The sequence below is a fragment of the Rhipicephalus sanguineus genome, chromosome 10 (genome assembly GCF_013339695.2).
Source record: "Rhipicephalus sanguineus isolate Rsan-2018 chromosome 10, BIME_Rsan_1.4, whole genome shotgun sequence".
NCBI lineage: Eukaryota > Metazoa > Arthropoda > Arachnida > Ixodida > Ixodidae > Rhipicephalus > Rhipicephalus sanguineus.
Genome location: NC_051185.1, coordinates 9314428 through 9458606, shown reverse-complemented (window position 1 = coordinate 9458606; position 144179 = coordinate 9314428). Strand labels below are relative to the sequence as shown.

At 46.2% G+C, this 144179-nt stretch overlaps 3 protein-coding genes across 4 annotated transcripts in view; 1 reads left to right on the top strand and 2 right to left on the bottom strand.

Annotated features, from left to right (window-relative positions):
• Window positions 1-65911, bottom strand: part of LOC119406988 (CUB and sushi domain-containing protein 3) — a 230183-nt gene extending 164272 nt beyond the window's left edge. For both annotated transcript variants that reach the window (XM_037673808.2, XM_037673809.2), the window contains exon 1: window positions 65447-65911. In XM_037673808.2, coding sequence (XP_037529736.1) covers window positions 65447-65552 — 106 coding nt within the window. In that variant the 5' untranslated portion in view covers window positions 65553-65911. The remainder of the gene's footprint in view (window positions 1-65446) is intronic.
• Window positions 65912-81416: 15505 nt separating this feature from the next.
• On the bottom strand, window positions 81417-139534 carry LOC119406989 (uncharacterized). Its single transcript, XM_037673813.2, has 6 exons — window positions 139395-139534; window positions 122856-122955; window positions 120149-120210; window positions 105570-105710; window positions 91039-91155; window positions 81417-81554 (listed from the first exon to the last, which is right to left on the bottom strand). The coding sequence occupies exons 2-6, from the start codon at window positions 122893-122895 to the stop codon at window positions 81528-81530; spliced, it is 387 nt and encodes a 128-aa protein (XP_037529741.1). The 5' UTR covers window positions 122896-122955; window positions 139395-139534; the 3' UTR covers window positions 81417-81527.
• On the top strand, window positions 129348-143733 carry LOC119372332 (alpha-1,6-mannosyl-glycoprotein 2-beta-N-acetylglucosaminyltransferase). The gene is made up of 10 exons (XM_037642805.2): window positions 129348-129500; window positions 132086-132175; window positions 133447-133656; window positions 135608-135705; window positions 136661-136760; window positions 137755-137885; window positions 140381-140456; window positions 141387-141476; window positions 142741-142865; window positions 143507-143733. The coding sequence occupies exons 1-10, from the start codon at window positions 129348-129350 to the stop codon at window positions 143712-143714; spliced, it is 1281 nt and encodes a 426-aa protein (XP_037498733.1). The 3' UTR covers window positions 143715-143733.
• Window positions 143734-144179: the final 446 nt, after the last annotated feature.

Below are 144179 nucleotides of genomic sequence, written 5' to 3'. Positions count from 1 at the left end.
GGTTAACCGGAATTACATCAGGTTTGCTACCCTACACTATGTGCGAAGGGGATAGGAAAGTGGAAAGAAGAAGTAAACACGAACATACACACTAGAAAGTATTAACAACTCATACAATATCAGGAAACAGCATAGGCTTGCGCATGGTTCCCCATTTGGGGGGGGGGGGGGGGGGCAAAGCTTCATGTCCCCGCCCCTCCCTTCCCGTTGGTAGAGTCTGAAAGACAACATGCTTCATAACGGATGAAAGGAATGAAAATTAAGGGATGGCGTGCTTCTCACAATGGCCTGCCTTTGGTCCCTGGCTCTCGGAGTAAAGATGAGATGTGTACAGTTCTTGGAATGCAACATCAGGGGCCTTCGGCCGCCATTATCTTCAAAAATATGCGTGGCCATAACCATGCTCTTTAAACAATGACGGGACAGGTCCGACTTAGTAAAAGAAAGGGGCCGACCTGCCCCTCCCCCCCCCCATCTTGGGTGATTAGGGGGAGGGAGGACGCCCTCTCTTCCCCCCTACCGTGCGAACGCCTACAAGAAACCGGACGGAACACAGGCAGAGAGCGCTGATTGTTCTGCCCCGTTTCCTATTGTTGTATGCACTGTTAGCACTTTGTAATGAATCCATACCAACTTGCCCAAGTTTCAACTCTCTCAAACATACACACAATTAAAAAAGTGGTTGGGGAGGGGGGGACATGACGAACGGGAGCACTATAGTATGTTCGATAGGTGACTACTCCGCAAAAAAAAAAAGAAAAATGCAACAAAGCCCTGAGAGACTTCCGCTGAAGCAACAGTTTAGGTGACTGTCTTTCGACAGCTGCCTGTCGTCAAGGCGGTGTCAATTTTCGATTGTCATTCGTCACTCAGTCATCTTTACAAGGACGAGGTGATCAAAAATATTAGCAAACCGAGGCAGCATAAGACATGGATCCACTGAGATTCCAATGCCGGTCCCTATAAGGCAAAAACTGCGAAGCTCGCAAGAGTCCGGATTATGTGAAAAACCAAAACGTAAAAGAACTGAAACAGCGAACCTAACATTCTACAAGGAGCAGAACTTCGTGTTCGAATAAAACGAACATCTTGTTTTAAGAAGCGACAGTTTATTAACACACACGTATATATCTAATGAGTGGAGCGAGTGAATGAAGAATCCAGAAAATGGTGAAAGACAGACTACCGTGGTAGCGTGGAAGATTGGCTCTTGGGCACACCCAATTGAGTTCCCCTCGACGAAGTGGCATGCAGGCGACGCCATTGATGTCGCCAAGGCAACGCAATCCACTTATCACGCAGTAATGGATGTGCCACCATCAGTCCACTCTTTACTCAGTCTCTTTTTCGCCGGAGACAAAAGTTTCTCGGAGTTCGTGCTCGCGCGTTCGTGGTCCTCTCGTAACAGCTGCTTCTTGCGTGCTATACGACACTTCCCCCCCCCGCCATTACATTCTTTGTTTGTGCATTCACGACCTTTCTTATTTATCAGCATAATTTCTGCCTTTTTTCTACTTTTGCACCTCTGTAGCTTTCGCGAAACTGTCGTCCTCACGTCTTCTCTGTGCCGTTCTGTTTTATTTTAACTACGGAGCAGTTTAAGGGACCGCCTCATGTCTCGCGATGTTGTCACGCAGTCTCGTGCCTCGTACTGGCGCCACGCAGGCGCCACGTTTGATATACATAAGCCGAGAAGGCTGCACGCTTGGAACGCCAGCGCTTGCTTGCCCGCGAACGCCAGCGTCGCCGAAGGGCTAATTGGTCTGTCCGAGCCAGCGAAGCGACAGCGAAACGCTAGCGCTGGCAGTTAGACAAAATTCTACGGAAGAGAAAAGCCGAGGCAAACCGCCAGCGCTGGGAGTTGAGAGAGATTCTTGAGTTTGGAAAATAGCTGAAGAGTGGGGGTAAGTGACGCAGTAACTGTCTCTCAGGCGAGGACACCACAACTGCGACACTTGTGGGGAATGGGGACAAAAGTATAGGAAAGGTTAGAGTAGAGAGGAGGCCTGGAGGAGATAAACAGACGCACCGCGCTCGGAGCAGCAAACAGTAGAAAATCAGTAGAAAGGGTATCATAGAACAGAAAACAGATAATTGCGAAACAAATCGGGTAATCACAAGAAAATAACAGAAAATAATATAAAATATCACATAATCACACGAAAAGAAGACAAAGGAGCAGATAAACACAAGATAAACGCAAAGGAAACGCAAGCGAATCGATTCTCCGCAGTTCGTACAGCTTTCACTTGGGGTGGAGCTGGCTTCGATCTTTTTTGTTTTTGCGAAGTGATCCAGCATCCGAGTGCCTCGATGTGTGACACGAACCACGTGACCAGTCTCTCTACCCATTCGATCTTTCTGCCGATGACACGAGCCTGTCATCACTAATTGACACCGAGAAACTCGTCGTCATGAGTTCCGCGTCCTACACACTCACGCCGCGGTTTGATGGATTGCCGCTCGGCACCGCTGCCGTTTCATCATTAGCGGAATTCTGCCACGTCGTCCATCCAAGCGCGACCGCTGCCGTGACTTTTGCACCACGCTTTTTGGGCTCGTTCGATGCTGCCACAGCGACGCGAACGGACGCGACAGCGAATGGGAGTTTCGTTGAAGAGCATAAGCGTAGCTATTAGCCCCGGGTAATTTGGCCTCTGGTGAAATCTCGATGCCTAAAACCGCGGTCAGGAAGTCATGCTTAGAGACACAATAAGCAAAGACAAAAAAAAGAATGCGGAAGAAAACTAGGACCCGAGTCAATAACGATTCGTTTTCGCACTTAGTCTGGCTGACCTCCCTGCCTTTCTTGCCTTCCTTCTCTCTCTCTTTCGCACTGTTATTCTATTTCGCGCTTAGTCAGCGCTGCAAACGGCGCTAAGTCCACTTATTACGGGTATCGGTTGGTCATTAAAGCTGGGTAGTAAGGAAAGAATACGCCGATCGAAAGGACCTCACACATTTGAACGACCCAACTGCTTTTAATGAGCAACAGTTAACGGCTTTCTTTTCCTCGTGATTGGTTACTTCATGAAGCATAGTATCACAAAGTTTTGTTACAAACCAATTGAGGTCTTCCCTACGGTGCCGCGAAGTTCGTCAGTGCACTTTTCATTTTCGATCAACAATCTTCGATTTTTTTTAACATTATGTACGCTACGGGAGTTCACTATTACCGGGTAAGAACGAAGAATAAGCGATAAGATACTGTTGAGCGGTTTCTTTTTTTTTCTTCTTTTTTTTTTGCCACTGATATTCGAGCTGTCACCAATAACTACTGCCAAACTCATCACTTTGAGAACTCGGGAAACGCTGTGCTTCAGTTATCACTTTCCTTTTTAATTTCGAAAGCCTACCTTACGCATAGTAAAACTTCGTCTTCGTAGAGTATCTTCCAATGTAAGTGCGCGCCATTCGAAAAACGGGAATAATAATAATAATAATAATATTAATGATAATAACATTAATAATATTAATAATAATAATAATCATTCTGCGGAAATGGTTCTTCGTGCGAGAAAAGGGGAACAGTTACCGCATGAACTGTGTGCGCTTTGACGTAGCGTACACGATCTCCCCCCCCCCCCCCTTTCCACTCCAATCCCCATTGCAATAACTGTGATAATACCAAAGCATTGGTGACGGATGTTATTACTGAGTGCCCGCAGTACAAAGAACACCATGATTGGTTGAACATTACTCGACCGACGAACAAAGTTATTGGACCGTGGCCACGCCCCGACAACCAGACACGTGCAATGAGCGTTCTTCGCTATTTTCAGGGAACACAATTCGAATTAACTGTCCGCAACGCACATAGCTGTTCCTCTTCATCATATTTTGATGATAACAAACATGTTAAGCACCCGCCGCGGTGGTCTAGTAGTTATGGTGCTTGACTGCTGACCCGAAGGTCGCGGGATCGAGTCTCAGTCACGGCAGCCGCATTTCGATGGAGGTTAAATGCTAGAGTCCCGTGTGCTTAGATTTAGGTGCACGTTGAAGAACTCCAGGTGGTCGAAATTTCCGGAGCCCTCCACTACGGCGTCTCTCATATTCATATATTGGTTTTGGGACGTAAAACCCGAACTATATATATTTATTATTATAACATGTTAAGGAAAGAAAAACAGTGCAAAAGGAATGGACACGAGGAAGGCAAGACGTGCAGAGGCTTCCTTGTGTTCCTTCCTTTTGAGCTGTTTGTCTTGGCTTAGTATGAACCAACTCGTCCTAGCATCCGCTTTAACGAACATATCCCTTGGATCATCTTCTCTCCAAGTGCATGAAAAATATTTGTGCAGGCTCTGTCCGCGGTAATCTGCGTGCCCGCCTCGAGGGTTTCGGCCTCCACCGCCAACAGAAATATTATTAGCATGCGCTGGCGATCGTATGTGTACGTGGCGCCTGTTATTTTTTTTTCTTTTTGTCTCTTCGCTCATTCTATATCAATTTCGTTATGCTGGGATAACCGTATCTAACCCAGCCTACCGTCCCATGTTTTCGCATATAACGTAAAAGAACGTTTCCCAAGCGTTGTGTTGAACCTGAACGTGACCTGTACCTTCATAGCACCACGTATATGCCAATTGTTCAGAAACGACGCATCGGCAAAAGAAGTGGCAAACGAGCCTCTGTTTGTCTATGTAAGCAAGAATAGAGGAAAAAGAACATCACGTGTGCACAAGCGGCATGACAACCATAATCAGGAAAGCAACTGTGCTCCTGCTGTCTCACTCTCTCTTTCTCTCTGTCTCCCTCTTTCTCTCTGTGTCTCTTTCTTTCTCTGTCTCTCTCTTTCTTTCTTGTGTGTGTGTCTCTCTATTTTTCTCTCTGCCTCCCTCTTTCTGTCTGTCTCCCTCTCTCTCTTTCTATATCTGTCTCTCTCTCTCTCCGCCCCCTCTTTCTCTCTTACTTTCTCTCTGTCTCCCTATTTCTGTCTCTCTCTTTCTCTGTCTCTCTTTTTCTCTGTCTCTTTCTTTCTCTGTCTCTCTTTCCTTCTCTGTCTCTCTCTCTGTCTCTCTCTTTCCTTCTCTGTCTGTCTCTTTCTGTCTGTCTCTCTTTCCCTCTGTCTCCCTTTTGCTCTCTCTCTATTTCTCTTTCTCTCTGTGTCTCTATCTTTCTCTCTCTCTTTCTCTCTGTCTCCCTCTTGCTCTGTATCTCTTTCTCTGTCTCCCTCTTTCTGTCTCTCTCTTTCCTTCTCTGTCTTTCTTTCTCTGTCTGTTTCTCTCTCTCCCTCTTTCTCTCTGTCTCCCTTTCTTTCTCTGTCTCTCTCTCTCTGCCTCTCTTTCCTTCTCTGTCTTTCTCTCTTCCTCTGTCTGTCTCTTTCTGTCTCTCTCTTTTTCTCTGTCTCCCTCTTTCTCTCTCTCTCTTTCATTCTGTGTCTCTTTCTCTGTCTCTCTCTTTCTCTCTGCCTATCTCTTTCTCTCTCTCTTTCTCCTATGCTGCAGTTTCAGACATTTACTTACGTTTTCTTGCTGCCAGGGAGTGTTGACAACACAAGGAAGATGCCATTATTAATAAAGCGACCGAAATTACCCTACAGCCAAAAATAAACAAGTTACAGTAACATCTACGTGTCCCCATGTATTTATAAACGATCCTTTCCCGTTCTTTTCGATCATGAAATTGGACGATGTTCGAAAGGGTAGGCTGCTATCGCTACACGACCAGCCACTCGTTGGGTTCCCTGATAAGAAGGGCGCTGAAAATTGAATGGAACTTTCCAGTAGACGGGCCTTTCTTTCGAGAGTTCTTGCGTACTTTTTTTTGTTTATGTCTGATTTCCCTTCCTGTTTCTATTTCTGATCCCTTCTTTCTGTGCCCCTTGGTCGTTAGATTACTTTTTGTCGGTCTAAATGCTGCCACGTAGAGAACTAACGTCTGGGCAAAGCCGCTAACCAAACCAAACTAAAGCGGGATCACCCTACGTGGCGTGCAAGAAAGGCACAAACATGACAACCGCACGAAAGCAGCGTACGCTATCGCCTTCTCCTCCTGTGCCCCTTAACTCCAGCCGTATGTGATTCCATTATCATCCAACCACGCAGAACGGAGTGTAGTAAAGAACTTTTTTTTAACCTTCTACTTTGAAAAATGGCAAAAAAATGAAGGTATAGCCGCTTCAAATGCGGCTATCATGAAATCCCAAAATGTACTGATCAAGCACTTCTATCGATCAAATAGTATTGACGGCACATTTCGTTGAAGAGCAACGCAAGATATGCGCGAAATATTTTATCGGGTTCAAGAACCGATGGGTCACATCAAAATTTCATGAAGCCTCTAGCCCACAAGGTAGAGGCACCAGGACAAACACTGCGCGGCGCGAGAAAAGCGCGACCAATGAAAAACGGAGGCTGCTGTTTGTAAAAGGAAGATCAATATGGAACTAAGCTCCTTCAGGGAGCCCACACAATGGTGTCCAGGTTTTGGGAGCGCCGTACAAACGACAGTTCCGTCAACACTTCGAGAGAAAAGCCAACTAGTAATAAAGTGATAACCAATAGTAAAAAGTTTAATAACACTGTCTGACCACAACCTCAATGTTGACCTAAAGCGCCCGTCTAACGTAAAAAGTGAAGGCTACTTACTGGCCAGGTGCCGAATAAAGAGTAGCTGATAAAAGAAAATCGTTAAGCCGTTGGGACGGCCTGTCGACTTACCGATTCGTTTCGCCAGGAAATATAATAATTGACGCCACTAACCACTACCGCCGCAAGATTTACATGGAGTGATATTTTAGTCTTCATTGTGCTTTATTCGGCACACTTAGAAACAACTGAGAAGATATATTGGGTTTTCAGTCGTTGCTTCGTCGTCCATGTTGACGGTGATCATACCTTGAAAAAACGCTTCATAAGATCCTACGTGCTGCCTGCCGATGAAGGCAATGAAGGCTTTTCATAAAATTTCCAGGCTCTTACTAACTATAGTAAGGATCGTCTGTTGTTTCGTTATTGCCAAAGTAGGCTTATTAACATAAATTTGCAGCATTCATTCAGCATTAATATTTTAAGTATTATGATACGATTGCATATTACCGTGCACGAAGCAAGTCACTGGTACGCCCGGTTTTTCTATGAAGCACACGTCATGATCTTATTGATAAGCCTGTTAGCTATAGTTACAGACACTCAATAAATATTTAAGTATTGCTACGTGTTGTTGTGGTTATTGCTCTTGTTTATTTTATGTACGAATAAATGAAAGAAAACATGGAATTGAGGAGGGATGGGGCGGCTATTACACGGACCTACATATTATTCGGAAAAATAATAAGCAGCATTGAAAGCAGCAAAGAACAAAATAAAACATATAGTCGTACACATTATACACTATAACACAAGTCATAAGCTCACAATGTGTGTGTGTGTGTGTGTGTGTGTGTGTGTGTGTGTGTGTGTGTGTGTGTGTGTGTGTGTGTGTGTGTGTGTGTGTGTGCGTGTGTGTGCGTGTGTGTGTGCGTGTGTGTGTGTGTGTGTGTGTGCGTATGTGCGTGCGTGCGTGTGCGCGTGTTCGTGTGTGTGTGCGTGTGTGCGTGTACTATTGTCATAAAGCGCCAGAAACCGCTGCCTAATTAATTGTTAAAGTCAACGCTGTTATCGCGAGAACTTGACCATGCTCTTGCAGCTAATGACCCTCCCTACACGGACATTTCTGTGTTTGTGTATGATTTCTTTTTTTCTTCTTTTATACCCGAAGCCCGTGCTAGAATTTTTTGTTCTTCACTACGTTTCTCCATTATTTATCACTCCTGTGTAATGTTCTAGGGATTCCAGCATAGCGGCCATAAAGTCCACTGCCCTCCCATTTTTCTACATTCCGAGTAAAAAACAAAAATATCGAGTGCGAAATATGCGCGCATTTTCCTGTCACGGTGCGAGGACGCACCGCTAATTCCGAGTGCCAAACCAACTTCCTGACTTCCTCGTCTCGCAAACACCAACTGCAGTAGTCGTTAAAGCGCTGCATTTTCAGGCAACAATGACACCGCCCGAACCATGTACACACCGACAGATGCCCAGGGGCCACACGGCCACGGACAGCAACACATATTCGCGCCAGTCGCTTGAACCGTTAAGCTTACGAAAGAAGCAACAACAATCGCACTTCCGCGACCGAGTTGCCGCTTCAGGCGATGGCGAAAATTGCCACCAGCCTCTAGGGTTCGTGCACAACATCGCTGCACGCTTCGATTTAATCTCGCTTAATGGATACGCGCTGTCCGGAAGTGGCCCGTTTACACGTTCAAACAGAACACGCATTTCCTAATCGCAGTGTTTTAGCGCTGCTCTGGACGATGCAACGCCGGAGCAAAAACTAATTTGTTAGTGTTGTCTTTTTTTTTTTGCTTTTTTTTTCTCTTCGCCTTTTTTGTTTTTGTTTTTTGTTTCAGGCAGCGCGTGCAGTGAGATGTTCTCCAGTGAATGAGAGAGGAGACAGAGCTGTCCCTGTACTGCAAGAATGCGCCATGCACTAGTTACCGTATATACCCGTGCAATGGCAGCACCCATGTAAAAGCCGCAATCAAAACTTCGTTACAAAAGTCCAAAACCAAAGCCCACAGCGTCCCTTATGCACAACTCGAAGGCGGAAGCCATCTTCCTTTTCTTCTGAGTCGGTGTGTTGATCCTGCGCCGCTGCCATATGAAAGCTTTCTGCAACTAACGCGGCTTTGAACTGCCGCCAGGATCGGAGGCATCTCGGCTGGTTTTGCACTGCCTCCGTGATCGGCCCACCTTTGACCAAGCAAGAATGCCATGTGATGGCGTCACCGTGTGACGTCACTGCGACGTCACAAGTTTTTGGGGGTCTCTGAAGTCTCGATGACGCCATATGGTGACGTCATCACGTGGTGATGATTTTCTGCATAACTCGTGTTGACGCTGCCGATGGAGTACGCCGACGCGGGATGCCGGTCAACTTTCGCGTTTTATGAGGCACCTAAGGCTTTCTCCTTAAAATGTATTAAAAGGTAATCTGGCTTGTTCGTGCTGCCATGAAGTGGACGATTTTGAAACGGAAAAAGGCACACACAGGGTGATTGCGTACTAACAACTGTTTATTTTCGTGCCACATACTTCCTCATATATGACACAGGAAAAAATAAAAGAAAGTAAGCCAAACGAAAAAGCACACGTTGTGCAATGTGAAAGCGTCACCGTCCACGTCAACCACATGCACGGCATCATATCTAAGTTGACATGCCTGTTTCCAAGAAATCTATTTCTTTTTCAGATAGGACGATAGAAGGTGCGCTAACGCAACCCTCACCTGTGTGAATGAAATAGGCCTCTATTATTTCTCTTTCTGTTTGATCGGCTGCTCGCTTCAACACTTCTGTGCCCGAAAAAGATGGCTTACATTTGCACGCAGCGCAGTGCGCGGCCTGGTTACCGGGGTGTGTTCGCGAGGTTGCTCGCGAACTGTTGGAGGCGTTCTACATGAAAATGAAGGGCGCAGATTGCGTCAGCCAGACGTCAGTGTGTTTGTGGGAGCGGGAATTTCAATTGCTTTGCCGCAATATGCAGTAGATTTTCTTATGATTAGCTTTGCGATGTGTGCGCAGGCGCGCTTGTGACGTACGCTCTGTATATCTTTCCGCCAATTCTTTCGTAATAAAATCAGTTGGTAGTGAGCGCCCGTCCCGTCTTCTTGTCTCTTGTGTCCAGTCTTTTTTGCGCTCTGCTTTTATTTTCAGACAATGCACCAACTCGCCCAGCAACGCATTCTACTAAGAGACCCCTAAGATGTAAAAATTAATCTGCACCTCCCATGACTTATTGATTGATTGATTGATTGATTGATTGATTGATTGATTGATTGATTGATTGATTGATTGATTGATTGATTGATTGATTGATTGATTGATTGATTGATTGATTGATTGATTGATACGTCATCAACGAGCTTAAACTTATTTGATCCGATTAGATCCGGCTAGAACCGGCGGGTCTAACCAGGTGCTTTTAGTTCGGAGGTGGTGGCTCCACTGACATCAACTGGGGCATCTGGGCGGTTCAATGAGCCTCACAGACCCAGAACACATGAGCGACTCTCGGCCGAACCTGTGATGGGCAGTCCGGCCAATTGTGCGTTAAGTATTGACAACCAACGATAGTACTTTACAATTAATATAATAATATTTGTAATTTGCTTCACGTCCAACAAAGACGACATCATTATGGGGGACGTCGTAGGGCTCCAGAAATTTCGATCACCTGGGGTTCTTTAACGTGCACCTAAATCTAAGCACACAGGCCCCTAGCATTTTAACTCCGTCGAAATGCGGTCGCCGCCGCCGGGATTTGAACCCGTGACCTTCGGGTCAACAATTACTTTACAGTTGCAAGCCTCTCGATAAAATGGAGGCATTTCGTTCCCGCGGCCGCGTGCACGGAACGTGAACGTCGCTTACGCGCGATCGTCTAACGGCATAGCGTTTTCGAGGCCATTCGGGCTCGAGATTCTTCCTTTGCCTTCATACTTTAGAGGCGTGCATTCGTGCACGTGTGTTTGCTCCCGCGAGCACAACGCACACTCTACGCACAAGAGGCGCGTATAACACGTAGGCGTCGGCTTCTCTCCTCCCAAGGCTATCGGGCTGCCGGCACACAGCACGACCGCTTCCGGCTCGCCGGCAGCCAACGCCCGCGGTCACGCCATTCCATCACACTTTTCGTTCGCACGGCCGGTCGCGTGATTCGGGCAGCGCTCAGTGCCGAACAACGCATTGCACGAATCAGTCCGCCAGCGCAAGCCAGTGGCGCGGGTCTCCAGAGCTTTTCGTCAAAGGCTGTACACGATGCATTGACGGACGAGAATTTTGCCGTCACTTTAGGGGGTCTCTAGAACACGGAGGCCGTGACGTTTTCCCGGCTCCCAAACTTGAAACCGGCTTTTGTACCACACAAAAGCACATCCTTTAAAGAGACACTAAAGTGTAGTCTATGTATGTGTGTGTGGTTATCAGTGTATATATCATAATCATCCCCCAGCACATGGAGTAGCATGTCAGGCGAATAGCCAGGTAAACATCTCCGGCTTTTCATTAAAACATTTCTCTCTCTCTAAAGTGAAACAACGAATCGGTTTAGATCGATAAACTGTACTCTGAGAACTTTAACGTCGTTAATTTTTCGCCATCATAAGTTTTATTAACAGAGGTGAAAATCGAAGTCCAACTCTCAATTTTTAAGTTTCGCGCCGCAACCTGTGCGCGTGCCGTCACGGATTTCAAAGGGTATTTGTCGTCTTTTGGCATCATTGGCTCAACTAAATTTCCTTGAACTTGGTATGTTTAGTCTATGGCTTCTTAAGAGGTCAGTGTACTTCATTTTTACCAATTAGGAGCTAAGTAAAACATGGTAATCACCGCCAAAAACTATGAGGTCACGGCCTTTGGTGCGGGAATTAAGAGATGGCGTCGCCACCTCATTTTCTTTTTGCTCATTTTCTCGCTTACCAAGCATCTTCTCGCGGCGATTTTCGATTGGTTAAAGAGTAATTTACTAACATTAGGTAAATAGTTTATCATTTCAGTGTTCCTTTTAAGATCTGTGACGAGGGCTCAGAGATATCCGTCGTCTAAGGCGTGAGTTTGGTCAACAAAGCGACGGCGGTGACTGTGCGCGCATTTTCTACATGGATTTCAAGTTCATGGTAGTTTTCGCATTGTCGACCAGGCTGTTCCCGATTGTCTTGGATAATATGCAGCGTGTATTTTTACAGCACATGACCGACAGTGGCCGATCACTCCGCTACAAATAGGCGTTGGTGAGTTCCGAAAATCGGAAAAATTGCCAGATCGATTGCGAACAGAGAAAGAGCTCGTGACGGGGGCAGCGTGGTATGTAGGTCATTTCACGCCGTGTCGCTTTAGTGGTATGGACTCCTATTCTGGCTACCCTGGCTTGAATCATAGCATTTCCTTTTCTTTTTTTTTTTCTCAGGTTTGCGGGAATAGCTTCCTGCCGTTGTCCTTGTTCACTTCAGCTCCACATAGCGTGAAATAGCTTCAGAGTCTCAGGATCGGGGGCCAGAAAGAAACTCAGCTCTGTTTCGTGGCTTGCTTCTTCTATCTTTTTTCACCCTTTTCTGCTATGTATTTTTGTTATTTCCTACAAAAATAAAAGTAATATCAAGTCCCTTCGGAAACAACACAAAAATTCAATACGTAGTCCTTACAAGAGGAAGATGTTAGGTGAGTTTATAAAGATGCAATTCTTATCTGAACGTATGAACTTAAAATGTGCCTATAACAACTAGCCCGCATTTCGACGCTTCTGTAGTACAATGTGTAAGGACCGTCCACACGAAAAAGAAAAAAGAAGAAAGACTGACCTCAGGAAGCACGACAGCCTGCAGTGAAGCGAGGGAATTGACGAAAACTCGTTTGGTTGGTGGTAATAACAGAACCGAAAGAACAACCTGAAGTTAAATAATGTTCTAGATAACGGAGCGAGAACCCGCATAACGATGTTTACCGAAAACGCGCCGCTCACTTCCAGGTAGCGAAGCGTTTCTAGGCATATAAACCCGTGAACATACATCCATCCGTGAAAAGGAGCACAGGCGCTTGCGTTTGCCTGTGTGTGAATGTGTGTGGATGTTTCTAGAACGTAAAAAAAGGCTTCCTACCCAAAATGATACACAACGCGTAGCGTTAAGCAGGCCGCTTGTTTACGAGGACCCGAGGCAGAGATTGCCAGAAGCGATCGGCACAACAAACGGCGAAGCGACGTGCTTTTAAAGGGGCGCAAACTCGACGAAACTACCCGCACGGCGAGCAGGAGAGCTGCTCGCGCCAGAGCACAACAGGGCCGTAAAGTAACGCCGTGATTGCGACGGAGCCATCGCAGCAGCTGCGAACGCGAGAAGAAGTAATATCAGAGGAGCGAATGGGAGCGAAATAACCCGGTTGAATGAACAGAATGAATGAATGAATGTATGAATGAATGAATGAACGGAGAGGAATCGCGAAGCATCGTCAAACGGATAACGCAAGGCTTTATCTTTTATTATATGTTGTTTAGACGTTAGCGCTTTCATATAGCGTCGGCTACTCCTTTTCGCAGATAACAGAATTCGTGAAAATCGCTGCATCGAAGGAAAAAATTACATAAAAGAGCAAATAAGGAGAGTCCGTGTAAGTCAGTCCAGCCATAAAAGTTATCACATATTCACGAATTCCATTCACGCAGCGACCCGAAAGAGAACACAAAATGCAGATTTTTCAGTGCTTGTTGTTATTTTAGCTTGTCTTTATAGCGATACGGGTATAAAATATGCACAGTCACTGTCATACCGCGTTTGAAGGCATAATAACCTCACTCGTGTAATAACTCGCCCCATCGCACAACCTTTGATAAATCCTTGTTAAATTACATTTCATTTTTACAACCGGCAAAAGAAATGAAATTGCGTCCTTGACCTCCAGGCCTGCATGTTGTTCAACATCTGCTTGCTTTTTTTCTGAGTGACTGAGTGGCGCCCTCGACCGTAAAAAATTATAATGCCGGGCCGAGCCGTATGATTCTGCAAATGCCTTTTCAAGCGAATGGTGCCAAACACCGGCGACACAAGCATTCGGAAATTATCGATCGCGCGCCTACATCGACGCCATTCAGCCATTCACAATTTCTCCATGATATTTATTTTAGCTTTTTTGTTCTTTTAAGGGTGTCTTGGCAGAACTTGTTCGATGTAAACACTTAGAAAAAAGGAAATGAACTGTTGAGGCTGTTTCCTTTGTTCCGGCGTAAGTGTCTCTTCCTCAAAATTGTCAACTTATCGAAACAGAAGTGTGTTCATTGTGCATGCAAACGAAGAAGTGTGCAGGGGGGGCGGGGGGGGGGGTGCTGCCGCCTCCCTCCCCTCCTAGTATCTGCTCTTTGCACTGCGTTCTGATCGTAAGGGCCTCAGTGCGAGGAGGTTGGTAAGAAGAAGGGGGGGTGGGCGCTGTGGTGAAATTCACGCCCCCCCCCCCCCCCCCTACCCTAATGCAGAAGCCTGGGCACGCCCATGCATACAAATATGAGGTTAAGCGTGTTTTTGCTTCTCCTTGCGGGATGTTATTGAGGATTTTTGTATGGGCTGCCTTGTATGGGCTGGCATGTGGGTCTTCCTTCGAAAAGCGCTTGAAATTCAATCTTCGGAGCCCAGAATTTGTTCAAGGAGAGCGGCCGTAGACGTGTCGTCATTGTTCCTGTTCACTATGGCAGCGTTTGTGCGCCGTGAGTGGGCTTTGTTCTTGTCAGGTCCTGCTTGAGACTGCATTTGTTCGCGTGTGTCAAATTGCTAATTAGGTTCTGAGGGGCGAACGGACCTCATAATTACCTGTGCGTCCCTCTGGGGTGGCCACGCGTCACAACGTCTCAATTATACTAAATATAAGCGTGTAGCCTTGTATCGTGCAGATAGTACAAAAAACAACTTATAAGTGTACTCAGTTAACTACAAAAGAAGCCACAAAACGTCGAAAATCGGAAAACAGCAGAGCGGCAGAAAACACGTCTCTGCGCTCTGTCTCTGTTTTGTGCCGCTCTGCTGTTTTCCGATTTTCGACGTTTTGTGGCTTCTTTTGTAGTTAACTAAGTATGTACCAACTTGCCCAACAAGCAACTCTCCTGATAAGTGTACTCACTAGCTCCGTTTCATTAGGCTTGTCATTCATGAAGCTGGCACTCCTAAAGTACACGTTAACAGATTTTCTTTGTCGCAGGGCCCATCCAAAACAGATGGACGGGCGTCCGATGCAGTATCAGAAAGTGAGCACATCGGACACTGGTTTCCAAATGGCAATAATTACTTGCTGTGGGAACCGTATGAGTTGTGATGTACTACTAAATGTTAATGTGTACTCTTGTTGAGCTAAGCGCTAGTCCATTCTGACATTTCCGTAAGCGTTATTTTGGTACTGAGTCTTGGTTATTTTATTATTAAGGCCCTTTGACTGATATGCATTACTTATCCCTTTCAGCCCTGGATTTTTTATTTTGATCGGGCAACTTTTTTGTGCGTGTTTTCCTAATAGTTGTGACCTCAGAAGACCACAAACGAAAAATTGAGCCAGTGGTGCAAGTATTAATGGATTTACAGACATGACATCATATTAGGTCATCGGGGCTCAGCGGTTGCGAAATGAGAAAAATGACATCTTTTTTCCTGCTATTCACTAGAGTACACAAAATGTGAACCACGTCTCATTTTCCAATGTCATACTCATTGAAACAGCTTTGGTACGTTGATCCGAAAATGGCGCTTACCCGCCTCAGCTGACTCTCCTCGGCGTCACCAATGACTTCGGTCAAGCTTCTTCTTCTTTGCGCTTCCCAGCTCCGCGTACATGTCACCATTTTGGTGTCAATCGCAGTGGGGATCATTGAAGAAGTATTGCCCGAAGAATGGGCAGTTTTGGTTTCATTTCCTAGGTGCTAGGGCAATTGTTGTGTGATGGTGTCAATTGACACCGCCAGGGCCGAAAGGGTTATGATAAGCAAGCAGCGGGCACCCCAACCGTCCATTCCAATTTCTACCGCATGCACCAGGAACAGCTAAGATGTATTTGTATTATCGCACTAACAAACCTACAAAAACAACTTTTAAACGGTAATTCATTTGATTATTTGGATAGGCGATGACTGTCGATGAGGTAACAAAAAAAATAAGGAGAAAAAATGGCACCCGCTAAGGCTGGTCTGATATTTTCAATACGTTCAAAAGGCAGTGTAGGGGTGGTACATAGAATTCACATGAGATTCCTTCTCTCCTGAGTATATATAGCGATGCGCATTGAAAGGGAGATCTTCGTCGTCCTTATCGGGCGCTGTTACCAAAGTCTTCCAAAATGTGACGCCTCCCGGCTAGCACTCGATTCTTCTGGATCAAGATCTGACATTTTTTTGAAAATTTAGATGTGTAAAAATGAGAGGGTAGGCCACGTTACAGCCGGTTATACTAAAACCCCGAAATGGATACCCAACTGTCAAAGCGACAACAACAACTACTAGAAAAATTAAAAGCCATATATACGATCAAAAGCCACATATGCGATCGCCAGCTAGCGTACAAGGAATGTCTTTGTGGGCAGAGTACAAGATATATATGGTAGTCACCGACAACACCGCAGTTTGAGTCCATAAAGGAATTTTTATGAACTTCGAGTAAAAGATCGTGAGATCAATCTGTTGACAAATAAACACAATTAAGTTAATGATGAAAAACGGTAATGTCAGTTATAAGTTATCGCCAGTCCGTTAGGCTTTCGCCGCTAAAAAAAAGAAAGAAAGAATCACGAAGAGCACTCACTGCACACCTCTGCTTTTCAGTGTATGACCACATTACCATAACGTTATGAAAGCTAGCGAGACTTTTTTTGAAGTAGATTCGTTCGCACCAAGAAATTGTTCAATGGTTTTACCACTCATAATGTGCTCTTTTTTCCGTTTTTGGGCTGAGTAATAAACGAATACGCTTTGTCCCTTAGAAATAAAAAACCCCGATACTTATATGTCAGTAAGTTGTTCTGGATCGCCTAGCAGCACTTTGTTTCCGTATCGTGGCCTTCGCGATTGGTTCCGGTAGCGCGCAGCCGGAGCCAATCACGGAGGCCACGTTTACTCCGATGAAATCCAAGTGCAAGTCGCGCGGACTTACACACTTTCCTGGCCGAACTTCTTACATAGCTTCCACAGCGTTGCACCTGATGTATGAAAAGGAGTACAGTCTCCCAGCATGCGCCTCTGCGCCCAGCCGTCGATTCTTCTGCATCGAAATCTCGCTTTTATGTGCCCTACTCGGAATGGGGTGTCCGCAGTCAAGCCGCAAACGGATGCTAGCTAACGACATGCCATAACGGCCGCTGCGTCACAATGGCACGTGGTTACATCTAGTAAATCAACGTCAAAGTAGCCGATAGAAGCATTACTAATGCACAAGTTATGGGCCGCCCACACGATGGCAATACGTGTGCATCATGGTAAGTGTGCGTTTAAGCACGTCATAAATACTCGTACTGACTCTACCCGCAGTGTTACCGGTGACAGCCTTATTATATGCTTCGGACTCTGCTGACAGAGACATTCTTAGTACGCTGGCGTGTGTCCAGCTGGCAAAAGAGTGTTTCACACTCGCCGTTATGGCTACGAGCGGCGTTGGCTAACGCCACCAAAGTTACATGCACGGAAGTACCAGATAAAGTAGACGGGAGGACGGCCGCCGCCGTAGCTCAGTCGGTAGAGCATCGGACGTGTTGCCCGAAGATTTGTTCGGTCCCTACCGGCCGCACGTTGTCTTTTCGTCGGCTTTAATTTCTTCACATTTATATCATAACTACTGCAGTAAAATTAAAAGACATGTCCCCTACATCTTCCATGGCTTCAATGTTTGTTAGTTTTCATTGAGTTGTCCCTAACAAGCAACAATGAGCCTTTCATATGTTCCCTTTCCATGGATAAGTTATGCCGCTCGTGTGTGCATGTATGCGGATGACGTTACGTCACACCATAAGCTGCATCGTCCATTCATCCTCAGTCCATCGGCATACCTAGAGTGCTAATGCGCGTTTAAAGGGACCTTGTAACTGGGACAAGCCACCAGTAGCGGCACACGATCTGTTCCGCACGCTCTGGGCCTTCCGCTATTCCTTAAGCGCTGCTTCCTTAACGCCACTCGCAGCAAGGCGAAGCAAATGTTACTCGGGCGGTGTTGCCCACATTAACCGTCGTCCTCCATATTGCGCTGTCCATGTCGGTGTGTGAGTACACACGCACACTTGAGGGGTGTGCACTGCGCGCAAGTATACTGAAGCGAGGAGTGTATAATGACCTCCCAGCGGTGGCCGAGATTGTTATTGTCGATTGTTCTCGACGGGGCGCTGGCCGGTCGGGCGAGAGTGGACACGGCGGGAGGGGAGGGTTTCGTAGGCGTTGCCCAACACTGGTCGCGGACGCGCCTGCAAAGAAACAACGGACACGCTTCTGCGCCCCGCAAGCAAACGAAGGAGTGTGTTGCAGTGGCTCGGCATCGGCCGCTGCAGCACACGCCGCTGCACACGTTTGTTCTCCGCGAGTTGTGCGCATGCGTGGAGGTGACTGTCGTTTTCACTGGTACGTTACAAATGTAAGGATAAACCCAAGAAGTTTTAAAGGAGCATTGAAGAGCAACCCTAAATCATTTTAGACAGCTGAAGAGTTCTTTTTTTTTTTTTTACTGCGTCATAGACTTGCCCTTAAGCCATAATATTTTCTGTGTGTATGTGTATTAGATGGCCGGTCTTGTGTACGAAGTGAAGCAGGTGTTCTGTGCTATCTATTATCATGTATCCAGAGGTCATAACTGGTCGCGTGACTGTAGTGAACACCGGCTTGCGGGAGGTGACGGGAGCTGCAGAGTTATTTCACTACTTCATTTTCATTAAACTGAATGATATAGTATTTGTTGGGGTTTTACGTCCCAAAACCACGATATGATTATGAGGAACGCCGTAGTGGAGGTCTCCAGAAATCTTGATCACCTGGGGTTCTTTAACGTGCACCTAAATCTGTGCAGAGCCACACAATGCGGAATCCTGCCGAGCAACTGCCCTGAAGTGTACCAACTGCCATGGATCACACGAAGCCTCATCAAGGGACTGTCCATTAGTGAAAAAAGAATGGAGTGTCATGAAACAGATGGTGCGGGACGGCTCGACGCACAAAGAGGCTGCTGACGTGGTGAGAAATAGACAACGACGCTCGCGTCGGCGACAAAGGTCTAAAACTACTGCTACCAAATCTGGACGAACAACGCGATCTCCTACTCCTACAGATCGTCAGACTTCCCCGAAGCGACAGCTACCACCACTGCCGCCACCACCACCGCCCAATGCATCACAATAGACCGATCTCACCAGATGATCTGCGCATGCGCGAGTTTCCGACAGCGGCACTGCCGCCATCTTAGTTGGAGTACTCTGAGCGCTGCTGGTGCTGCTGCTTGCTGCGTGCTTCAGGTATATTGCCGTTTGGCATGAATCCTCGGCACAGACGACAAGTGAACGCTGTGTTAAACTGTGTCCGGACCTCTCATGTATGTTACTTTACTTCAGGTTACACTCCATATCCTAGCTTTAAGCGAAAAAAATAGAACAGTAGACAACGTTAACATGTGGCCAGGTCGTCTCGTCGTGTTGATGGGCGCGAGTCGCTTCGCTGAATAAGTATTAGTTAAAAAAACGAATCACGTTCCTGTCGTCATGAGAGCGAAAATCTTTAGTGAACGTCAGCTCGCGAGCGGTACAAATTGCAGTGTGCTGACGATAACTTGCCCAAACGTAGAGGTCTCCGCGACTACGAAGACGGGAAAAAAACAAACCGACGGGACGAAAAAAAAAAGCTTTTCGCGCTTCTTTCTTGTTCAAGGAGTACTTTCAATGTACGTACACTGTGTTGTCAGCGCAGGACTTCGAGCACAGTGATGCGTTAAACGTGAATGAATATGAGACGGTCACCGTGAAGCAGCTTAGGAGCGCGCCCGCGGGGCGACGACTGGCCGCATACCGTTAGCAAACGTTTAACGTCACGGAAATCTTGTCAACGGCAAAATATTTCCTGCTGCACAAGGGATGGAAGAGCCAGTACAAGTTTTGGTGACACACACAATGTGGCGGATGAGCAGTAGCCCGCTCAGGCCGGCGGCGGCATGCAGCCTCAGCTGATTGCTCGGCGCCGATATCGTCGCTAGGCCTATACTGCTTCGAAGCTGCATACGAAGTTAAGAGCCGCCTACGCTTATATAAGAAGCTAAGCTTTGCTACCGCTGTTGCTGCTTTACGCTGCGTTCGCGATAATATCACATTTTGAAAAGAATAGGGAAATCCAGGCGGCGAAGTTGCCTGCGATGCCGGCACGGTCGAATTTTCGCCGTGCACTCCATGGCGCGAGTTGTAAACATAACTTTGGCTTGTATCACAGGTATCGTTCACGCTAGACACTTCACAGTCGTGATCGCTTTCGATGAGAGGTCGGTTTAGGTTTCGCTATATATTGAAGCGATCTCTGTTTTGCCCGGAAAACACGTCGTATCCAACCTGTCGCCGCTGGCGGCGACCGCCCCGACGAGGGGATCGAGCACACGTTGTATGAAGTTTTGCTGTCGCGGATCGGCACATCAGTAGCGCAGAAAGCTTGTTATGACGCAATAGATTGTTGCTAAATTACCATATTATACACACGGAATTCCCAAACACGGTGAACACTACGTTGAAAGTGCGCGGTAGTTGCCGCTCCGTCCGACTTCGTTGACTGTCGCACACATTCCTGTCGGAGCTTGACATCCTTTGAAAACACGTAAAATCCGTGTCTTTTTACTTCAGGTTGCTGTTGTAACATCTCAGCTTGCAGCACGTGAACCCAACCATCGCGATTCATCCAAATACGGCTCCTAAAGCCGTAAGGCGATAATGCAGCTCGCCGATGCACCAGCTACATGCAGCTGAACGTACCGAGCACTCTAAGTACCGGCATGCACTGCGGCAGCGGTGGCGTAGTGCAACTCGCGGTGAGATCGGTCTATTGGAGAGCCGGAAAGACGCAGAAGCTTTGAAAGCGGCGGCGGATGTCGCGTTGCCCTCGCTGCCACCACTGCGCACTCATAAAGAGCCGATGCAGAATGCCCCGCAGTGTGCTTCATCGTCCACAGATGACTGCCACGACAAGAACCTACAAGTCCTCGCTGTGTTGAGGTCTCTCATGACCACGATGCGCACTCTCCTCAACGGAATGACAACTCCGTCAGCTCAATGCGCTCTGCAAGTTCTCGATTCCTTGTAGCCAGTCCTTGCAAGCCTTTTTTAACATCTCGCAGAGGAACCGATGTCAAATATTTCTCCGTTGTGACTGTCTGTGTGTATGCGGTGAACACGGATGTGTGTGCGCGTATTACTTGTTCCCTCTTTCCTCCTCGCTATCTCTATTCTTTTTTCTCCCCTTCCCCCTTCCCCCGTGTAGGGTAGCAAACCGGGTATAACCTGGTTAACTTCCCTGCCTTTCCTTCGCTTTTATCTCTCTCTAAATCTAAGTACACGGGGCTCAAGCGTTTTCGCCTCCACCGAAATGCGGCGACCGCGGGCGGAATTCCATCTCGCGACCTTCAGGTCCGCAGTCTAGCACCATAACCACTAGACCACCGTGGGGGGTTCGTTAGGCTGAAGACCGAAAAACCAGGGAAGTTGTTTAGCAGTCAGAGAAAGTTAAAACCGAATACCCCCTTTTAAGTTTTCGCGCGCGGATCTCAGTGTCAGTGATACAGATGTCCCAGATATAAACATGCTTTCCTTTACTTGTACCATTTTGTAAGGAACGCAAACGTTTCGAAATCACGGCCGTTTTCCAAAGCCTCGCGCCATGCGGCGCGTGACGCCCTCGTCACCATAGTGATAGTCTCACAGAAGAGTGGCCGCTCGGGCTAGGCTAGTTGGTAGCCCAAGCGCCATGTGTTACATTCTGTCTCGTCCCCAGCTTGCGCTATATATAAAGTTCTTGTCTTTTTGTTATCGGTTCAAGGGCTGCTTTGCCGTTCCTTCGCACAGTCTTGAGACTGCACATATACATACAATCATCTGCATTGTCTCCCTTTGGCATTACTCACACACACCACCTGCACACAGGGTAATGAAGGCGTTAATGAGGTCCCCCGAGGTCTTATCGGCAGCGCACAGTCGGAAGAGCGGTCTGATCCAGGCGACACTGGTACAGCCTTACAGTAAATCACGTTGCTCGAGTACTACCCACACAATCATCTTGATTATTCCCTTGCTCTTTATTCACTAGAGCAGATGCCGTCACCACAAAATAATGCCTTCCCTCACCTCCCCATGCTTCGTGTTTTTCGCTATCCTACTGTCTTTTCCTTCCTACTGCCCCTACTGCGGAACCAAGCACTGGGTTTACCAATCCCCGTGAGATTACTGTAATGCTTGGCGTGTTCATTCAGTCCTAAAGCCCTTAATTCCTTTAATCTTGGGAGTCGGTGCTGCTCATCTTAACCAGCCAAGTCCAGCGAGCCACAGAGTTGCGCAAGGCAGTGAAGTCCAAGACTGAGCGTCCCACTCATCGATGAAGTACTACTATTCTTTTTACACGCGAAATTTATTACCCCCTTTTCAGTTCAGTTTCTGGTTCACCGAAAATGCAATACAAAGTATACACAGTTCACTATGACTCCCCGGAAAACTTACGTGGAAAATTGAAGAGGGGTCTCCGTTTGCCATTAATTTTGCGTGTCATGATCAAGCCTCGCTTGAGAGAACGAATGACATTTTTCAATATCTCGAAACGTTATTTTTACTTCATAAAATTACTTCATGGAATACCGCTAAACGAAACTGTATTTTGCATTACTATTGAAGCTGACTTCATTATTTATCACAATAATTAGTCGATATTTATCGCGGGCCCCATGGAAAGAAAGCTACGTAGTTTGCATGAATTTCTGAGGTATTGAACAGAGTGCACCTATCGATCACGCGTGGATCTTGAACGCAGCACCGCAAGTAGCACAGGTTTCTTAGAGTGAAATCTATGTTGCCGAAGAATTGAATTCCTCAGCTACACAAGATCAATACAGAGGCAACAGAACACAAATTCAGACAACGGAAGATTAATATCATTATCATAATCATCAGTCTGATGATGATGATGATTACAAGATCAGTCTTCCATTGTCTGAATTTGTGCTCTGTTGCCTCAGTGTGAGCAAGGTAGATGATTATATTTTCACTCATATAGATATGCTGCTCCCTTCCGTATCATTGAGGGACTTCATTAGTTAACCCTTAAAACAATTATTTAGAATAAATGGCAATTGTGGTTGTCAGAAAAGACATTGTTCGAATGCTTACAACTGAAGAGGGCATCCTGCGAGTAGCAGTAAAAATAGTAGTGACATTGCCACTCCATAATAAATATTTGACACATAGCGCTCAGTCGGCTGTTCAAAGCTGATTCGGAATCAGATTATTTTTGTCATTAAAGCGCTGATGAATACAAGACAAGGAAATACAACGAAATAGGAAAAAGGTCCCGCATAGTTGGAAATGTTGAAACAAAAATCGAATTCGGCATATCACATCTGCGAAGTTAGAACACTGTCAAAACCATTACACAAATTGTAAAAGACAGTGGTTGAATACATTGATGAAGTACAAAGCTGTGAATAAATTATCAATAGTTAAAACTTTCTTTCGCAAAGATAACTTCATCGATATACGGAAAGCAGAAAACCATTTTTTTTAGAGCGAAGGGTAAATTATAAAGAAAGCGAAGTATCGACGAGGTGATGGATTGAGTGCGCGCTATAGGTTTGACGTCATATGCCACGTTGGGCGTTACTGCTTTTGTTGACTAGAACACAACGCGCGTGACATTGATTTCCAGCAAACGTGAAAGTTCGATGAAGTTTCCACTGCTGCTGAAACAATTTTTTTTAGGGGGGGGGGGGGGGGGGGTTGAAACATTACTTCCGTACATGTATATTTGTTTCAACTAGAGCGAGACTGGCGAAAGCATTTGAAGAGGACTGCAAGCATGTTATAATGAGCGCAAGAGTAGTTCCGGTCTGATTAGCCGGCGGCGACATATACGGCAAGTAACGATTCTATGGAATAACTGTAATTTGTGCTTCTGACAAGGTTACAAGGCGTCCCGAATATAGGTTTGCCACCTATACGCATCTACCGCCTATCCTGACACAAGGGAAAATTACAGTCGGCGCTTAAAATTGATTCGATTGGTCGAATGCGAGAATGAGGTCAGACAGACGTTGTTGCTAGCGGCTACATCAAATGACGAAGATGAAAACGAAAAAGTCTTAGCGAGCTGTCTGATGTTACTGTCATTCAAGAGCTGCACAAAAGTGTAACGACAGAAGCGTGCGCGCCGAAACGTTTGGTTATCTGCTCCAGCCTGGTATCAGATGGCAAAAGGTCGTGAAAGTCGAGGTAAAAATGAAAAGGGTGCTGGCGAAAGCTGAGTTAGCTGGCAGGATGACATCAGAAACGGCAGCTTTGGTATCAACTTTTATATTAAAAAAGCACGTTGCGTAGATGCCATGCTACGAATAGTTGACGCTGGCTCAGCACGACATTTCTAACTCTAGTTATGTTACCTAGCCTAACGTTTGAGCTCTTTCCAGAAGACGATGCGACATTGCCCATGCGCGCCGCATATCTTCGCAGTCAACTTGGTGCCAGCCTTCTTTTCTCTTCATTGTTTCTGAATTTGCCCAATCCTCCAATGCGAAGTAGACAACGAACTCTTTAACCTTTTTACTTATCTTGTTTGGCCCTCTCTCGTTCCATCCGCTGCAGTTCTTCAGTTGTATCGATCTCTCAACTGCTCGTGCAAGACTTCTTGTAATGATTTTGAACTAAGAAGCAGCACTTGAACAAGACGATGATGAGAGGACAGAAACACGGCGCTCTCCTCTCGTTTTGTTCTAGCGCTGTTTCCTCGATCAAAATCAGCATGTACTTCCCAGCCCAATTCAAGACGAAACTGTGCGCTCTGATTACGCAGGCCAGATACACTAGTGTTGCATGCCAAATCGACCGTTGCACCTACTGGCGTAGACAGGAGGGTGGCGGGGGGTGGTGTTGAAGCTTCCTCGAAATGTTTCAATTTTGCATGTGTGTATATACACGCACACATTGAAAGTGAAGGGTAAATTACACGCACATATTGAGAGTGAAGGGTAAATTATAAAGAAAGCGAAGTATTGACTAGGTGTCGAACTTTCGCGTTTGCTGGAAATCAGAAGCACACGCACTACACAAAGGGAGGTGACCGCCACCCCCCTTCAAAAAAAAAAAAGAAAAAAAAGAAGAAAGATTCCTTCTGGCTATGTCCCTTGTTGCGGCATATCAGTGCCAGGTGAGATGAGCGAGCACATTTGACCACCCGCCGTGTCACACTAAAAGGGAACCACCCGCCCATTCCGCGCCGATACCGGAGGAGCGTGATAAAATAGAAATACTTCCCTCATTTCTTTGTTGTTACTTCAAGAACATGTCGTACCCGTTCGATCAAAGGCTTCCTATAGCTCAGTTACTTGACAGCTGAGACCCTGGGCTATCTCACAGGCCGCAGGTCTGTCTCAGAATGAATGCTGCACCGTAGTTAAACTTTCCGTGTGTCATTCCAGTAATTTCATGTTTCCTTACAAAATCCATATATTTTCCATATATTCGCCGTATATTTCTGTACGAATCTTACGAAAACATACGGAATTATTGGAATGAAATATTGTTACTAAAGAAAACGATGTTTCATTTGCGTGAGTGCGATGCTCTTCACATCGGTTATCAAGGACCATTACACAAAGGTCGAGCGACATTAAATGAACAAGTAGGTGTGTGAAATTTGGAAACATCTCAGATGACCTGGCTGATGGTTTGGCAAGAAAATTTTTTAATCTACCGAAGGCAGCCTCGTCATCTTCGGCGTCTTTGCGCTTGCTTTATCAGGGGTAACGTAGTCAGCGACACCGCTCTCTACAACAGCGCTAATCACGGAAAACCATAACTACTGCCAAGAATGACAAGGCCGTCTATGGCAAGGACACGTCCGCCCTTCGGAACGATGACTACTGTAGCTTGCCAGAGCCCTTTCTTAGTCTTGATTGTCGGATTTTATTAATGGGTTGTTTTCTATATTACCTTATGCATTAATAATCTGGGACGTAAGTTTGAGGCTTTAAACCAAATATATTACGAGTGGGCAGTCAATAAAAACTCACAGGGTCCCCTATGCATTCCTCTAATAAGAGGCTAGGACAAAAGCCATCCGCTCTGGCTATTTTACCGTGAACGTTATGTCACACCGACGCCTTTTTGTTTATTTTTTGCCACGTGAATGCCACAAGCACGAAGTGAATGCGCAGTTCGTGCGCCTCGAACCACGCTTCAGAGGAACACCGTTTTGATTTTTTTTATTGCGATAGCAATTATATGGACACTCTCGACGGGTTCTTGCCGTTGGCGTCGTCGTCACCGTCATGTTCCGTATAAAGTCCAAATTGATAACATCCCCCCGCGCATCGTATGTTCTACCCGCGGGTAAACGCGCGCGAGCGGGGGCGATGAACGCGGCTGAAGCAGAGATCAAACGAGCCAGCCCATCTCCGTCGCTCCGACGGCGCATGCGATAACATTACCCCGCGCGCGAGGCCTGCCGTCGATTGCTACTCAAACAGAGAGGAAACGCCCCGCCCGTCTTCAAGGAGCATGTCTTGTTTGCGCTGAAAAATTTCCCATTATATAATCATCTCGCCGAATTTCAAGTTTTGCTAGAGCATGAAGAAGCGCGGGCTCTAGCAACTGTGAACTTTGAGGGCACGGTCGCGGTCGCGACCGCTGGGTCGCGCGCTATCTCGGCAGGCATCAGCGGCCCTTCTACGTGCTGCGCTCTCAACGCCGAAGAGACTGTGCGAAAAGAGCATCTCTACCTAGAGCGGCCGTATTCACTTACACCAGCGTTTTGTAGAGTTACGCGATATCGGATCCAAAAGAGTTAGCAGCCAGCCTTACTTTGTATAACATTACAATTTCTTGCGATCGGATTCATAAACCGTTTTGTTTTTTTGGTCACGCGAGCGCCGCAAGGACGAAGCGAGCGCTCAGCTCGCGGTTTTTGCTTCATTTTGCTCACGCGGTCTTTTCGCTCAAGGTGATGTTTGTGAGAGGCATATGAAGCTTTCGCCTTAATAACACTATACGATGGTTATAATCTTGCCTAACCTAACGACCTAGTACTGCTTTGTATGCGAGATCATATTGCACTTGTTAGCAGCGGTTAGTGTTTGCAAAATGATGGTCAATATTGACTATTGTTGTGTAGTATCTGTTAAGCGATTGCTAGTACCGGCTTTTTATTGTCAAATGTCAGCCAGATCGTGGACATTCTACGCTAACAGCGTCGAGCCTAAGCCGAACGAGTAATAGATTGCGTCTGGATGACGTCTATGCGACGTGACGCCATATCACGTCGACAATAGAAAACCATGGAGAACAAAGAGAATCGTCATTCCTTTAGCTTATTTCGTGTTTGAATCTATGAAGAACGGAACGTAGCTTACATTGAGAGAGAGAGAGAGAGAGAGAGAGCTCTTTATTGAAAGGCAGAGAATTTAGCCGGCGTGTGTAAATTCGCTGACTTGCTACTCTGCGTGGGGAAGGGGATTGGGGACTGAAAGACAGAGAGAGAGAGCTCATAACGAAGCGCGTATACTTCTGGGCAGACTACCATACCGGCGAGATCCCTGCATTCCGCTCAGCCGCCCGTCATCTTGTTTTGACAGCAAAGTAGCCTATATAAATCGTATTTATCTATGATGCTGTCTTCACGAAGCTGCTTGTTTTGCCGGCTACGTGAGAAATGGGATGAGATTTAGAATGTCCGCTCTCCGCTTAGCTGTATATTTAGCCGTCTACGGTGAGTACTGGAAGACACCCATAACAGGTGTTGCCATGTATTGGCTAGATGACAACAGGTGTTGGCTATTATCGGCTAGTGTGGCCTAATGTAAGCTATCCGTTGTTATAGCAGCGGCATTGTTTTCGATCTGTCTAAGTTTAACGTCACTGTCGCGTTTACATAGACAACAACCATCAGCGTGTGTCGCAGAACTGTTATCTATACATATACTTTTCTTCGCTTACCGCCACTCGTGAGCTTCAGAAAAAACCGCGAGTAGGATGTCGCGACGGTGGCTTTCCTCGAATTCGACTGTCGCGGCTTCGAAACCGCGACAGGCTTTGTCGACTTTTCCTTCCCCAATTACCGGAGCGGGCACGTGCCTCCTATTCCTTTCTTGTGTACGCGTCGCCGAACGCAGCTACGAGGATTTCCTCAGACTAGATGGAACAGCCCACGCCGCCGCCGTCTTCCGATCGCTGCGAGATCCACAGGCTTAACTTCAGATCCGATCTATACGCCCGCCTGCCTGCGCAGACTGTATACCGTTTCCCGAAATAGCGACGTGTCTGGTTGCCCCCCCCCCCCCCTCCTATAAGTACATCTCCGTGAAATGTTGCGAAATCTGTCATGTCGGCGTGCTCGAAGGAAAGTGTCCCACAGTTGTGTCTTTCCTTTACCGACCTTTTAAATATTGTGATCAGGACGTAGCGTTGCCTCTTTCAATTCGCTTGTCGCGTTTGCGATGGCAGCTCTGACGGTGGGCTAATTCTTTATAAGGAAGACGGAGACGTTTATGACGGGCCTATTAGAGACAAACTTGCCGCGTGTGACATATCCGTATGTGCTGTGTTCTGTCTGGCGCGTTCTTTTGGATAGCTGTACACATAGCGTTCACACAGAGCTGGCGTGATGATTCCTTTGGCAGGGGCCTCAAACTCGCCTCAGCTAGCGGGCCGCAGTCGCGAAATTGTCTTCCGGAAGGGCCTGGACAGAAAAGAAGCGTGGAGCAGGTGGTGGGGGTTGAGCAATGTGAGCTAACGTTGCCATTTGAAAGAAGGTATTTCCCATATCTCATGTATGGGCCATTTCTGAATGGTATTTGACGTCATGATTCGATGAAACATGTCGATACTTATCTCTGGAATGACTGGAATCTGGACGCAGATTCTTGACGTAGATAAAAAAAATGCTTGACACGGCAGCAAGACGTCTGCGGGTCGCATGGCGCCCACGGGCTGCATGTTTGAGACCCCAGCCTTATAGAAACACCCCTACGCATATTATACTTGGGGACTCTAGCCTCAAGTAGAGCCCGCGCTTCTCATAGCAAACAAATACCGTAAAATGTATTCGAGGGTTCGACTAAACGGTGTGTGGTATGGCTTATTCATGCAAAAGTAGGAGGTCACTGACCAAAGTCAAAAAGAAAAATATGTTTCGGGATCACTACGGATTCGTTCATTGTAAATAAGGGATCCGTAGTGACCTCGAAACGTCCTTTTTCTACGTTGGTCAGTGACCTGTTACTTTTCCACGTATACTAAAACCGGGGTCACACGCTTCGTTTGCGATGAAAATCACTCGGGCGGGTATGCTTTCTTTGCAGACGGCGTGACTATAGTTAACGTTAACTAGTTATAGTTCTGCGCTGGTACGCTAGAAGGCTTGTTGCTCTCATCTCTCTTTGCAACTTTCACTTCGTCACCTTGAGCAGTGTCGGAAGTTAACTAGTACCTAGTAAAGCTTGTTGTCTCATTCAATGAAGCCACAGTGTTAAAAACATAGGGACTAAGGAAGAGGACAGGACGTGCGTTACTCACAGCTCTACTCGCGTATTACTCAACTCTACTTGAAACTCTACTAGCGCACGTCCTGTCCTCTTCATTGGTCCCTATGTTCTAAGCGCTATCGGTTCATTGAATGTAACAAGCAAACTAGTCTAAAAGTCTGTTCTCTTGTTCGCCTTTTGAATCTCTTGGTCTCTGACGTTTATGAGTCATTTTGAATTGGCAAACTTTCGTATTCGCTCGGGCAAAGTGCTACCCTCGCGGCTCTACTGCGACAGGTCTAAAGATTGGTGCCTTTATTCACAGACACGTTTTTGCCTTGTAGCTCTGTGTAAGAGATGTCACCCAATTATGGTTTTGCCAGTATTATTAGCCGCTAAACTAATCTGGAAAGAAAACAAATTTCATCACTCTGTTCTTAAGTTTTCAATATGTTTTCGCCGGGTGTCCCCCCCCCCCCCTCCCCCAGAGAGAGAATTATAAAGTTCATTTTTTTGACCATGCTGTCTACGCCCGTAGGCGGGCGGCCACCTCAGTCCACGAGGCGTGAGTTTGAGCTGATAGCCTAGCCCCGTTCACCAGCTGTAGCTGCTGTAGCTGGTCCTCGCGCGATTCCGGCTTGTCAGCTGTGCCTCCCGCTGGTCCTCTGTTGGTGATTGGATAGGCGTGGACTGCATAGGGATTCTTCTTGGATTCCTAGACCATGTGATAGAGTGCGTTCCGCAGATTGTTTAAAAAAGAAACGTATATATATATATATATATATATATATATATATATATATATATATATATATATATGAAGAGAGAGAAGAGAGAGAGAACGGCGCAACGACGCCGATGGTATAAAAACCCGCCGAGAGTGTCCGTGTAAATGCTATCGCAATATTAAAGCAAGGGTATTTCGCCCCCGGCAACTACGTACGCATACGGGCAAAAAATGTTGCCGGGCTCTCCTCCTCGCGTGCATAGTGATGATGCCTGATGGAGCACAGCCTACTGCCTCGAACAAGCATACACGGCGATTATTGCAGGCAGTGGCCACGCACGATGGGGAGGCGAGAGGGCAGGAACGGGCGATCAAGCGACCATCTGCGTGTGCACACACTCAAGCTCATCATGCTGGCTGCCCTCCCACGGTGGCCTTCTCATCGCAGCTATATAGTGCACGCAACTACGTCCCAGAAAGGCCCAGCTGATCCACGGCCGCTCGCGCACGCCTGACACCGCAATCCAGGTCGGTCGTTATGCGCTTGCACACACACACACACGCCGCGACTTAAAAAGATGCAAAATGAGAGAGCCGTCTGCCACGCAGCCGCTGGAAACCCTCTTCCGTATACCAGGCGCTCTCGAGCGGCGAGAAGTCAAAGGAGAGAGTAGCGACTGCATGACAAACTAGTGGCTGAAGCAGCCTGAGTAATGACGCGGGGAAGGGTTTTGTAAGGGTGGTTAAAGCGGTACTGACACGAAAATTTTCAGTTGTCCATTTTTTTTTTTGCGTCAAATGATAGGCCGACCCTTAAGAGCCTGAAAATGTACTCGTAAGTGTGAGTGCAGCCTGAAACGTTAATTACCGTATGTTTTTAAAATATAGTTTCGGTTTCAACTGTACCCCGACGTCACAAAAGGTTATGAGCTTCTCGTCACGTGCTCGCGCCAGATATCGTGACGTCTGCACGGCTGCCCCGCTCCATGACTCCATTTGTGGCACAAAAGCGGCCATTTTGAATGTTTTGATACCTAACGTCATCAGAACTACAGCCATACTGGTGAGTGAAGTCACCATAATTGACACTGCAGCCTGACGTCCGGATAGAGCCGATGTCAAGTACGCCACGCGAAAATATAGCTTAATGTCAAAATAAAATGTCTTATCAGCGCTTACTCAGCGTCACACGCACAGCTGTCTCGGTGTACAGGAGTTTTGTACGGCAGAGTAAACTCACCTTCGAAATGGTGTCGGGACCCCATTAAGGGAGAGAGATGAGCCGAAGGACTTTGGAGAAAAGGAGTGACACGAGGGGAGGGGTGAGCAGTAACGGTGGTTACCTTCCCGGCGTGACTCGCGCCTACTGTTAGGAGGAAGACGTGGCCCGTGACGGATGGCTCGTGCGGCCACGCGCCGGTGTGGAAGGAAAAACTTGTTCCTGGACGCCGGGCGAAAACATGAGCGCTTCAGGAGCTCGCCTGCCTCCGCTGCTGCTGACGTCCACGTGGACGACGGCATCAGGAAGCATCGAGCCGCGGACGACCGACGCATAACGGGCAGCCTGTGCAGTCCGGGCGCTTACTACCGGACGCCCGCCGAGCTACGCCTGTCTGAGTATATACCCTGTTCGGTAGGAGCTTCGCGTGTATGCCCCGACTTTACATAGGAGCTTGACTGTAACATTCAGGAAAGACAAAGGAAACGGTTTCGAGGAGTTTCGCCAAGTCACCGCGCGGCTTGTTTTGGTTTGCTGATTCCGCCGGGTCCCTTTATATTCCAGTACACGCTAGCCACATTGGGAGCTGTGCTTTGTGTAAGTGGTCGCATCCAGTGCTCTTGGGATAAAATAGAATGGTCGGGGTTGCTTCTAGGTACGGACACCAAAACTGCTTTCATCCGTCGACCAAACAGTCCGGGGAAGAGCGGTGGCAGCAAGAAATTGTGTTCAGGAACGGCGGGGAGGGGGTCCGATTCCTCTTTTATACGTGTACTTACTCAGACGAATGCAAGCACTTCAAAGGCGGGCGGGTGCGTGGCAGGGATGGCGTCAATTAAGGAAGCGGGGGAGGGGGGGGGGGATCATAACGGTTTTCGGTAAAGATGCGCAATAGGTAGTCACACAGTAGCACACGCTCAAACAGGAATGGGGAAACGCGTTTGCGAATGCCGCATGCTCGCGCGTTAAGCTGCGCACTTAGGAATGCAGCTGAGAGGCGTGCGGACGGCATTTTAGGGCAGTCGTGGCGGCGGGGCGCCTCAGAAACGTCAAGCGTCAGGTCTATGACCGGCCAGACGCGAGAAGTTACGTCGTCGGCGTTTCCACTTCCGTTGTCTCTAAGACAAAGCAATGGGTGTAGCATAAAAGTGTAAGGAGGAGGTGGCGTACGCCAACCATTAGTGGACCAAAAAGGGAGAATCACAAATCAGGGTCGTGTAACATTTATTTTGCTAGCAGCACAACAACACATGAAAACTCATATATCTCGGTTGAAATTACAGAGCCTTGAAAAAGATGACGGTGTACAGGACTGCACTAGGTACTTCAGAAACCATAGCGCACTAAACGAACCCGAGACAAGACGAAGACAGGACAAGCGTTTAGGTGCAATAGTAGCGAAGCGTTTGATCGCCTCTAACTTCTGTGTACGGCGTCACGAATACACAAAAAATGTGTAAGTTCAAATCTACTATTCATTCGGTAGGAATAAGTGATTGAGTTTGAGCAAGTGAGCGCTTTTTCTGTGTGCGTATGCTCGCCCCCCCCCCCCCTTTCCCTAATCCGCAAGCCCTATGCACACCTCTGGTCGAAGTGCCTGAACTTATTATTGTCGCACTTTACTGGACTGCATCCTCAACTAAAAAAAAAAAAGAAACTCGGTAGACTGAATGCCCATTAACAGGAGGGCACCACTTCTCTCGTTAGAGGTTCTATCAAGGTGACAAACTCAAATAAAAACACACCATTGTCCACACCACCTATACCGGTGCAGTGAAAATGCGGTAAGCTAGATTCGGCGTCTTATACAGAGGCCTCCTTTTTGTAGGCTTCATTCACGGTTGCATTTGAGCGCTCTTTGAAGCAATTACTGCTGCGCTAGCTATGCTGGTAAGGAGAAATAGTCCTTATTGTACAGAATGGGCCGGCAGTATGGTCTAGGTGGCCTCAGGTGGCGGCTCGGAGTCCCTGTGCTCGGGCGGCATCCTCAGCCTGCCGGACGGCGCAGAGCTGTATGCTGGTAAAAAATCCTTGTACGCGCATCCTAGTTAAGCGGAGCTAAAACAGTCGGGTCGCAAGAAAGTATAGCGAAGGACACGGCAACTCGTCGTCTGCTTTTTGTCTCAGCGTCTTGCCTTTCTGAGCTCTCGTTAAGCGTGATGCATAGATTTAATAGCTAACGCGACCATTCTCCCGTTTAATTGCACTGTGCAGAGGCGTCTTTGTATCGTCGCACAACAGGAAACCCGTGCACAATGACAAGGATAGAGGGGACCGACTTGTCTTCTCGTCCTTAGTGCCTCTTCCTACCACCGGGGCTGCTAAGCGCTGGCTGTGTATACTGGCTCTATACGCACCTATTCATCCAGCGGCGCTGTGCTATGAAAAAAAAAAAAAAAAAAACACTTTCTTTTGAGCATACTGAATGCCTCACTTTAGCGCGCCCCTCCAAAGCCAAATGCTCGTTCCTACGGCACACGAGCGTCTCGTAGCGTGGTTCCCTATAATGAGCACCACCATCCGCTACGACTTCAAGGATGTTTGCGGACGAAATGCCGCGCTCCTTGTTTCCTTGCGCTCGGCATTCACAGAATGCAATGTATACGGCCGCCTGCGGGTATTGTTGTAATTACCTTTGGTCCGCGGTGCGGCTGGCGGTAAACGCATAATGACCGCGACACACTGCACGCGCCGTCGTCCTGTCGTGTGCCGCCGAACATCTGCACACAGACATCCCTCGTGCTTTTATGCTCGAGGCCGCATCGCAGCGTGGTCTCCGGCATCGCGATATCGTACGAAAAAATGAAGACGCACGGCACGCCGCAGCGGCATCGCTTTCGCTCGTGCCAGGATAGGGTGGCGAGGAGGGCAGCGGGGGTATAACGAAGGCAGCTGTCGCGAAACAGCGGAAGACAAAGTGAACACTAACCGCCGACGAAATAAAAGGAAAAGATCGGTGGATTGAGACACGAAGGCTGGAGGGACAGTTGGCGGGGACAGTTCTTTCTCTTCTACGCGTGTCTTTTATCCCAGAAATGTCGCAATCGCTCAGCGTGATTGTTTGTCGGGTCAGCAGGACGTAACAAGAAACTGGTCATTTTGCGTAAGGAATAACGCGCTCAAACCAAAGGGGCCCCGACATCCATCGTTCTTGCTTATGCGTCCGCGGCTCTGTGTTTGCGATAAAACCTTTACGCGACTGCTTATAACAATGGCTCGCATCACCGGCCATTCTCTGGAGTATTTCCATTGAATTGCTGCTGCTAACGCGGATGCTTAGGTGAGGTTGATTCGACAAACTAGGATTTTAAAACAGCGTGACAGACAGGAAATTATTAAAAGGACAAAATATGTGTCCTTCTTTTTACTGGTATTCAGTCTTCTGCGCTGCTTTAAATTCTGGAGTCCTTGCCATTGAATTCTTGGAAATGGGACGGCGGCCGGGGTTGCACGGGATCATGCCTGAAAACGAGTAGAGCATAGAGTGCGTTGCTGGGCGAGTTGGTGCTGTGTCTGAAAATAAAAGCAGAGCGCAAAATAAACGGGACACAAGAGAGAAGAAGACGGGACAGGCGCTCACTACCAACTGATTTTTTTTACGTAAGAATTGGGGAAATTGTACAAAGCGTACGTCACAGGCGCGCCTGCGCACACATAGCAAAGCTAATCATGACAAAATCTACTGCATATTGCGGCAAAGCAATTGAAATTCCCGCTCCCGCAAACACACTGACGTCTGGCTGACGCAATCTGCGGCCTTCATTTTCATGTAGAACGCCTCCAACAGTTCGCGAGCGACTGTTTCTCTGCTGCGTCCCAGCACAGAGGCGATCCCCTACATCCACAAAGTAGCGCATAACCTAAAGAAAGTGGCGAATAGGCACAATGTGCCGATCGTCTTTGCAGCGCCGCGCAAGCTGTCTAAGCTGTGTACGCGTATCCCCGGTGAGGTTAAAAAGAAGACAGAATGTGGAATAAAGCATACTAGGCGCTACGTGGATTGTGCGGTGGGGGTGGTATATGAATTGCCACTAAGCTGTGGTAAATCTTACATCTGCCAAACGGGCAGGTGTGTCAACCAAAGGGCCCGTGAGCATGAGTTGACGCTCACAAATGATAAGGGGGCGCATCTTCCTGCGCATTGTGCAGTGTGTGGCTGTGTGCCTTTGTTTGCTGGTTTGAAGGTGCTGGGACGCAGCAGAGAAACGGTTGCTCGTGAACTGTTGAAGGCGTTCTACATGAAAATGAAGGGCGCATATTGCGTTAGCCAGACGTCAGTGTGTTTGCGGGAGTGAGAATTTCAATTGCTTTGCCGCAATATGCAGTAGATTTTGTCATGATTAGCTTTGCGATGTGTGCGCAGGCGCACTTGTGACGTACGGTCTGTACATTTCCCCAATTCTCTGGTAAAAATAATCAGTTGGTATAGTGAGCGCCTGTCCCGTCTTCTCTCTTGTGTCCCGTCTATTTTGCGCTCTGCTTTTATTTTCAGATAAAGCATAGAGTTTCTTAGGGGGGGGGGGGGGTGTATCGGAGATCTCTGTTCGTTCCGCGTTCGTTCTGGCGGTGTTACGTCACAAAAGTGGGTGGTCCGCAGCTCTCTTCCACCGAGAGGAAGGGGGTAGCCAATCGTCAAGCGATGAGCGGCGAGCTTTCCGGAAGTAGACGCGCATCGTTTGTCCTCGGCATAGGGACCGAATATTTCAAAACGAAGTGTTTCTCGCCTTCTAATAAATACAGTTGTTATACGAAAAGTTATTGTTTTTCTTTTCAAGCTCAAGCAGTTTCTGAAACAGCAATAGCTTTGAGTGCTGATATTTATAGGTGTTAGTTTTTCTAACGTGCTTGCTATGTTAAGTCGCGCACGCGAAAAAAAAAATAGAAAAGACCGCGGTTGGCGCAGTTTTTCAAAATGTCGTTCCACCGGAATGTCTGGCTTGGCTCCCGGGTGTCGGATCGTCAAAGGGAGTTTCTGCTGGCTTTTATAAAAGAGCACCCACAGATAGATACGCCGTCGCGCCCGCTGGGGCCGTCGTTCACGAGTGAGGACCGGGACGACACCTGGCAAGAGCTGGTAGCGCTTTTGAACTAAGAAGTCCCTGCGCGTAAGACCACAGTCCAGTGGCAGGCCCGTTCATTTCGTTCGCACTGTTTGTTTCGAGAACCGAAAGCGACGCCGCACTTGCTAATGGCTTCAAACGTATCTCGCACCTCCAGCCGCAAAAGAAGCACACGTCGCAAGCGCCATTTTCTGAAAATCAGCTGTTGCGGCAGCCGCAACCGCCGCATCATGCTGTGCGAAGCCGTTTGTTCGCTCGAGAGAACGCGTGCGAACGGCCTCGCAATCCGTTCGTTTGTAGCAGACGACATGCTCGTTATGACGCCGTGTGACGTCACCAAAAAATAAAAGATCAAGTAAAAAGAAAAATGGCTACGCCCCTCAGAGACGTGGTTTTTTCCGGCTTCGGCTAATCGCGTGCGCCGCCAGAATGAGTGCAGAACGAACGGCGCAGAACAGAGACATCCGATCACCCCACTCGTTTTGACGCGATATGACGTCACCAAAAAAGAAAAGATCAAGCAAAAAAAAAAGAAATGGCGACACCCCCCGGCATTGAGTGGCATCTCTCGCTTCAGCCAATCAGCGCGCTTGTTCTTCCCCAGGAGAACGAACAAGCGGAACGAACATCTCCGATCGCCCCCCTACAATACTTACTAGAGGGAACTCTGGCGCTAGTGTCTATGGGAGCTGCAACGCATGGCGTTTCAGCCAGCATGGGAATGATGAGTAGTGCCCGGATTTGTCTAAGCTTCGTTCTTTCGGCTTCGTTTGGCTCCGTGTGGCCTGCAACCGCTTTGTCGCAAGACGAAGTTCAGCAAACGTTCAGCAGTTCCACTTCACCACGTTGACCTTTATAGGCTCACCAATTCAAATCGGCTCACGAAGTTCGCAACAGACCATTCTTTTATTCCAAACAACCGCCAAAACACAACAATAAACGAAGCCACAAGTGCGTTTGAAGCCGCAAGCACGAAGATTAAGGAAATCCGTGTACTATCCATCGTTTCCATGGTGGCGGAACGGTCGCAGAGCCTGAGTTCCCTCTAGTAAATACTGGGAAACGCTATGGAACAAAGTATGCTTAGTTTTACTGGGAGAGATTGCAGAGTTTCCGTCAACTCTGCAAGACAGCGCTCATATTATTTCGCGACAGAATTGCAATGACGCTTGAGAGCGGCACAAAGGGTAAGGAATACAAGCGGCCCCTGCTGGCGCGCCAAGTCCACGCATCTGCTCTATGAGGAATTCCTTAGCGCAACTCGATACGGAGAAGTGCGGCAAAGTAAGGTTAAAAGTGTCTCAGACAGTGATTATATTGCAGCGGCACTACGCAATCTGCGTGCATCAGCTTGCACTGTAATTTGTCCGGTTCGTGCACACTTCAGGTGTACCCAAACTACACAATTAGTTACGAGGCATGTCGTAGTCGAAGGCTCTGGGTTAAATTTAGCACTCCGGAGTAAAGTTAACGCGCATTTGACCCTACAGACCTCCGCTGGTTAACGTATCTCAACAGTACTTAAGTGCAATGTTCAGCATTTCTCAATGACATCATATGTAGGGGGCACATTTTAACGTCATTTGAACTACATTTCAATTGTGACCTGTAGCATAGCTTCAGTAACATTTCTGTGGTTTTTAATGTTCAAATTTATCACAGCATCAACAATGTTGCAAACATACTTTAGACACTGACATTCTGCAGAGTTTTTTAACGAAGTTTCAAGGGCCCTTCTGTGCTTATTTGCAAATTTTTTTCAGCAGGCTGACATTGAACGCTCGTTCAGCAATGTTTCAATTTGACTTTCAACATCGTTCCAACAATAAGCCAATCCGTTATCGAAATGTGCGGATCGATGACGTCCCAATGAAATGTCGCCGGCAAATTCGACACTCCTTTACAAAAGTGTTCATAAAAATTCTGACGCTTTTTGTTGACTTTTTGGTTTTCAATATACTTTTTGTTGACATGCAACAAAATAGCATGCGCGATTTTTGCAAGGGCTTCTCGCCAGACTTTTGAACAATGTTTCTTTACTTCAGTGCCATTTGTTAATAACGACCAATGGCTACTCAACAACTTCTCGACAAGAACTTTGTGATCGACAGTCATGCGAGTGTTTTAGCATTTCGTAACCGCTTCCTCCGTGGCTTGAACGCATGAAAGGACGCTAATTTTAGCTGTCAACCAGCGGCGAAACTTCCCAGACGTCAACGATACCGAAAAGCGTGCGCCGACACATTTAGGCCAGAGGCCTTTTTATTGCACGACGTGGTGCAGCTCAAACTTCACCTTTTAGTAGATGTTCGATACTCTTGATGGGTTCCGAGACAAAGGTCCACCGAACGTAACTCTCAGTGCAAACATGGGAGCGGCACCTTTATTGAGCTATACATAGACTTCGCGCGTTGGCACGCCGCTTGGTGTCAGCTCAAAGTCTTACTATATCTTCTAGCGTCCGGGCGTGGGCTGCCGTGACGTGTCAGCCCAGTCAGTGAAGCGGAAGGCAAACCGAACTCGGTGACGATGTCGACGGCGTCGTTGACGCGTGAAGTGGCCGTCCTCTCGCGCCGCCGCCCCCCGTCCGATGAACCACGTCCTAGCGTCTGTCAACTCTGACCCAAAGACCGAGGGGCCGGTTCGACGCCGCCTATTTGCTAATCGTTGACCGTCCCCAAACACGGTTCCGGGTTAGCAGCGATTTTGTACTTGTTCCATATCGTGCAACATATCAACGGAGTAGTCGGAGTATTCTTGGAATAAACTTTATAGAAGTACACTCTTGGAAAAAAAAAAGAGTATGATTACTCTTTCCGAGGAGTCCTGACTTGCCACGTATAACTCTCTTTAAGACTCGTTCACTCTCTGCATACTACTCTCCGACAAGAGCATAACGGTTTCCAAAGAGACTTCACTTGTCTCTTTAAAGGGAGTCATATACGTAGCAAGTCATGACTCATGAAATAAGAGTCAAATGACCTTTTTTCTTAGTGTAGGACAGACGCGCGGACGTACGGTGGGTGACGGACAGGAGAGGTAATTGATACATGGACAGAAGAGGTTACTGATACACGGACGAATTTGTAATTGATACATGGACGCGTTTGTAATTCATACAGGAATGAATATGTAATTGATACACGGGCGAACTTGTAGTTTATACACGAACGAACTTGCAGCCGATACACGGACGAATTACTGTTTGATACACGGACGGATTCCAAGTTGATACATGGACGAATTTGCGATTGATACACGGACGAATCCGTTATTGATACACGGACGAATTTGTAATCGATACATGGTGAATTTGTAATTGATACACGGACGAACTGGTAATTCATAGATGGACGGATAGGCTATAGACTGTATGCTTCCATGTTGCTAGCGAACACGCACAAAGGACGACATAGAAAGAGACAGGTCCTTTGTGCGACAAAGGACAGACGTCCTTTGCGCGTGTTCGCTAGCAATATGGAAGCATACAATCAATATCAACTAGCCCAGCTTAATGCATTAACGAGGTTATAGACAGAGGGACAGAAGATATAGATACATGGAGAATATCGTAATGGGTATAAGGACGGATAGGTTGTAGTAATTAATACACGGGCGAATCGCTAATGAATGTCTGGACCGATTTATAATGAATGTATGTGCATATTGGTAACGAATAGATGAGCAGACGCGTGGATACAGACATAGACTGCTATGAGATAATTGTGTAGATCGGCACATAAAATATTTGTAAAAAATAAGGACTGTGCGAGAAACAGGAAATAACCAAGGACGCATACTGCGTTGTTTTTCTTGGTTTGTTCCTGTTTCCTGCGGTGTTTTTACATTGAGTATGATTGATTGATTGATTGATTGATTGATTGATTGATTGATTGATTGATTGATTGATTGATTGATTGATTGATTGATTGATTGATTGATTGATTTGCTTATCACCACACATGTGGTGGGAGGCGAAGGGCAGAGCCATTCAACGATGGCTTGAGGGAGCCCTTCGCCCACTATTGGCAATTGTAGCAGCAAAGGCACGGGCATTTTGTTTGCATTACCGTAAACTTTACCGTAAATTTTGTTTACATAACCAAACCATCATCATAAACACAACACTGTCGTACCTTTGACGGAATACCGATATGCACAAGTCTCCACCCTCCATAAAAACCTTCATCTGCGAATATGTGATGAACAGCGGTTGTTGAATGAGGGGTTCCTCTGGAGCCAGCTTTCATACAAGTGAACTTCGCCCTAGCTGTGACGAAGACAAGTCGAATTGTCGTGACATTGGCTCCGGCCAGAGGCGCCCTTTGTTCGGCCAATGTAAGTTAATTGAACTGTAAATCTTCTTATGAGCATTTAGTTAGGTTAAGTTTTAATGAATAAGCGCTTGCCACGGCTTTCGGCCAAACGCGTGGAGTCTCCTTAAATAGCGCAGAAACGGACACAGGACAAGACGACGACGGCACGAGCGCTCGTTCTGTCGTCCTGCTGTCGTGTGTTCGTTTCTGCCCTATGTATTCCGCACCTCGTATTTCATGTTTGCATGAACGTCTTTATCTAAATTCGCTGCCTCACTTAGATCATCGGCACCAACTTTGATAACTGCGTACATGACGCTGAGTATGTGCCATTCTTCGTAGTAACAATAACACATATAACAAAAATCCTCGTATAGTTACACACACCTTATACAATAGATAACTAATCTCATTAACCTGAACAACCATAGCCACATGAGGGATGCTTCGACGATCGAAAATCATTGTTTGTCGCTAGAGCGCTTCCCGTCGAGCAACCCAGGCTGCTCAGCATTGATACGCACTCTTTTGCTCTGTAGACTGTAATATAAATCTATCAGTCTCATTGTCAGGTGAAACAAAATACATTATTAACGCGATAGCGTTAAAGAGCTCGTATCGCAGAAATTGCGCTGTCGGCGTCGGGGCCGTTGGTTGTGAGCGAAAAATCATCATCATGTCCGTGACCGAAAAATCGAAAAAGCGCAAATAAAATAAATAATAAAAATGTTGGGTCCGAATGAGAATCGAACCCAGGCCGTCTGCGTGGCAAGCAGGTGTTCTACCACACAGCCACGCCTCTGCTTGGAGCTGCACTGAAAGTAACTTTCATGCTTCCCAAAAATACGCGTCCTGTATACAGGTGTCACAGTACGAGATGTAATATCGCAGTAATATTGCGTGGTACAAGTGTACATTGCCATAGGGCGTCACACCATGCCAATATCATAACGACTTGGTGGTTTAAAGACAGCCACCCATTACAAAAGGCGCACACATTAGTGCGCGCATTCCCTTAAGACCACGCAGTGGGTGCATCGCAACTTCGAAGAAGTTTCTCGCGCATAATTGCTCCTGGTTTAAAGCGTGCTACCCATTACATAAGGCACACGCCTTAGTGGGCGCATTCTGTTAAACCCTCGTAGTGTTCGAACTGCGCAGTAGGAACAGAATATCGCTATCGAGTTCAGCTCTTAAAAGCGAAGCTTAAGCGTCCCCCAATTTTTCGTCTCGGAGCCGCTTATAGACTCCCCGTTGTCCTCCATACAACCAGCATCGTCACTACGCATTCAAGCGAATAACTATGATTATGCGGGGGCCCTTTGATGCATTGTCATCGCGTCCCATACCACGTTGGCGATCCGTGCAGGTTTCCTTGTAAGGAGACCCATGCGTGGATGGTCTTTCTAGCCCACCACGCCTGCACCGTATATACCCCGACCGCAGCTCCTTTTCGGGCAGCAGGTGGCCGGTGACTCGGTTTGTGTTGGCTGCTCAGGCAGGCATGTCGGTCGCCCCGTGATCTCTCATGCGTCACGAGATCCCGCGGGAGGAAGGGGGACAGCGCTGCCGTAGTCAACGTCCGTCCGCCGCTCGTTATATGCGGACTTGCAGAGCGTCAACGCGGTTCACTGGCTAACCTGAGCGTCGACTCGCCTACCAACTCTCTCCCTCCCCCTCTTCCACTTCCCTTTGTATGCACCCGCACTAGCTACGCATACGGTGTCGTATTTCCTCCTCGTCTTTATAAGACACCGTACGGTGGCTTTGCTTTTGTGAACCCTGCGGTTGTCGTTGCTTGGTCCCGAAAAAGAGTCTGGCGCATGCGTACGCACTCTGTTATTGCCCACTAAATAATAACACTATTTCATCAGTCAATAAGAAACAACGATAGCATCACGGGAGTGCCTTGGCTCCCCGTCGAAGACAGGCATTGGGGTTTCGAGAGTCTTGCCGCGTCTTGCTTCTTCGGGCTGCTACATGAAGACCGACTGATTCGTATGTTTGATAAAGCCAAACACGGTGACCGGTACTCACACAGGGCCGAAGCATAGCGGACAATTAGAACGGCAGATACATACTGCTGCGAGTGGGACATAGTTAGCGGAGTGGGCAGTTCCGTAGGCGGTCTACGAAGGGTGTGTAAATAGAGCGCATCGGTTTAGAGGGCAGGTCAGTGTATGCTAGATCATCTTGGCGAAACGTATATTTTTAAAACTATGTGTTCTTTAGGAGATGTCAGCGCTTTTATATAGTGCCGGCTTGTTCTTTTTTCACAGCAATGAAAAAATGTTAGATAAACGAGCACCTAGAGACAGTTCACGGAAGTTAAGCCATAAAAAAATCACATAAACGCGAAGTCCAATCACATAACGACGCAAAAAACAACACAAAATAGAGTAGACTTAAATAACACTAGTGTTCACATAAATTTCAGTCACATGTTCTCACGTACGCTGCCCTATCGAACTACGCCATAATTTTTCCTTTTGCGAATTAGCGAAGTAGCCAATATGCGTCCGTAAGGCAAACGTGCATCTGCTCATTTTGCCGATGCTTTTGCTGCTGATGATGATTATTAAATACATCTCAGCGCTTTTTATTTGGTAGGCCTTTAAACCCCTCACTCGCTGCGCCATTCGCATGTCTTGACTCCTAGCGCGATTCTACGCTTCTGCCACGCAACATTACTTGCGTTAAGGAGACTCCTTGCACTGCATGACATTTGCATGGGTTTGTTTTCTTCTTTCTTTTTTTTTTTCTTTTCTTGAAAGACTTCCGAACAGTGGCGGGGCTTTCTGGTAGAACGCCTGCTTGCCATGCAGAACTGCGCTCGATTGTCACTTGAACCGAAGTCATTTATTCATTTGTATCAATATCGAATTTTCGCTCACAACGACGCCAGAATTTCTGCGAAACGAGCTCTTTAACGCTAACGCGTGCGTTAAAAACTGAGTATTCCCACCGCTCTAAGACAGGCAGCCCTAAATTTAGATTTAGATTTCCGACCTGTTCTAAGACGCGCTAAAAACATGTACTGTGCAGTTCGACCGAATAAAGTCACACATTGCTGGGAAATTCAAAGTTTTCTCAAAGCTAGTGGTCTCTAAACTTTCGACGCCGACTGCACGCATACTCCGTCTGCGAACATTTCTCGACTAGATTTCCGTGACCTACGATGCGAACTGACGTACAGGCGCTCCCAGAATAATTCGGAACGCCGAGCATGCAGCCGCTCGCCGGCGGAGCGCACCGGCGGATAAATGCACGCACGGTGCTCTTTAGCATTATCACAAGGCGAGCGCGGCGGCGATGACGCAGCACCACCGTGATTCGGCTACTCGCGGGCGCTCTCCGCCTCAAGCCATTAGATGGCGCACCGCTCAACGGACCGACGACCGAACATTTTCTGGCCGCTTAGGCGCGCGCAGTGTCAACATCTGAATATTCTTACACCCGTGTTCCAAAAAAGCCGGCAGATCCCACGCATTGTGGGAATCGATGTAATGCGAAGCAGCCAGCAAAGAGCTGCATACATCGTCTTGTATGTCATTGAGGAAAATGCGTGTCATGGTTTTCATGTTAACTCCTATTATTTATGTTCGTCACACAGTAACGTCGCGCAATACCAACTTGGGGGTCGATCAACCTAGAGAAACGGCCGCCAGCGCACCATGAGCGTGGCACGTAAGTCATGCTGTACATGACATGCGTGTCATGATTTTCATGATAACGCGTGTTATTTATGTTCGTCACACGATCACGTCGGAAGAGACCAATATTGGTGTATATCAATCTAGCGAAACGGCCGCCAGCGCCCCATGAGCATGGCACGTAAGTCATGCTGTACATGACATGCGTGTCATGATTTTCATGATAACTCGTGTTATTTATGTTCGTCACACGGTCACGTCGCAAGATACCAATTTTGGTGTATATAAAGCTAGCGAAACGGCCGCCAGCGCACCATCAGCGTGGCACGTAAGTCATGCTGTACATGACATGTGTGTCATGACTTTCATGTTAACTCGTGTTATTTATGTTCGTCACACAGTCACGTCGCGCAAGACCAATTCCGGGGTAGATCTAGCTAGCGAAACGGCCACCAGCGCGCCATGAGCGTGGCACGTAAGTCATGCTGTACATGACATGCATGTCATGATTTTCATGATAACTCGTGTTATTTATGATCGTCACCCGGTCACGTCGCAAGAGTCCAATATTGGTGTATATCAAGCTAGCGAAACGGCCGCCAGCGCCCCATGAGCGTGGCACGTAAGTCATGCTGTACATGACATGCGTGTCATGATTTTCATGATAACTCGTGTTATTTATGTTCGTCACACAATCACGTCGGAAGAGACCAATATTGGTGTATATCAATCTAGCGAAACGGCCGCCAGCGCCCCATGAGCGTGGCACGTAAGTCATGCTGTACATGACATGCGTGTCATGATTTTCATGATAACTCGTGTTATTTATGTTCGTCACACGGTCACGTCGCAAGATACCAATTTCGGTGCATATCAATCTAGCGAAACGGCCGCCAGCGCCCCATGAGCATGGCACGTAAGTCATGCTGTACATGACATGCGTGTCATGATTTTCATGATAACTCGTGTTATTTATGTTCGACACACGGTCACGTCGCAAGATACCAATTTTGGTGTATATAAAGCTAGCGAAACGGCCGCCAGCGCACCATGAGCGTGGCACGTAAGTCATGCTGTACATGACATGCGTGTCATGATTTTCATGTTAACTCGTGTTATTTATGTCAGTCACACAGTCACGTCACAAGATGCCAATTTTGGTGTATATCAAGCTAGCGAAACGGCCGCCAGCGCACCATGAGCGTAGCATGTAAATCATGCTGTACATGACATTCGTGTCATGATTTTCATGTTATGACTTGTCATTTATGTTCGTCATACAGTCATGTTACGCCATACCAATTTTGGTGCACATTCGATTAACCAAGCGACCAGGAGAGCACAAAGTCGTAGGCGGCTAGATAGATAGATAGATAGATAGATAGATACGGTCAAAGTCGCAGAAGTTCGCTAAGAAATGCTTCGCATTTAATATATTCGTATCTCCTTATCAATCTGGCCACCGATATGTTCACGGTTGCATCAGATGAAACCACCGTCCTTTGCGAGCGCTAGTCACAGTCGCCTACCGGAAATAATCTGATCAAATAATAAATATGAAGCAAAGTAGCAAAGGAAAAGTGTCATCCAAGCACACGAACACGCACGACGGCTCTGCTCCAACGCGCGTGCATGCGCACACGTGGCTTCTCACAGACACCACCCACCCAGCGCCCTTTATCAAAACGCTAAGGGACACACAGGGCACCGTTTTGTAGCAACACAACGCGAATATAGGTGCAATACGGAGCAACGTTTGCTAGCTAGGGAGACCGCGCACGCGCAGACCATAGTACTACTTTTCTGCGCGCATACTCCGCCGGCGCGCTGCTGCGTGTCCGGCGTTCCGAATTATTCTGAGAGCGCCTGTACGTGGCACCACGCATCAGTTCGACGAGCATTACAGTGCCGAGAGCGCAGCTATAAATCCAGTACACGTCTTCTCATTTAGCTGTTCCCCGTCACAATAAGTTCCACCGAATCCACCGGCGAGCCCAAAACGCATTAACCTGGGAGTATCGCACACATTGCGAGAACCGTAAGCGCCGCACACATATCATGTGATTCTATATAAACCTATGAGCCACTAGGCGCAGCACGTACCGCCGGGCCTTTCGTAATGTAACCTACCGTCACTACCTTTCGGCTGAAATTACCCGCCAGGTGTGGTGGTGCACGCGCGCGGACATTCCAGACGAAATGGTTATCGCTGTCGTCCGGCAAACCCAAATGCGACCGGCCATCTGCGGCGGCTGCGCCAAACGTGGACGAAGAAACTCAGTGACCCGTTCCGTCTGTAACGACCGCTGCCGCGGACCCGACAAATGGCGGCGTGAAAACTTAATGTCTTCTGCGCTTGATGTTGCGAGAAGGACAAGGCTTTTCTGTGTGCTTCTAAACTCTCAGCTTTGTGGGAGAGGCTGAGAGATATGTGGCAGGGAAGGGAGATGCAGAGGCCCAGCAAGCAAGCAGGCAAGCAGGTCGGTGTTAGGACAACATCGCAGGGGCCACTGCAACCAATCAGGCTCCCTCGATCCAAAAGAGTTCCTGGTACAGTTGTTTATTGATGCGCTACGACATCGGATGCAGCAGCTGACTCGCTTTACTGATATACGATCGCGTCTTTGCACAGCTGCGGCAGTCCAGAAAAAAAAAAAAACATAGTAAACTCAATCTATACTGAACGTGTCACTAAGGCCTTCTTTTGCTTCTACAAGATGCTAGAAGCCTGCATACTCGTATATCGCTGCTATAACAAGAGCTACAGCTGCTATAAGCGCTACGGACGCCACACATGCGTGTGTCACGAGCAATAATAATAATAATAATAATAATAATAATAATAATAATAATAATAATAATAATAATAATAATAATAATAATAATAATAATAATAATAATAATAATAATCAATCAATCAATCAATCAATCAATCAATCATTTATTTAACGTGCCCAGGAACAACCGTGAGGTCTTTGTGCAGGCGCACGCAAAAATAAAATCAATAAAAATAAACAATACAATACAGACAGTCTTCAGAAATAAAAAGAGCAAAAACACGTAGACAAAGAGAAATGAACACTAAAGGGGAGGAGTAAAATAAGACAATATGAGAAATATTGAAGGGGAATAAAAAATTAGATTGCACATATACAACTATGCGGAAAGACGGAGAAGGGAAGACTTTGTACACTGTGCCATACTATGTCAAGACAGTGCAAAGCTCGGATAAAAACAGTGATTGTGGACTATGAAAAACGTCAAGATCAAGAAAATTAATATTATAAAGACTTTGTATTCTGTGAACGGTAGAGTGTTGGAAGAAGCAGGCGGGTACATGAAACGGTCTGTTCTCTCTGGTTAACTTACGCGGAATTCGAAAATTAACACAATTGAGAAGTACAGGGCAGGATATGAAACCGTGGACTAGCTTGTAGAGAAATAAGAGATCAGAACGATTTCGTCGGCAGTGAAGTGATGGCAGTGATAATGACTCAGCAGTATTTGAACGAGATCCAGAGTCATTTTTAGCAAAGCGATGGTTATATATGCTGAGGAATTTTTTCTGGACTCGTTCAATGGTGTTACCGCTGGATTGAGCAATGCTATTCCATATCACGGACGCATACTCAAGTTGCGGAAGACATATTGCCGTGTACAATTTGTGTAGGGCCATGGGAGACCTGAATTCTCGAGATATTCTACAAACACATCCGAGAGAACGAAGGCCCCGCATAGCAGCACGCTTAACGTGAGAAGAAAAGTTTAACGCGCTGTCAACAACAACACCAAGATCACTGATTTCATAAACCTTGCATAACGGCACAGAATTGACAAAGTATTGAAATGACACGCTAGATGTTTTGCGAGTGATAGACATGAATTTTGTCTTTGCGGTATTTAGAGAAAGGTTATTGCCGTTGCACCATTCGGAAAAAGAACACAAATCTGACTGCAACAAGCGACAGTCGTTAACTGAATGAATTTCCTTAAATATCTTGATGTCATCGGCATACAAGAGGAAAGAAGAATTACGAATGGCAAAAGAAACATCATTAACGTAAATTAAAAATAGGAGTGGGCCTAATACCGACCCTTGAGGGACCCCACTAGTCACTTTATACAAAGAAGAGGTTTGGCCATTTACGGCAACATAACAAGATCTATTGAGCAGATAGCTGTGCAAGAGATTCACAATCGACAAGTCAACGTCAAAGTTCGCCAGTTTAACCATAATCAGTGTGTGGCTGACTACGTCAAAAGCCTTGCTCAGGTCACAGTAGATTACGTCAACCTGTCCTCTCTGAGAAATAGGTGTGGAGATCTGCGTCATGAAACTAGCAAGATTTGTGGTAGTTGAGCGGCCAGCAAGAAAACCATGTTGATTTGGAATCAGTGAGTTTTTCACACTAAAAGACAATATTTTGTGAAGAGCCAGTTCGAAGATCTTTGATGTGGCACATAGTAGAGAAATCGGGCGATAATTAGAAACATCTGTCTTAGAGCCCGACTTAAATACTGGGAAAACACGAGCAGTTTTCCACATGCTAGGAAATGTGGAAGTGTCCAGGCAGTTATTAAATATCGTAGTCAGTACTGGGACAAATATAGTACCATATGCTTTTAGTATGGCGGAGGGGATGCCATCTGGGCCACATGATAAGGATGGTTTTAAGCGCTTAATGCATTCGCTGATAAGATTTTCATCTTATCAGCGAATGCATTATAATAATAATAATAATAATAATAATAATAATAATAATAATAATAATAATAATAATAATAATAATAATAATAATAATAATAATCTGGGGTTTAAGTCCCAACCACGATATGATCATGAGAGACGCCGTAGTGGAGGGCTCCGGAAATTTCGACCACCTGCAGTTCTTTAACGTGCACCTAAATCTAAGTACACGGGCCTCAATGTGTCACGAGTAGTGCGTTAGAAGTGCTCGAACAGTGAGTAGAAACATGCGTGTAGAAACTAGAATTTAAGAAATAGCATGTAGAAATTGAATTTCATAGCATCTCTATCAAATCCGCACCGGTGCGATCAGTGGAAGGTGCTTTGAGTGCCCATCTCATATCCCCTTGTATTGTCAGTGTGAATATGAACTTGTCCTGCCCTCCGACAAATGCAAGCAGGACAGTTTGAACAAGATGCCAGCTAACGTCGCCATTTAAAAGGCCTTTTCCGTACCTCAAATACAGGTAACTTATGAAGGGTGTTTGACGTCAGGATTCGAGAAACGTATCAATACCGATCTCCAGAACCGCATTGAAACCTGTACGCCGATTCTCAAGTATAGCTCTCGCTCCACGCTTATGTTTTAACACACGGTGACAGCAAGGGGCGCATCACGGACACAATGCTCGCGACCAGTCACGTCTGTGTAGCTCATTAAAATACTTATTAAGAAAATAAATGTATACATATATGGGACGAAAACAGTTATGTGCGGGCTTGGCCGCTAGCGAGAGGTCCGCGGGCCGCGTGTTTGAGACTGCAGCGATAGAGTGCCTCCTGCCAAGCAGATGTATTCTGTCGTTGTAAAAAGAAGCACAAGAGGAAGAAGAACAACTAGACTAACAAAGAAAACTGCTCGTCCTCGTTTTCACGAGGTATGAATAGAAAGCGACCGCGAGGCATTTGCAAGCGTGCACACACGCGTCGTTCCCGTGTTGGAAAGGTCTCTTGCATAGAGATTAAAGGGATTTGGTGATGTAATCTCTCGCCCGCGTACTCCCTTGTTGCCAGTCTGAACCTCGGTATTGTGTTGATGCGCGAAAGCGAATTCGAGAGATTTAGAAACCTCGCGATGATCGTTATGGAGACGCGATATGATCAAAAAAACATCACGTGATGACATCACCATATGACATCATGACGTCACGAATCACGAAAATTTGTCACGTCAGCATGACGTCACTGTGACGCCATCAGTGACGCGACATCACTGTGACGTCATCACACGACATCATCGCTTGATCAAAGGTGGGTCGATCACGGAGGCACTGCAAAACGAGGTGAGGTGCCTGCGATCCTGGAGGCATTGCAAAACCACGTTAAGAAGAAGAAGTTTAATGACAAGAAGAAGGAGAGGTTGCCTTGGAAAGCGGGTTTCTAGCCAGCTACATCTCACAGGGGTAAGGGGAAAAGAGAAAGAGGGAGGTATGATGATAGGTGACATGGTATGGCACAATGAGTCACTGTACACTCTGTCCTGCACAAGGACAGGATACGCGCGAAAGTCTTTATACCGCACACGCTCTAAAGACGAGCATCCAAACGCTGTCTCGCTTAGAAATCTTAACAGGCACTTTAAACTCCGTTGGGCCTGGTCTGCACGTTCCCAAGCACCCAAAAGCTTCTCCTCCGAAAAGGGTCGGGAATCCAGACGATCTATGAGGCACTTAAGTGACTGTTTTTCGGTCGCGTATTGAGGGCACACGCACAGGATATGGTGAATAGTCTCTGACGTGTGACACACACTGCAGCTAGGGTTTTGCTCCTGCCTAGTATTACAAAGGTATATTCGTGTATATGCAACACCCAGCCGCAATTCATGTATAGTAATGTTCCCTGGTCTCGTCTTAACCGGAATGGAAGCCGAAAAGTACGCCGAGAGTCAAGTCTGTAAAGGCGCTCTTGGCGACAACCATGCCATAATCGTGTCATAGATATTTTCGTAGACTTAGACAGCAAGCCGTTGATGTCATATCGGGAAAAGTGAATTGATATGACTTCACCGCTAGTGTGCGCCATTTTTGCTTCTGCGTCAGCTTGCGCGGTCCCAGCTATGCCACAGTGACTGGGAATTCTATGCAATGCAACGGGATGTCCAGATTGAGGCTCCTAGGTTACCATATTCATTATGTCGCATGCCAGAGGACTATGCGGCTCCTTGCTTCATGTAATTGCCACGTTAGGTGCGGAAAGCTTTCGGTGGGTGGTGGGGCAGGACGAATACATTGACTAAGAAAAACAAGGCGGCTTTCGCCTTCCAGTGATCTTAGGTGAATGCATACGGGACCCTGTGATTTATTTCCTTGTTTGTTTGCTTGTTTATTTGTTCATTTGTTTGCTTTCTGTTTTCTACCAAGGTTGTTGGCGCCCTATAATCTAGCAGTAGAACGCAGATATTCATCATTTGCCCTGAAAAGGTATACACCATATGCCCTATACAACACTCTACGACGTCAGACTGTCCAGCTGCTTAATATTTAGTTTCGTCTATGAATTATGCGCATTCGAAACAATCCCGCTTTGTCTCGACCGTGCCATCACAGGGCGCCGCCGCGGTCAATTGCCTTCCTACCTGCTTATCTAATCTGCGAGTATGGATACGCTTTGAATAAATGGACGTGCTTTTCGCATTCAGCACCGGCGCACTTATAAGGAACGTCTCGCTCGTGCGTATATATGAAATACCTGGTGCAAAATATACGCAGCGTAAAATACATCACGTTTCCACGGCCCACACAAAAGAATGGGCTGCGTTCGCGTTTTTTGCCATTGCTGAGGCCAGCGATATTCTGCGCCAAATATACGGGACACCTTCGTAATTTTCCTGCACGATCGAAAGTTCGGTCTTCCTACAGCCCAAGTAGAGAGGCATTCGGCGTCCTAACGAAAATGTATGACGCCCCTGAAATCGATCTCACAAAACACCTACGCGTCGACAAACCGGGGTCGCATATTGAACTGAACATTTTTATCACTACGCTATTGTCTTAATATGATCTATCCACAGGGCTTTGACAACCTGCGCCTGGCTTTTTATGCATAAGTATTGAAGGTCTCGGAGCGCGTGATGCATAATTTATGGTTGGCGGTTTCGTGTGAGAAAGAGTGTATACTAGGAAAACGCTTTTTTAAATTTAATTTTACGCAAACACATACACACTACATACTTATATAGTGAAGTATATCCTCCGTGAGAGCAGTGATAACAGACGTGCTTAAGAACCGCGTATAAGAAGTGTTGAAGAAGAATATATATAGCAAGGCAATGCCATGCGTTCACCCAGGCCCGTCGCCAAGGGGGGGGGGGTGTCCTAGGGGCCTGGGTCCCCCACAAAATTTTAGTGAAGTAGGTGTTTTTACCAAAAATAAATAATGAAAATAGGTGTTTTTCTCAAATAGTCAAGGTTTCCAGCAATTTCTTTTTTTTTTTAAGCATAACGACTGCGACGTGCAATGGCTCGTGATAACCACGTCATGTCGCTACGAATATGGCCACTATACATCAGAGACTACATTGCCTTTATAAAGGCAATGTAGGCTCTGATGTACGTGTTTGAATCAAAATTACGTCAATATGACATGAACTGTAGATGCTGGAAACAAAAGTAAGTGCATTACGAAACCCTAAATTTTCGAGTTTATATTCGTGAGTACTGTATGTTCCGCACGAGTTCATTGGAGTGTGTTGGTTAAGAACAAACAAGAAGAAAGATGGACCTTGGAGATTTACACCAGCATTAAATGGTTCCTGAGAAGGATTTTTTTTTATTTAGTTGTGTAAGGGGTTAAGCTACAGCAAGAGTTAATCATTCGCACCATAATTTAAGCGATGCGCTTTATATTAAGAAAGTTCCGTCTAACTAAATGTTAGTCCCTTTGCAGCGGTTTTACGGAACTCGCACTTCCACGGTGTATGCACTGTAGATGTGACTGACCGAAAACCGTCACCCTTGTGACAACACGCCAAGCGTCTCAACGTGAGGGCTTAAACGAGGGAAATTCTTCAGGAGACCCAACAGCATTGTGGAAAAAACCCTAAGCGTCCGACTGCACGCGGGCAATCTGAAGTGCCCCGCACCTTTTTTTGTTAAACTTTACAACGCTTAAACGGACGGGATGTTGAACAAACACAAAACAAGCGCTGTTACAGCGCTCGTGTTGAGCGCCGTATAAACAAAAATGCATTAAAAACTAGCCCAGCTGTCAGTAATGGAAACGGGCTCAGAGTATTAGAAATGAAGCTTAGAATAACAGAGAGCTGAGCTAGTTGGTACGTATTCACGTTAAAAGATAGGTCGTGCAAACGCGGACAAAAGAGAGAAGTGAAGATAACACAAAAGCCGAGGTGTTTATGATGTTTTTACTTCTTTCTCGTCTCCGTGTTTGCACGCCCTGTCTTTTAACACGTATCAGTAATGCTTCTGGTCTACGCCAACTGATAAGGCGTGCACCTTTGGCTAGAGCATCGGGCTTCAGTAATATGTACGAGGCCCAAAATTCAAATCCAGCCGACGGAAACACTTATAAACAAAACATTTGTGAAGACGTTCGTATTCTAGCATTCGTCTATAGCGCTCGTCTTCTACGTTAAAATGTATGTTTATTTTTATAGACTTCCAAAACTCACTTCACCACCGGCGCCGCATAACCCTCGTTAGCCGCCTTTACCGTCCAGCCGCCAATCGCAGCAGCGCGAACGAGGTTAAAAATAAACCTCCTTGAACTGCGTGCACGCAGCCTGGATCAGCTCAGAGAGCGATTTTTCCGAGCTGCTAACGCAATAAAAAAACCTGTCCACTCTTTTCTTTCATTACTTTGCGCAGTGAGCTGTCTAACTGCAGCACGAGAGATGCAATCACGTTACGGTCATCAGGGTGCCCCGCCAGAAAAACAAGTCTGGACAATTTGCTCCGGAGTTATCTCGCATGCCATACCAAGCACGTCACCCTGTCCAAGGATCGGTATGTACTGGAGGAAATAAACAAAAACCAAATACACCAATGAGCTTCGCGTAGGTGAGACGAGTGCTAAGGACATCTTAGCTGAAATCAAGAAAACGAAACGCGCATGAGCAGGGCATGCAGCGCGAAGGCAATATAACCGTCGGTCATTAAGAGTAACGCACTGGATTCCAAGAGAAAGTCAGCGCGCCAGGGAGAGCCAGAGAGTCAGGCGGGCAGATGAGATTAAGAAGTCTGCGGGGATAGCGTATAGCCGCAGCCAGCGCAGGACCTGGTTAAGTGGCGAAACATGGGAAAGGCCTATGCCCTGGGCGTAGTCAGGTTGATGATGATTATGATGGGTGATGCTATGAACTAGAATGTTCCAAACCGTTCTCTGGGACAAGATTGCCCGTCTCGTTTTGTTCCACGTAATTTTGTACATCGCCGCTTCACCCACCATGCAGTTCAAAGGCAGGCAAAAGGGCGCATACTCACGCACTCGCAGTGAAAGCAAAATATGTTTTCACTTCATGCGGTAATTATACCTGCTATCGAAACGTACGCAAACTTCGGCGTCTCCTAGCAACCACTGCGAACCGCGCACTACCTGTTGCTATTACTTTGACACATTGCTTCATCTCTACCTTCCCCCTCAGCATCATCAGCACCTTCTCTATCCTCTCTTTCCCACCCTCCCCCCTTTCCTAACGCTGAGTAGCAGGTCAGAAAATTGGTTCAAAGCTTTTCTGCCACAACAAACCTTTCTCCCTCTCGCTCTCGACACAGAGCAATTCTTTCTCTAAATTATACCGGTGACACATTTTTGATTGGGTGAAAAGAAAAAAAAAGGATGGCTTTCGTCTTCGAGTCGTCTTTGGCGAATGCATAAGGGAGTTTTTGTTGCACTTGTCCTTGCCGTTCTGTTCGTCGATAGCATTGGTTTCACTGCAGTCCGCAGTGGTAGACGAAGATTCACTCACCGAAAAGTAATCATCCAGCTGAAAGTACAAGATATAAAGGAAGTCGTTCGCGGCTTCCTAAGAAAGACAGCTCCGCGGGGGAATAAACATTCCTCCCCCGAAACCGAGGATCAAAGGCAGGAAGTTCCGGCAATGCGTCGGCGTTCCGGATAAGCCGCACTGTCAACAAAGCCCTAACTTCAGGCTTAGCAGATCCCAGGGCGAAAGTGAATTAATGGAAAACTCTTTCCGCGGAAGTATCTGATAAGAAAAACGAATTCCCCGAAAATAAGCACGGCGAAAGAACTCTTACATGAGTTTCCGAGGAACCCATCGTTCTCAAAAAGCCGATGAGACTTCTTTATAGCCGGGCCCTGGCGGGTTTCACTTGAAGCCGCAGGCAGCGCAGGGTTCACAGTTAGGGGGTGGGGTGTCACTGCAGCAGTCCCCCCCCCCTACCCCCCTGATCGAGTACGAAATAAATTAAGATTCGCCATGGATGTATAAACGAAAATGAATGGACGACGTACTTCTCACAACGGGCTGCCTTTGGTCCCAGGCTTTCTGGGGGTAATGGTGAACAGTTCTCGGAATGCAAACGTTAGAGGTGTCCCCGGCGACCATTATTGTCAAAAACCTGCATGTCCATAAACCCTGCAGCCTAAGCAATGACGGCAGAGGTTAGAGTGAGTAAGTGTACGGGGCCGACATGGAGCCTCCGTTAGATAATTATAAACCACTATTAGATTACTAGGCCCTGAACTAAAATGTTTATCTTTTGCTCTTACTCGATAATTCCAGACATCTCTGGCACGACACTCGGCATTCAGACTGCTGACAATGCTCTGCTGCAATTACTCTTGGACGGCTAGCAAACGAGTACAAGCGGATTTATGGCGCCTTGCTAACGTATCATGCCTGTGCAATGTGAACACGAAATACGATTACTCTAATCCTGCATGGACGGCAGAAGTTTCTTCGGCGCAGGGAAGAACGCGCAACGTAAGCCTCAGGCAAACTCAATTTGTCGACCCCGGCAAGCAAGCTGACGAGGACCCAGCAAGGGGAAACGGAAACAAGCGTTAACTTGCAACGTTTGCGTTCAAATTACTTAGCAAGCCACCCCCGCCACGGTGGTCTAGTGGTTATGGTGCTCGGGATCGAACGCCGATCGCGGCGGCCGCATTTCGATGGAGGCGAAATGAGGCACGTATAATTATATTTAGGTGCACGTTAAAGAATCGCCGATGCTTCCCATAATTATATCGTGTTTTTTGGAACGTAAAACCCCAACAATTATTATTACCCTTTGTAAGCCATAGCCTTAAAATTATGAACAATTGACTTGTAGTCTAATTCTTTAGCCTGGTACGTCCAACGTAGGGCTAACAAAGGTTTTCTTGTATCATAAAAGAAACCGCGAAGTTTAACGTCCTGAGAGAGGAATAGAAGAAAAGAGAAACAGAGGAGAGGGAAAGATGGACGTTAACCAGACGGGAAAACATGCTAGGTAATACGCGTGCCACACGGGCACAGAAAGGGGCATTAACTTCCTAACGTCTTGCCTTTTAATGTCATTTCAGTGCTGCCAGACAGACAAACGTGATGTCACTTACACGGCCGCTGTGTCACTTATCTTGATCATTCGCTACTGAATGCGTCCGCCAAAGCTCATTCGAATGCGATATGCATACTCTCGACGCCATAGCTTGCGCAGAGCCATACAATTGGAACATTTAATTTATTGAAGCAACATAATTGAAGCATTCCTAGTCGTACGAACTCGCCCAAGCATAGCCTTTAGCCATAAAAACCGTCCTTAGCAAGAGCTAACGAAGCACGGTAGCCTTACGTCGGCATAGTTCCAGTGGCGCGCACATTGAGTCATAGAGGCCACCGTACATGGTGGATAATTCTGGACCGAGTTTGGCCAGCTGGGATTATTTAACGGGCAGAGAATGCAAAGCGTACATATATACACGAGATGCAAAATTCGTGAACACCGGGCGTTGCTGGGGCCTGCGTTTCGACAAGCGGTTTTGTCTTCTTCAAGGCTGAAACGTTGCAGCCAGTCTCAGCATTGAAGAAGACAAGACCGCTTGTCGGAACTTTAGCCCCAGCGAATTTTCCATCTCTTTAAGCTTCCATCTTCTGAATCAAGCTTCCAAGCTCCATCTCAGCAATCACGCTTCCACCTTTCCTTACGAAGTTTTGTTCATTACACCGCCACCTGAAGTGTCTTCAGGAATCGAACCCGTGACGTGTTGCTTAGCGTCGCGACGCCCGTGGCAGCTGAGCAACCGCACCGCATGTATAGCCCTTTCCGGGAGGAACAAAAGAAACGAGAACACGTGGAGGAATACATCGAACGGCGGCCAGCGAAGGAAAGCGGCCACCGGCTTTTCCGCTACGTGCGTAACGGCGAAGCCAGCGAAGAAATCACAAGAGCAAGAAATGGGAGAAACTCGTTACTGCAGCGTCGGCGCCGCTGACGCTCGATGGATGCGGGCAAGTTTCGCCGAGCGGTCGTCCTTGCGTTACACGCCATACACCTCCGCCGCCGCAGCTGCCACCCTTCCTTTCGAGCAGCAACTTGGTTCGTACACACTTCGAGGCCTCCACAGCCGACATCGCCTCGTCGCCGTGAGCCTCACCACCTCTTGCATGTCCACCTCCTCGCCCACCCCGCTGCCCGTTACTCGAGGCTGCTGGCCAGTGGTGACGTCGACGGCGGACTTCCTCGCGAAGACGACGCCCAGCTCGGTATACAAGGCTCGTTGAAGACAGAACGCGGCGCTTTGATAGAAGCTGAGGAGCGGGTTGCCTGTCGACTCGCTCTATAGATATACGAACGAGGCTAAATGTGGGCCTCAATTGAGCCAGGTCCTTTTGTACGCCAGACCGAGAAAGACGAAGCACTATCCCCGTGGGGCATGCGGCTCACGAACCGGTGTGTCTCGACTCTGCGATTCTTGCGGCAGCCGCATGAGGGCAGGATATCGCTCAGCTTATTGATAGTGGCGCTGTTTAAGGCGACCGTTAGTCCGTGCAGATGACCATAAAATCATCATCATCATAAACCTGCACGCGCTCTCTTCGTCCTCTTCTTCCCCTCCTGCTTTGCTCCCAGAACACGAGCGCCGATTGGTCGGGTGTGGGCTGCAATAACTCTAAAGGGCGAGAGAACGAGCACAGAAAGAGAGCGAGAAAGAAAGAGATACACAGAAAGAGAAACAGAGAGAAAGGAAGTGAAGCAAGAGAGGAAGAGATAGAAAGACAGTGAAAGAAAAAGACCGACATAGAGAAAGGATAGAAAGAAACAGACGCAAAATAGAGATAGGGAAAGGAGGGAGAAAGACATAGAAATAGAGAGAGAAAGACAGAAACAAGCAGAAACAAAAAAGAGATAAAAAGAAAGAGAAAGAAAGAGAAAGAGAGGGAAAGAGAAACAAGACAGGCCGCCCAGCTCCGGACTTGGACCTCAAGACTTGGCCCCACTATTTCGAAGCTGCCCTAATTTTTTAACTCGTTTGCTTATATCTTGGGCACCTTGTCATTATGCTGAAGCCAAGAGTGCTACATTGTGTTCCCTTGCATGCTCCACTGAGCCGCCAAGAACATTTAACAAGTTAAAGAAAGGAAGGCGTTGACCCGAAGGTCGCGGATTCGATCCTGGCAACAGCGGTCACATTTCGATGGGGTAGAGCCCCGTGTGCTGTGCTATGTCAGTGCACGTTAAAGAACACCAGATGGTCGAAATTTCGGGAGGCCTCCACTACGGCGTCTTTCATTATCATATCGTAATTCTGGGACGTAAAACCCCAGTTATTATTATTAAGAAAGGAAGCCGTGGAGGAAGGAAGTTGAGAGGGGTTATAAATTGAGATAAGTGATAACAGTATATAGCAGATTACTTCAAGTGCTGCGCGATCATTTTTGTTGGGAGAACATTTCTTTTGGGCAAACGTTTATATTGTAGCGCTCGAACTTTGTGACGTGAACCGTTCGTTTCTTAACTACTGTGTTTGTTCAGAACATTGCAAGAAAAACTATAAATGTCAGTGAATTAAGAAGACGAGCTGGCTTCCGCACATAGGCACAAAACCCTCCTTAAGCAAAGTTATTAAAAAAGGTATCAATATAAAAGGCCGATTTCAATTTCCGGTTTTGTCCACAACATCAAAACTGCAATATACCTCTTACGTACCTCTTACGGAAAGCTAGTGTGAGAGTTATCCTGTGAACACAGTCACCGGTAGTACGATCCGCGACATTCCAGGTGGATGACAGCATCACCTTCCTCGTCACACCTTACTTATTTGTTTATATTGCGATGTTATAGACAAACAAACTTACCGAATGAACGTTGCGCGTACCTTCAACAAGCAAACGGATGATGTCGTGGATACGCCAGCGCCATCCGCGCAATATCCTGAAAACTCTGAACAAGTGTTTACGCAAGACAGAACTAGACGAGAGACTAAATAGTTTTTGGGCATTCAACATTTTGTTTCATCACCACCTTCCTCCTCATCATCACCAACACCTTCTCTCTCCTCTCTTTCTCATCCCCTCCCCTATCCTAACGCGGAGTAGCAGGTCATAAAATTTATTCAGGCCGACCTCTCAGCTTTTCTGTCATAATAAATATATCTCCTGCGTCACTTCTTGACATTTTACCTTATCTTTTTCTTCTCTTCACCACTGTGGTTAAGGGGAAAACTCCTATCGATGAGGCAACCATCCACGAACAGCGTATACAGAAACTGAGGCTGCAGGCGCCCAATACACGCGCGCATACGGTTAGGAAAGCAGAATACATGAAAGCGCCAGCCCGACCTCGGAAGAACAGCAACAACAACACGACTCGGAAGCGCGTGTTCCCGCTGCCACGCCTTCGATCCTGCTTATATTATGCGCGCCCATGAGCATGTATACTCATCGAAACAGCCATTATCTCGTATTTGCAAACGCAGCACGCTCCAACGCCGATAAAGTCAATGCGATGCCTTCTGGGAAGTGTGCGGTACGACTCATCGAACTGCCTACTGTTCTATATGGATTCTTTTTTGTTGTTGTTGAGCCCCTCCCAAGTTTCGGCAATGAGCGGTTCCTCGAGAGTCCGCGGATGTGATGCGCATACAAAAGAAATGCTCGACAGGACGGACGGCATATAGGTTTCATTCCTCCCGTAGTTGTTCATCTATAAAACGTCTATAGGTATACCACACCTATGAGATGTGGTGCCTCTACCGAATTAACTGCTCCCAACAAAAGGTGAAATGAAGACTATCATTTTTGGCAATTTGTATATTTTCCTGTGCATGTGAAGCCATACAAAGCACTTGACTTTCTATATGTACATGTGTACAAGTACACAGGTATACAATGACCAGATACACGTGTACACCTACATCTGTACATTACACGTGTTAAATTACACATGAGTAAATGTACATCTGTACATGTACACGTTTTCACGTACACATGTGTAAATGTGTGCCAGAACTCGTGCTCGAATATTTGTGACTCAAGTGCTCTTTGACTGCAGTTTGTTTGCACATATTGTGTTCTACTGTATGACATATTTTGTGCTCGTTTTATTCCTTTGATATTGGATATTTCGTCTGCCAAGTCGGAAGGAGTAGCCGGTGCCGCCATAAAGGAACTAACCTCTCATATTCATCATTTCGAAAAAGAAAATCCCGTTACTAGTGGAGGCTACGTGGAACAATGAAGAACCAGCGTGTTCTGTGAAATCGTCTTACTGAAAGAGTCCTTCCGAGAACTTATAACTTAGAAATTGGCTTAAGAAAAAACGAGACAATGGGTTAGTTGGTTAAACCTGATAAACTTTATTTGCGCAAAACTACAAAAAAGTACTGGACACAGAGAGAAAAAGACACACACAGAACATGCGCTGATGTTCTGCGAGTCTTTTTCCTGGCTGTGTCCAGAACTTTTTTTGTTGTTCTGCCGCTTAGAAATTGGACCCGTCAGCAGGCCATTTATCAAAGCAAACATCAATAACGACCCGATTCGTCCGTTTTCTATAGTCCCGCTTCAACAACAACAACAAAAAAAAAAATTTGCGACACGCTAACTAGGGCGCGGCGTTAATTTTCCTTCGTTAGTATATTTACCCTGCCAGGCGTCCTATACCGCTCTCTGCCTCACCGTACTATAGCGTATCTTATCCGAACAATTGTTGCCAAGCGCCGATCACCATTCTTTCTTTTGTGTTTAATGCAAGGACACGGTGCACCACTATCTACACATCTCGTTCTGACCCGCTGTTGAACGCAAACGAGGCAGGAACCGTTTATAGCGGCGTTCAGCGTATTTGCATCTACAAATCATACCCCAGGCGTCAGGCATTGTCCACTGTTCGACAGGAATAGCGACGGCTTCGTTCGGGTGATTATGGTGCTCGCGTATAAGTGCACGTATATATACTTTGCCGGCGGGCGCCGACGTGTGACCTTTCGGCGACGCGGCGAACAGTCCTTGAAGGCCGGCGACTGCGAAGGACTGCGTTGCCCCATAGCACTCGGTATTACCAATGTCAAAAAGCGAGAAAACCTATATATAGCCACGTGCACCTACACCTATACAGTTGCTACGCGAGTCTGCCGCTTTCCGAAAAACTGCGCAGAACGTCACAGCTTGAGATTGTATATTACTATTCACGCAGTTGCTTATTCCGGACATAATTTACATAATAGACGCGTGGTTCAGTCCTGCCGAAGCCTCTAAGGCACGTATCCAGTGCATTAGGGATAATTTCAAACAGAAACTGTAGTGTCCAGGATAGTTCCTATCCAGGACAGGACAGGATAGTTTCAAGCGCGAAGTACCTTCTCTTATAGAAATGCACCATGAGTTATCACGACAGATCAACGAAAACACAACACAAACGAAGAGACAAGAGAGCGCTAAAAGTATTAACCACATCAAGCGAAATCGCCTTGATGTTGGCGCTATAGCAAGCGGATTGCACTCGCAAGAAATCACCATCTTATTGGCTATTCGTGTGAGCCGTGTTTCTTTTTTCTTTGATGTGGCCTTTTCCTTGTCCCATCTATATAGTACTGGTCTCGAATACAGTCAAATCAAGCATATGAAAGATGGTAAAAGCTTTGTATTACAAACTCCGTAAATGGTACTGAACCGAAACCTATGGCAGACGTATGTCAAGCTGGGAGTGCCATCTCAAAATTTCAAGCAGTACTCCTCGAACGAAATCTTGCATATGTTCGGTCTTTGCTATGTTCTCGAACGTTCGGTATTGGCTAAAGCGTTTGGCGACAGCTGGCTTCTGGCCAATTGTAGGAGTTTAAACTGAACGTTCGAAAACCAAAAAAACACAGAATGTGTACAGAATTCATCCCCTGTGAACGCCAGCAGCTTTGAGTGGTTCATAAGATGAATTCAGCAGCCGCTGCTGATCGCATAGCAAACATTTTTATTGATTTTGCGATTCACTTTCAATGAACGGCGTTGTTGACTTGTGCCTACCAAGAGATGACGGTTCTAAATTACAGCCTTGGAAGAAAAGAAAGATATGGTGCTTACAAAAAAAAGTGGGGGGGGGGGGGGGGGGCATTCATCAATGTAAGCTCAAGCACGCAATAGCTGAACGACTATAACGCTTGTTCGTGATGCAACCGTATGTATACACGCAGCATTGTCGTGTATATAAGTATCCACTAAGTGTATTCTATGCGTTTACGAGCGTGTTGGGAATTGTTTTTCGTGCGATTCCGAAGGTGTGTTTATTGCCGGAGGCGAGCGAGGCAGCGTTCGACCGTTGCTCGGCGCTCCGCATGGCTTCCCGTCGTGGGAAGCGAGGAATGCTTGTCTGTCGAAAGCGGCATCGGCGTAGCGGAGGAGGGGTGGCCCCCTCCGGGCCACCTCGCGCTTACTCCCTCTATATACCTCTAATACAGTTTTTTCCTCCTCCTAGCGGAGGTGTGCCCGGTGCATAACTGCCTTTGCGTGGATGATGGAGCCATGCATGCGCGTTCCGCCGACCGCTTTTGTTTTCTCCACGGACAGAAACCCGCGTTTATAAAAGCGGCCGGGCGAGTTTTTGGGGCCCAGACGCGATCGCTCTCGCTTTATCGTTCTAGCGGAAAAGCTCGAAGGCTTTGACCCTGTTTCGGCCGCCTCCTGCGGTCGTCGCTGCCCGTTTCCTAGTCCCTCGAGCCGCGTCTAGAACTGACACGAGAGCCACGATTAAAAGCTGTTCCGGGCATTACGTATTCCCGTCGGACATAACTGGGGCACGAGACTGGACTGGACGAGTACTGGAAGCGAAGTTGGCCACGTCATATGCCTAGAAAAACAGAGTCGACCCCACTTCGTTTGCAAGGCGCAAAACACCGACAACACTTCCTTCGACAGCTCCTCCAGAAGACAGCATATAAGTTCTATACGAAAGGTTTGCAGCCGCAAGTTCCATTAGCTGTAGACGCTGCATGTCAGTCGACAGTTCCTGTTTTAAATGTCCCACGTAGCTCGCAATACCAGTGGCATCAAAGTATCAGTTCTCTCCTGAAAATTAACGTCTTGACGTTTCCCGCGTTGAACTTAATGTCACCGAAAGTTACATTGCGTGTTTTGCTCTCTCTCTTTCTTTTTTGTAATTGCGAAGCGACAAGGATGACGACGCAGTTGAAAATTGCTATCTCTGTAAACGGCGCGGTGTGCCTCTGTCTTCAAGTCCTTTAATATTAACATTGACATTCAAGATGTCAGAGCGAATGTCAACGAAAGCTTTTTTTTTTTTCTTTCATTGCCTTCGGTGGATTCAAAGCCACACTAATGGCGAATCAGGAGAAGACTACACGCGATCTCCAGAAACTGCCTTGTGAGTCAGTGTCTTTCTTGGCGAGTCAACTGAAATGTCGTTTAATACTAATGCGACAGCTTCTCATGGAAACAGAACAGCCTGCAGGGCGTTCAGAAAAACGTGACACGTAGGAGACGTGGTATGCCTTCAGTGGCCTGCCAGCTCCCGCAGACGCAAGGCCACGCATGTCACGATTAGTTCCATACATCGAGGCATCTATAGCTGACGCAAGAATGCGCCTTTGTTTTGTTAGTTTTCTACTTGTGGCCCATACCATCTATAGAATACCGGCCGAGAATCGCAAGAAATTTGAAGGAAGCTTTTAATGCTAACTGAAAAAAACAACTCAACTCCTTGGGGTAGAATTCAACGATGAAAATTGGCGAAGCAAAAGAAATAAAACTACGAAATCGTCTAGAAGCAATTATAAATTCTTCAGCGGTCGGGCAATGCGTCCTTGGAACAGCATCTTCGAAAGATGGTCACGACATAAAGTGTTCTTCTCATAAACGGTGCCTCATATCCAATGCAGGGGATTGTCCAAAAAATGGGTGGATTTTCCCACTAGGTCCTACAGGTTAACTGTGCCGGGCTGCTACAGTTAAGTAATATACATATTTGAATTGCAAATGATCAGTAATGAAGTATTCAGAACCGACAAAATTTCGCAAGGCATTCTTTTAGACTCCATGAGAAGTTCCTCAAAAGCGAAGCAAACGTCCCTGTTGTAGTATCCCAAAGCAGAAGCCACAAACGAAAGGACAACCGGTTCTATTAATTCCAGGCCTAGCTTTCATGGAATTGCAAAACTCGCTTTGCACTTTCTTTCCTAACTTCCCTCACTTGCGTTTATGTATTTTGTATTTAAGCCAGTCAGACTCGCTTATATATGAAAACTGACGTGACTAGAAAGACTGTAGTTATTAGCTCATAATCCAACTGCTCTAGAAGCCTACTCCTCCGTAAACTACCTTCTCTCCCTGACCAGATGTGTGTGGGGCCTCCATAACGCTCCTTACCTGACACGGGAAGGCAAGTTTTTCTGCGTCGCTGATACATAGGCAAGGCTTTCGGGCAATGTACTCATAAGCAGATAGGTCCTTGCAGAAATCGGAACTGTGCGTTGTAAGCATTGTCACAGTGGGCTGCTTTACGGAAACACGGACCACTCATGACTGCAGTAGCGTAGCCAGAAATGTTTTTCATTGCGAGGGGGGGGGGGGGGGCGATGTTACGCCATACTGTGAGTATGTTCGTACGTGCGTATGTATAATACACACACAAAATTGAAAAATTTAAAGGGGGTTTGAAACACCCCCCCCCCTTCCTGAACTCGCCACTGCATGACTGTGTTCCTCAACGTGGAACGGCTTGAGTACGAAGGTCATAATTGCGACATCTTCTCAAAGGTCGTCGAAATTTCTGATACTATGATGGCGCACCCTCGCCCATGACGGCATCTACTTTTCAATTGTAGACGTCAAAGTGCGTTACGGGTACAATTCCATTACGAGGTAGCAAAGGGTGCACAGATCAGCCATGCATGCCGTTATCTGTGGACGAGCTGCACGTGTCGGTGATGAACAGCGCAAGGTCAGGAGTTTCAAGTGGCGATATTTTCGTAAGGCATTGGATGGAACAAACGCCGTTTCAGTAGTTCTGACTGTGTCACGATCAGAAGTGCCATGGAATGAATTCCATAAAGTACTTCTAGGAAAGACCATCTAACAAGTTGAACTCACCCGAAATGTTCAAAGGAAGTCCAGTCAACAAGAGCAGGTATCCCACAGGGCACACAAGACACTGCCACAGACGCCGAAGTTTATCACTCTCCATTGTCAGTTTCATTGTCGCCTCTCACGAAACCAGAAGAAACGGACTATCACGCACTCACACACGCGCACATAAAACCACGCAGAAGGAAAAAACAGAATCGAAGAAAAAAAGGAATTGAACACCACCAGTATCCTGGACCCCTGGCTCAGAACCTCAAGATGGCCACCGCACTCTAGGAGTCACGTGCTTCCTCTATGACGTCACACCCAGCCGCGGGTCGGGCCCGGTGAAAGCCGCGCTGCGCCGCTGCCGGTCGTCATTGGAACACCTCGAGCAGCTGCGAACGCACGAGCAACGCAACCCAGTTCCCGCGGCAAGCGACAGCACGGCAAACCACCACACGAGCGACTGAGCTGGCGCCGAACGTTTCGGCGCGAACCGGGCCGCCGCCGACGTCCGTTGGTCTCGAAACAAAAAAAAATTGACAAAGAAACAGGTTGAGTGGCTCGCTGACTACAGTCACGTGACTCCCCCTTCTTTCCCTTTCTACATCCCAACCTAGTCCTCTCTCTCCTCTGCACCCCTCCTCTTCTTTTTGTTATGCCTAGGAGCGTGACGTTACATGGAGGACGCACGACGTTTCGGCTCGTCCCTTTCTGCTCTCCGTCTTCCTCCTCCCACACCTCCGAGCCGCCGCCGTCATGCCATTCCACCGCTGGCGACGACGACCCGTTCGTTCTTGGTTTTTATTGAGACACACGGAATCCATCTCGTTCTTTGCCGAGCTATTTTCCTGATGGGACCCCACCAGGTGTGCTTTACCTTGCTTCGCAGCTGGCGCGGGGCCAGGGGGTCAGCCCCAACACCCCCCCTCCCCGCACTCTTGAAAGGAGTTCGTTTCGAAAAAGGAAGGCTGACTCGGCGCCCGTTTCTTCCGCCTCTGTCTGGAGGGAGCGCGGAGTGGCAACGTCGAGAACCGTTAACCTTTATTGCTTCTTTCTTCGGCGCTTTCATGAAAGGGCGCGAAAATGGCTTATTAAATATTTCCTCGCCTTAGACGGGGAAAAGCGACTGCGCCCCGTCTCCGTGCACATTTAAACCTCGCGAGAAGCTCTTCGCTAAGTGCCTCGCTTTTGGCATCGTTTCAGTGGGAGGGTCGGCCGCGAGTGCTTAGCACTGTTTAATGTGTGTGTGTGTGTGTGTGTGTGTGTGTGTGTGTGTGTGTGTGTGTGTGTGTGTGTGTGTGTGTGTGTGTGTGTGTGTGTGTGTGTGTGTGTGTGTGTGTGTGTGTGTGTGTGTGTGTGTGTGTGTGTGTGTGTGTGTGTGTGTGTGTGTGTGTGTGTGTGTGTGTGTGTGTGTGTGTGTGTGTGTGTGTGTGTGTGTGTGTGTGTGTGTGTGTGTGTGTGTGTGTGTGTGTGTGTGTGTGTGTGTGTGTGTGTGTGTGTGTGTGTGTGTGTGTGTGTGTGTGTGTGTGTGTGTGTGTGTGTGTGTGTGTGTGTGTGTGTGTGTGTGTGTGTGTGTGTGTGTGTGTGTGTGTGTGTGTGTGTGTGTGTGTGTGTGTGTGTGTGTGTGTGTGTGTGTGTGTGTGTGTGTGTGTGTGTGTGTGTGTTATGGTGAGAGATCTACTTCGTGTTCAAACTTATGGTGTAGTTGCACCAACCGATACCAAGCATCGGAAAATGAACGATCGCTTTTCTATCCATGCGTACCCGCTCAGACAAATCCGATAGCGGTTCCTGTATCCTTTTAAAACACTCCTGTGTATAATATAGTCGATCAGGGAAGCCTTATTTCAATTTTTAATTAGCTACCTAAATCGATATTATCGATTCTCACAGTTTGCAGCGTGGACGTCTTTCCATTCCGTTACTCTTTCTCGCGTACTGAGGTTATTTTATCTTAGAAAGTTTATTTGTTAGCTTACTATTACCAGCTTTATAGACGAGCGCTCGTAAAACCAGCTTAAATAATTTGTTCGAACATCTGTCGTCGCGTTAAGCAGGGATGACACTACGCCCTACCTTTGTAGAGCGGTCCTGTCACACCCAAGCTTCCAGTCTTGAGCACGCAGCAGCAAATCTTTGTCCATGGTTTCTTGCGCATTTGCCTGATAGACCCGTAACGTGTTTTATTATTCTATTCTCTTGCCTGAAACAACGACTACTCGAAATAATCTTATGAAAAGCTATAAGTGTACTCCAACACAAGCTCGGATATCTCGCGTACTGGGCGGTAATAGAAAGAAACCTTACCCATGGACCGTTTAAGCGCAGTGACACACAGACGGGAACGAACAGGTACTAAACAAACGCTTGAGCAAGCTTCCACGTTTCTTTAGAGACAGGTGCACATTTTCTAAGTATGCATACCACAGTCATGAATCCGGACGCAAGGATGCCACGCACGCCGATATAACCTTGATAAAAGATTGTGCTTGTTTAAATTGATTGTTTGGCGATGACAAAGGCGGTCACATGCATGGTATTTAAAAGTTATCAGCGCAGACGAACACACGCGAAATGAGAAAAAATACGAAGCTCTTCGTGTGTTGTCTTGCGTCTTTGTTGTTCTGCGCTGTTGTCAACTTTTAAACGCCCAAAGAATTGCTCTCCTTGGTAGTTTTCTATGTTGCACTGAAGTATGTGTTAGCAAGGCTGAATAGAAACGTTCGTCAAGTGAACTGATGGAAAATGTACATGAAAGTGAAAACCGTATTTCAAGGCATCTACTGTACCAAAATTGGCAAGGCGAATTGAACTTAAGATACATATGTTACAGGAATAAAGACGTGGCATTGTTTCGGAATACCTTAGAATTCAATCTTCTCGGCACACTGCTATAGGGTCATGCGCTATGGATTAACAGCATTGAATGTATCACTTTCATTGCGCGTCTCGGCGCTTAACACAACAGCAGGTGAACGACAGCTCGCCACATCGAGTTGATCACTTGACTTCGTTTAGTCGTCACGACTGTACCCCGTTTCATAGGTCTGGTGCAACAATATGTAAGTTAGCGAGACTTGTTGCAGTAGATGCGTTGGCACCAAGCAATAGTTCAATGGTTTTACCACTTCTTTCTTTTCGTTTTTAGACTGAGCAATAAATGAAGATGCTTTGTGCCTTAGAAACAAACAAACCCCGCATTTATACGGTTGTCAATAGCTTGTTCTGGATCGCTTAGCGTCTCTTTGTTTTCGTATCGTGGCCTCCGCGATCAGTTCCGGTAGCGCGCAGCCAGGGCCGATCGTGGAGGCCACGTTTACAATGACGAAGTCCAAGCGTGAGACGCGCGGACTTACACATTTTGCTGACCGAACTTCTCGCATAGCTTCCACAGCGTTGCACCCGATGTATGAAAAGGAGTATACACATTGTAAGCACAGGAACGACGCCCTCGTTGCTTATCTACCGTTCAAGAAACGACGGCCCGGCTGTAAAGATGTTATCTCTTGCGCCTGTTGCCCACTCACAAGTGCAGTATCCTCAACGAAGACGGCCGAGGAAAATAGAACGACTCGCAAGTCGTTGTGACCACGACTCAAAGTGGGCGAGAGATAGGATCTTCCAAATGCATTGTTGAGCCGCTTGAAGATGTTACGTATGCTCCGTCCGCGCATTTTCCAGCCATTGTAGCAAAAATTACATCGAGCCTTTCGCTTAGATGGCACAGGATAGGCACCACATTAAGAAAAGGGAAAGCAGACGTGTCGCTTACCAAAAGCGAATGGGGGCAGCTGGTATTCTGGTTGAACTAAATAATAAACCGAGTTTAACAGGCCACTACTAGAGTTAAATGATAGGTTCCAGAAGAAAAGAAGCGCATTCAAGGACGGAGGCCAAGTCGATTGTGTGATGAAATCAGTATATTTGATGTGTAACATTGGTGTAAGGTGGCGTAAACCATGATTTATTGGCTGTCGCTAAGAGATGCTGTCGTCCTGCAGTGTTTATAAGGTACACTCTTAATCAGGTCCTGGTTGCCTGACTATATTCAGGAAACCTGGTGAAAAATCTCCGATTTCCTGGCTATATCTAGCACTTTAAGAGGGACCTGAGTGAGAGTGACGGCAATTATGATGAGAATAATTGGACCTCACATAATTAAAACAAATGCGGGCAATGCTCTACGCGTTTTGTCATCTATTCGGCAACGGCTCTGACCCGGGTCTACTTTCACGAAAAATTCGGTAGCATGTTATACTCTCTAACACTTGAAGGCGAAAAGCTGCTTCACACTTCATAACGCATTAAGTTATACTCGTATAACTGGGGACCAGATTCTTGCAAGGCATAACGAGCCGCAGTGTGAAATACGTACATTAAATTAACTTCATGTTCCCAGTCGACTGCATGACTTCTCTCCTCCAACCCCCCCCCCCCCCCCCTTCGCCTTAAGCTTTCTCTCGGCCCACCTTTGAGCAAGCGACGAAGTCATGTGATAACGTCATCATATCTCTTCGTGAGCAACTTAATGATGACGTCAGAAATTACGACGAACTGTGACGGCAACAAGCCGTTTCCCTCTTCGCACACCGGTTGCTCGGAGAAAGTCACGAGGGTTTTCGTACCACTTTTTTCACCTGCCATGGTTCGCTCAAGCTCAGCGCTCAAAGAGTCACCTAAGGCCTTAATATTTGCTATATGTAGTGAACATATCGAGCGCCATGGAAGAGTTCACCAGCGTCAATGGTGGCCACATGGTGAATATGAAAGGTTCCATGAATGGAGAAATAAACTAGGGCAGAACTTTACCTCAAGCAGCCAGCATTGTCAAGCGAACTCTCGGTGAACCCATTCTCCTTGCAGTATCGCCTCATCACGTGACCTCTCAGAGACGAGCGTATCGGCCGAGTGAGTACGTTTGCCTGCGCTGACGTAGCTCCACAGGCACGGCAGGCATACTTTGACGAAGCGATCACTTGTTAGACCGATACCCTATCTTTCATCATTCGTTGTGGTGCCACGCTGCTTCCTCATTTTTCATTCCTACATGGAATGTTCTGTCTACCACGGGAGTTTCTAGAGGAGGGAGAGGGGGTCCGGATGTACCAAACCCCCCGACTCCCTTACTCTTAATTTTTGAATGTATAAGCTCAGTATAAGTGTTGATGCCCCCTCAGCTTCAGGTACCAGACTTCCCACAAGCTGACCCCCCACTCGGAAAAATCCTGTATCCGCCCCTATAGTCAACAGCCGACATCGCGCAGTACGTTAAGTGAAGAGACGGCAGCCGTAAAACGGTGCGGCCGTTTTCAGCAACATTTTACTACCCGGTTTAATATCGCGTGCGTTTACGGCCCTCGCGTCTTATGCATCATGCCAGACTGAGAAAAATGCCCTGCAAAAGTCGACAATTGCGGGATGCACTTTTACACGTGCCAGCTCCGGCGGACCGCGGTCATAATTCGGGAACAAATGGCGCTCGCTATTCTACCCTTACCTCCTGAAAGAAACGACTGCGAACCAACTCGGAGACACGAAGCTTTATTGCAGGCGCGTTCATCTCCATTACGGCTCCGCCTCGGGTGCAAATGACCATGCAGCTGTCTTCGCACCAGTGCTTGCGAAGGAAATAAAGGGGAAAAGGCGTAAAAGGAAAAAAAAAGGGTGTAAACGGGAGAAGGCGTAAAACGGGAAAAGGAGCAAATGGGAAAGTGCGTAAATACGCACGGATTGCTCCTCATCCGTACAAAAGTGCTGGCAGGCGACGCCGCTCACTTGTGCAAACAGAGCGCGCGAACAAGGGTACACATTTTCTTGGAAGGCTGACTTTTCCCATAGACACACGCTCATTATATGCACGTGGATGTCATGAAACCTCCCGCCTACTCGTCTTCATTGTTTTCCAAATGTATATATATATATATATATATATATATATATATATATATATAGATCGCGTGTCTCGCGCCTCTGTTCCGTTTCGGAGAATCTGCCCTCGTTCACAGAGTGCGTGATATGGCATTGCATATTCGACGTCGTATGTCCCTTTCGGACAGCAGCGCTTTCTCCCTGCCTCGAAACTGTGTTGAATGTGTGTGGGTGAACCAGGTATTACTGACCGAAATATTCGCTACCGCCAATTAAACCATGGGTTGCGCACGTGTCGTTGGATAGGCGGTTCCAACTGCTGTAAACACAATCCCGCTCGAGCGGTTAGTTTCGCACGCTGTCAGCAGGTGCGTACGTGTTTTGAAGTGCAGCGCTGAACGTAACGGGTTTTCCAAATTCCACGGTTTCGCCAACATAAACAGCCCATCAAGAACGTTGTTAAGAATATTCTGTTGTTGCCCCGCACAAATATGCATGCAAACATGTAATATTTATCAGTCTTAGTAAATACTTAAAATAAAATTGTTTTCGTTTTTCCTTGCGTTAGTCGGCGCTATAACTTCAAAAACCAGTTATCGTGCACCGTACCAAAGTATAAATTGATAAAAAGAAGAAAAGGCGGCCTCTAGTAATTATAGTAGCGTAATGAAATTCAACCAAATTCAATGGCGAAACCGAAATCGAAGCACACATGAGCGCAACAAGCAGACGACCAGAATGACGTCGCTGTTCAAGACAACAATTACAAAGGTGTAGTTCTTCCGCGTTCGTGAACGTATGTACAACATGCGTGCTATAATTGCAAGCGCAGCCCGCACACCCACACACCGAAGTAGTTTGATTGTTGATATAACGACGCTTGCGCATTCTGGGCGTCTCAGAAGAATATGGCAGTTTGACTCTTCCGCATTTCGGTTTCGCCACTGAATTTGATTCAATTTAATTACTTCGCAATTATATTTCTAGAGGCCGCTTTTTCGAAATATCAAAGCTGCAATGGGTTCTTCCCATGAAGGAGTTCAATTCTACCATTTGAGATAACCGCCTAACTCCGCTAATTCAAAAGTGAAATAATTTAACTTTTCTAAACTATTGGTCCAAATGATGTCTTTAGCTATCTTAAGATGCCTGCGGCTACAGAAGAAGCAATTGTGAAGAGATCGAACACGTATCGCATTTCCCTGATTTTTTAGGATTTTGGACACATTGCTTGGAACACTCTGTATATATATATATATATTACAGAAAAATGAGCGGGAGATTCTTAGGAAGCATTTATTTCTTGAGGACAAAATGAGTGGCGCTAAAAAGACGGGGACAAATTGAGGACACTACTGTCGACATACGCTCACTTTGCCCTCACTTTGTCCCCGTATTTTTAGTGCCACACGTTTCAAGATCAAGTAATGAGGCAACCAAGTCAAACAACATACCCTGTTAAATATTTATTTCTAGTTATTCTGAAAGGTAATGCTTTTCTTGACCTTAACGTATATGCTACTAATACTGAAAAACCTCGAGCATGACAGCTCTGCTGTAAAAACAAAACTGGTATTTGAAGTATCGTGAAATAAATCATTTGTTACTACGTTTACAATCCTCAATTACCACTGCGGATTGTAAACCTCAGTGTGTTTACTCTCTTCCATAACTCACCTTGTCTCGCCGTAACTTGCGTAATCCCCGCATTTTCTATGCGCATTCGATATGTAGCTCTCACGCTATACATTACACGTGTTGTAAAACAACAGAACACCTTGCGTTATGATATTGAAGTTTTTTTAACCGTTGTATTAGCTCTTTTAGTATCTGTCCCTGATTAATTTCCGGCGTTTTTTGTTCTTTTTTGCTGCATTCCTTTATCAATGTTTCTTCGGCTGTTATGTTCTTTGTTTAACAAAAGTGAACCTTTGCTAATGCCTAGACCTCTTCAAGGGCCCTTTTCAATATGAATGAATGAATGAATGAATGAATGAATGAATGAATGAATGAATGAATGAATGAATGAATGAATGAATGAATGAAATATTTCAGTATTGCTTCAACACTAAAGAAAGTGAATGCGGACGCACTGATACACTCGAGTCAGTTAGTCTTAATTTTTAACATATTTTTATGGCAGTGTGCTTAACTGGGCTCGTTGGTACATGATTAAGACGAGAGCAAAGAGCGGGACGGAGAAGCACGACAGACACATCAGCGCTTGTGTCTGTCGTTCTTCTCCGTCCCGTGTTTAGCGCTGTTTGCTCTCGTCTATTTTTATGGACTTTAATTTATGGAACGCCGACAGACAGCGATGACACAAAAGGCTTAAGTTAACGAAAACCACTCATAGTGAAAATAAAAAGTGCGCGTGGCAATTTAAACTGGCAGAGTTCACGTTTGCGTACTTAGTATATACTGCTGGGTTAACTAAAAAAACTTAAAAATCTTACAAAAAGAACAAATCGTTATGAGCAGGATGTCTTGTCCATTTTTAAATTTTCTGTTATGTAGAGTGGTCATCTGCACCTCTAGGATCTGTTACAACCTAATTATTATTGCCATTTCCCTTTTTTCCGACTTCCTGAAGACAGCATTACGAGATGAGGTAGCAGAATAATATTTCCTCTGATATGGAAGCTAACTGCGCGAAATGACGAAAAACAGACAGCACCATATATATATATATATATATATATATATATATATATATATATATATATATATATATATATATATATATATATATATATCATAATATGGTTTAGTCTATCCACGCTATATTTGCTATTACTAATAGTCGTTTTGCCCTCGAAATATTAAGACTGCAACATTATGAATTCGACAAAGTTTTTGGCAAAGATTAGAAAATCATATAAAGAACTTCGATAAGTTCGCCTCCGCTCACTAGGATAAATTAATTCTGGGTAAAGTGGCAGAAAAATCGATGCCTTGGTTCTTCTTTTGCTAGATAGCATTACAATAACCGGGCCTAGGAGCAGCTGAATGTACAAACCGAACGTAGCTTTCTGCCTGTAAATGAGCTCCCGAAACATATGAGTGTACAGGGTAATTACTTAGCCTGCAATGTTCTCAAATTGTCAGCTTCACAGCGGTTCGAGCGCAAACCCGCCATTATTTAGCCGGGCATATGGGAGCAGCTTATGAAGGTTCACGTACAAGAACATGGTTTATATCCTTTCAAAGCAAAGAGAAAGAAAAAATGTATCTTGGCTCACGGTTTTTTTTTTCTTTTTTGTATCATACAACGTAGGCTGGTGCACGGTTTCCATTTCCCCGAGGCGCAGTAACATGTCAAGATTTAAAGTTATGCGTTCGTTCAAAATCTATGGCAAAAACTTACAGAAGGCTTAAAAAGAAAATCAACCGCCGAGGAGGGTTATACCAGTTACGCGCAAAAGCTTTCCGCGGCCCTGGTATGTTTATGTCGGCTAAATTAAGCTCGGCATTTCTGCGTGGGCGGAAATTAACTTTGACCGGTAGTTTACAACTATGTGAGAAGGGCATGTACTCAGATGCCCCGGAAGATTCCCGAGAGATAATATTGATTTTATTGGGGCAACAGAAAGCGACAAATGAGAAAGCTCGTTCGCGAGCATGTTTCGGCAGCTGCCGGTGCCTCCAATATCGCGATCCGCGTCCCACCGCTTCTAGTAGCATTAAAATTAAGTTTCCTTCCGGCTCAACGTATTGCAAGGAAATACCTTTTTTTAACCTCATCAGCGTACATGGCGCTGACAGGTTTGACGTCAGGTTTCACGTCTCTAGGCGGCAGTTTGGGTAGCGAGCCGGATAGCCATTACCGGCTGTCTGTCAAGATTGATATTTTCGGGAAGATATCCTTCCTTCGTCGCAGCGCCAACCAGGTGTCACCGTTTCTCGGCCAAGAAGGATATTGACTTTTGTTTTAGGACCTTGTCAGTCTTACTGAGAGCTCTTTGCTCGCGGCTGTCCGCCTAAATTTAAGCAACAGTTTCGAAACTACGCCAACGAGTCGCCTCGCTTCTACGTTGCCATGCCATTAGCGTTGACTTAACGTGATGGAGACGTGCCGGTGACGTGCCATAAGTGACGTGCCGGTGCTTGTTGTCATAGCGGAGCTTTGATCGGTCTTGTGATACTATGGTACGCAGGCGGGCAAGACGGCGAGATTCTTCAGCGATACAGGGAGTTTCGGCTAAAGAACGATCGTCACTATCAGAGAACGAAAAGATAGTGTCGAGGGTATAACGAGGGGGTCGAACATAAAGAAGAAAGAAAGGGCTGTGGCCAGTGGTCTCGTGTTGGGTAGTATTGAAGGCATACGTGATGAACGGTGAGACGTCGTCCCAGTTCTTATGGTTGGACACCACGTACATTGACAACATATTCACCAGTGTCCGGTTTGTTCGTTCGGTAAGGCCATTCGTCTGTGGATGGTAAGGCGTCGAATGTCGAAGTTCTGAGCCACACATATATACGGAGGATTTCCTCGACAACGTCTGCCGTAAACTGACGTCCGCGGTCAATATGATGAAAGCTCGTCTTGTTAGGTGGCACGCTGCTAATGAAAGAATTACCGAGGTACCTTATGCATCTTAAGGCGGCTTCAAGGCCAAAGCGTGTATGGCTTTGTATAGACGTGCATGGAAAGTATCATTAAACATGTGCACAAAAAAATACCTGTTGCATTTCTTCGTTCAATTTCATACCTTCTTGCGTATCCTGCTATGCACATTCACGAGAACGCCGCGAAGACCAAGTGAACGCGCAGCTCGCGTTCCTCGAGCCAGGCTTGAGATGTCACGTGGTATATCTTGTACCGTTCCGTTAACATGCCGGATTTTTCGTCGGAGGAGGCGTGTAAGGCTTGCGCATTAAGATTACGCTCATTTACCAAGTGAAAACGATTAGCTGACGCAACGCCTCCTCAATTTTGTTTTGACAAAACGCCAGGCCTGCGCGGAACACGCATCACAGTCGCAGCGAAAGCTGGAAGAGCGGCCTTTCTAGAGCCCGTTGTAAACTCTCTCGGGCAACTAATACAAGTACACATGCAAGGTATCCACTACGCCATAAATCATAATCTTTGTAAAGTGGGGAAGCACCCACTATGCCATTATTTGTCATTCTGCGGAGAAGCGATGTACCCGCTACAACTGTACGGCATTATGTGTACTTTGTTGATGCTGTGGCTGATGACGATGAATTATGGCTGAGCACTTTGTAGTGGATGGGAAGCTTTAAACCACACACTCGTTGCGAAAATCGCATTGTGTAACGCATGGTTGTTATTTTACTCTTCCGCCGCGCTATATTACATATGCTAACGCGATTCCTTACCCGAGATGACACCTGTATAAGGGTCTTTTTGCAAATGAGTTTCCAGCACCGACGTGGCTCTATGGTAGAATACTCTTCAAAATTGGCTAGCGCGAAAATCGACAAGGACTAAGAAGGAACACTGATGTACAGGACAGGCGCTACTCGCAACATCAGTGTTCCTTCTTAGTCCTTGTCGATTTTCGCGCTAGCCAATTTTGAAGATTATGAACCAACTAGCCCAACAACGTATACTCTTAAGGTAGAATACTCGACTGCCACGCAGAGGGCCCGGATTCGAATCACATTCGATCCTGGATATTTTTTTCTCATTTTGCACGATAGCGGTTACGGACACCGGCGGCGGTGGCGGACAACTACGGCACCAAATATGGCTGTTGTGATCCCATAACAGACTTCGATGAAAAGAATAGAGGAGGCGCTGCTTGACGCTTCGGAATCCGTAGGAGTGTCTTGTGTTAACAATGCAGCATACATGTTGCCGCTCATTTCGGGTCAGCAGAACCGTGGGCCATCGCGGCGACCAGTAAGATATCGTGGACTTTCTTTATGATGCCGCTGGTACCATAGAGTTTCTTACAATACTTAGCCTACTAGAGGGAACTCTGGCGCCGCGATCGTTCAGCCACCATGATAATTATGGGCAGTACACGTATATTTGCCTAATATTCGTGCTTGCGGCTTGGAAAGCACTTGTGGCTGTTTATTTTTCTGTTTTGGCTTTTGTTTCGAATAATAGAATGGATCGCTGTACACTTCGTGAGCCGATTTTGAATTGGTGAGACTAAAAAGGTCGAGGTAGTGAAGTGGAACTGCTGAAAGTTTGCTGAACTTCGTCTTACGACAAAGCGGCTGCAGGCCACACGGAGCCAAACGGAACCGAAAGAACGAAGCTTAGACAAATCAGCGCACTACCCATAATTCCCATGCTGGCTGAAGCTCCATGCGTTGCAGCTCCCGTAGACAGTGGCGCCAGTTTTCCCTCTAGTGTATTATTGGGAAACTATGCCCGGTACCACATTTTTCATCTCTGCTTGCTTGCCCAAGACAGGTGTGGTGTCACGTAAAGGTGTGAATTTGAATTTTCAATTTAACGGTCTGCAGAGACGCGTGACCATGCTAATGCCCGCGCATGCGTGATGTACGCCCTCAACCTTTGAAAATTTTAAACTTTATTCATTCCAACGTTCAATCATTTGGGATGCTGAAGGCCAGGGCCAAAAAGCCTCTTCACGGGCTTGAATAGGATCACGACACCGTACAAAATGGCAGGGATAGGCAAACGTACAGGGCAATAAAACAATAAAACAACGTACGGAGCGAAAACCTATTATTCAGACACCACCTGGTCTCGCCAACACAATGACGTGTGATAGGGGGTCGCGGTAAGTTATATATAAATGAAACCTTATTTCGCATGCAGGAGAACTTGCCACGTGCCTTCTTTCTCTTCTTTCTTACCACGCGAGATACCTTTTTTATCACTGTTGCTAGATTAGAAAAATTCGGAAGATCTCCCGTACCTTGGGAATCGATGTCATGCGAAGCATGCGCAGGAAGGTGACCATGTCGCAATTTTTCATATTGAACGAAACGTTACGGAATGATGCTAGAGAAATGGGCAAATGGTATACGCACATACATATTTTGAAGAGTCGCCCATGTATTACATAACCAGTTCTTTACAGTTCCTTAACGATGCCAACAAGCCTAAGGCATCGCAAAAGAAAGCGACGGGAGCGTCAGCTTGCGGACGATCGCATTGACCCACCAAAAATTTGACTATCTTAGTGTTATGCGCGTGGTAAGAATGGCACCGTGCGTGCAGAAGAGCAAAACCATTCCCTGGGCTCTGGTGCAGTGTGTTGCTATTTATTTTTCGTATAGTAAAATTATAACGACAAGAAGCATGAAAAGCAGGTGTTAACACAACACGAGCACCGACACTATGAAGCACATGCAGCTGTCGCATTATCGCTGATTCACTGAAACACACGTAATAATTTATTGCTCGTATCGAATCGCAAGAGACGCCTTAATTCCTACTGTACCTTATGTATAAGTAACAACAAGAGGACCCGCTGCAGCTTTCAACTGCGGGGCCTCGTTCTGTAAAATTTTATGTATGCATATTATAAGCCAGGGGTGAAGCCAGAAATGTTTTCGGAGCGGGGGGGGGGGGTGTTACTTTATGTACGTTGGTGTGCTTGTATTTCAGTAAAACTTGTTGTCGGGCGAGATGGTGCATGATATACTGAAGGATAAGAAAACGCAGCTACAATAGACAAAGACGAGGAGACTGCATGGACAAGTGTGTTTGTATGTGTGCCTGTATATATAACATGCTAAGTTGAAAATTTTCGGAGGCGGGGAAAGTTGAACCCCCCCCCCAACCCCCCTTGCTCTCATGTACGTATTGGCCGCGAGATCGAGCGGAGTCGCCGCCTAGCGGCTTCTGGCTGAACCGCGCCTAGTGTGGATTACTCTGTGCGTCGTCTGCTAGCCCCGTTGTGTTTGCATGTGCGCGTACGTCATGCAGATCCTCAAAAGGCGGTTTGTTCCGTTGCGTTAGTGCAACTTTAACCGCTCGTACGTATGCCTAACACGATGTAAAGAAGCATTTGGCCTTGATCTGCTGTATATGTACTGTAATAACATCAGAGAGTGCACTAGTCGAGAGTGCTGTGTGTGGTCATCGTACCCTCCGTTCACGAGGGTCATATCAGTGTAGGTGCCGCTCTGTGGTTCAAGTGCATTGCAAAGTGCACTTGGCGTTGCCCTAAAGATGAGAAGTATTAAATCTCATCTGAATGTAGCCTTTGAGCGGCACGGTGGTAAAAAAAAAAGGTTCGCATGTACTTGAGCGTTGTGGTTAGGTGTTGTTTATACGTTACGCGACGAGCTTTAGTTGTGTACGGTCCTGGTCTCACTAGAGAGAACTATTTCTGTTAAGTCACGTCTGACACTTCGGTGCTTAAATTGTCCCCTAAAAAGAACAGAAAATGAAATGACACGGAAATCGCAAAACTGAGTTGCCTTGCGCAATTTTAACTTGTGGCGAAATTTATACAAAAACACCCGTGTACTTAGATTAAGGCGCGCGTTAAAGAGCGCCGATGGTCAAAATTAATCCAAACGGCGTAGTTTACATTTATGTCGTAGTAATTTCACGCGAAGCCACATCTTTTTTTCTTTACATTATCTTGAGCGTTTGTGTTGCGTTGTTTAGATTGACAGAAGGCAGCGGACATTAGTCGTATGAAAAAGCGTACTTCGATCCCGTGAAATAACCGGACCTTTGTTCCATTACTGTCGTGAAAGTAATCAATCGAAGAAATTTCCGTGTTGTACAGTTACCTTTGTGTACTGTTACTGGAATAAAAACAAGCGTGTGCGTGTTAAACGTCTCCGTAGCGCTAAAGCGCTGTCAGCCACGTAGCTTTCCTCAGTAAACCGAGAAACTGTCCTACATTTCATGGAGAACTGAATAAGAAATGCGAATGAATATTTGAGCACGCAGTGCACAAAGTGCTTTTTCAACTCATCGTGCAGGAATACGGGCTTTCTTTTTGTTGAGGGGCATCCAAATGAACAAGAAGTAAATAGTTAGTTTTGTCGCGCGATACAGCAGTGCGTAGTAGGTGGAACACAAGCTAAACATGTACAAATAAAACAACAAGAAAACGTCACCCATTGCGAGAACGCCGACTGTCGCCGAAGGCGAGCAACCCGTTCGTTGGCAGAATGCGCTTCTCTCACAAGTAATTGTAACGTTCGGCGCGCTTCGTGCATTAATTCGGGAACAAAGAGCGCACATATTACCACAAAGCTGCAGTCAACGCATTTTGTTTGCCGGAAATCGGGTCACATCGCTCACAACGAAGCGGTGTTGCGCACGTTTGTATATGCGCCGACAACCGCCTATCCACACTAGCGCGGCGACGGCGCTGCCACCTGTAGCCCGATCTCGCGGCGAATAGGTATGAGCTTCAAAGTGAGAAGTTCTTCTCAAGCAAGACATCCTATAAATGCGAAGGCGTATTTATCACTTAGTGTAACCTTCACAATGTTAATGTTGTAACAGCAGTGTTTTAGCTTTTAGTGGAGGCAAAGTGCAGCAATTGTTCGCAAGCCAATGGTGCAAACGTAAACTCACGAACAATAAACGATAAACAAAGACAAAATAATGACAGCGTTCTCACAATAATCAAGTCGACCTCTCAAAACGTCATCCGGTTTGTCTAGAGCAGTTCAACGTGAGTCAAATTAACAAGAAGTGTGCTACTCTCAATGCTCTGGCATGGTATGACGCCCTTTCAAAGTATTACGCACAGTATAGTATATTCGAAACAAAAAAGTGACGCCGACCAGTCCAAACAAAACGTTTATGTCATTTCGGCTTCCAGCACCGAAGCCTTGTTCATAATTAATGCACCACCAGAAATGGTTCGTTTAAATGGGTTTGAGCAATCGTTGCAAAGAGCGTGCGTATATTGGGTTTTGATTTCCGTCATTATGATTAACTGAGTTAGGAATGCTCTGCATGATAAGCGATTCCACATGTAGCCGAGATAGTATCATTTTTTTCTGTTGCGAAGATTATTGCTTTGTCCCACTCAATCTCGTGGTCATTCATGACGGCGTGTTTGGCCACAGCGTCTCTCTTTATTTGTTTCGAATGTACCCTACCGGCCAGATGGGATTCTGTCATGATCTCGAATACAGTATAATCTAGTATATCAGTATGACATGGTATAGTATAATATAGCATTACGCGCAGTATAGCGCAGTACTGCCACAAGAACGTCAGTGACTACGTGTATATTTGACAGCAATTTTTTAAGCGCTCCTTGTCTCGTTGCAGGCAACCATGCTGCGCGGTGCTCATTCAAGGCCAGGGCAGCAACTGGCAGTTCTGCAAGGAAGAAACGTGATACGTAGAACTCAATACAATTACGACGCGAAAAAAAAAAAAAGATGCTGCGTAACTCCAAATCTACACAGTTAAAGCTATTGCATTTTTTTTTAATCTTTATTGCGATGCAGATTTGCCCTTAGGTCACATTGCTTGTTGTATGTGTATTACATGTGTGCTGTAAGGCCTGTGTTGTGAGTGAATTGAATCAGTGTTTTGTGAAATCTGCTATCCTGTATCCCATGGTGGTGGCACTGTAGCCGAGGCCGGCTTGCATTAGGAGAGGGAAGCGTTCGGACTGCAAGCTAGCACATGTCCTTAGTAGCTGGTATGCATCTACCTCCATAAATAAACCCACCAGCAGTAGGGACACGTAGCACACAGCGGTAAGACTGGCAACTTGTATGAGCGTGCTGGTAATTCCCATGGCTGACTAACTCAATGAATCAGATCCACTTCTTCTTGAGGCTCAAGTTAAGTTTTTGTGCGACATTTCGGCAAGTAAACGTGATGGAAATCGTGACAGAGAAGACAAAAGCTGCGTGAAATAATTATGAATTGACATCTCGTGTCAAAACCTCGTAGGTAATATATCATTTGGTGCTTATCATGATGCCAGAATAAACACGATTCAAGTCAAATACGGTTTCTCTCACAGCGGGTGCAATTTCAGCTTGCTGTAGCGAACAGTAAACAGTTTTACAGCCCTAAAGATATCTGTGTTAGTTTTGGAGCATAAGAGCATCCTTAAGAATACGCTTTTCTTTTACTGTGCACTGAATTCAACAGAGAGCTAACTTGCTGCAACGCGTTTCTCAAACTTGACTGCTATGCACACACAAACAAAAGTTATTTTACGCTAGAACTATTCACGAGAGAAGGTGTCAGCTGTGAATTATGACTAGAGCAGAGTTTCCACACAGGACTGTTCGTACAAAATAGTTAAGGAACAAGTTTGACAAACGCAGCGCTGGCGTTTGTCAAACGTGTCTTTCTTCGTCCTCGTCGGCATCTGCGCTGTTCCCTTCACTATTTAGGACTCAATTAGCGAACGCAACCGACCACTTGTGAACCAGGAGCCTCGCGTATGCCTCTGCGTGTGATGTCCCTTTATTTCATAATTTTCATCCATTAAATGAATACAAATATTTCACTACATTCCCTTCAAGAGCAGTGTACACATTTTTGGAAGAATGAAACAATGGGAATTTTCTTCGAGAGGCTCGTTTCTTTACTAGACACCACCAAATGAACCCAACAGACAGGCCAAGGAACGCATGTGTGTCCCCATGCTTTTCATGATATAATTGCACGTTGTTTTAATTTGGCTATCATATTTCTGGACGCATCTTGTTTTTTACCAGTTCTGTAGACTATAGTGAATGTGAAAGAGCAAAATGCATTGATTGGTACACAAGTTGAACCTCGTAAATTCTAATAAACGCGTCTTTATTTGACTTCAATGGGCTACGCAGTGCTCCAGGCGATCAATCTTGGCTGGAACACTCCTCGCCATTTTGTTGTTATTGTAGTACGACTCTTTCCTCGCGCCTCTCTTAGAGCGAACGTGTAATAATCCAGTGACTGTACCTGTGAGCTCCACTCTTGAAAAAGACCGGTCCCCCGTCAAAACGTCGAATAAATGTTTTTTTTTTTTTGTACACGCGCCTGCACTGCATGTCACTCACTAATCACCGACTATATATATATATATATATATATATATATATATATATATATATATATAGATGCTGAAGTGAAGTGGACGAACGAACGAAAAACGATGCTTTATTGCCAACGTTGCGGCCGGGGACCGGCCTTCGTCAGGGCACACATGTGCCCTGACGAAGGCCGGTCCCCGGCCGCAACGTTGGCAATAAAGCATCGTTTTTCGTTCGTTCGTCCACTTCACTTCAGCATCTATAATTCTACCGAATCCAGGAAGACCTTCTACATATATATATATATATATATATATATATATATATATATATATATATATATATATATATATATATATAGAGAGAGAGAGAGAGAGAGAGAGAGAGAGAGAGAGAGAGAGAGAGAGAGAGATGAGGGAACACATGCTGAGGAACAAATGAACATGAAAATACGGGGTCGGTCTAAAATAAAACCAGATACTTGAAGCGAAACGACAGCGGCAGCACGAAAATGGGAGAGAGGGCTCACCGAGGTGTTGCTTGTTTATTCCGACGTCTTTTTTTTTTTCTTCGCAGTTACTTCCTTTTGCGGCGTGTTCTCTGCGAACAACTCTGACGTTTTCCTTTTGTCTCTTTGCAGACCGGTTTTGTTGAAATCTTTATTTTGGTTATATATAAGTCTTCTTTCACTCCAGCGCTTCCGGATGCCACTTCAGCTTCCGTGTAGAGAAGCTGGCACCTGTTACGCACGCTTTCAAGAATGAAAACAACGCGAAACAACAAATTGAAAAAAAAAATGTTCGTCATGTTTTCTCGCGCCTCAGTAATGACGCTACTGTTGCGTAACAGCCCACTTCAAAGTGCATCGAGCCGAGCCACCTTCAATCATTACGCTCATTCGCTCACTACGTGATTCACGAGGTCTGTGTTGCGAGTCTTTCGATTCACTTTCCGTGTTTGCTCGTTCGTTCTTTATTCTGTTTTCTATCGAAAGAAAGTTCTCGATCGTGACGTACGAGGGAAAGAGAGCACGATCGACTTGAACGCTATCTTTTGGGAAGGAAGTGTTTGCGCTCGCACGTAGGTATAGCTTGTTGGTTCAAGTGTAGTGAACACGTTGCGGCAATTAGATGCGTATCGGCTTAGCCAATTTACCGCTTCGATAACATCGCTCTAATAGATTTCACCGTCAAACATGACTGAGTGGATAAAAAATAAACGGGCGTTGGGTATCGAAGGGATTATTCGCGCTCTGCGTCGGCTGCATGCCCGCGTGCTTAAAGTGGTGTCACTCGCTTTTCATATCATAGCCAGTTCTCTTGTGGAATACCGCGAACAAACTGAGGGAAAGGGAACAAAATACAAAAGGAAAATACAACAGGAAAAGAAAGCTCCGAAAAAGCTTAACGAAAGATTTGCGGCGCATACTGAGAATCAAGTCTTGTTATTTTTCTCGATCCTCAATTTGCGCCGCATATGTTTCGTTCAGTGCATGATGCATCAACTTGCCAAGCATAATACTTTGTTAAGGTCCAAGAAAGCCACGACAAAAGCTCTCGGTGTCCCTTATGCATTCACCTAAGACGACACGAAGGCGAAAGCCATTTTCTTCCCAGTCGATGTATTGCTCCTACCCCGCCTCCCTCCGAAAGCGTTCCGCACCGAACGTTTTGCACTGCCTTCAGGATCGTAGGCATTGCAAGGTTTCTGCGCCTCGCAAGGTTCTGCACAGACTCCGCGATCGCCCCGCCATTGGCCAAGAGACGATCTAATGTGATGACGTGATCATGGGACTTCACGTGACGTCACAGTTTTTGGCGATATGTGGCGTTATGGTGACATCTTATGGTAAAGTCATCACGTGATGGTCATTTTTCGCATCAGCCATGCTGACGTCGACGCCGATTGGTGTTGCCTAGTGCCCATGAAAGTACCGGATCTTATTTTTTTTTTAAATGCTACTTAGGTTCCTTAATCGCTTTTCAATGTGCCCCTAACTGGGCAATAAGTCTACTCCAAGCATGGTTTAAGACGGGTTTCCGAGTAAGTTCCGGATAATTACGCTAATACGCGAGAACTCCATCTGCAACGCATAAAGAAAACGATGTAAACACATGACAAGCGTTCCCAGTGATGGCCCTGCTTATGAGAAGAGAAAGGGACTTCATTCCAGTACGAGTATCTTGTGTAGCGACATGAGACGTATGGAATTTTTGTCTAGACAACAGCATCGACTGTGCTTTTAAGGCGAAATCCTTAGATGCCTCATCAAACGGAAAAAGTGACCGTTGGCGAGGCGCAAACATGAGTGATGCAAAAATCATCATCATGTGATGACGTCGCAGTTATCCAACATTTGTGATGTCACATAACATGACGTCACATAGTGACGTCACCACTCGAAATCATCGCATGGTCAAAGGTGGGCCGATCCTGGAGGCAGTACAAAACCATATGAGGTGCAGAACGCTTGCGATGCCTCCGGTCCTGCGCTGTGAAGCTATGTGTGTGCGTGTGTGTTCCCCTCTCTTTCTCTCCTTCTTTACTCTTCTTTCGATCTCCGCCATCCCTTCCCCCTGTACAGGGTAGCATACCGGTTATGCCAAACTGGTTAACATCCCTGTCTTTCCTCTCTCCCATTGTCCTTCCTTCCTTCCGATCCTGGAGGCATTGCGAAACCACATTAGGCGCAGAAAGTCTACAGGGTGTGTGTGTGTGTGGGGGGGGGGGGGGGGGGGAATAAATAAGTTGACCAAAAAGAAGATGATGGCTTTCGCCTTCGAGTCGTCTTAGGCGAATGCGTAAAGGACCATGTGATTTTTCTAATAATTTCCGACATGTTATAATAATGGTTAGTTACGAATACTGTGCAGCGCATAATTTTCAGCGCCTGTCTCCTGTATTTTCTTCCTCATTCATTCATCGTAGCAAACCGGTCACTCGCACCAGGTTAACCTCCCTGCCTCTTCCTTTTCATCTATTTTTCTCTCTCTGTTGTGTAGGAGTAATTGCTTTGGTTTCACGTACGAACACCAGAATACGATAATGAGGCATGCCGCAGTAGCGGACTCCGCCTGAATTTCGACCACCTAGCTTTCTTTAACGTAAACCTAAATCTAAGTACACGGGTGTTCTTGCATTTCGCCCTCGTCGAAGTGTTGCCGCAGTGGCCGGGAATTAAACAAAATAGGACATAATTATTAGCGTAACGGGGACAGGACGAGAGGACAGAACACGGGACCGCACTAAGCTTCAACTAGACTATTACATTCAGCGTGCATGCATACACACATAAAAATCGTGGACTGCATGCGCACAGGAAGCCCGTTATTAATGATCAGAAAATTCATAACCACCTGTGATATCAAAATTCCGCGCAGATAATCAGATTTTTACGCATGCATGCTTGTACGTTGAATGTTATAAAGTTTAGTTGAAGTCTAGTACTGGCACGTGTTCTTTTTTCTCGTGCGCTAGTAATTATGTTTCCTTTCCGCAGTTGTGCGTCTCTTCAGTTGTTAGTCGGCGTTGGTGGTGTCGTGACTTCTTTCTTGTGTCCGTGTTTGCGCGCCCCGTCTTTTTGGAATGAGTAATTATGTCCTGCTCTGCTCGACACCAACCATCCCAGCTATCTGCAATAAAGGGGAATCAAACCCGCTCCCTCGAGCTTCGTAATCATCGACAAAAGTTAGTGAATGATGGATGAGTGGTGCGTGGCTGTGTCTATCGAACTATAAGAAGTACAGTCGGCCAAATCTCTAACTAGCGTGCGCGAGCGGCAATTTTCTGTGTGTCTTTGCCATATGACTGAATTAAGTTCCAAAAAGGGTGAAGGCAAGTGCATACCCGCAATAAGCATGCCCACAAAACAATTTTTTGCAACCTCGTTCCATTGTATGGCTCCGACGCACAGGAGCGTCACCTTTGGTAAAAGATTTGGGTGGTAAAAGATTCAGGTGGTAGTACTTGATGGTGTATCGTGCCATGCAAGAAAAAAAAACGAGCACATCGACATGTTATTTCGCACCCTACACTGATAAGAATAAATTCAGAAACTTCTATTCCGACAACGCACGTAGTTCTCTTCTATCTTTTTTTTAAGCAGTGACTCGGGAACGTTCGGAATTTCAATCCGATTCAGATAAAGAAAAATGCGTTTGACGTCGACAGCACAACAACAACAACAACAACAAAAAAGAAGTGATCGAGAAGCGTTATTCAACATTCCTGAATCGCGATGGATCGACAGCATCTCAAGAATTCGGCATGCCCACGCACGCATTTCTGGCTGCATTCCTTCCTTCGCGAATAAACGTAGAAGACACAGGAAGCCTTACTTTTGAAGAGAGCGATACTAGACGAAGCTTATTGTTGTGAAAGCCACACGAAGTCAAGCGCGCTTAAAAACGATATTGCAGACGAAACGCCTGGGCGCGCCATACATTTGAGGTATACGCAACTTGTCTGCGTAGCTATTGACGTGGAAGCAGACAGACCGTCCAACACTCGCTAGAAAACTTCCGAGCCACACAGAACTTCAAGCACAGTTTCGAAATAAAAATAATCAATACAAGGAACTCAGTCTTAATAGTGTCTGCGGAAAGCGCAAGTGTCGCGGTTTCAGCCAGCACGGGCTTTATGTACGCTATATGCCATTGGGCACCCGCCACGGTGGTGGTTACGGTGCTCGACTGCTAACCCGAAGGTCGCGGGTTTGAATCCCGGCCACGGCGGCCGCATTTCATTGGAGGAGACAGAAATACTAGAGGACCGTGTACTTAGATTTAGGTGCACGTTAAAGAAAGCCAGATGGTCAAGATTTGCAGCGCTCCACTATACACGGCGTCTTTCATAATCATATCGTGGTTACGGGACGTTAAACTCCAACAGTTATTATTATTAGCGGATGGCTATTGGAGCAGCCAGGGCTGGAGGGGTGGGGAGAGTTCGTCCCCCCTCCCGAAATTTTTCTATTTTGCATGTACACGCACACATAGAAACACACGCACGAACATACATGAAAGTTGGTTGAACAGCCCCTCCCCCTTCCCCCTCGAAAAAAATTTCTGCCTACGCCCCTGCGATAGGCACACTGCTCGGCAGAATGAACTACAACAAATAGAAGCGTACTGCGAGGTCTCGATACCTTTGTACCACCCCATGCGAGCCTTCGTTAACATCAAGGATTCCAGTTCATTTTCTATACGACGACCACAGAGAAACCGGGCGGTGAACAGTTCTCTGTTGTGACCATTTGCGCATGCGCGATGAATACTTCTATCGCTTTGCGACACGGCTTCCTCATTTGGAGACGCGATTTATTTTGCCATTCACGTGAACTAATGGTAAGAAAGAGACCGCAGACCCTGAGCTAATGGTAAATTAAGCAACCTTGTTGCATTAAAGCTACGGGCCTGGCAACAACTTTTCAGCATGGGCAGAAAACGTTGCCGATCTGTTGCCGATCGGCAGTCGAGGCTCCCGAGAACACGCGAGCCAAACATTATAGCGCCGCACGCGGCCTGGAATTTAGAGTTAATTTTCAAAATCAGCTCGACAAATCATGCCGTATACCCGACGGACCGCGCCATATACCCAAATTCGCGGCCATTGGCTGGTTTGAGCATCGTGGGCTGCTTAGTAACCGAGGCCGCCGCGGGAGGCCGCCACGTGCCCGCGTTCACACTGAAAGTAAGCCGCTCCTTCGAAGAAAAAAAAGGAAAAGTGCTCAAGGTCACGACGCGCGCTTGACGGAACTTCTTTCCCCCGTGCCATTTCTCCCCGCTTATCTTACAGCGCGTTCATCGTGAAGAGAGAAGATAGGAAGCAATTACAGCGTGCGACAAATTTCTAACTTCGCTCGTACTGGACGAAATAAAAAAAAAGATTTTGCGGCGTTCTGTTCGTGATGCAATAAACTCCTTCAGTGAAGTCATTCGATGGTAATTTGGAAAAGTATTGCAGGGCCCCTTTAAGTTCCTTTACATGACTTCTGGTTCAAATATTTCGCTACACACTATCGCTTTGGTGAAGGCAGTACCGTGTTTAACAAGACGTTGGATGTGCGCCGTTTCGCGAGAATTTCACAATATTTTACGTTTTTAGGAATACTCACTGCCAGCAGATAACTATTGCATGTGATCTGAATGAATCGTTGAATTCGGTTTATGAAGAAATATAGCAGGACTTACCGTACAATAATTAGATATATATTTACTCTAATTACAATAAATTGCTGTGAAATGCACTATAACTTATTCCAACACTTCTACTTGCTTTAAATTTGGTCTCCAGAACCTTAGCATCAAAGTATGTAAATTTCACGTGTTTATGGAAAATCGATCATAATTCCTGTCGTGAAGGCTTATGTGCAATAAACGAGGTACGCTCTTTCCCTTGTTCACTCTTTCTCTCTTCATTGTTACTTTCTGGCCCTCCCCCAGTGTAGGGTAGCCAATAAGGTGCAGCGTTGTTACCTCCCTGTCTTATGTTTTTTCTCCCTCTCGTCTATAGTTCGCCTATTGTTGCAAAGTCGGCTGTGCGTATTTAGTGTCCCTGGAATACGCGGGTACATAAATAAATATAGGAGAAGTGTGCAGAAGCCATCTGCAATAATTATGGAAGTAAGGAAACAGCCGAACCGTTCTAGAAAGCTACTTGCTTGATTAACATAACGATGCGCTTGAAGGAGTGTGCCTGCTGTAATGAAAATATTAAGCCGTGTTTCTCACTTCATTACACATTTCGGTAGAGAAGGTGTAGTCGTTAACTAGTACATATCGTAGCGTTAGCATAGATGGCTATGCGTATAAGCTGATATAAGATATTCGTGTTATCTTCAACGAAGCAAGCTACGGCGTAAAAGGCGACTGTAGTTTTCCTTAATTTGGTGCCGTTAATGGCTGATCATAACGCAGTTCCCGCTTCATTAGGAAACGTAAGAATACCAGGAACATAGCCAGCGGGTATAAGTGTTCTGTGACTAAGCCATAAATTGTATCTGTGGTTAACTCTTTCTTAAAAAGCAACATGGTGTGAGCACATATTGACGAGATAATAATTATGGCTTATCGAATCGTTTCTGCTACTCTCTCTCGCTCCTTGCGTTCTGCAAACTGTCCCCATGTAGGTGGTTCGTTGGTTTGCCGTTATGCCCCACTAACGTTCAATAGTAATGTTCGACTGAATATGGCGTGTCATAAGTGAGTGAATAGACGTTTCCTGCTGAATTATTCTTTGAGGACATTATGCCTAAACGGCGGTCGTTGTGGGGAAATGTATGGCTTCTATCATATCGGCTTCCTTTCGCGGCAATCGTTTTTTTTTTCTCTCTCTCTCTTCAAAGCATGAAAGAATGCTCAACAGTGTTTTCTTTTATCACCTGTCTCACAGAGAGCTTTCGTTTTTCATAATCCAAACTGGTATGCGCACCTACTTTGGGCATACGCATTGGTAAACGAGGCAAGCATTCTAACGTTTGAAAGCGAAATTGAAAATATTTTGCATATTACGTATCTCCCATTGCTCTATCAATTGCATCAGTAAAACAATACACGCAGTGCGTGTCTGTACGAAAATCCTGCATTTCCTAGTTAGAAGAAACGCCACCCGATGTCGCCGAGATCTCTGCGATTTCTACCCGGCTTTCTGGCATCAAGCTAACAAATTAAAACTTGACCCGTTGCGCGAGGCAATAAAGCTCTGATACGCGCTAATGTGTTGGCGAGAGCACTAATTTCTCGGCACACACAGTTTGTTCTCGGAGTTAGGAAGAATTATTGAAAATTTTTAATTATAACTGAACCACTGAGATTACGACTCACCTCAATTAGGCTCCTGATCTGGGACAGCTTGACGCGAGAGTAAGATAGCGCGCATGCCATGGCTTTGAATGCCGGTGACGACGGGCTTTTGGAAGCCTTCCCAAGCGCTGCGAAGGTCTGCGTTTAGTGCAACATACAAAGAAAGCAAAAATATTGTGCAGACGGCGTAGATAATTTCGTTTATTTATTTGTTTTAGAAACTAAACTTTAGAAACAATTTTTACAAACAAAAGTGGGCAAGGGGAACCTGTGGCGATGGGGCGATGAGCGAGGCGCGCCGAAAATTGTTGTTCGACACGTATTTCATCCATGGACGCGATGCGCCAGAACCCAGCCGTATACGACTTCACTGTAAAAATAACGCGTAAAAAGGGTGTCTTTTTGTCCCACAAAAATAATCATCTATCTCGCGTGCCTTTTATTGCATTATCGCCGCGCGCCCGGCACTTCCAGGAAACGAACGTCGTGCGCATTATCAGCGTTACATAATTCTATTTTTTTATATAGATAGTAAAATGACGAGCGCCGAGTTTTCAAGAAGAGAAACGCAAGAAAGCCCATACGACGCATTTAATGTTGTGGAACAGTTAGTTTAGTTAGTTAAATTGGATTTATTGGCGCAAAAGCAACTGAGGCTAAGCTGCGCCAGACACAGGGTGTTTTGTAGTAATCAGGACATTATATGTAATTCTAAAGCCTATGTAAGAAGCCGCTGTCTTTTAGGAAATCAATGACATTTGACAGGGGAACCAGTGCATCATCTCCTAGAATGAGACTCGGGTGCATAGGTATCTGATGTTTGTACAGTCCTCTGAAGTACTTTTTTCTTTCTGTTTCGCCATGTGGGCACGTGATAAGGATATGTACAACTGTCAATGGCTGCTGGCATTTTTCACATTGCGGCATGTCTTCCTTTCTAAGCAAAAAGTTGTGTGTGAGGTGAGTGTGCCCAATTCGAAGTCTGCATAGAATAACCTCAATGAACCGTTGTTGATGATAGCACGTCTTCCATTCGCCTATTGTGGGCTTCACCAGATGAAGCTTATTAGTTGTACAGGAGTCCCACTGTTGCTGCCATTTTGATAACACCGCTAAGCGGACAGCACGCTGGCTATCTTTGTAGGGAATATTTATGTTTTTAATGTTTTTTTGTGCTGCGAGAGATGCACATTCGTCTGCCTTTTCATTGCCTGGGATCCCTACGTGACTTGGGACCCAGCAAAAACGGATGGTCACACCAATACTGTTTAAAACAATCATGTTTAAAATATCACCGATTAACGGTTCACACTCAGATTTTAGATTTAGCGCGTGTAGTGCACTTAGTGAATCAGTGTATATGACTGCTTTTTTGTGTTTACCTGTGATGATTTTTTGCACTGCTTCCCGTAGGGCGTAGACTTCGGCGCTGAAAATGGACATGATATGAGGCACTCTAATGCTGATAGCACTTTCCTCCATCACAACTCCGACTCCGACGTGGTTTTTAGTTTTCGAGCCATCCGTGTATACCTCGGTATAATCTTTGTATTTATCCTGAAGTGCGCGGAATTCCTGAGTTAGGTGCTCTTGTGCGGTGTCTTTTTTCTTCAGACGAGCCAGTGAAAGATCACAAAGCTGCGTCAGATCCGACCACGGCGGCAGTCTCGGCGGTTTCTTGGCGATATTTATAGCATGATTAGAAATGTCATATGCCTGGCAGTGCTCTTCGAAACGTAGAATGAGTGGTTTGATGGAGTGTGGTTTGTTAGAGTAGTGTAAGCGTGAGTAGCAATTCGTGGTAATGTCATGGCATATGTGTTGAGGTAGTGACCTGATTCTTAAAACATATGAGACGGTTAAAATACTCGACGCTGGCTTAGCGGAGGTTCATTGCAGTCTACGTATAAACTCTGCACAGGGGATGTTCTATAGGCGCCATTGGATAGACGCAGACCGAGATTGTGTACGGGGTCCAGGCTCCGAATGTATGACTCTCTTGCCGAGCCGTAAACGACGCACCCGTAATCTAGAATACTGCGTACTACCGAACGATAAATCCTCAGTAGGCATATCCGATCAGAACCCCAGTGCTCATGCGATAAGACTTTTAATATATTAAGCGCTTTGTGTGCCTTGATTTTCAGTGCATTTATGTGAGCCACAAAATTCGGTTTTTTGTCGAATGTGACGCCTAGGAATTTGTGTTCATGTTTTATCGTAATTGCAATGCTGTTTAATGTCATAACTGGGTCAGGGTGTAATCCTCTTTTTAGCGTAAACAGAACAGCGACAGTTTTCTGTGATGAGAATCGGAAACCATTTTTGTCCGCCCAGAGCACCAGTTTATTTATGGTAACTTGAAGTTGCCTCTCGCAGGTTGATAGGCTCGACGCACGGGAAGCGATTTGGAGGTCGTCAACGTATAGAGAGTACATAACTGTGGGTGGTATGACCTCGTTAATAGTATTCATTTTAACTATAAATAGAGTTGTGCTAAGAATGCAGCCTTGAGGCACGCCGTTTTCCTGGACAAATGTGCGTGAAAGTACAGTGCCCAACCGCACCTGAAATGTTCTGTTAGTCATGAAATCGGATAGGCAGTTCAGCATTTTACCTCGAACGCCTAGGTTAGCGAGGTCTTGAAGAATGCCGAATCTCCACGTCGTATCATAGGCCTTCTCCAGGTCGAAAAAACCGCGAGACAGTGTTGCTTGTATCGAAACGCCTCTCGTATTTCATGCTCCAGCCTGACAAGATGATCAGTAGTTGAACATCCTTTTCTATATCCACATTGATGTTTGTTTATCAGATCTCTTGAGTATAGGATGAAAGACAATCTGCAGTTTATGATGCTCTCATATGTTTTTGCCAAGCAGCTGGTTAGGGCAATCGGCCTGTAGCTGCTCGGCGATGTAGGGGGTTTACCAGCTTTTAGAAAGGGAACTACTATTGCATTTTTCCATCGTTCTGGCATTTTTCCATATTGCCATATCATGTTGAAAAATGTCAGTAAAGCTTCTTTGGATATTTCGGAGAGATGTTCTAGCATGGAATAGTGTATGCGATCAGGTCCCACAGCAGTTTTTTTGCCATTTGAGAGTACGAGCTTTAGTTCCTGTAATGTTAGGGGTTTATTGTAAGCTTCATGTCAAGTACCAGTGAAAGGCAGTTTCTGCTTCTCTGCAGACTGTTTGTGTTTCAGGAATGTATCCGAGTAGTTGGCTGAGCTGGAGATGTTGTAAAAGTGTTGCCCTAAGATGTCTGCCTGCTCTCGTATTGTTGTTTGGGTGTCTGGACTTGTAAGAATGGGTATGGTATAGGATGAATAGTCGCCTCCGAACTTTCTCAGCTGCTCCCATATTATTTTAGATGTGACTGTGCTATTGATAGAGGATATGTATTCCTGCCATGATGTTTTTTCGGCCTGCCTCCGGATATATCGGGCTTTGGCTTTAGCCTGCCTGAAGTTCACGAGGTTGCTGTAAGTGGGGTACCTCCTCAGGATGCCCCAGGCTTTATTTTGTAGTTTCTTTGACTCGCTACATTCCCTTGTCCACCAGGCATTTCGCTTTCTTCGGACATGACTTGATGATCGCGGTACTGCTATTTCTGCGGCTGCTATTATGATTTCTGTGATTCTATCGTTTGTGTCATCAATGCTCATTTCTGGCGAAAATATATCTTCTAGTTTTGCAATCTCCTGAAATAGGGGCCAGTCTGCAAGATTGATCAGCCAACGGCGTGGTTTCGAGGTGAGGGTGGGGAGTGTCGATGGCAATTTTATGATTGCCGGTAAATGATCGCTACCGTATGAAGATTCCAGGACTTCCCATTTAAAATCGTTAAAAATTGATGGCGAGCAAAATGCTAAATCGAGGCAACTAAACTTGCGAGTACTCGATGAAAAGTATGTTGGTGTACCAGAGTTTGGAAGACATATGCTGTTTGACAAAATAAAATCTTCAATGATTTGTCCTTTCTGGTCTGTTTTATCACTGCCCCATAGCGTACTGTGAGCGTTAAAATCCCCTGCTAAGACAAATGGTTCTGGTAGTTGCGCTGTTAAATCCTCGAGTTCTCGCACAGTTATATGCTCGTGCGGGGGAATATAAATAGAGCAGATGGACAAGGTTTTGTGTGCGATAATTCTAACTGCTAGAGCCTCAAAAGAGGTGTTTAATGTGATGGCTCGGGTGGGAAAGCCGCTTTTTACTTCGATGGCGACTCCTCCAGATAGTCGGTTGGCATTTTCGCGGTCTTTTCGAAATACACTAAAACCTTTCAGGAAATTAGTGTTTTTTGGACCCAGATTTGTTTCCTGGAGACAGAATGCTACAGGTGAGTATGTATTCATAATGTGCCTAATGTCACCTAGATTGTGGATGAGGCCTCTACAATTCCATTGTGTGATAAAAGCCATAGTGATGAAAATAGGAAAAAAACTAATGCGATCAGATTTAGATGAGCAGTTGGTGTCAATATATAAAGGTGACCTGTGTTGGTGACACATTTATTGCTAGCGAGATCAGTAACCATTCAGGTTACCGGTCCCTTTTTTTGTGAGTTCAGGGTGATTTTTTTCTTTTTTAGTGCGCTCCGAAGAACGCTGGTCTTTCGGCGTTGATGACGCCGTGGTTTTTCCATCGACCTCCATAGCCTTCTCAGAGGCACTGGAGGATCGAGGGCTTGGCCCGGAGACGCGCGTCTCGGGCCTTGGTGTCCGGTTAAGTCGCGGGCCCTGTGCAGACAGCGTCTGTAGGCTCGCCTTTGATGCTGATGGAGCAGCACTGGCTGCTACCACCACGGGGGCAGGTGGAGCTGCTACGGGCCCACGGGTGGTGACCGCTGCATGCTCCTGAAGCTGTTGTGGTGCTGCCCCCTGCCGCACCACGCTGGCAAAACTTCTCTGAGGCAAGACTCCAAGCCTCTTCCTTGCATCAAAAAATGAAATTTTCTCTTTCACAGTCAGCGCAATTACCTCTTTTTCTCTCTTCCAAAAAGGGCATGATCTAGAATAGGCTGGATGGTCGCCTTTGCAGTTCACGCAGCAGGGGGATTCCTGGCACTTATCAGCTGAGTGGCCATTGGCGCTGCACTTGGCGCATGCCTCCTTGCCTCTACATGATTGTGATGCATGGCCGAACCTTTGGCACTTGAAGCAGCGCCTCGGGTTCGGTATGTATGGTCTGACATTGATCTTAAGATATCCTGCGTCCAGAGAGCTGGGGAGAGTGCTTGTCCCAAATGTTAGGATGATGTGTTTAGTTGGGAGTTGTTCATTGTTTCGTCTCATTGTTATTCTTTGAACCTTTATGACATTTTGGTTTTGGAAACCCTCAAGGAGTTCCTCGTCACTGAGGTTCAGGAAGTCTTCTTCGGAGATAACGCCCCTACAGGTGTTCAGCGAACGATGGGCGGTATTTTGTGATATCAGTGTTGCCGATGCTGACTAGATCATATAGCTTTTCTATTTGTTCTTTCTTTTTCAGTTCAATTAGAAGATCTCCGCTGCTCATTTTGGATGCTTTGTATTCTTTACCAATAGCTTCTCCAAGAGATTTCGCCACCAGGAATGGGGACAGTTTACGCAAGCTTGATGTTCCTTCACTGTGCAAGACGTGGAAACGAGGAAAGTTGTCATAGTTGGTACGGAGTTCAAAGTGGAAATGTGCTTCGGTGCGACCTCTTTTTACAGGCCGATCTGGAAGATGAGGGAAAGCGTCTGCCATTGGATGGTTTCGAAATTCGGCGACGGTGGTAGCCACCCACCACCGAGCCCAACATGGGGGCGCTACAGGTTTCGAGAACCTGCAGACACCAGCTATACACCGTCGCTATAACCAAATATTCATACCCAAGACTGGATATGATACACAAGGTTAACCCTCGCCACCTGGAAAATTGGAAGTGAATAGAAGAGAGGAGAGGACAGGAAAGATTAAAAAGTAATAGAGAAAGACGAAGATGTGGGGGGGAGAAAGAGATAGGAAAAGGCGACTGCCGATTTCCCCTGGGTGGGTCAGCCCAGGGGTGCCGTCTACGTGAAGCCGGGGCCAAAGGGGTGTGTTGCCTCTGCCGGGGGGCCTTAAAGGTCCAATCACCCGGCGTCGGCTCAACCCCCAGGATCCCCTTTTCCCCGGACACGGCAAAGCCACGCACGGCTAGGCGTGGGAGGGGGTCGAAACCCCCCCGTTAGCACGGGTCCGTGGTGTCGCTACACACCAAACGCCTGCTTCCACAGACGCCCCTGCGGGGAATGTTGTGGAACAAAAAGACACCCTTTTTACGCGTTTTTCTTATTTATTTATATATTTTTTTTTAGATTTGAGTTGCTACTTAAATCGCGAGCAGCATATTCGGTTTCACCACCATAATTCGTGGCTTTTTCGCTTCCATCAACACATCATGATACGTCCTATGGATGTTTCTTGGTATTGCTGAGATAGAATCTAAGCGTATATTTTGAAATTTGTTTACACTTCCGGAGAAGTTTCTATTTTCTCAACTTCAACAAAAAAGGCGGTATTGAACACCCATAAAAAGGAAAAAGACAGAAGAAAGGGAAAATGGCAGGCAATAGAATAGGCAGTATCCTTTCAATGTCACGTTTTTACTTAAACAAAACGAAAAAAAGCGCTTTATTTGTTCATGTTACCACTCAATATGCCAGAAGCCCTTTTCCGGGAAATGGCCTTTCTCGTGGATAAGCCGCAAGCCGATAAAAAACGAGCAGGCATTATTCGCATCCCAGGCAGAGCCAAGACAACGGAACTTAAAGGCGAACATGCTGCGAGACCTTCGTTCAAAACGTCTCAAACTCTTCCCTGCATTCGTTTTTTTTAATGTTCATTGTTATTTACCGAAAAAACGATCCGGCCGTTTCGAAAGGGATTTAGATGACAATGTCCCATTACGCGACCATCGCCAAGGTGTTACTGACGAAACCGAACCATACGCTACTAGCAGCACAAAAGCAACGAGCATAGTTTGCGGTGGAACCAAGAAATAATGGCAAACGGAGAGGAAGGCGGCCGTTATTTATTATTTCCTTACCGTCGATTACACCTTGAAGGGGCCATTAAGGTCTACACCGCCAACTTGCCCCGGGCGCCTTCTTTCTTTTCACTTTCTTAAGCCAACAGAAACTACCCTTACTTTTATGAAATGGTTAAGTTAACGACGACATAGATGTTCAGGCGAGGCTGCCAACGAAAAAAAAAAGGGGGGAGAGGACGAAATACTCTTTCTTTCTTTTTCTTTCACTCTTTTCCTTCTTTCTCCTTCTCTTCCTTTTCTCTCTCTCTCTCTTTATTTCTCTCTTTCTTTCTCCCCCTCTGTCTCTTTCTTTCTCTTTCTTTCTTTCTTTCTTTCTTTCTTTCTTTCTTTCTTTCTTTCTTTCTTTCTTTCTTTCTTTCTTTCTTTCTCATATGCGCGGCGAATGTCGTCATCAACTGTACCACCGTCTAGTACCGTGTTGTAACCGTTCATCTCCAACGGCACAGCTTTCTATGTCTGCTATCTAATAAAACCGACTGCGGCGGTCGCATTTCGATCGAGGCGGAATGCTAGAGGCCCGTGTACGGTGCGATTGTAGTGGGCGTTTAACAACACCAGGTGGCCGATATTAATCAGGAGCCTTAATCGCCTCGGGACGTTAAACCACATAAACCAAATCTCACCGCAATATCGATATTCTTCTGTCCATACGCACCTTGTAGCCATTAGCTGAATATAGAAGAAATAATGTATATATGGGTCATTCCATGCCAAGTGTCCATCGCATATTTTGCTGACAAAGTTTGTGCCTTTTTGTTGATTTCAGGGCGACGAGTGATGAATTCGCGTTACAAGGTGAGCTTGCTTGGCGGGCCCAATGGGAAGTATGGACGTCCGAGAGCAGCTTATGGTATATCGTTGGCACATTCTGCTACAGGGTCGTCTGCACGACATGTATATCCAGAAAAAAAAAGTGTTTACAATGTGCATTATTTCTTTCAGTATGTGTATGGTAGTTGTGCAGACGGCCCTGTAGCACAATGTGCCAACGATACCATAAGCTGCTCTCACGCGTCCATGCTTCCCATTGGGCCCGCCAAGCAAGCTCACATTGTAACGCCAATTCATTACTCGTCGCCCTGACATCAACGCAACAAGACTTTCGAGCACTCACGAGCCACTGACGTACATCTCGCATCTTGTCGCCGCCTGTGACGAGCGTCAGCTGCAAGGGCGACCACGTGTTTTGCGGCGAAGTGGCAACAAAAAGAAATGCAGGCCCGGGCGCGTTCGGAGGGCCAAATTCAAAAATTATTTTCTTTCTCAAAACAAAAATGATTTGGTTAGACTTTCTTCATTACCTAATGATGAAGTCTTCTATCAAACGCCGCATGACGGGGATTTTTACTTGGAACGCATTAGTATGAAAAAAAGTCACAGTTTCGCCGCAACGGCGAAGCAATGAATGCGATAGCAATGAATTGGAATGTAACGCGAAGAACGGAAAGCAACTCGAAACTGCCAGCGCGTCGCTCCAGCCCAAAGGACGCACGAAAAGAACACACACAGGACGAGCGTGAACTAATGCGTCACAGTTCGACACTTGAGGCGCACTGCTCAAACATAAAGTAGGACGCACGCAACGAACAGGTACACACAGCACGAGCGCGAACTAATTGTCACAGTTGTTACTTATTTCTGTTTAAACAGCGCGCTCCTTTCGCAAGCGCAGCCGCTGCAGCGAGCGAAGTGACTTTCGTACGCTCTGTGACTTCAGCGCGGACATCGCGGGGAAAGCACAAAACATACAACCCCCCGCTCCTACCCACCAGCCACCCCTTTCTTTCCTCGAGATAAGCGCACGAAGGCGACCACGTTCTGTAGGGCGAAGAGCAACGGCGTTCGCAGGAGCGGGGCGACGATCTTTAAAACGCGCCACGCGCGCACATCGCGCCATCTGTATGGTGACCTGGAAAGCATGCTGAAGGAAATGGTGTATATAAATAGCTCGCCGTTAGCAAGCTGAAACACGGTACTGTTCGTCGCCTAACCGTCTAACGGCGCGCGCTGCGAAGCGAGAGGTCGCCCGTTCGATTCTGCGCGTCCGAAAGTTTTGCTGAATTACTTTTCTTTGTGGCTTATATATATATATATATATATATATATATATATATATATATATATATATATATATATATATATATATATATATATACGGTGCATGATGGCGGCGACGGCAAAATTCAGCCAAGACTGTCCATATAATGCTACCGCAATAAACACTTTCCTGAAAATCACTTTAATATTAAGATTGGTTAGGGAGAGTTCGAGATAGCTCAAGAAAAAATCACGAACTTTGAAGATTTTTGTAGTTTTTGTAGATATACGTAGCTGGTAGTGAAACGCACAAATTTCGGAATTAATAAATAAAACAACTAAACAGAACCTCTGTAATAGCGCAAGCGCGGTTTCAAAGCACAACAAACAAAAATTGATTTTACACACATTTGCCTATTAGGCACAATTTAACAAATACAAGCGAACTTCGAGGCCACGAGCGTCAATTTTTTTCGAGCAAAAATGTTTTGCAACAATACTCCATGTGGCACAGGGAAAAGGCACAAATTTTGTCAGCAAAATCTGCGATGTGCGAGCGCCACGTCTGGGGTACTTGGCATGGAATGACCCATCATATATATATATATATATATATATATATATATATATATATATATATATATATATATATATATATATATGTAAAGTTCGTAACGACTATTACGAACAACTGATCGTGGCAACCGCGTCATGTCGCTGCTGATCTGGCCCCTAAAGGAAATGTTGGCTCTGATGTAACTGTTCGAATCAAAATTACGCCGATATGAAGCGTAACTGTACACGCTGGAAACGAAAGTACGGGCAATAGAGTGTTTTAGCAAGTTGCGGAAATACGGTACGCAAATACTGTAAGGCCGTAGGGTAGCGCTTCCCCTTTCCCGCTCGTTGTGCTTTTGCCGGTGAAGGCACCCCAACAACATAAAAGCTTTTTCAAAATTTACTGTGGGGTTGTCACGGCTTATTGTTGCCTGTCAGCCCACGCATTGTTAACGAGACACCTGTCGTTTGGGGTACGCGTTGTCACTGGAACGGGCCCGGGGAGCGGCCAAAGCACAACCAACGGGAAAGGAGGAACGCTACCGTACTGCCTTACCGTATTTGCGTACCGTATTTCCGTAACTTGTTAAGACTCTCTAATGTACTGCCTTACCCTATTTGCGTACCGTATTTTCGTAACTTGTTAAAAGACTATTGCTTAGCCTTAAAGTTTTCACGCTTCAATCCGTGAGCACCGTACATGAAGTATGCATTTATTTGGAAGGAGCTGTTCGCGGCGTCTATGGCGCCAATAAGCCGCGTGTAAAAATGAAATCTGAATTTGGACATGTACATGTGAACTTACTTGACCCATTTCAACTTGCGCTCGACTACTTTAGACTCATGTAGTATTCGATTGTATACTGTATTCACACATATTGTGTACGACTGTAACATTTTGTGCCCTTATTTTTTATAGCATATTTCGTCTCCTAGGCGAGGAGTAGCCATTGCCACCACAACGGCACCAACCTCTCCTATTCATCACTTGAATTAAAAATAACGAATTGGCAATATATTTTTGTGTCGCATTCGCCGACGTTCGGGCAAGAGGAAATTGGGAAGCGTGCCAGGATAAAACGCGACGCCTTTTTTCGCATCAGCGCAATGGAATGCCGAATATCTAGGTCTCCTTCTCCGTGCTCGGCTGATGTCGCGCGGAAAGGCGCAGTCCGGCGAGTTTTCGCGCCAATTCGCTGCCTGCTCGAGCGTCTTAGCGCGACATCGCGACAGCAGATGCACTGGTCCGCCCGCTTGCTTAACTTTTCCTCTTTCTGATGCACGCCGTATCGTTCGATACGGTTCAACGAGGAGGCACGATCGATTGGGAAAAAGATCGACACCAGGCAAAGAGCGGTGCGCGTGTCGTTTTGTTCATATCTTCGTGCGCGCATTCCTCGCCTTTCTTCGGCGGTAAACGTGTCATGCAGTTATAAATACCAGCAGCGTACTTTTACTCGCATGAAATTGAAGCACAATAGCGATCTCTACTACGGCGCACGTAGCGTACGGTAACGGCGTAACTTAAGAACGCCACGTTTCGCATGAAGCGCATGAGCAGAAGTTCTGCGCGTTCGTAAGTATACCCGACGTTGTTACGGACGCTACGTGTGTAGTGCTAAAACTCGTTAACAGACAGTTTTTTTTTACAGCGTAAGTTGTTATTAGCTCGCAAGAACAACCGATTTTGGTGGCTATAGTTGTCCGCCGCCGCCGGTGTCCGTCGTAGCAATCGCGCACACTTAGAAACAGAAAACCGGTGTTCAAGGCGGATTAGAACCCAGGCTTTGTGTAGCAAGCAAGTGTTCTACCACCGAGCCAAGTCAGTGCTCGAACCCCTTTCGGAAAAATAACCTACAAAAGCGTCATGTATGACGAGAAAACGCATTAGCAGTTGTAATATTTTGTGGCAGAAGAGTAGAATCGCGGCAAGCGTCAAGCCAGGTGAACTGCGTAATGAGTGGGCGGTTTAAAGCTACCCACCCACTACAAAGGGCTCGGCCACAATTCTTCATCATCCATTACAGCAACAACGAAGTGCACAGATACGCGTATATTACCTTAGAAACGCGTAGTGCATGGGTCCTTCGCTACTTCGCAAAATGTGATGCTTTATCGCATAGTGCGTACCTCGCAACAGTAGTTGCAGTATAAGCGCCCTAAGAGAGTTTACAACGGCCCCTATGAAGATCACACCGCCAGCTTACGCTGTGACTGTGCTGCATGTTTTGAGCAGGCATGGAGTCGGGCTATGTCAGGCGTCCGGCGTTGTCCGCGGCGCCGTCTCAACAGCTGCGGGCCCGCGCGCTTATCCTCGCCCCTAGCAACCGGAGCATGTGGTGCGAGAGAGTGTAGGAGAGGGTAGGTGCAGTGCTTCGCCGCTCCTTCTCTCGCCGTTCGCTCTCTCTCCTCCCTGCGCCCCACTCTCCCGTCCGCTCGCGTCTCACTCTCGGCCGTTCGCTGGCTGGGCGCCTCTCAAGGCGATGGCAGAAGTCGGTGAAGGCGAATGTCTGACGGCAACGGTACCCTCTCTCGGCGCAAGAAATGCATTCGCATTTCCTCACGATTCCCTTCGGGGAGGAGGGGCATTTTTATTTTAGTTGGGCATCCGCAGCAGCTCTGCAGGCGCAGGCTGAAATTGGAGACGGCTGGCAAAGGCATGCGCATAGCTACTGTGGACGCCCAACCAAACCATTCTGATGATATTAAAGTCTTAAAGCGAATTAATACTCTGAAGTGACATCGAAGTCCGAAGACCTCAATGAATGACCCATGCCTCACCGCCCTTTACTGAATTGACAGCCCTCTCAGTGACTCTGCCGTTATTTTGCGAAACACGGGGCCACGGATTCGGTTCCCTGCCGTGGCGGTTATACATCGCTGGAGGCGAAATACGAAACCGCTCGTGCGCTTTTGTTTAAATGCAGATTAGAACAGTTAGGTTGAAGATTAGCTCATAAACGTATGCAGCATAACGCAGGATAATTGTAACAACCCACCGTGTATCCCAAAACTTCATTAAGCCAGCTGATAATAACAGCGTTTTAGTGCCGGAGTCCCAAAGCGGCTTACATACCCTTGCGTAAGCTCCTGCGCTCTTTTGTATGCTCCCTGGGAGTGCGGCTGGAAGTGCAAAGGAACGCGAGACCGTGCGTGCGCAAGCGGCTTGGGGTCCCCGGCACTAAAACACTTTAATAGTTAACGCAGTTCAATATAGCAGCCCCGTGCGTCACACTTTGCGCCATTATTACGCAAGACATCCAGTCCTATCTAAATCCGCGCGCCGAAAAGTTCATAGTGAGTGCTCGTTATATTCGCATGACCAAAGGCGGCTTCATTCCACGTAAGCTATAGTGATTACGTTCGAAACACTAACTAGCGAACGCCTGCTGCTTCCTTGCGACATCAGAAAGCATTGAAAACGGCAACTGTGGCCATGTGATGGAGATTTTAATTGAGCTGCGCTATAGTGGAGCAAAGCTGCCTCGTTTGACGGGTTCTCGGCCCACGCATTACACTAGGCATGGACTTAAACGACGTTCGTGAAGTCCATCCCATTTGTCCAAGTACGTAATTATTGGCGGATCACCAATTCAAGTCTCACCAGTTCAGTTCTTCTCACGCGGTTCACAACTAGTCATTCTTATATCCGAAACAAAAGCCAAAACTAAACAATAAAAAAAGCCACAAGTGCGTTCGAAGCCGCAAGCACGAAGACTAGGCAAATCCATGTACTACCCATCATTCCCGTGGTGGTGTACTACCCATCTTTCCGACGTATACAACGCTCATCGCAGCGAGCGTACACGTGTACGCAAAACGAAGCTTATAACAGGAAAAAAAAAATTTGGAGCAGCTACGCACTAGTGCTGCGAAGACTGAGGAAACAGCGTAGCTGGTGGCCTTTCCCTCCCCCTCACCCTCACGTCCCTTTCCCACCCCCTTTGCTATACTTACTGTGAATGGCTATGCTATACTTTAACCTCACCCCTCCTCCTTATCCTCACTTGCCTTCTCCATCCCTTTTGCTACACCATACTAGACATGGCAATGCTACGCTTTACCCCTCCTCCTTTCTCTGCTCACCCTCACTTCACTTTCCCACCTTTGTTATATCATCATCATCATCATCATCATCAGCCTGTCTACGCCCACTGCAGGGCATCCCCTGCAGTTATATAGTCGTGGCTATATGCTTTGCTTAACCCTCGCCCATCCTCCTCACCCTCACTTCCTTTTCCCATGCCCTCTGCTACACTATACTACAACAATGCTCTGAGATTCTCCACCCTCTGCCCTCCTCCTTTCCTTCCTCCACACCTTCACCTCCCTATCCCACCCCCTAGCTGTACTATACATGCATGACAGTTATGACCCATGGATACATGACAACTCATTCCACAAGACACTTCTTCACTTCATACACAACACCGGCCTAACGGCGCACATTTAACACAAATATACCCAACAAATATTATGCCTTAAGGGAAAGTCTATGTCGTAAATAAAAAAAAGACTATGGTATCCTAAGAGCTGCTTGGTACATACCCGCTTTCTGTGGCACATACCAGCCCAGTTTAGTGCGGACGATCCCGGAGTTTTGCAAAGGTTAAACGGCTCCGCTGTTAATAGGATTCAGTACCCGCTGCCCTTCGTCACACGTATCGCAAGATCCCATCGATCCCTGCATGTGTTTCACACGCGTTCGCCAAGTTTCGGGCACGTAAACATAGAAACGCGCCGTGTTCTCCGCGCGATGGCGATCGGCATCGACGAGGCACGGAAGCGGGCAGTAGCCGCGCGAAGCAACGAAGAAAAATAACAAATAACGTTACACACAAAGAAACAAAGTGGGCAAGCAAGAAAGGAGAATAAACTAGAAGAAACAAGGAACTTACATTGCTCACCGGGGCGGCTCTGTCGACGAGGCCTTCGACGGTGAGCGTTGGGCCGCCGCACAACGCGCCGAGGCCGAAGTCCTTCAGCTGGCGTTCAGCCTTGAAACTGGCCCGAACGCACTTGGCCAGGTTGCCTGGGAACTGCACGCGATCCAGTACTCCCTTAATCATTCCTGCGTCTATAGCGATCTGCGCATAATATACGCCGGACAAAGCGGAGCGCACACATGCCCACCACACCACGTATGCCACTGTGGGCCGATGACCGAAAAAAAAAAATGGAACGAGAGCGGCCGCGGCGTTGCATTGTTTTTCAATCGCTTAATAATTCAGCTGTCACGCGCTTGAAACTGACATTACAGTATGCGCATACTCGCGTAAGAGATTAGTTCAGCGCAGCACAAGGCTGGCTGCGCAAAGGCCGGGAGTGACCGCTACCGCGCGCTATCAAAACAGACATGACGCGTGTTTGGATATCTTTGCTTGGTCGTGACTATGCATAGAATCCGCAGATGCAACGCGATGCAAACGCAACTAAACTATGAAGAAGCATTTCGCAAACACGTTACCTTGAGCCGACAAGCAACAGAAGATCGAATATTTCACGATAGTTGGCGCACGCTTCCATCGATCTCACTCACTCTCTCCTTCGGCACTTGTTGCTTCAGAAATATCTAGGTTTTTAAGCGCCAACACCGCGATATGATTATGAGGCACGCCTTAGTGGAGAGCTCTGGAAATTTCGACAACCTGGTGTTCTTTAACGTGCACTGACATCGCACAGTACACGGGCCCCTAGCATTTCGCATCCACCGAAATGTGACCGCCGGGGCCGGGATCGAACCCGCGACTTCCGGGTCAGTATCCGTGCACCCTAACCACTGTACCACCGAGGCGTACACACATGTCGCGTTTGTTCGGCGAACCTGGCGTTATGCTCCTGAAGACGAGGTCGCCGGTTCGATTCCTGCTGCAGTAATGCTCATGCACGTCTGTGTAAACGCGCGTACCACATGTGGGCAACACTTTTCCGGAGTCCTCAACTACGGTTACTCTATAGTTAGTCACAGCGTCGCTTTATGATATGAAATCTCACCAATGGATTAATCCCACTGCTTCTCCAGGCTTTTGTGCAAGTGACATAAACGCTAATACCAAGTTCTCGCCATCATCCCAGTGTTAACGCTTACGCAACCCACTTGTATTCGCAGCCAGAACGATCTCTAATGTTCCCATCCTACAGCAACGAGACCCGTCCAAAGCATGCCTTTATTTGACATCCTTTTGTTAAGTCCTTCGCTGGATATGCCGACTTAAGCCTCCCGAGCTTTAATGACTTTCCTGTCATGTTCCACTCACATTCTGTTACGATGTTGTAATCATTTCTTGCCAAAAATACTCGCCGATCGATCTCGAACGCATTGCAGTACAACCAATCCTTTCACTGTCACGTGACTTCAACTACCGTATTTAGTTGCATACTACCAGCACTCATTAGCCGGTATAGTATGGCTAAACGAAGTATAATCTTGGCTTAATGGTGGTACCCAGGGCTGGGCAAAGATACTTTGAAATTGTATCGAGATACGATACAAGATACTCAGGCAAGAAGTATTGGAGATACAGATACAAGATACTGCTGCAAAAATTGTATCCGATACGATACTTGGCAATTGTATCTTAAGATACTTCGATACATTCTCAGATTTGTTATTATAGATCCATATAATGTAGCAGCAAACGCCTATGCACGAAAATGTCTGCTTCAAAATTTCTTAAGAGTGGCCTATTTTGTTTCACTTGAATGAAATGTCTGTTAGTATCTCAAAAGTTTTGCCCTTCCTGCTCAAAGTACATTAGTTTCCTTCCAAATTAATTTATTGGGGTTTGGTTTAGCTTCTCCACAGGACAATTCTTTGTACATTTCGCTGACAGCGCTACTTGCATTGCACAGCTTGCCGACCATCTAGCAGTTTGCCATATAATCACGACAACTTCAATGAGAAGCCTTCTCACGAAGGCGCAAATACCGGTGTGGACTTTTACTTTGTCCGTAAAAGACAGCTTGCAGAATGCCGTATATCCGGACAGGTGTACGGCAGCAACAACGCTGGTAGCGACTTTTATTTTCTTTTTTTTTGGGGGGGGGGGGGCGCATGGTGTATACTAGGGGTTTGAGCCATTTCGCTAGCGGCCCGGCCCGCACACATGACCGTCTTCGTCTCATTTGTTGTTATTTTCTAAATAAGTATGTTCGTAATCTGCACAGACATGACTGGTCTCAAGCATTCCTTTCTTGAGGAACATGTGGTCACCATGTGCCAAAACATAACCGTGGAACAAAAACTCTATATTTCAGAATCCGCGTCCAGATATCAGTCATTCTGCACATCCCTATCGATGTTTCTCGAATCCTGACTCTAAATCCCCTTCAGAAATGACCTATATATGAGATACGGGAAAGGCTTCTTCTCAAACGTCATTTTGTTCAAACTCTCTCCCACCACCTTCACTGCCCAGGCCATTGCAACTAAATTTCGCGACTGCGGTCCGCTGGCTATAAACTCAGTTTGAGACCCCTGGTGTATACGTAGATGACCTAAAACTGCAATGAATTGTCATATTCTACTTATCTGCTGGCGTAAAGGAACCTATACTCACTCACGTGCAATCTTTTTAGCAATTTTCTTCAACGAGAGAACATGTGCAACACAGATACGTCTCAGACGTATTGTATATTTCCATAAAGCGTCGCAGCACACCGCCGCTATTCGCGCTATTGCCACTTATAGCTCCCGTTATGTGGCGATTAGTAATGCGAAAAATATTCAAGAAAGCCTGAAACAGGAAAACAAATATAAGTAAAAGAGAGAGGTGGTTGTGTATCAAACATTCACATTGAATTTGTGCAGAAACACAATACAGACGGCGCCCTTAACAGCTACGAGCATGAAGTATTGTCAACTTACCTGTTGAGACAATGGAAAATTCAGTGCCTATGGAAAATTGCCTAAAACGGCTCGTTGGGACGTTCATGAGCAAAACAGAGCATTCAGCAAAACAAAGTTTCTCGAATCCCCTTCCTAACATCTTTAAGATGGCTCCTAATGATTGCCATTATTATAACGCAAACTCAATTTCGCTATTTTCTTAAGCGGTAAGCAGAATGTTTTGTACTGTTTACTCAAGGCACGCCCACATAATTATATATTTGTTTTCACAATCGCCTTGGCAACGTGTAAATATGTAAACAGTAGTGGAAATAAAGTAGACAGAAGAATAATAAAGCAGAGATCTTATTTTGGGAGCGCGTTGCGAAAGACATACTGCAGTGACCAGACCGGAAAAACAGTGCAGAGACTTAGGTAATGTAAGGGATGTAAAGTGACAGCTAAGGAAGCACTTGTGCTAATAATCAAATTATGATTTCATAAATTCTTTGAATAAATGTAGCAAGAAGTGAAAAATACGGTACGCCAAGATAGTTTCTGTTAGGTAAACGCTTGCTCTTTTAGATCAGTACCAGTGGTGCTAACGTTGTTAGATTCTTATTTGCATATAAGTTAATTCATGGCTTGCAAGTCAAACTTACATCCACGAGATCATTCAAATCGCTGATATGCAAAATCCACACGGCGCAAAGGAACCCCATTCCTGCACGCATCACATTTCGTTACGGAGCAAGACTCAAGGGAATCTTCAATAACGACGCTGTAGCAACACAAGAATTTGCGCAACAGACGCGGCGCAGGACAGTGGCTAAGAGCAAGTGTCGCGGCATTGGCGCAACTAAAAAGAAAAGAAATCGAGCAAACAAAAGGTACGTGGGCTGGACGTAGACGTCCGCGCGCTTGTCTTCCTCATCTTCTGCCCGCACTGGGGTACTCTGGCGGAAAAATAAAATTGCGTCACTGCCCTAAGACTTATTCAGATGGCTTAGTGGCACCAGTACCAGCTTGAGAAGCGGAGCTTGGCCAGCGATTATTGTTTCGCACGGCTGTGTTGCAATAGAAGTATCTTGTATCTTAAGATACACGATACATTATCGAATGTATCGGAAATACAGATACAGATACTCGTCTTCCGAGAAGTATCGCGATACAGATACAAGATACTCATAGAGTATCTAAGATAGTATCTAAGATACATGTATCTTCGATACTGCCCAGCACTGGTGGTACCTAAGTGTTACCTAACATCGGCTACCCGCGTTAGTGTTCGTCGTATTTTTATATTCTTTGCCCTTCATTGATTCAACAGTACATGTTCCTGTACATCAGGCCTAGCGCCAATGAATCTTTAAACTGTGAGTCAGCACTGTGAGCGAGCCATTCTTTGCTTTTATTATTTTTTACAGCAAAAACTGTTGTGAGATCACAACAATGCCGTACACTCTTAGAAAAAAGGTTAGTAAATGGTTAGTAAATGCGTGCATTTACTAGTTTCGAGCGTATTTTACTACCTTTGCGAAAACTGTTTACTAGCCAGCAGTTAGTAAAGGTCGTAAAGTGCTGCCTTCACTAACCAGAAGGTTTACTTGGTGTTTTTAACTAAGTAACTACTAGCCACCCACGTTGCCAGATCTTTCGTAGATGCGCAGTATACTTTGCCGTAATCGTGACGGTCTTTAGCAAAATTTAAACAGACTTTAATTTTATTGATTACCTTGGAAAAGTTTCGTGCTACGTGATGGCACGCATAGAAGCAAATATAAGGGCACACGATAATGTGTAGAAAACATCAATTATTCTTCTAAATTCTATGGTTGCTAACCTGTACACGGTGTGCTATCCCAAAGTAGGAGCATAAATAGTCTTCAAGGCGCTGCTAGAGTAGATATCGGCAATACGTAGAAGTCTTGCTGCTCTGTGTGTGCGCTTGCGTGTGTTCTCATTCGTGATCAATTCATGCCTCTATGTATGTTGCTGTGATGTGTACTTACCGTGCTAATTACATGAAGTAATTAGCGGCCATTAGTTAATGTACGAGGACAACGCCACTTAGTTTTTTTTTAATCCTTTAGGTACTTTTGTAATAGAATCATCTTGATATGGCAATGCACACGCACATATAAACAAAATAGGATTAAACCTCTAATTGGCTAAATGTAGTAGAGTTAATACGGTTAGTAAGTTGCTAGCGCGGTTACTAACAACTTAGTAATGGACTAGCCATTCGAGCTAGTACTATTCACTCACTAACTAGGTAGCAAGTTCCACTAACCTGCATTTTACTACCTTCACTTACTAAGAGGCTAGTGAATTTTGTGACAAGTAAACTGCTAGTACTTTGTTAGTGAATATGCCGACCTTTTTTTCTAAGAGTGTAGTTTTCCGCCGCCGCCGTTGTCCGTAAGCTATCGCGCGATATAAGGGGAGAAAAAACGAGATGAGAAAAAATATCCAGGCTTCCAGAATGGGATTCGAACCCCGGCCCTCAACGTGGCAGCCGTATATTCCACCACAGAGGCCCTGCAATGCTTAAAACTCCTTCGCAAAAAGACCCCATACAGGCTTCATGTCGGGGAAGGAATTGCGTTAACATGTGTTATGTAGCGTGGTTGAAGAGTAAAATAACAACCAGGAGTCACAGAATGTGAATTGCGTAACCAGAGGGTCGTTGAATGCTTTCAAACCATCACAAAATGCTCAGCCATAATTGATCGTCATCAGCCACAGCCTCAACAAAGTGCACGTAATGCCTTACAGATGTGTAGCGGGTACCTCGTTTCTCCGCAGAATAACGAATAACGACGTAGTGGGTGCTTCCCTACTTCACAAAAATTATGATGGTTTGTGGCGTAGTGGGTCGTGCAAGTGTACTTGTAGTAGTTGCCCCAGAGCGTTCACAAAAGGGTCTAGAAAGGCCGCTCTTCCAGCTTTCACTGTGACTGCTGCGTGTTCCGCGCAGGCCTGGCGGGGCTTTTTTTTTTTGGGGGGGGGGGGGGGGGGGTCTCTGTGTATCGTCCCTGCGCGCGCTGTCGTCGAGGTTCGTCTACTAGTACCTCATGCAACTATGGGTCACGTGACCTAACCAGAAGCGTCACGTATGACGTAATACCACCGCCGTGAATATAGGAAAGAAAGGCAAAGGTCTGCCTGGAGTTGCATATAGCTGTCGCTATTTTGCCAGAGTCAACGACTGGCCCGTGCCAACCGCTGACGCTGGCAAAATAGCGACAGTTATATGCAACTGCAGGCAGAGCTTAGCCTTTCATTCCTATATGCACTGGTCTGCCAGCATCACTGCTGCTAGAACCAGAGTCGGTATAGCCACGTGCCACTCTACCAATGACCAAGTCACGCCACCCCGAGCTTTCGAAATGCAGACTCTCCCGTCAGGTTGGCAAGCGGCTACCTACGGGCAAGGTAAGTTTGCACGCCCATGGTAACTCATGCACGCATCAAAACGGTCTCTCGTTGAATCAAGCTGCCTGGAAACTTGACTCTCGCCTCGAACTTATGCATGCACGCCTACTTCAAAAGTTTTCCTGCTCCCAAGCCACACCAGTTCGCGAACACCACTACCGAAAAAGCTTATTGGATGTAAATCAGCTTTTTCCCGAATGCGCGGTTCGCTTTAATTAAAAAAAGCCAGTGTCGAACCTCCAGGTGCGGCTTAAATTGGCTGCAAGTTGGGAAGACTTAATTGCTTACGCATGGCGAATATTTTCAACCGCACTATATTATAGATACGCTCTTTTGTATACGGTGCTTACCATAGCTAATTATCATCGTTCTAAAATAACAGTCAGACGTTCTCGCGTGTGATTACGCCGGAATGCGGATTATTCTGGATTATACAAAAATTGCGGCGGAGCTCTGCCCAGTCTGAGGATGCGTTTTCTTTTGCGTTCGCTTTTTGCTTGCGGGAAACACACAAGAATGGCGCCCGCGATAATTCGCGTAATTAAAGGACCAAGTGTAATTGAAATAATCATGAAGGGAAGTGCTTAATTAACACATCGAATACCACGCATACAACAGAAATTAATGCCGCAACAGACAAAAGAAAGAAAGAAAGAAAGAAAGAAAGAAAGAAAGAAAAAAAGAAAGAAAGAAGGAAAGAAAGAAAGAAAGAAAGGAAGAAAGAAAGAAAGAAAGAAAAAACAGTAGGTTAAGCACGCACACGCCAAGCTTCGTTTGGCCCCATTTTCCCCGATGGAGGAAGATCTCCTGAAATGAAAGAAAGAAAGAAAGAAAGGAAGAAAGGAAGGAAGGAAGAAAGAAAGAATGAAAGAAAGAAAGGAAGAAAGGAAGAAAGAAAAATATTCAGATCTTCCCCCATCTGGAAAATGGGGCCAAACGAAGCTTGGCGTGTGCGTGCTTAACCTACTGTTCTTTCTTTCTTTCTTTCTTTCTTCCTTCCTTCCTTTCTTTCGTTCGTTCTTTCTTTGCATCGCATTGCGCAATGCTCCCTCCTGCAACTGGACCTTCATCCACGTGCTTAGCAGAGCAACCCTTCACTTGCTACTGGCAACAACGACGGTCACGCGTTCGTATCCAGGCAACAATGAAACATGGCAACGTGAAGTGACAAGTGGCCTCGATAAAAGGTCAGATTGCCATATCAGAAACGGCCGATCACCGATAAGCCCTCGAACGAGAGAGCATTAATTATTGAAAAACGGCGCATATATACACGCATGTACTTGTATGCGCCGAGGGCCGCATTTATCGATTCGTTCCGGCGCCGGGTTTTCCGCGCACAAAAACGCCGCCTCCGAAACCTGTAACTGATAACAAGCTTCGCTTGCAAAACAGAGGTACGGAGACGTTGACGCATCATGCCGGAAATGTTTCTCTCGCAATCTGCTCTGATGCTCGTAATTACGTAAACAAGCGCGCACATTTCCGAGCTACCTGTGGCAGAAGCTGCTGTTATGCAAGGCAAGCAACACCGCATCGGGCAAGTAATCAGATCAGCCTTGTCAGCCTTGCGCGCATGCAGTTATCTGAACATCTGCGTGAGGACGAAAGTGTATAATAGGTCTACAGCGGCGTTCACTCAGACTTCCTCAGTTGCAAACGCACGGCTGTCTTTGCCGTCCCGTCTATGCAGCAACGCGGACGGGAAATTTCCTTGTTGCCATGTCGAACGTCAACGCATCGGGAGGCACACTCGATTCCATTCTCACGCAAGGGGAGCAAGACTGGCTCAGGCCATACGCGTAGCCCAGCAAGGCACCATTGACTGGCGTTTATGTGTACGGCACGTAATACCCGATAATTGAAACCCCGTTTAGGACGGCCGGATTATGCACGTGCTTACATCATTATTTTTGTACGCTCGCACGCTCAGCGATATGCAAATGCGGCTCGTTGTCATTCTGCATCCCAGCTATATGCAAAGGAATCCATGCGAGTATGGCAGGCGGCGTTAAATACCACGTAATTACAGTGTGCGCCGCTACTAAGACGAAATGTTGCGAAGGACAGCTGGAACGGTCTCGGTTGGCTCTCGGGAAAAAAATGCTGATAATAATGACGACGTCAGAGGCAGCTTAAGCTAAGATAGCGATTCTACCGAATACCGCATATATCATACAGGCCAATCGTTCTGGATACATTTATAATGCTGTGCGTGCAATGATCTGTGAGCAGTTATCGCAAATAGAAAGAACAGTTGAAACTCCATATAACGAACTTCAACATATCGAAATTCTTGATATAACGAAGTGTTTCACTTTTCACAACTTCATGCTCATAGAACCCCATGAATTTGAAGCTCAGTATAATGAAGCGTGGTTATCCGTGGTTTCGATATAACGAAGTTTCTTTGCGGCCGCAGAGGAAGACCGAGGCGATAAATTGACACGTACGCCGGGGCCAGTGGTGATACGGTTGACCTGCACGCGGTTTCTGCGCCGCGTCGACGCACCGGCCGCCGAAGCGGAGCACGTTCAAGAAGATAGTTTTATTGCGATAGCAATTATATGGACAGTCTCGGCTGGATTTTGCCGTCGCCGTCGCCGTCGCCGCCGTCATGCACCGTATATGTATAAGTATGTATATATGTATAAAGGCCCCAAAGAAAAATAACTCAGAAAAATGCTTCCGAAGCGCGGAATCGAACCAGGGACCCCTTGCTCCGCAGCGAGCGGCGCTATCCACTACGCCACGAAACGCAGATCCTCTACGCAGCTAACGGCGAGCGTTATATACACACCATTTAGCGCTGGACGGACTCAGAGACAGAAGGCGATAACAAGCGTTTCTTCATTACCAGCGAGGTGGCGCTAGGAGCCCGACGGGCGCATTTAAAAGTCGTCGGTGAGCTCGCTCGCTTCTCCTTATAATTGCGCATGGGAGAAGCTTGCCCTTCCGCTGTCTGCTCGCGCGGTTTTCTCGTGGCGCGGGGTAGAGGAATGTTTCACGCTTTCACCGTGCTGTCCGCGCTCATGTTACGGCGCGTACGAATGTAACTCGAGCTCAGGGACGCCGCTAAACGAACAAACAGAAGATGAGCGCGAACTATCAAGTGTCACAGCTCGACACTTGAAACACGCTAGTTTCCTTCGCTGCTTCGGCCGCCTTTGCAACAGAAGCGCTGTTCAAACTGAGAGTATCCATTGGCGAGCCTGACTTCGTGTAGGATTAGTTCCTTGCTATCGCATTCATTGCTTCGCCCTTGCGGCGAAACTGTGACTTTTTTTTTTTTTACGTTATTGAAATTAGATTTATGTGCTTGCTTGCTATTCAAAAATAATTCAGGCACTTGCTGTGCAAGAAAGAAGCCGTTTATGACTATACCTTGCTTATAGGCCCGATTTCAATTTAACAAGATCTCCACAGAACGGACTGTATTCCCGATTTTACCGACTTCGTTATGCTGAGGTTCAAATGTATCGCTGCAGGCTTAGATTCCTCGAGCTCTCAGGAGTGGCACTCGTATGCCTTTCGAGCAGTGGCGTAGCCGGGCGGTTTGGTTTAGACCTCCCACAGAATTGGTCAATGGCATGTGTATACGTACACGCGCACACATACAAACGCATGCACGAACATACGTGAGGTATGATTAAACCCTGCCCCCCCCCCCCCCCCCACCAAAAAAACAAATGCTGGCTACGCTACTGCTTTTGAGCACTGTCATTTAGGCATTTTTTAAAGGATTCATTGCAACGTGACCGCGAAATACATCGACGCACTACAACCATCGTTATCTTCCCTCCTTGGGGTGATAATAAAAGAGAGCTGCCGTTTCTTCCTACAGGTAATCACTGTATACAACGATCTCGAACACTGGTGTAGCCAGGGAAGGGGGTGGGGGGGGGGGGGGGTCGCGAAGGTTCACACCCCCCTCTCCCAATTTTTTAAAAATTTTGCATGCGTATGTATACACGCACACATACAAAGACACGCACGAACTTACAAGAAGGGTCGTTGAACCCTCCCCCACTCGAAAAACATTTCTGGCTACGCCCCCGACCTTGAAGTCCCTATGCAACACGTTGGCTTTACCCCAACCATTTGACGTAAATGTGACGTCACATCACCTTATTTATAAACGCAGTCGGCGAGTAAAGCTTCGATCTGGCTTCCTCTTCGCATCACAATCCTGAATGACTGCTCGCCATCTGCTTTGCGATCGACATTTTGAAGAGCGCTCTTCGAGCGTTGGTGCTTGAAAAGCAGCCCTTCAAGTATTCATGCATTATGGCTTCTATTTTCGACGTCGCAGTGATCGATATGGCGATAAAGACGTGTTACTTTGATGGAAACAGCTCGGATGCGAGACAGACGCAAACAAGCACACAATACAAGCGCTGACGAACAACTAAGGCCTAGTTCATTACAACGGGAAAATATATACGTAAAAAGGCACAAAAGGGTTACCCAACTGGCCCTTCAAGATAGTTTTTTTTGTAATTTATATCTCCTACGCCCGGCTCCGTCGCACCCAAGTTCTGTACCAATTGGTCTTATGGTGCTCGACTGCTGACCCGAAGATCGCGGGATCGAACCTCGGCCACAGCGGCTGCAGTTTGATGGAGGCAAAATGCCAGAGGCCAGTGTGCTTAGATTTAGGCACATGTTAAGGAATCACACATGGTAGGAGTTTCCGAAGACCTCCATCACGGCGTCTCTCATAATCATACCGTGGTTTAGGGACGTAAAAACTACAACAATTATTATTATTATCAAATGGCCCTTCAAGATACTCATCTGGTCCGCCGCGGTGGTATAGCGGTTACGGTGCTCGGCTGCTGACCCGAAGGTCGCGGGTTCGATCCCGGCCGCGGCGGTCGCATTTCGATGGAGGCGAAATGGTAGAGGCCCGTGTACTTAGATTTAGGTGCACGTTAAAGAACACCAGATGGTCGAAATTTCCGGAGCCCTCCACTACGGCGTCTCTCATAATCATATCGTGGTTTTGGGACGTTAAACCCCAGATATTATCATTAAGATACTCATCTGGTATAAAAACAGGCGAGGCGGCAGATCGCACCACAAACCCTCTCCAGACGTATGGCGCAGATGCCACCTCCTACCCTCATTAACCACTTAGGTTTCTTGCTCCCAGCCCTCTGTGATAGAAATGCTTAATCGGCACGCCGTGATTTCGTTCAACTGAGATTTGTTCTGTATACTTTACCGTCCGCCTCGTGCGAAACAATTTCAATTTGAAAAGATTAACTTCGCATAGTACGATAGACTCATATGTTAGTATTTTCTTGCTTAGCAGGCATCAGTTGCAAGATATGGAAGTGTTAAATTGTATCACCTTTTATTCGGTGTCTTCTACTTTATTACGTTGTACAAAAGCGCTCCTCAAGGCCGGGCAACTGTTCTTCGCCTACTCTAACTCGAGATATCGCCTACAAACACCTCCATGACCAGGATTTGGGGACATGTGCATGTAGCGCCATCTCTCGTCGGTGACTGCGGTGGCCAGCCGTAACTGAGTGGGAAATAGGCGAAAAAAAAATCATATCTCACGAAAAAAGACAGTTATCAAAAACGACTGCCGGTTCTATATAGCAGAGACTTATTTGAACATTCTGCTAAAATTACAGTGTCGCACTACAAACCGCCTGACTTCCCAAAGTGTTTAAAATTTTACAATACGGCCCCATGTGTTTCCAATGGGCGGTGTTCAATTATCCTGGGAAGCCACATGCTTTGTAGTGCGATACTGTAATTTTACCAAAATGTTTCAGTGGCTCTCCTGCATAGAACCCGGAGTCGTTTTTGATAACTAGCTTTTTTCAAGAGATATGATTTTTTTTTGTCTATTTCCCATTCAGTTATGGCAGGACGCCGTTGTTGCCGCCGAGAGATGGCGCCACGTACAAATGTCCCCAAATCCTGGGAATGTTAACGCCATAGCATTCGAGAATTCGTTTCACAGAAGTTTTGGTGTCGGCGTCGGTGTCGTTGTTTATGAGCGAAAAGTTGTCCGTGAGTGTTGTCCGTGAGCAAAAAAAAATCGCGATGGATGCAAATAATCAAAATCACGAATCCGAACAGGAATCGAACTCAGGTCTTTCGCGTGGCAAGCATGTGTTTTATCGCAGAGCCACGCCGGTGCTGTAGCTTATCCCCCCCCCCACCCCCAGGAAAAAAAACTATACATGTGTCATGTTATGCGTTAGTTTCGTTAACACGTAATATTACGTTGCAGAACCACAGAATCTCACCAGGCGTCACACCACGTGAATTGCGCAACGAGTGGGTGATATGAAGGCCCACGCTTTACAAACGCTCAGGCATCATTAATTGTCAGCAGCAGCAACAGCATCAACAAGGAGAGCAGCTACGTATAGGTGCGCCTATTGCTTTACGGAGGCGTAGAGCGTACTTCGCTAATTCGCAAAATGATGAGTCATGGCGTAGTGGGCACTTCGCAACTGCACTTGCAGTAGGCATTGTAGGCTAGTTTAAAATTGCAAATGTTACGCGCACAGATATTCCTTTCCCCGCGGCCTAGCTAACGAATAAGAAGGCGATGCGAACTGGGTCAGACTACGCTATCGCGTTCTGCTCTTGAAGGCGAAGCTCAAGCGTCCTCCAAGGTTTTTTTATTATTTTTTTATTTTTGCGAGCCATATCAGAATGGCTGACAAATTGTGGCTACGGTGACCACTGCGGCAGCCAGGAAATCATCGAGCACATCCTCTGTCGCTGTGCTCGACACAACTCCGAGAGACAGCACCTTCGCGAGAGCGCTGGCACGCCTCGACGATCAGCCGTCGTGTGAGCAATCGATCATTTTGTAGCGTCGGATGATACGACGTTCGCATCAGAAAGCGACCTAGAACACCGTGCCCCTCCCAGTGGGAGGACGCAGTTTCCAGCGCGGCCCCGGATGACGAGCGAAGACTGATTGACCGGGCTAGCCGGACCTCAGCAGCAAATTGGGCCCTGGACTGACGGCTCCACCCTCTGGGACTTCAAAAGCAGAGATAACAAAGTTTTGATACTACTACTACTACGATAAACTAGCCTCGTCGAAGGATTGTGACACTCTCGCCTTTCTCATGTACGCTTTTCTCTTTTACCTTCTGTTTATATCATTATTTTTGTTCTTACCTTTTGTGTCGTCCCTTAGCACATCCCATGTGCAGGGTAGCGCTGAAGAAGGGGTAAAATGAAGGGCTAAGCAGTATGCACACTTTTACTCCTTTAAAACCTTCCCCGCCTTCCTCATATATCATTTATATCTTTCTCTATTCGTCCTCAAGGTAACTTCATAGAATATACAGGCCCGCCGCGGTGGTACAGTGGTTACGGTGCTCGGCTGCTGAACCGAATGTCGCGAGTTCGATCCTGGCCGCAGCGGTCGCATTTCGATGGAGGCGGAATGCTAGAGGCCTGTTTACTGTGCGGTGTCAGTGCACGGCAAAGAACATCAGATGGTCCAACCTTCTGGAGCCCTCCACTACGGCGTTCCTCATAATTATATCGTGGTTTTGTCACGTAATACCCCAGATATTATTATAGAATATAATGGTTTTAGTAAAGGAAGTCTTACAGTTACTTGTACAAATGTACTGCTTAAATAGCTACGTGGAAGAACTCTTTAGCTAAAAGTGTGGAGAAAAAAATAACAGCTTGCGCCTCGTATACTAATAATTACCCGTAAGTATCCATAAGTAAGTGTAACAATTTAGGAAATACGTTGCAATCATTTGGTGAAACTCATGTCTAACTAGATTACATGCTAGAGGGTGGCTACTTGGGCTGCTTGGTGCTGCATTCTAAAAGGATAAATACGTTCTTTGTGCGCAAAACGTTTCAGAAAAGATGTCAGATAGGACAGAGCGCACTCCTTAGATGCGCTCTGCGCTCTGTCCTATCTGACTTCTTTTCTGAAACGTTTTGCGCACAAACAACGTATTTAGCCTTTTAAAATGTAGATTATATGATGTTCAACTCAATAAAATTTGCTTGCAACAATGGTAAGCAATGTAACCGCAAGAAGCACGGCCTAATTTTGAGAACCGACGCCTGATTACGTTCCCTTCGCATTGTACCCCCGATTAAGTGAGATATTTTTGCACAGATGTAACGCTTAACGGAACCTATGTTGAACGAATGCGTGTTGCTTTGCCGTTTGATGAAAGATTTAGGATTTACCTCCGATTTCGTCTCAAATCCGATGCACGTGACGGCATCCAGGCGTCGCTGGTGTCGCTGACCTACACGCGAAGCAAGCAGTGATAAAGTAATGATCGACACAGATAATTATAGCTAATTACGTTGTTACATGTGCCGATTAGGTTTAGAAGTGATAGTCCGGTGCTTCTACTCTCACAAAAATTAGGTTCAGAGTTGGTACGTAATTTGAAAAGTAACAACCAGAAGCGTAAATTTGGCCTTCGTGTTTTTATTTTGGTTTTTCCTCGAGGAAAAGGCACAATGCATAGAAAGACACCTTTCTTTCTCGCTTTTTATTTTTAATTAAATTTCAATATTTCAAAAACACGCGTCTCGACAGTCGGATCAAATCTACACTATTTTTTTTTTTCAAAAGATAAACAACGAAATAATGAAGCCGAATAGTATAGCAAGGAAAATTTGAAACAGCGTGAATATTAACAAGTGTGTTCGCTAAAGTTCCTGCATATCTAGAATATATAAAAGGCACTTGACGCGACCGGAACTACATTATATTTCATTAGTTTAACCCACCATTCCTTCGTTTCATCTTTCTCTGTCTTTCATGTAGCAGACAGCTTTTAATATCCATAGTAACCACTCATATATCCGAGAATCATTGCATATTCTCTGAAGTGGCCTAATCTGTTTTTCTTTTTACTGACTGCAGCAGCGTTGGCTGCATTAGTTTGATTGGTGTGGGTTCAACATCGCAACGAAACAATGTGACTGCGTAGAATTCCCTAGCAGGGACCTTATATTATTCACCAAGTTGACCAAGCTAGTACCTCTGGTATGTCCTAATATGCACAGAACGAAGCAAGGAGAATTGTTCGAGGGTCGCTCTCTCTCTCTCTCTCTCTTTGTTAGACTCAACTTAATTAATCCAACAGACAAACCAAGGAAAGCATAGGACACTATATGTTATTTTTAACTATATTGTAGTAATGATGACGTAAATAAAGATGAATAAAAGTGGACAAGTAGACACCTTTACCGTCGGTAGGGCCCGAACCCAAAACGTTCGAATTACGCGTCCAATGCAGTAAGTTAATAGTCACAGCAAAAGAAGCTCAGGGTCGCTTTTCTTCCACAGCATCTCATCAAAATGCAGTCACCACGGCTGAAACAAGAGCCAGGGGTTCGGGCCGGTCAAATGGGGTGGGATTACAGCTGAAGAAGAAAAAGAAGACACGACACTAGAAGGTAAAGAAGACAGGACGAGCGCTAACTTTAAACTAACCTTATTTCCCGAAAACCAAGCCACTTCCGCCCGGCAACACAAAAGAAGGCAAAAAAAAAAAAGAACCACCGTGGTGCATGCGCGTTCAAATCCCCAGAAATTTGGTATTTTGAGAAGTTCAACACGCGCGTGGCACGACATTTGCTGGCCTGAGTTCTGCTGAGCGATAAAAATAGGTTGGTTTTTCGAGAATAAGTTTTTTTTTTTTTTAAAGTTAGCACTCGTCATTTTGAAGTCAGGACTTTTGAAGCTTCGTAGTGTCAAGTTAGCGCTCGTCACCTTCTTGTGTAGCCGACTTCTTTTTTTGCTCTTCAGTGCCATCGTGAAACTTGGAAAAAGCTCGCCCAATTTCTAGTACTTTTAGGTTTACGGCGCAAAGCTACACGTGGACTGAGAAAAAGCATGACCATAGAGACAGTTCCATCCGTGTCTTGGTTCTCCTTTTTCTTTTTTTTCTTTTTTTTTTGCACATTCGAGTAGCCTGAAAATCCACGTGCTGAGAATGTGAAAGTAAAAATTTACAGCCACATACTTTGTGTCACAAAACAGGTGGTAGTGAATTTTCCCTTTTATAAATGTTCCGCCAGCTTGCAAGATTCCATGTCCTTAGGCTTGGAGTTATCAATCAATTCGTCCTCGCGTCGCCGATTACTGGCATCCTGGTCAGCTTAATTGGTAGAGCGACCGCATCAAAATAAAAAACGTTGGTACCGGGTTCGATTCCCGGACCAGGACGAATTTTTCGTCAAGAAGCTTTCCATCTCAGAAATCCATGTGGACTTATTTACTCAACATACCCTTCGGACGCAAACGCGCATTGAAGAGCGGTGGGGCAAAAGTTGGCACATACAATAAAAACTTCGTTATAGACAAACATAAACAAATACGCAGAATAATACAATAACACATTTAACAAATTTCAGTGACAACGGTAAATGCCGAAACAAGCTAAGTGAATAATTAATGCAATCAAAATAGTTAATTGTCCCGGCAGTGCTAGTAAATTATTTCGTTGAATTTAGTACAGAAGAGAGAAATAAAATGACAAATATAATATGAAATAATTAAGAGGTCATTAAACGAAACCATGATAAGTATAACAGAAATACACATCATATAACTTATGAGGCTTGTTATATAAATAAAAAAGAGGCAAAAAAGACGGATAAATGAAGGCATAACTGGAAATAGGGACAATAAAGCAAGCGTTATACAAAACACTGTGAATCACATTAATTTGAAATGAAACTCTGAAGTGTAATTTTGAAGCAACTGGTGTTGGTTACGCTTGTTAGTGATGCTGGTTATGTGACAACAGTGAAGGCCTTTTAGTTTTGTGCAACAAAACAGGTGGTTGTCAATTTTTCCTTTCATAATCCTTCCGCCACCTCGCGGGATATCACAGTACTGATTTGCAGTGCTGAGTACATGGGCGTCACTTACTGCACAGTTGGGTCACGAGCTGGGAGATAGACTGGCCCATCGCGCACGACCCGTGAGCAGCGAGGAGACACAGCAGCACGAGTACGGTGGCCCGAATATTCTGCGTCGAAAAGGAATATTAAGGTCAAAGCCTTGGATGCCTCATAAATCGGACTCAGTATTTTCTGATAAATCCGAAAAAAATTGATAAACACTCCCCAGTGAAAATTTTGACAATTCGGATGTATCCGTTAAAATCTTAGTCTAACGGCCAATATAACCTTGTTCCATTCTTTATAGAAAGAGCACGTTATAAGCGTACATTGATACATCGGCCGGTTCGGCCGATATAAAGTTTGCCTCACGTCAACAGTATCTCGCAGACAGTACACATCGCACATTTAACAAAGGACTTGTCGCGCACGGAGCGAGACGTCAACGTATATAGGGCCTCCGGGAGCGCGAGACGACCTCTTGATACACGTTCCCCTTTCGGCAGTGGGGTGCGCCAGTATGCTTCCGTCAATTGTAACAAGCTTTAAGGTTGTAATATGCACAAAAGCAGGTGTTGTCTATTCAAGTATTTGTGCTTGAGTGTAAGTAATGTGGAACAATCTTGGCAGAGAACAACGCTTTGCGATAGGTGGCTAGACACTGGAAGTTGTAAAGGAGTACGTCTACTTAGGACAGGTAGTAACCGCGGAGCCGAACCATGAGAGTGAAATAACTAGAAGAATAAGGATGGGATGGGGCTCATTCGGCAAGCATTATCAAATCTTGAATGGTAGTCTACCACTATCCCTCAAGAGGAAGGTATATAACAGCTGCATCTTACTGGTACTTACCTACGGAGCAGAAACCTGGAGACTTACAAAGAGGGTTCAACTTAAATTGAGGACGACGCAGCGAGCGATGGAAAGGAAAATGATAGGTGTAACCTTAAGAGACAGGAAGAGAGCAGAGCGGGTCAGGGAACAAACGGGGGGTTAAGGACATCATAGTTGAAATTAAGAAGAAGAAATGGATATGGGCCGGGCACGTAGCCCGTCGGCAGGATAAACCGGTGGTCATTAAGGGTAACTGACTGGATTCCAAGAGAGGGCAGACGCGTGAGGGGGAGACAGAAAATTAGGTGGGTAGATGAGATTAAGAAGTTTGCAGGTATAACGTGGCAGCAGAAAGCGCAGGACCGGGTTGATTGGCGGAACATGGGAGAGGCCTTTGCCCTGCAGTGGGCGTAAACAGGCTGATGATGATGATGATACTGCTGCTGATGATAATTATGATGATGATGATGATGTTGGGGTTTTACGTCCCAAAACCACGATATAATCATAAGGGACGCCGTAGTGGAGGGCTCCGGAAATATCGACCACCTGGAGTTCTCTAAGGTGCACCTAAATCTAAGTCAGGCCGGTAGCCAAGGTGGGGGGGGGGCGGTGTCTACGCCCCCCCTCCCCCGACATTTTGATGTAGGGGGTGTTTTACCGAAAATAAATAAAGGAAATAGGTGTTTTTCTAAAACGGTCAAGTCCTTCATCACATCTCCACCCCCCCCCCCCCCTCCCCGAATATAATCTCTGGCTACGAGCCTGATCGCTTCGAGCTAACAAGCAACCAAAAAAAGCGCGATATCGTCCATGCGCTTAGCTCCAGAGCTTGCACGCGAGAATGAATCGAGGCACTTAAAAAACACTTGCTGCCACCTGGCGATGTGGGGCACAACCTGACGTGGAGTAGTAAGAGGACTTCTTCAGCCACCTGTCGGGTTATAAAGCAACTGCTCTGGTGTGGCGCTAACTTCGATTGCTCTGCCTGCCTACGGAAGATTGTTTAACGGTAAGACATTTTAGTGGGGGACATTAACAGTGCAATGGGAGGCCACCCTGCTCACCCGGATCCTGACTGCCAGATCATTATACCTACGTGGTTAAGTAGCGCACTTTGGACGGGGACAGAATGAATAGGAAGGACACGACACTTCCTTCTGTCACCGTCGAAAGTGCGCTACCTAACCATACAGGTATAATGATCAGTCACCAACTAGCCCAGCTCTCAACCTTACTGACTGCCAGAAGTGGCTAGCGAACCGGGCTATCAGAGCTAAGGGAAATCCAACGCTAGTGGGCCCGCCCAGGGGCGTAGGCAGAAATTTTTTTCGGGGGTGGGGCACCTCCCTAATCTGAAGTGGAGGCCGGGCAGGCAAATGTCGTCGAGAGTCATTTTGTGTTCTGTGTGCCATGGCAAAAAAAAAAATCGTATAGAGAGGGGGGGGGTGGCACGAGCCCGGTGTGCCACCCCCTGGCTACGCCACTGGGCCGACCCGATTTCTTAGCTTGGTAATAAGTAAATTTTCTTTCTCTTATAGTACATTTGCGTTGTTATCGAGGCACTTCGAAGGCTCTGAAAAATTTATGTACTATAACAACTAATTATTACTGCTGAAATAAGCGTGCCAATACATGCTAGAAAGCAGGTACATGACTTGCATACCTGCTTGTTCTCGTTGTAAACATTTAGAGCTGTTGAATTCCCCACTTTCAAACACGGTCAGAGCGCTATCATACCACCACCCGAATGTGCCATTAGTTTAACAGTCTTGGATCAACTTCAGCTCGGTTCATACAATCAGCACAACTTTAATGTTATTTTGTGTCCTCCCAGAGAGGCATATTTCCAACAGTCAATACTTTTTATACGGGCAACGATGCTGTTTTACCATCAAGTGCGGTCACTTTCATCGGCCTTTGAATGTGATCAAAATACCACATACAAGTTAGCACTGCTATGGAGGAGGTGTCCTTTAGTATACGTGTGCTATTTCTGACAAACACATTCAGCAACAAAAAATTGCTATCTAATAACCAAAAATTTGTCACAGATGCTCCGCTGTTCTGGGATAAATGTGCCACGTTGTCTTCGTCTAACGCAATTTATCTCTCTCTCTTTCTTCCTTAAGTACAGTGGTGCGCGATAGTTGGGACACCCGGTGTTTTGTCACTGAACTACCATGGCATGCATGTCTAACTCAGTGTTCATATTTCACACATTTGCTGCTTCGTGAAATTATCATTGCTGCTAATAATGTGTCGTTCTTATTGGCATCCCTAAATTGTATGTTTAACTGCCATATTTATTAATATGTTTAGCCGGTATCGCACACATTTGATTGCATATTCCTATGCATCCTATTTACTGCTTTAATCTTTCATGCTTGTAATACCCTGTTCTTTGAGCACCCTGTAACACGAGGTCACATGCGTAGTATGATTTGGGACCTGCTCCTAAAATACTTTCGCCTTAGATGCCTCATTCGTGCGTGACATTTGGATATGAATTCTTCACTTATGCCTTAAACCAGAAACACCCAAATAAACCACCGTTATTTAACGTGCACTCACCGCGTGGTACGCCGACATTTTTCATAATTTCGTCTCTGTCAATACACGACCGCCGCGGCCGTCAATCGAGCCTTCGACCTCATGGTCATCAGCAAAACATCAGATACGCAGTGACAGTGCAGCAACGGGTGAGTGAGATTCTTGCTGCTGTGAATACCTTTAACTCGAAGAGCTGCAAATAAGGAGCTCACGCGGAACTGCGATACACGTATTACAACTAGAATATCTTCGAGACGCCGAAGTTATGCAAAATAGTTGAAGCTGGTCACGTGACTCAGAGTTAAGGGCTATACCTAAAGCGTGACAAGCATTTCGAGCGAGCCGCCGCAATCAGCATACTCACAATTTCGTTCATATCCGGCAGCTTCTGTTCGGATTGAAAGCCCACGTCGTTTCATTAACCATTGGTTGTTGTTGTTGTTGACCTCTCGTCATGGCACATACCCAATGGAGGGGATCGGCCGAGTAGATGGTGAATTCGTCCTATATTTTCTGTATGTTGTGACTCCTTGTTACGCTATTTGTTTTGAATTAAAGTGCCAATTATGAGTAATGAAAAATTTTTAATGCTCATGGAATTTAGCAAGATATTCTTTTAGTCGCAATGATGTATTCCTGAACAGCAAAGAAAACATCCCTGTGGCTGTACCCCAGGGTAGTGGCCCCAAAAGAAAGAAGAATGGATTCCGATAATTCCAGGCCTAGTTTTCGAAGAGGTGGTGCAAGTATTCGTTTCCTGAATGTGTTGAACCGGCGGCATGATAGGAAAAAATGACTAATCGTTTCTTCCTCATTACAGAAGGGGCACAGAGAGGAGTTCACAAAACCTGATCGATGGAAGTAAAAATTCAGAGAAGTAACGCGGCAACGAATTTTTGTTAGGGCAACTTCCATCAACCTTGAATTAGCTAAATCGCTGTGCCAAGGGAATAGAAGGTGCTTGTACTCTGGAGACGCTGTCAATGCCGAGTCTAATAAGCTTTTTCTAATTATAAGTGTCCGGAAACGCGCCGTCGTGATGTGAGCTGTTGGCGGGAAAACAGGAATTATCGGTGCAGTCAGCGACGCCTTTGCAAGGCTGCCCGCCATTTCATTGCGAAACAAACCCTTGTGGCCAGGTACCCAAATTGACCGAACGGGACCCTCGCTTCGTGGCTTCGTCTTCGTCATTGTCTTTAAAATGACGTAGACAGGCTTTTTTGAGCTTCCGTATTAGATACACGCTGCTGGTATAGTGTAACTCGTCTACGTAAGTTCTTTAAAGGGCCCCTCACCAGGTTTGACAATTTTGAGCTGACGAGCGCAATGCATGCACTCGGCGTTCACGATTACGTCTGTCAAAATTTGCAACGCTACGCGCCGCGTAAATGGGTCAAATTTCAAGCTGAACGCTGCTTTCCCTTCTTCTCGCGTCCGCGCGCCCAGAGAATGAGGGGATGACGTACATGAGAGAATGGCCGTACGTAGATGGTAGTGCTGTGACGTCGCTCCTCTACGTAGACGACTGTGCTCTGACGTCGCCAACAGTAGCACGTGACACTGCGATAATTATTTGACACGACGTCTAGTTTGTGTAATTTGTTGCTTGAATGGATGAATAAAACTTGAGAGCAATGATAAAACACACAAACGAAATGTGTGCGTTTTCTTTTTTTAATTTTTACTGCGAATCGCAGCGAGATTCGAGACTAATCTACCTCCGTTTCGCAAGCGTTCGTGTTCTCGCGCTTTGCGCATCGTGCAGACGCCACCCTTCGCAAAGAAACTAATTTTCTACCGCTTCCCAGCGCTCATTAGGCTCATTTATCCTCCCGCGTCTAACTAGATCATCATGCGGCACACCGCTAGTCTCGCGTCCGTACAAATGTTGCAGCTTTCGTGCTCAGTAATAGGTTAAAAGCCAAGTGATCGGCGAGGGCGCATTTGGCATAACTTGCAGAGATGAAGCGCAAAGAACGCCGCCACAACACCGCTCGCGTCTCGGGGGCTCTGGCTGGTTCGGGCACGTCATGCGCTCGTGACATTTTGTGCGCATGACGTGTTCATGCGTATGCGTTATGTGATCCTTCTGCTCGCGTGCCGAAGAGGGCAGGGAATGGCACAGGCTTGCGAAGGCTACACGGGGCGAGCGGCAAGGGTTTGCAGCTCGCCTCCTCGCATCATGGTTTCGCGCCGCTAAAAATTATTGTTTTTCTCGGCTTCTAACCGACCGATTAGAAAAATTCTTGTGGAAAAATGCTGTTTATTGTGCTCGCAACAACTTGCAATGTCTAACTAAAATTCGTTAGGTCACCTGGTGAGGGGCCCTTTAAAGCGTTTGCATGGAGGTACACAAACAATACAACAAAACGCACAAGGCCATTTCTGATCTAACTTGTCCAAGAAAGCCTTCCTTCACTAGGCCATAACCGGAGGTGAATTAAGAGATCAGAAGTGGAAATCGGCAGTGAGCATAAAAGCGGAAGTTCATACCCAGCAGTCGCTTGGCTGACTGGAAGTTACGTAACGAAAGTTAGGTATGACGCGCAATCCATATGACTCGCGAAGCTAGGCCGCCAATAATGTGGCCTATTTGGAAAGGGAACAGCAGTGCCCAGCACCTTTGACATCTGCTGCGCATTGAGGTGCAAGTTGAATGAATGGCGCTACTTTGAAAAAATTTTGTTTTGGAACCTTACAGTCTGTAAGGAAGCACAGCTCAGTGACGCAGGGAATGCAGCGAGGGAATACAGGAATAGAAGACAGATGAGATAAGAGTTGCACCGTTGCACAGGATCATGACGACAATGACCCTTCGTGTTGCATAAGAAAGAAGAGGAAGAAGGGAGTTCTATACTCCAAGACGCGTGCAATAAAGCTTTGTTATTTTTATGCATATATTTTATCGTGCGCCGAAATTTTCTCTATGGGTTCGTAAGGTTTCTACTGTACAAATTGCCACGAAGTTCTACTCTACAAATTACGCTACAAAGTTTTATATGAATTTATAGAACCACTGAATGGTGTGAATCCCAGTTAATAGGCGAACAAGAACGAAACGCGTGTTTCGAGCTGAGCCACATTCACTGAGTAGAAGACGAAGAAGAAGAGCTCCGACTGTGGCGGAATAGCAATGTGGTATCTCAAGAGGAGTATCAAGCAAGCAAGGAGTCTTCTGCGCCTGGGTTTGCAGCAGCGGCACTCCTGGGTCGCTTGTTCCCTCTGCTGCGCCCTGCTTCTGCTCTACTCCTCAAGCGACTGCCGGTCACGCAGCGGAACTACACCGGTAAAGGGCGGGGTGACATGCCGGGGACAGTACAGCAAGTACTTATCGCAATCGCGAGCAAGAGCTCCCCGCATTCATGCACTTACGCTTTCCAGCAGGCGAGCAGGATCGGTATTCTCTAAGGTCTCCTAGATTTTTTTTTTCTACTTTACATAAAAGGGGCCATGACACGGCCACACAACAACGTGCGGTTTTCAACAAATAATAGAAGTAGAGGGTCTATTGTGCCGACAGATATACGAAAAAAATGGACGGCAAACGAACATTTTAGTACAAAATAAGCCCTAGGAGTCACTGGCTATAAACCCCGCCCACCGCTGGTGACCGCCATTTTTCCAGAGCGTCCATGACGTCATGTGCCGCATGAAGCGGAGCCTTCGTTTTCTGCCAAAGTTTTCTACCAATGTTTTCTACCAAATTGTTTCAGCACCCTCATTATCACTGTTTTCTTCGAAATTAGAAGGTGTACTTTCCAGCTGAACAGTGCTGCATTCAACTATACATACGTGTACACTTGTAATTTTTTTTACTGTATCCATATTCTTATTTTGCACGTGAGAGTTATTATGTGCTGCATATATTGTATAACCTGTATATGTTATACGCTCATGTCTTCGCCATTGTTTAATGTTAATTTTAAGTACTACCCTGCTATAATCACCGAACGGTGATTGAAGAATGGGAAATAATTAAAAAGTAAGTTTCACTGCAAGGGCGAAGCAAGGAATGCGATAGCAACAAATTCCAATGTTTTACGAAGTAAGGCTGGCAGCAAACTCTTTTGGATCCGATATCGCGTAACTCTACAAAATACTGGTGTAAGAGAATACGGTCGCTCCAAGGAGAGATGCTCCTTTCGCACAGTCTCTTCGCGTTGAGAGCGCAGCATAGAGAAGGGGATGCGAGCCGTCTGCTTATGCCTGCAGAGATAGCGCGCGCCAGCGATCGGGACCGCGACCGCGCCCTTACAATCAAAGGTCACAGTTGCTGCTCGAGCAACCCCCCTCCCCCCGCTTCTTTTTAGATGCGAAGAATCTTAAGGCGGAGCTCAATCCGGTGGTGGTGGTGTGCGGCGTGACCACCCTTACTGCGCATGCGCATACCCTCTCCACACACCTCCTCTCCACTTCCCCTCCCCACTCACCCTCTCCACTTTCCCTCTCCCATACCCCTCTCCACTTCCCCTCCCCCTTTCCACTCTTCCTCTGAAACGCGGGCTAGACATGCCGAAATTCTCTCCTGCGCAACGCCGCGATGAGCTCGAGCGCATGCGCGTCCCCTCCCCTTCTCTCTCCCCTCCTACGCTGCCCCCCTCTCGCCCGCCTGTCGACCGCGTTCCCCGCTCACCCTGTGAGAATTAACGGCCAGGCTAGATGGAAGATATAACGCGCGTGGAACGCTCTTCGCGTTCCACGACGCGAGGTCGGTAGCATGCCCAACAAACGCCAACGGAACGCGATCGTGCAAATGCCCCGGCTTCGCATCGCCTCATGGTCCCCTTTAGCGGGAGATGGCGTAATTTTAGGGGCGAAGCTCCTCTTAGTCTAACCTTGTCACGTCTCCGTTGTCCGGCGTAACCACCTTTGGAAACTGCCCACCAGTTCGTCTTTGCAAACATCCCACTACGACCTATCACCGATCTTTGCAAACTGCCCACTACTTCGTCTTTGCCAACATCCCACTACGATCCATCACCGATCCATTACTTCATCGACCATAAAGCCGTTATAATGAAGGGGGAACGGAAGCCACCTTTGCAAACTGCCCACTACTTCGTCTTTGCAAACATCCCACTATGACCCATCACCGATCCATCACTTCACCGACCATAAAGCCGTTATAATGAAGGGGGAACGGAAGCCACGTCTAGCTACCACTTACGAATAATAAAATTTCTTGTATAAATATATACAGTGTTTGTCACGTCTTTGATGATGTACTGGCCTATCGCTTTGATAACTGCTGGGCGAAACCACTGAAGATTTCACGGTGTAACCATGATTGCTTCAGGAGCTTCGCCCAAGCTCTTCATCATTCACCCGTGGATATGCTGTGATTTTTTTTATGCTCGTTGAAGACGGGTGGGGTGTTTCCTCTCTGCTTCAACATTCGACGGGAGGTCTAACACGCCAGGGGTTGTTATCGGTAAATTCTAAGCGCACAACTAGACGAGGACAAAGAACACGTATGACCCACAGGCGCTGTGTGTCATACGTGTTCTTTGTCCTCGTCTGTTTGTGCGCTTAGAATTTATTGGTCATGTCATATCAAAAAGCCCAAACCGCCATAGTTGTGGATGTTATCGCATGCGCCCTTCGAGCGAGGAGATGGGCCGGCTCGTTTGATATCTGCTTCAGCAGCGTTCATCGCCCCCGCTCGCGTGCTTTTACCCTCGGGTAGAAAATACGATGCGCCGGGGGATCTTATCGCTTTGGACTTTATACAAAACATGACGACGACGGCAAAAACCCGTCGAGAGTGTCCATATAATTTATATCCCAATAATAAATATACGCAAGGGGCGGGGGAGGGGGTACAGGCACTAAATCTATGCCACATCCGACTACCATTGCTCCTCTTCGCAGGTGCCCCCTGATACGTTGACGGAACAGCCAGTCGCTCTGCCGAACGTGGAAGATTTGCGGATTTTCGCGTACAGCCTCAACAAGAGGCAGGTAAGCGGCAAGCTGTGGTGAGTGAGCACTCCCACAATACTTATATGGCACACGAGGTAACGCCCCACTAGAAAACATTGTCATCAATTCTTTATTAAGGCGAAAGCCTTTGATGCCTCATCAAATGCAAAAATTGACCGTCGGCGGCCTCCCGCGGCCTCAACACGAGTGATCCAAAAATCGTCAACACGTGATGACGTCCCATATGACGCCATAATGACGTCACAGGATCGCGAAAATGTGACTTCATCATGACGTCACTAGGGCGTCACATGATGCCTTCATTACACGACATCGTCGCTTAGAGAAAGGTGAGCCGATCGTGGAGGCGGTACAAAATCACGTCAGGTACAAAAATCTTTCGGAGAGGGGGGGGGGAGTAAATACATCGACTGGGAAGAGAAAGTAGGTGATATCTTGCGCCTTCAACTCGTCTTAGGCGACTGAATTGCCAAGTTTCTAATGTTCACTTAAGTCTGGTGACGATCTATGATTTGGACCGTACATCCACATACTGTGGCGAGGTGGGTGGTTTGCGTGAAGCTCCGCTTTTGGCAGGTATTGCTGCCTTGAGGGTACTGCGAAAGAATTCCACACGAATTGTAGGACAGTAAACCGAAAAAGTAACTAGCCAGGCCTATTCAAAAAGACAGAAAGGAAATAGAAAGGGCCAGATTCTCAAGTTTTTTTCTTCACCTGAATATTACGCTGAGAGTACTACGAAGCGAGAATTCCAAATAAGTACAATAAACGAGCCAGCACGTTAGGGACCCCGCGGCTAAAATTAGAGTACCCCAAAGCTTCAATACGTAATCTCGTCGGTTCAGTTCTACTCACGGATCGGTAGACTGTACCCAGTCACATATAAACAAATGTGTGTGACTGAATTGGTTTCTTGAATAATTAATAGATTCACTGATGAATAAGGTCAGTTGACTGAATTTTTTACTTTTGATTGATTGAACGATTGATTAAACAATTGATTAAACGATTGATTGATTGATTGATTGATTGATTGATTGATTGATTGATTGATTGATTGATTGATTAAACAATTGATTAAACGATTGATTGATTGATTGATTGATTGATTGATTGATTGATTGATTAAACAATTGATTAAACGATTGATTGATTGATTGATTGATTGATTGATTGATTGATTGATTGATTGATTGATTGATTGATTGATTGATTGATTGATTGATTGATTGATTGATTGATTGATTGATTGATTGATTGATTGATTGATTGATTGATTGAAAGCGCAGCAGGTGCACCACGAGGAGGAGTTCGGCGCCACGCTGGAGCCCTCGGACCCGGTGATAGTTGTGCAGGTGCACAACCGGTGGCGCTACCTGGAGAAACTACTGCACAGCCTGTCCAGGGTGCGCGGCATCGAGCGTGCGTTGATCGTGTTCAGTCACGACTTCTACGACGCGCACATGCTCAGCCTGCCCAAGGCGGTCACCTTCTGCAGGGTACGCACCCGACCTGATCGTGACGTCGCACCATTACACCTCAAGTATATGTGTCGGCTAGCTCATCAACAAGCATATAGCGAGACGCTCTTTACAGTTTAAGAAAACTTGAAGTTCGACGAGTTGGTGGGCAGCTTTTGAGATCTTAAATCGCAAAAACAGGCATTCACATGTGCACAGTCATCTATGTTTATTTGACGCTTCGCTAGCAAACGTGTACAGAGAAAACAAACGTGCGCAGTAAGCCAAACGCATCAGTCACGTCACAGGAAATCACTTAAAAAAATGTTCTAGATACTCAGTCTCTGCCTTCCAAAGCATCACAGAAGTATCACTAAGACGCATCTCTCTTCCTGATGCTTCTAACAGTCCTCGCGCCATCCTATCCTGTCGCGAGATGTGTCGTTTCCTTTTCTCGTCCATGTTCCGCTGGCCGTCATGACTGTCCCTACCTCTGCCCAGAGTCTCTAACTGTTCAGTTTCGGCTCACAGGCCCTGTAACCCGCACACACACACGATAAGCATAGCCAAAGTCCTTAATACTTCTTATGGTCCCGAAACTGCCACCTCAGTTTCATACGGAGCAAACGGCCGCTGCTAGAGGCGCAGCTGTGAATGCGAACGATGCGAACGCTGCTATCGCTGTGGCTGTGTGTGGGACAGCCTCGGTGTTCTGGCTTTCTAAACTTACGCGACCGTCGCTTCACTTTCACGTAGCTATTTTAACGCACAACATGCGTAAATGAGTGCCTGAGTGCGTCGTGAGTCTTGAAATGAGCACCCGGGCGAAAAGAGTAGCCGCTCAAACGTGCAGCTCGCGGTGGTTTCGGCCTAAAAGACAAAAGTTCTGTATTTGAAGCGCCATAATCATTATATGATTATGAGGCACGCCGTACTGGGAGATTACTTTTGATCATCTAAGGCTTTTAACCAAATGAAAGTACACGGTCCTTTTTTTTCTTTTTCACCCCGAGCGATATGCGGCCCCTGGTGAGCGCCGTCAGTCTCGATGTTTTAATAGGTTCCACTTTTTAATATCTGCCTAAAATTAAATACTGAGCACTCGTAACAATGCCCCAATAGTGCCACTTGTAAAAAGAGGCAGACATCTAGGCTGTTGTATCTACATTCACCCGTAAGAAATCGCGATTTATTGATTGCTCAGAGAGCCGATTGTTAGTCCAGCACGGCTGTGAAATTTTCTTTTAAACTGTGAAAAGCATTTTAACAGGAGATGAATAACTCACTACTGCAAGGGCTGCCTCTTTAGAATGAATTCGTCTATGACCAAGAACATGAAACTGAGGTGCCTCGCCAGCTACAAATTTTTCGCCGACGCGATGCCACTTCTGAACAAGATTTAGGCCATTGAAATTGGAATCGCAGGCAGTAACGATGTTCGAGGCATCAATGTGTTTCGTGCACATGCGCGTGAACATCGATTCAAAATTGGTATCACCACTGTCTAGCAGAGGTAGGGCCCACTTTCATACCTCGCGCTGATCCTTGTTACTCGCTAAACCAAACGCGCCTTTTGGTTGTTCTCTTGTAAACGGAACCGTCCGCTGGCAAGCAGAACGCGTTCGGCATCGTCGTCCCGTGCTCACACTTCGGCTGTTTCAGGAAATAACGCAACAGGTGCACAGAAACACCATAATCATCAGCTCGCGTTGCACCGCGCAAGCGTTTCGGCACGCGAACGATGCCCTCTGTGGCACAGCAGCGCCGCGTTGCGGGAGCTTTGGGCAGCGTATGAAGCTGCCCCATAGCGTGACGGCGACGTTTCGTGACCATAAGAAGTATTAAAGGACTCTGGCATGGCCAAGTGGTATACAGCCGTTTCGCAGAGTCAGCTGAGAAATTAATACACGGTTCATCTTTCAGGGAAAAAAAAAACAACTAAGAAAATGCTACATTCGGGAATATTGATTTCAATTGCTTCCTTTTGCAGGTGATGCAGATATTTTTTCCCTATTCCACTCAACTTTATCCCCACGAGTTTCCAGGTGTCCACCCGAACGACTGCCCGAGGAACATTCATTACGAACAGTAAGAAGCCGCCGCAGTTGACGCGGCAAGATAGGGTTTTCCTATCCATTCTGCTTTTCACCATCCCGGAAAACTCTCGCAATTTGTTTCAAAAACGTCAAAGCCGATTGGTCTCCCACACACGTGTATCAAGACTTTAGACATTCTGTTTCTTTTCTTCTGTAGACATTTTCGAATAGGAAAATATTCATCGAATTGAACACACTCGCTGTATTCAGGAAATCTTGGCATGGAGTAAGAACTGAAGTACCTAAAGAGAACGCGAGGAACTTCACAGGAAGCAAACCGGAATTTCTTTAGACCGCTTGACAGTCAGCGTCAAAAAAAAAAAAAAGTCGGAGTAAGAACTGAGGCAAGATGGTAGGGATTAAATGTAAGACAAAATCTATCAAATAAAAAAAGACCAAATGTACACTAGATTAAAAGTATGAGTTTGAATATTGCTGCGTGAAGCCTACCGTATCTACTCGCACATAACCGGCAGTGTCCACAGTGTCGACTAAATCTTGGCGAAAGATGGCTACTCGCTCTTACAACAGTGTCATAAAATACACGTGTATCAGTATGCCTCCACCTTACTCTATATAATGTTAGGCATAGCCAACTGGGCTAGTTAGTTGATGAATTGCACTATGATGCATCTTCTAGCACACAAAAACACATCAACGGAGTAAAATGGACACCGCGAACGCCGGAGTAGAAAAGGATTTTCGGTGTCCATTTCGACTACTTGTCTACTCCATTTATGCGTTTTTTGTTTTGTTTTTTAATGGGGGAAGAGGGAGGGGGGTGTTGGGGGTAGGCTGGAAGATGCTTCATAAAATGACACTACACTTTTCCTGGGAGAATCCAGTGCAATCTTTTTTTTTTTTTTTGCTTTCTTTGATAGTCATGTGCCCTTTCATTGCCTTGTATAGCTGCCGATATTGTGTGCTCTACGCTTCCTTTTTTGCAGGGCTCGTAAGATAAAGTGTAACAACGCCGATTACCCCGACCAGTATGGCCACTACAGAGAGAGCAAGTTCACCCAGATCAAACACCATTGGTGGTGGAAGGTGAGCACGCGAACCTTCGAGCCAATACAGTGCTTTAGCGAGTTACGGTGACACCGTGCGGAAATACGGTATGGTATTTTCCATACGGTATTACGTTTTCCGTCGACGAAAAGCATGAGTATTCGTCCACTTCAAATCGTTTCAACTTACGTCACAAGTTGTACACTACAGTTAAAGATGACCTGCAACATTTTTCCGAGTAAACATCGAATGGCTTCATAAAAAAAGCTTACTTCCTGGTGAATCGACTGCCGTAAAAGCTTTTAGAATCCGTCAAGTACGAGTGGAGTTATTTGTCGCACGCTCCGAGAGCTTTGTCTCTCCTTTCGTAACAGCGAGCACGCTGAAAGCTACGCAGTGAGGGGGATGACAAGGAAACAAGAAGATGCGTCCCTTCATCAGCGCGCGTCGTGACATTGAGCACTTTCTTATCACTTATTTTTTTTTTCAAACGTGCCGCTTACTTTCATGTGATCGCGAGCGAGCGCGCGGGCACATGGCGGCATCCCGCGGCGGCCCCGATAGCTATGCAGCCCACGATGCTCGCATCAGTCAGTGGCCGCGGACGTTTGGGTTTATGGCGCGGTCATTTAGGTTTATGGCATCATTTGCCGAAAGTTGGGACAATTTCTAGGTCATTTTCAGAATTGAGTGTAAATTCCAGGCCGCCTGCTTTTGGCTCGCGTGTTCTCAGGAGCCTCGACTACGGATTGGCCGCGTTTTCTAATCATGCTGTAAAAGTGTTGCAGGGCCCCTTTAAAGACAACAATCAGCGTCTTCTATGCTTTCCCAGGCCTAATTATCTGTTCGATTCGTGTGGTTATGTCTAACGTAAAAATGAGCCCCTCGAAGAAATTTTTTTCCTTCACGGCGGGTATAGCGATGGAGTCCGTTCGCGCTATTCTCTGACGCTAATTAACCCGTAGCCCAAATTTCTATCCGCTTCATGCGCAACTCTGTAGCGCACTGAACCCGCTGTGACGCCCACGCGCAGATCAACGTCGTAATGGAGAGCCTGAACCTGACGCGCAATCACGAGGGCCCCATCATGCTGCTCGAGGAAGACTACTACGTGGCTCCTGACTATATCGACGCCGTCCGGTTACTCCTCTCCAAAAGGCGCGCGTGAGTAGCCCCCCAACGAAATTTATGCTTTGAAACATTGGCGTAGCCAGGAGGCCGAGGGGGGGAGGGGTCAACTCATTCCTCCCCCCCCCCCCCCCACTCCCGCGGAAATTTTTCAATTTTGCATGTGTATATACACACGCACTCATACAACAGTGTAGAAGGATGAAAAATTCTTTGAACACAGGTTGTCTCTGGAGCCAACGTTTCGACAAGCAGATCTATCTTCCTCAAAGCTGCAACTGCGAGTTGGCAACTGGCGGTTGCAGCCTTGAAGAAGACAGCTCCGCTTGCCGAAACGTTGCCTCCAGCGTCACTCCGTGTTCTAAGGATTTTTCATCGCTTCGAGACTACATCTTCCCCTGAACTTCAACTGTAGAAGGATGTAAGACTGAGCGAGTTGGGCAAAAGCCGCGCAAAAGATAGGAGCACAAGACAATGGTAGACCGCAGGACCACAGAGTTAGTTCAGCGCTTTGTCCTGTGGTCTTCTCCGTCTTGTGCTCCAATTTTTTGTGCTGATTTAAACGTGAACATAAAACACTCATGCACGAACATGTATAAAGTGTGGTTGACCCACCACCACCTACCCCGCCGAAAAAAGAATTGCTGGCAACGCCCCTGTTTTACGCAACACACAGTTTAGCCGCAGCTGAGCTGATACATGGAATAGCTGCTGTGCTTGCCACTCTTAATTACGTAAGTTAAGGCGGGGGACAACCAGCGGCTTCCCCCGTGTGGCATGTCTGGACACCGATTTTGAGACATCGACCATGAACGGAGCGCAGAACTAAAGCCAGTACCGATATTGGGACGTAACTAGACAGGCATAATGACGAGACAGGATCATACCTAGAATACCAAGAAGGGCAGTTGAGTACTGTGGTTTTCTGGGCCAGTCGGTACATGATGCGGATGTAGCTTCCGTCAAAATACAGCGCGTCCACGTCTTTGTAGAGCGCGCGAGCAGCCGGCCTCGCTCTGCGGGACAACACCTTGCGGCATACCTGGGGTTACGTGATTAGCCCAGAAGCTTGCGCGGCCTAATAGACATGCAGAGCTACAATGCACGAGTGGCAAAGTTGAAGAGTGCCCTTGTTTAGCTGAATTTGCACTCGGCCTCAGGGCGTTTGCGGCATCTCGATGCCAAAGAATACGCACTTGGGTTGATATCACGCGCCCGACTCTTTGAGAACAAACGTTGCGCGCTTTGTGGCTGTTCCGAAATACGTGGTCGAATGAAAAAGTGATAACCTCGGGTAATGCGCACAGGCGGCAAAACAAAGGCGCTTACCGAAAGAATTTCTACTTCAAAGCAATGAACGCAGATCTGCGTGTCTGTTACGCCGCGCATGCTCCCGGGCACACTACGTCACACACCGCAACCGCCGCAAGGTGTCGCTCCGCAGAGCAAAGCCGGCTGTTCGCGCGCTCTACACAGACGTGGACGCGGCTGTACATACACGAGCACATACAAAAAAGAAACGTACAAAACAAAGGCTGGACTTACAATTGAAGTTTGTTAGAAACGTATTCTGTAGAACTCTGCCACACATGCGTAGAGAACCAAATCTGGCCGGTGCGCAATCTGCTCCCAACTGGTACAGGAAGGAACTTGCTCTTGCAATGCGAGAGGTGCGGATGCCGACCAGATTTTGCCAGCGTTTTGACTGTGGGGAGAGAGCGCAGTAGACTGGAAAGAGAGATAACCGAAGCTTTCATCATAAGATGGGCGCTCTTATCTTTGAATGAAACCTTGGTATGTCTCACCGATAACAGAGAATGTCAATTCTTGACATATCTCTGTTACCAGGCATTGCATGTGTTAAGACCTGTGAAAAGGGAAAAGAAAAGGACTTTACGCATGCGTGGCAGAGTTCTACAGAAGACGTTTCTGATAAACTTCAGCTATAAGTTCAGCGTTTGTCGTGCGCGCGTCTTTTTCGATGTGCTCGTGAGGTCTGTACCTTGCTGGAACTTTGACTTTGTCCCAAGTAGGGGACATATCTATGGCCACATACTCAATGATCTATGTTGCCCATTGGACGCATATTTAGTGGCACATACCCTGTGCCACTGAATGTTCTTGTCCTGCTTGTATTTTCTGGCATGCAGTTTCTTCAGTGCTGCCCAATAATGGGCACTTGTCCAGTGACCCAAGTCCGTCATACGGTAACGATTAGCGGCACACCAAATTATGATTAGCATTCTATTATTCTTATCAATGCTGATTGCAATAAAATAATCGCAGGATCATTACATTGGCAGCTTCTATTGGAAGCAGGAAGGAGATGACAGACTTCGTAAGTGACGGGAAATCATTATGTTCGTCGATTGATCCAAAGAAAACTTGTGCCGATTGGGCGTGATTTTAGGCCCGAAGGCTTTGCAACATTGCAGTGATGTATCGCAGGGCTTTCCGATTTTGCGAGCAACATCTTTACGGACCGTCAGCACGCAGCGTGCGTCTCCAGTAATGTACAAATTTTTCTGCAGTTTTTGTGGCGAGAACACGTGCCTTTGCATGGTGGGAAACAACGACTACGCTTCCAAAAAGTCACTCATCGACGCCGTAAGTGACGTTCCCCGTTGTTATTGTATTTCTGCTACTGTCGTTGTAGCTGTTCTCACTGTTATATATTGCCATCGTCCTTATTTTCGTTGTGGCTGTTGCCCTGCCACTTCATGCACTGTTTTCGCGGTAACTGATAGCAGTGCCGCTACACCGAGTTCATTACCATAGGCGTGTCCGAACACCGTGAAATATTTCTTGTCTCACTTGCATACAAATATTTCACAGGACAAAAAAATAACATGGTATACCCAGTTGGATTATTTATTTGTATTTATTATTTACAAACGCCGCAATCCCGTTGCGGGATTTTCGTAGGATGGGCACTCATGATATGGGCAGTAGGGCAAGCGAAAATAATAAAAAAGAATAACTTTTAACCACTGGTACAAAGACTAAAGTTATCATGAAATAAAAATGCGTCTTAAGTACAACTCTAACAACGCGTCAAGCGCAAGTGCAACGGTAACAGAACAAAAACAAAAATAAATAAATTACACGATATGAGACATAAACAAATTCAGGAAAGTCTGCAACACCACATCGTTCGACATTTGATTCCATTCAGTTAGGGCCCTCGGAAAAAATGAGTATTAAAGCAGTTACTGTGGCTAGTGAAGGGGGTAATTGTTAGTGCATGCCGCTGCCTTATAGCATAACCTGTTGAAAAAAAAAATGAGATCAGAAATATTTACGCTGTAGTGTCCCTCGATTAGCTGAACCAAAATTTTTAATCTTAGAACGCGATTTCTTTGGGTCAAGGTTGGTTGGATACCAAGCATGTTCTCATTTCCAGACCAAGTGCATTGCATTATCACGCTCTTCATTCAGAAACGCCAGTTGAAGCTTCCACTCTGTTGTCACAATATTTTGAGTAAGAACGCAGTCGTAACTGGCTGTGAGTAGTAAAACCTGTTCTGTCACACGCAGGTGGAAATACGTCCGTGGAACAGGAGCACCAACAACATCGGTATCATCATGACACGCGACTTGTGGAAGGACATTCGGGCGTGCTTCAGCGTCAGTATCTATCTATCTATCTATCTATCTATCTATCTATCTATCTATCTATCTATCTATCTATCTATCTATCTATCTATCTATCTATCTATCTATCTATCTATCTATCTATCTATCTATCTATCTATCTATCTATCTATCTATCTATCTATCTATCTATCTATCTATCTATCTATCTATCTATCTATCTATCTATCTATCTATCTATCTATCTATCTATCTATCTTCTAGTTTAATCTAATCTAATCACAGCTGCGTAAACGTAAACAGATCGCTGAAAATTGTTCCTTTCGTCGGTGCATTCGTAATTCCAGCCATGACGCGTTCCAACCTCGCGCGTCCCGTAATTTAAATACAGAAAAGCAAGAGTCAGTATTTCGATACAATCGATATGTGTCGCTCGCATGGAGCTAATCGTGATTACAATTACTTGTGAATCAAGCCGAATGTAAATCGTGTGTTGGGCTCCCGAGCAGCGTAACTTTGTTAACTATATGACGTGCAAAGTAACATTGAGTATTAGGGGGTCCAGCTTCGGACCAAGCTTCTATATGCGTCGCATACACCTACATCGAACCAAAGCCGCGGAGCTGCATGCAACCACGTGCGAAGTGGTGGCGACGTTCCTGACGTCCACCATTTCCCGTGCTTTCACGACCTTCAAAAAGCGTATCTCAGCTTTGAAGGGACATTAAACAGAGAAACGATTTTTCTAGTATCAGTAAGTTACTCTTTCACGACACCGTAAACCCCACGCTTGCCCCGAGAAGACGCTTGGTAAGCGAGAAAACGCGCAAAACGAAAATGCGGGTGGTGACGCCGCCTCGGAGTTCACGCACCAGTCACTATGACGTCACATATTTTGACAGCATCTACCAGGGCGTATACGTAGTTCCTGATTGGTAAAAATGAAGTACATTACCTCCTGAGGGAGCAAGAGACTTAACATACCAAACTTCAAGAAATTTCGTTGAGTAATTTGGGCAAAATACGAAAAACGCACTTTGATATAGATGACGTCACCACCGGGGATTTCTGGCTGTAAAACTTAAAGTGAAACTTTAAACGTGGATTTTTCTGCTCTATTCATAAACGTATGGTGTTGAAATTAGCGACACTAGCGCTTTCAGAGTACATGTTGTCAGTCTATACCGAATGAGTGTTTCTCTTTAGTGTCCCTTAAACAGTGACGTTAGGGCCCATCTTCCTTAGAAGTGATGGGGCGCAGTGCAAAACCTCTGTTTTCCCCTCTCTCCACACACAGGAGTTCTGCATGCACGACGACTACAACTGGGACCTGACGCTGACTGCGGTGGCCAACAATTGTCTTCCCGCCGGCAGCCGCACCGTCAGTTTGAGGGTCAGCAGGGTATTCCACATCGGAGAGTGGTGAGCACGGCCGCGCGTCACTTAAGAGCTTAAGGATGCTACTCCATTGCAAAAAAAGTACTGTAAATAGTACACTACTAATATGTATGTATGTGTTTGCGTGCGTGTGTGTGTGCATCTATCTATCTATCTATCTATCTATCTATCTATCTATCTATCTATCTATCTATCTATCTATCTATCTATCTATCTATCTATCTATCTATCTATCTATCTATCTATCTATCTATCTATCTATCTATCTATTCCAGAACAACGAGAGCAGCACATAACAAAGATGATATCGCATATCGCAAGTATAAATGATAAGCACATATTAATAATGATTGTTGGGGCTTTACGTCCTAAATCCCGAAACCACGATATGATTATGAAAGACGCCGTAGTGGAGGGCTCCGGCAATATCGAATACATGGGGTTCTTTAACGTGCACCTAAAGCTAAGCGCAAGGACCTCTAGCATCTTGCCTCCATCGAAACGCTATGGCCGCGGCCGAGATTCGATCCCGCGACATTTGAGCACATATTAAAAAAAAAACTTTTGGCTATCTGAAGACATCGTCTTGATTCTATTTCAATCCACTGAATGAGTTGCAACACTGTTTTCTCATGTGCGTCTCAATTTCGGCGCTCTTCCCACAGCGGCGTCCACAGGCGTCCCAAACAGTGCCGAGCAGTGCTTCTCCGCAAGGCTCTACGCGTGATTCCCAAGGAAGGCTTCGGTTCTGAGCGCATGCGCAATCTGCGGCCCATCCATCCACGCCCAGTAAGGCTGCCCAAGGTCAGCGGGGGATGGGCCGACGTCCGAGACCATCAGCTCTGCGTCAAGATGACGCTATGGGGATCCTAGGAATCCATACAGCCATCCTTCATTCTTCAAATTCCATGTGTCTCGCCTCCGCATGTTCAATAACCATATATTATCATCAGAAATTTCTGTGTAGATTCAATACAATCACAATGTATTACATAACCACGTATCCTCGAATGATCGTATTTGTTATCACCGTATGACCCTCCATGTGGTCGTAATATGATATTGGACATCGGCGTTTGTTTTTAACTATGCGTCAAGATGACGCTATCGGGATCCTAGGAAGTACCCAGCCATCCATTTTTTTTAATTCTGTGTCTTACATCCCCATTTTCAATAAACATATATTGTCATCACAAAATCTTATATAGATTCCATGCGATCATAACGCTTTGCATAACCTCGTGTCCTCAGATGATCATATTTCAATATATTATCGTATGTGGTCCTAAAGAAGAAAGACGCCACTCCGCTGTGAAGGGGGCATGCTTTCTCACTGCC

Coding starts and splice junctions, on each gene's coding strand:
- LOC119372332 (XM_037642805.2), top strand. CDS start 129,348: ATGTGGTATCTCAAGAGGAGTATCAAGCAAGCAAGGAGTCTTCTGCGC. Junction 136,761..137,754: donor AACACCATTGGTGGTGGAAG/GTGAGCACGCGA, acceptor GCCCACGCGCAG/ATCAACGTCGTAATGGAGAG. Junction 142,866..143,506: donor GTATTCCACATCGGAGAGTG/GTGAGCACGGCC, acceptor CTCTTCCCACAG/CGGCGTCCACAGGCGTCCCA.
- LOC119406989 (XM_037673813.2), bottom strand. CDS start 122,895: ATGGGCCAGTCTATCTCCCAGCTCGTGACCCAACTGTGCA. Junction 120,211..122,855: donor GCTCGTGACCCAACTGTGCA/GTAAGTGACGCC, acceptor CTTCGCGTGTAG/GTCAGCGACACCAGCGACGC. Junction 105,711..120,148: donor GATTTGAGACGAAATCGGAG/GTAAATCCTAAA, acceptor GATCGCGTGCAG/TTCCCAGGCAACCTGGCCAA.